General features: G+C 50.8%; 4 protein-coding genes across 26 annotated transcripts in view; 2 read left to right on the forward strand and 2 right to left on the reverse strand.

Moving 5' to 3' along the window:
* Positions 1 to 20,521: 20,521 nt before the first annotated feature.
* On the reverse strand, positions 20,522 to 47,253 carry MORF4L1 (mortality factor 4 like 1). Of its 3 annotated transcripts, XM_082321898.1 has the most exons (14): positions 47,124 to 47,166; positions 42,929 to 43,468; positions 42,370 to 42,416; positions 39,131 to 39,198; positions 36,735 to 36,821; positions 35,915 to 35,995; positions 33,191 to 33,253; positions 27,752 to 27,777; positions 27,048 to 27,136; positions 26,639 to 26,740; positions 24,945 to 25,033; positions 23,489 to 23,661; positions 23,064 to 23,148; positions 20,522 to 21,239 (listed from the first exon to the last, which is right to left on the reverse strand). In XM_082321898.1, exons 2-14 carry the CDS (start codon positions 42,960 to 42,962, stop codon positions 21,155 to 21,157), a joined length of 1,029 nt encoding a protein of 342 aa, XP_082178024.1. In that variant the 5' UTR covers positions 42,963 to 43,468; positions 47,124 to 47,166; the 3' UTR covers positions 20,522 to 21,154. The 3 variants fall into 3 exon arrangements, with proteins under 3 accessions (XP_082178024.1, XP_082178023.1, XP_082178025.1); XM_082321897.1 differs by lacking the exon at positions 42,929 to 43,468 and having other exon boundaries at positions 47,124 to 47,253; XM_082321899.1 differs by lacking the exons at positions 33,191 to 33,253; positions 42,929 to 43,468 and having other exon boundaries at positions 47,124 to 47,253.
* Positions 47,254 to 48,443: 1,190 nt separating this feature from the next.
* Positions 48,444 to 97,189, forward strand: ADAMTS7 (ADAM metallopeptidase with thrombospondin type 1 motif 7; the record flags this gene model as incomplete). Its single annotated transcript, XM_082322602.1, has 24 exons — positions 48,444 to 48,522; positions 49,076 to 49,428; positions 53,685 to 53,856; positions 56,488 to 56,684; positions 57,863 to 57,946; positions 58,565 to 58,689; positions 59,721 to 59,870; positions 60,601 to 60,744; positions 64,326 to 64,470; positions 64,633 to 64,725; positions 65,605 to 65,750; positions 68,119 to 68,288; positions 68,525 to 68,658; positions 70,651 to 70,771; positions 71,325 to 71,569; positions 74,649 to 74,790; positions 77,520 to 77,646; positions 78,225 to 78,438; positions 81,375 to 83,201; positions 85,005 to 85,157; positions 85,803 to 85,976; positions 86,587 to 86,733; positions 86,962 to 87,121; positions 97,017 to 97,189. 24 exons carry the CDS (start codon positions 48,444 to 48,446, stop codon positions 97,187 to 97,189), a joined length of 5,475 nt encoding a protein of 1,824 aa, XP_082178728.1.
* A 9,877-nt stretch (positions 97,190 to 107,066) lies between these two features.
* On the reverse strand, positions 107,067 to 122,178 carry CIAO2A (cytosolic iron-sulfur assembly component 2A). Of its 8 annotated transcripts, none has more exons than XM_082322539.1 (9): positions 121,962 to 122,178; positions 118,971 to 119,060; positions 118,279 to 118,440; positions 116,468 to 116,517; positions 114,609 to 114,654; positions 112,898 to 113,521; positions 111,987 to 112,794; positions 109,594 to 110,847; positions 107,067 to 107,601 (listed from the first exon to the last, which is right to left on the reverse strand). In XM_082322539.1, exons 1-6 carry the CDS (start codon positions 122,086 to 122,088, stop codon positions 113,424 to 113,426), a joined length of 573 nt encoding a protein of 190 aa, XP_082178665.1. In that variant the 5' UTR covers positions 122,089 to 122,178; the 3' UTR covers positions 107,067 to 107,601; positions 109,594 to 110,847; positions 111,987 to 112,794; positions 112,898 to 113,423. The 8 variants fall into 8 exon arrangements, with proteins under 8 accessions (XP_082178665.1, XP_082178664.1, XP_082178668.1 ...); XM_082322538.1 differs by lacking the exon at positions 107,067 to 107,601 and having other exon boundaries at positions 107,945 to 109,827; positions 110,074 to 110,847; XM_082322540.1 differs by lacking the exon at positions 107,067 to 107,601 and adding an exon at positions 107,946 to 108,383.
* A 584-nt stretch (positions 122,179 to 122,762) lies between these two features.
* SPG11 (SPG11 vesicle trafficking associated, spatacsin) overlaps positions 122,763 to 139,667 on the forward strand; it is a 37,124-nt gene continuing 20,219 nt past the window's right edge. For 13 of the 14 annotated variants that reach the window (XR_014229172.1, XR_014229173.1, XR_014229174.1 and 10 more), the window contains exons 1-20: positions 122,763 to 123,038; positions 124,086 to 124,270; positions 125,077 to 125,304; positions 126,105 to 126,303; positions 126,857 to 126,994; positions 127,706 to 128,169; positions 128,423 to 128,568; positions 129,666 to 129,798; positions 130,172 to 130,327; positions 131,610 to 131,788; positions 131,960 to 132,136; positions 132,617 to 132,688; positions 133,107 to 133,234; positions 133,915 to 134,093; positions 134,568 to 134,775; positions 135,300 to 135,503; positions 136,440 to 136,546; positions 137,346 to 137,491; positions 138,363 to 138,524; positions 139,285 to 139,351. Coding sequence is in view for 8 of the 14 variants with exons in the window: in XM_082321538.1 (XP_082177664.1) it covers positions 122,827 to 123,038; positions 124,086 to 124,270; positions 125,077 to 125,304; positions 126,105 to 126,303; positions 126,857 to 126,994; positions 127,706 to 128,169; positions 128,423 to 128,568; positions 129,666 to 129,798; positions 130,172 to 130,327; positions 131,610 to 131,788; positions 131,960 to 132,136; positions 132,617 to 132,688; positions 133,107 to 133,234; positions 133,915 to 134,093; positions 134,568 to 134,775; positions 135,300 to 135,503; positions 136,440 to 136,546; positions 137,346 to 137,491; positions 138,363 to 138,524; positions 139,285 to 139,351 (3,490 nt within the window). In the remaining 6 variants the exon portion in view is untranslated. The remainder of the gene's footprint in view (positions 123,039 to 124,085; positions 124,271 to 125,076; positions 125,305 to 126,104; positions 126,304 to 126,856; positions 126,995 to 127,705; positions 128,170 to 128,422; positions 128,569 to 129,665; positions 129,799 to 130,171; positions 130,328 to 131,609; positions 131,789 to 131,959; positions 132,137 to 132,616; positions 132,689 to 133,106; positions 133,235 to 133,914; positions 134,094 to 134,567; positions 134,776 to 135,299; positions 135,504 to 136,439; positions 136,547 to 137,345; positions 137,492 to 138,362; positions 138,525 to 139,284; positions 139,352 to 139,667) is intronic. The other variant, XM_082321542.1, reaches the window with a different exon arrangement.

Genomic DNA, 139,667 nt, shown 5'->3' on the forward strand with positions numbered 1-139,667 from the left:
TCCGAAATGAAAACCTTCCCCAGACGAGTCCAACCCCCAGCCTAAGCTCATCTAAAAGGGATTACGCCCAGATTTAAACTCTTTGGGGAAAAGACCTTCGTGCTCTGAATGCCCTTTCATGGCTTTGTTCTCCCTAAAGAGCTGGGCTCTCAGGCAGCCTCCCTCCTTGCAGGAGCCACCTCTCCCTCTGCAGACGCCTCCATGCTTCCGAGGCGCTGACAGAAGCCCCAGGACCAGCGTCTCCCCGGAGCAGAACCTGGCACCTCTCGACACCGCTGCCACTCAGCCGGCCAGCTCCATTCCGCCTCTCAAAGGCCGGCAAGTCCCCGTTGAACCCTGGTTCCCACCACTTCAGCCGGCTGTTGCCACCCTGTCACCGCTGGCACAGTTCATCTGACCCTGCCTGGCACGAATCGCAGTGACGTGGTGGGTGAAATGACAGCAGCAGCTGGAAGCTGGTGAGATCAGGGTTGCCTGGTTATTCCCTACCCATGGCAATGCAAGCGGTGGTTTCCTTTAGCTGAAGGTAGAGAATTGAAACAGCAAATTCCTTGAGTGCACCCAAGCCACAGCGCCTCAAAAGGGCGTTTGCGTGAGGATCGGCAGAAACAGGAGCCAGCAGCGTTCATGTCCACTCACGAATCCAAGCGCGAAGCTAAGCCCCAGCGCCCGGCTAACCTGGGGCAGATGAACTGGTTTGAGTTGTTCAAATCAGAACCATTGCCTGCCGAGTTGTTGCAGAAAATAGTTGGTTCATTAAAAATAAGTTTTTATTACCGAAAGTTTCAGCTTTACAAAATATTATCTTTCAGGACCAAGCTAACAGCAGTAGCTTTCTCCTCCTTACACCAAATTTATGCTGTTTAAAGGAAGCTCCTTCTGAGTCACTCCAGTACGAGGGAAAGCCGAATTTTAAAAATAACTCCCTGCTATCATGTCAGTGCTGAGGAGCTGCACATGGCAGTTCCAAGTGCTCAACCAGTTCCAGAGCCGTTCCCTGGCCCCGGGTGATCACACGCATACATGCATTCGCACCAGCCAGCTGGGTCTCCGCTCTTCGGGAGGCTCGGCAGCCACTGCAGCAAGAGGCTGGCATCTGCCTTGTGAGCCAGCTCCCTCCCGCTGGAGCCGATCGTGGGTGACGCTTGTCCCAGGGACACCACCCTTCTCACTAGCCAGCTCTGTGCGGGGTAAAGCAAGCAGCCAGATCAGCCGGAGCGGAGCCTTCCCCTTTTTTCACTCCTGTCAAAGCAGAAAGCTCGCTATCAGAACACCATCTTTCAGCCCTAGCGCTGCATGTGTCAGCACAAGAACAAGATGTTTCACGTTACATTACTAGGGACTGACTCGCACATTTGACTGGCATCCAGGCCGTACAGATTCAGGAGGGAAGCCGCTCATCTCGCTGCCTCGGCAGCGCGTCCTGCAGCTCCCACCTTTGACTCGCCAGCCCAAGCCGGGCCAGAGCAGGGCAGGCTGGACACATGTCCATGCTCTGGCCCTTCCCCTGACCATGGTGCCAGAACTATTCCCTGATTCTGGACACATCTACTACAGTCTTTGTCTCCGGACTTCTCACTTTGCTCTCCAAATTAATTCAAGCTGCTGCTGCTAAGATTCTTGGCATGTAGTTCCCGCTACATCACCCCTCTCCGCATCCCATCCCCTCTCTGCCTATTAGCTAGAGACATCCTCCTCTGTTCTGCAGTACGCTCTCACCGCCGCTCTGTTACTGGTTCTTGGCTTCTATCGCCTCATTCCCCACTTGTCTGGCTAGACTTTCTCCCGGCTCTCCTGTGAGACGAGCCAACACAAGCCAGTCTGCTATGGCTTGTATTTGCTTTGCGTGGGCACAAACAGTGGAGCACAACCCGAGGGTGGTTAGATAAGGTCACTTCACTGCTGACAAACAGAGACCAAATGGAAATTTGCAGCTCTTGCTGGAGATTCGTTCCACTCTCTCCCCGACTCCACATATTTCTTTCTCTGTGACTTTATCCTGCAAACCACGGGCTTCTTTGGAGCAATGACTGATGCTGCTTGTACATCTCCTTGCACGCTGACACCGGGGTTGGTGGCTGCCCGTTAGATGCTCATGCATCAGCGATTCTGGGTACACGGTAGCCGCTGTCCACGCTCCCCGCTGCCGTGGGTGGCCAGCCGCGGGGACCGTCGCAGTACTGCTGAGCGCGGCAGGGCTGCACGCACCGATACACACTTAGTGCCGTTTCAGTAACCACGGCTGAAATCTGGTCTAAGCAAGCAGCGCGTGTAGCTCAGAAACTATCACGCTCTGTGTCTGCTCAGATGTTTCGTTTTTGTGACAACCTTCGCTTACAGCAGCACAACAAAGGGTATATTTATTCCAACAATGTTTATGTGATAAGTACTGAGGTAATGGCACACAGAATTTGCTGGCCCGTCCTCTAACAGGCCTGGGATCTAATTAATCTCTGGCAAGCTCCCCTGAAATAGAAGCAGTGTTGGCCTGCACATCTAGCAGTCGAGACAAACTAATTGGAGCCAAGCTGTACAGTGAGACAGGAGGAAGGAATAGCTTCACCGTGGCGGAGGTTTTTTCAGAGTTACAGTGCCAAAGTCTGCGTTTCTGTTCTATTAGAAGAGCACCATTTGTGCAATTCTCGTACCCGCAGCCAGAGTTCGAGTCTTTGAATCAGAGTCACAAACTAGCACGAAGCGAGGCGGTCGCGCACCACACCGAGTAAGGTGGTACCCGCTCCCTGAGCCCGTGAGCGGCAGAGACAACCGAGCAGCGGTTTTCCGTACGGACCGCGACTCCGGGACCCCCACCTGCGCCCCGTGACATCTTCCCTGCGGCCACGCGGGGAGCCGGCTGGGGAGCGCCCTCTGAACAAACCACCCCATGGCAACATCTGTCTCCAATAAGACCCTCAACAAGCTTTGGTTCTCAGCTCAGTAAGACAGAAAAGCAGAGCGGTCTGAATACGTTACACTTCTCCAGGCATTTTGGCTTATCAGTTTGTTAACAGGACGCAAAAATCAAACCCCAACATGACTGAAAGGGAAACGCGCTCCTCGCTTTCTGTTCCTACCTGGGTCATTAAATTGCCCAGCCACTTCCTGCATCACTTGCTGCCTTAATCATCCGGATAAATTAGCCTCCGTGCCAGGCACACGCATGGAGGAGGATATAATTTTATCTGCCTTTGCTCTTGAACCCGTGAAGAGTCACAGTCTTCGCTGCAAGGGTGCAGCGAGGCCTTGTTCGTACGCCCAGGCTGGCGGCTGGATGCGGTGCGCCTGGCAGAGGCACGCTTCTCTGTCCGGCGCCTTCCTGAGCGGGGTCAGAAGCGGAGCACGCACGCAGGCACTGGCGCGCCAGGCAGGCCCCGGAGCCTGGCTGCTCTGCCCGCTGCCGACTCCCCCCTGCCCCTACGGCCGCTTCTCCCCATCGCCCAGCAGCGCCAGCCGTCTGTGCGCAGACCTGCCCGCGCGTCTCGCTGCCGCGGCGCTGGGGATGGGGAGGAGACTCGGCCGCAGGTACAAACAAGCAAGCACTGGGAACTCTTTACCGACGCATACCCAAAGCAATCCGGTGTCCAAGCTTTCGTTTTACTCCTTTCACCCCCATTTTATTCTGGGTTCCAAGAAAGGGAGAAGGGAGGAAACGTGTTTAGACGGAAAGCTCCATGCAGCCAGTGTTTACACAGCGTGCTCCTGAACCAGCCTGGCACGATGCCGAGCTTAGGAGAAAACAAAGCGTGTGCCAGCCTCTTGGGAGCTGAATTTGACAAAAGCTCGGCTGCCAACTTGGCCGCTCTCGCTTATTACTGGCGGCTATTCCAGAGCAGTGCCTGGCAGTCAGAGGAAACACTCAGCCCCGCGCACGGACCGTGCCTGTCCTGAAGAGCTGCCTGCGCGTAGCCAACAGGGCAGCAACGGGAATGGAAACAGTGGGATACAACTTCCCAAAGCTGCACGTCAGGTCAGGAGTGGGTGTAGAAACTCGGGCTGCCGCCTGCTGCCCAGACAGCCAACAGAACAGGCTGTCCTACCTATTCATTACTGATTAAAACACACCCCAAATGAAGATAACACCCCAAAGGAAGGGAATCTGTTTTGGCAGTGGGAGCGGGTAAAGCTCAGGCTGCGGATGAAGACTGAGACAGAACAGCTCCTCAGCATTTCCCACAGACACGCGTTTGCAGGGAAGCGGCTAATTTAATTTTCATGACTGCATGGGACTCTAGTTCCAGCTGTAAGGGGAAGATTTTGAAATATCGCTAGGGAAGATGTACAGGTAAAGGCATCTTACCTTGGGTCTCCGAGCCTTGCTGAGCACCTCTGCGGCTGAGAGAATGTAAATATGTTTTCAGAGAAGTGAATTTGTTGTGATGAGGCAACAGGACTGAGAGACAGCCAGTAAACCTGTATTTTTACCACTGTGATCCACAGCATCTGTGTGATAAATTATATTAATTAAGCAGCACTTTCCAACAAGTGTAAGGGAGCTGAATTTCCAAGTGAAACTAAAGGCAGCGTGGCACACACAGACAGCAAGCTGTGAGTGAGCTCTGTGTAACGCACTGTGGTCGTACCCGAGGATGTGAATGCTGCGTAGCCAGGGTTAGAAGCAGAAGTGGGTGCAAGAGACGTACCAAAAACTCCTTGCATTCACACATGCATCAGGAAATCATTGCCATTAGATTCTGGGTCCCCGCACTGCAAAGAACAGCGGGGTTTTCTGCTGCCTCCGTTTATCAGCAGTAGTAGGCAGGAGCTTCAGTCAGATAATGCAACTCCTCTAACGTAGGAGCTTCTGTCCGGGGGCCTCCTGGGATGCGACGGTGCCCTGGGCAAATCTGCAGAGACTGAAGCAGCAAACCCCGTGGCAAGGGAGAGCCCAGTGGAGCCCCGCAAGGCGCCGTGGGTTAGCAAAGCCGGTCAGGAATGGCCGTGGAGGCAGAAAACATGAAACGAGCATGTGGAAACGCGGAGATCCTGAGCTCACCCCGTGAGGTCTCCCTGACAAGCAACTCATCCGTGGGCTGGCTTACAGCAGAGAGCCGCAGGGGAACCGCAGGGGCCGTTTCATTCTGGCGGGCTCTTAAACTGCCCCGCAGCCACGCGTCTGCCTCCGCTCCGAGCAGAGGCAAAGGGAACACCAGTAACCGCCGCGCCTGGACCAGTGCTTCTGGGGCCGTACCGAGAGAAACACGGCGATGGCAGGACGAAGCCCCATCACCCGCGGACTGGTTTGGTCACAGAGGTAAAAGCCTTACCGTAAATACAGGGAGGACAGACAAATAGATGGGATAAAGAGAAGTGATAAGGAGACTAAAGGAATGTAAAGATCAAAAAGAACTTAACCGGACCCGAATATCTGACAGAACAGACTAGCCAGGGAGTAACCATGCTCAGCGTTAACGACTGATTCATTTGCAGTGAAAGAGAAAGAGAAAAATGTGTCTCTGTGGGAACGTATAGTGTGCAAATCCACCTGAACACTAGCAGCAGAGCTGCAGACAGGTCTCCAGAGAGGCGGTGCTCTAAGGGGAGGCAGCCCGGTTCAGGGGCAGACATCTCAGATGGCTGTTTGTCGTGAGCCTGTCTTTCTCCATCCTCACTGGATGGGTTTTGCTGGCTGGCTGCACTGGAAACCCGGGCTCCTAGGCAACGCCGCTCGCCGTTTCCAAAGCTTTAGCAGCGGAGTCAGTAGCAAAGGGAAAGCTCTTCCTGAGCTTCTTGTCCTTGTGTGTACGATGCCTGGGGTTGGACCATCAACAGCTCGGAGCCTTATTTAAGCTCAAACAGATCAACAGTGAAACCAGAGCCCCTTGACCTTCAGTAGCTCCCTCACACCGTGTCTCCTCTTGGGAACTCCTGTCGGCACAGGAGAGATCCTCGATTCATTTTTAGCCTCATGAGGAGCAAAGCAAGCAGGGTCCCAGGTTAGCAACCATCCAGGCATGGATTTGCAGTGCAATAATAGCAACCACAGCGTCTCCCACAGTAATCCTAAACAGCAATGTCTCCTGAAGCCAGAGAAACCCCACACAGCTCTCCAAGCCTCGCAAAATAGCTTCATTATCTCTGCCGTACTTTGTCTGCTCTCCATCTGGTCTGAGCAGCGGGAAACCAGCGGGGTTTGCAATCCTGCCTTCTGCTGAGATGGCAGCTGAACCCGCAGCAGCAACCGGGGCAGCCTGGGGTTGGCAGGAGGAGCGAGAACCGAGCTGCAGCAGAGGAGAAAGGGGAGGCGGCGGGGGGATGCGCAAGCCCCCGGGTAACGCGGGGAGGACAGGAGTGCCTGGGGTGACCCGCGAGGCTGGCACACGGCTGGCCGCTCACACCCACCCATTTCATGATACTCCTGCAAAATAAATCTTCCGCCTGCATTTACTACTCCCTCTTGGATGCTGGCCGATGGTAAACGGGGTGTGAATTTCCTGTGAAGGGGATTTGGTTCTGGAAAGGAGCTTTGGCTCATGCTAGGCAGCAATCTGTACACAAAGCCGGGAGCTGATCAGGCTGCAGAGCAGCGGCCTCAGCCCTTGGAGCAGTCCAGGAAGAAGGCGGCAGGCACAGTGTGCCCTAATTCCAGTGCCTCCCCGCAGCATGCTGGCCAAAGCCCTGAAATACCTGCCCGTTCGGTTCAGCGGCCGCGGAACACGAGCCTGCTCTCTCTGCTGCACTGCTGCGAGCGCTATTCAAGGATGGATTTTCTCAAAGTCTTGTCATTTCAAGAGAGAGGACAAAAAAATACCCGTGGGTCAAAGCATCCAAAGACCCTGAGAACTAGGCTGAAAAGAGTCCTTTCCTCTGCCCCTTTCACGTGCTTTTGCACGTGCCAAGTGCCAGGGCGCACTCAAAGCAGACGCCAGACGCTGTCTCGACAGCCACGAGCTCCTCCAGCACCGCCGGGATGGCGCGTCTGCCCCAGGAGGGCACGTACGCCTCGGAGCATCCCACGCGGGCTGCTCGCCGGCTCTGGAAGAGCACGCTTCCCTGGCTACGTGGGCAACTGCTGCTCCTAGACTTGGTGCCTAAATGCAGGGCTTATTTTAGCTGATGAGACTCCAGCCCTGCTAAACACTGTCAGTCTTCATCTCTCTTGGGTTTTGTTATTTGAACATTGTTTGCTTAGTTACTCAAGTTGAGTGAGCAATCTGCATTGTAACTCCATCGACAAAATAACCTCCCTCCTGCTAACCGAGCAGCTTCCACTTCCAAACTCCTCCTTGCTTACAACCTGGGAGGCGTTCGAGCGCGGCCTCTGCAGCAAGCGCCTCTTAAACAATAAACTCTACAGCAACTACTGCCTACCCGGATCAGGCCTGGATCAAAACCGAGTGTAGTACCCGAGTCCCATCAGCCGCCTCGGCTGACCGCCTCTCGCGCAGACCCGTTCCACCGCCTGCCTCTGGGTGACACAAGTCCTGGCCCGCTGAGCCCGCTGCTCAGACGTCAGCAGGGATGTTCACGCTGACACCGATAACCTGCCGCCGTAACGCATCCTCCGAAGCGGGGCCCAGGCTGCCTGCACGCATCACGGCACTGACTCACAGCTGCTGGATGTTTTGACATTTTTGTTGTTTGTACTGACGAGGGAAAGAATATTACTTGTATTTTAAATAAAAGCTTAAATCCTGGAGCACAACACCCAAACATCGGGGAAGAGAGCCTGTTGCCAAGCCACCCTAATCCGAGTGCTTTCCTCCTCTGTATTTAGCATTCCTGATAATGGAATTTGGACTACAGCTAATGCTGATTAACATTCCCCTGTTAGTTATTTCACGTAATCTTTTCTCCAGCTGTGGCAGAGACTAGAAACACGCCATTTATACTTGTTCAGTCTCTGATTAAGCGTGCTTTCCTAGCCCTTGCCAGCCAAAGCCACCAGGAATGAAAGGCTACTATGTTTAACTGATCCTAATATGGATCAATTCCTAAAGGAAGGAATGGTGTCCTTTCCCTATAAACCTCCGCCTGGATAACAAGATTTTGATTGCAGGCTAATCCTGGGGTGGGAAGGTGGCGGTAGGCGATTGGCATGAAGCACGGGAGGCAGAAGCGCGGACACGAATGAGCACTGCGCTTTTTAGTGATGGAGCACTGGTAACCGCCAGCCCATAAATAATACATCTAATTTTACACCTGCGGTCATCCTGCCGTGCTGGGAATTCAGCGCGGATATACTGCCGCCTAAAATTAGAGCAGCTTACAGACATGATCTTTAACGTGTTAAAAGTAGAAACATGCCAACGGATGCAATGTTCTCGCCCCGTCGCTCCAGCCCGTTTCCACTCGGGCTCGGCAGGAGCATACCAGACGCTGCTCGAGGGCACCTACGGGGTTTGGTTACACGGCTTGGGCAGCGCGGCACAAACCCAGCGCCCAGCGGGACCGCGTACCCCGGCACGGCGCTGCGTGCCACGCTGCCTTCGGGCTCTGAAGGTCGACCACTGCAAGTTTCGGTCACCTCTGTCAAACGCCGGCTCTGTGGGCATCCTGCCGTGCTCCCCGCCTCAGCTGCGCCGGGCCCGTCCCTCCCGCAGCCTCGGCTCTGCCCGTCGGCATCGCGGCGGCTCTGGGCGGTGAGAGATGCAGGGAGCTGAGCGGGGCTGAGCCCGAGAGGGTCCCCAAGCCCACTGCTGGCAGCTCGCCGTGACTGCAGACCGCAGCTGCCAGATGCGAGGTCTCTGTCCTACGGCACGTTCTCCTTCCAGCACCGGCCTGCTCGACCTCCTCCTTCCTCCGCCTGCCTCGGTTTCCCCTGCTCCTCTGGCGGGAGCACTGATTTCATCGCCTCGGATGCTCAGAGGACTGGCTCAGGCACCAGTTTGGGATTATTCTGGGCTAGCTGGGTTTTCCCTCCTTTAAAAAAAAAAAAGAAAGTCCAAAATGCTTTGTGACACACCAGTTCTTAATCAAAATTAATTTTTATATGTCATTAATTCTCCCAGGATGAAAAAAAAAAAAACAACAAACCACTAGCACGTGTAACGGCATCTGTTTGCAGGACACTTTGGGCACCAGAGGTACCCCTGCTGTCTGCAGGCGAGAAGGGTTCTGGAAAGCAGAGGGCCCCTCGCAAGCAGCAGGGAGGAGACGCAGCTTGAGCTCTGCGGACCCCTCCACCCACCTGCGGATGCTGGCTTTACGGCAGGACCAGCATTTTATTCATCTTGACGTGCGGGCAGGTGAGGTTACAGCTGCCGCGCAGGTTCAGCTGGGGCAAAGAGACAGATCAGAGCAAATTACGGGGAAGAGCTTCTGATGTGAAACTCCCATGAGAAAGAATGAACACGAGAAACGACTCCCCAGCCGCTCCCAAGGGCTGATTGCTGAGAGCGACGGACCAAGAAGCATGCATGGAAGGCCCAAGGAAGTAATTATCTCTCCTCGGGAGGAAGATCATCTCCTTCATCTGCAGCTGGGTTCAAGCGGAGGCTTGGAGGTTCGCGCGGGTCAGGGCTCCCCAACGGCAGCCCCGGCGCGCTGGTTTGGGCGCGGTGGAGATGCCAGCCCTGAGCTGGCAGCAGGGCCAGGACATCAGGGCTGGCAAGGGCAGGAGCTCAGGCGGCCCTGGCATTCCTCGCTCCCGGGGCCCCCGGGGTCACACGCCAGGGAAAAGTGGAAATCCCTTGAAAATCAGCACAGCCCAGTCCCTGCCCTGCAGCTCCTGTTCTGTCCTGGTGTCCCTCAGATGTCGACAGGCATCGGGGCAGCAATGCTGGGCAGCTGAGAGCGCCAGGAACCCTGCAGTTCTACAGGAACCCGAAGGCGCGAAGGGCCGGCCCGTGCCTTAAGCACCGAGCATCTTCGCGGTCTGGGGAGGGGACAGGGCTCGGCCGCTGAGGAAGCCGGTGCGCAGGGGGGCGGCTGGGAGCAGAGCCGGGAGAGACCGCAGAGCCCCCGGGTCCCCACCTGTGGAAACCTGCCCTTCCCCACGGTTTAAAGAAATGGGGACGAGAGAGAGGGGAAGGAGGGAAAGAGAGACTGGAGATGCACGTGCCCTCTGTCCAGAGGAGAAGGGAACGTGGATTCCCTTTGTGCTCCAGAGAGCCTTCAGGAGAGGACAAAAAGAAATCCCCTTGCTGCTGCCAGCTCTTCGAAAAACAATTCCCCTTCCTTTCTGTTTTTCATGACTCTGTGCGTCGGCTGCGCAAGGCAGAAGCTGTGCCTTCAGCAGGGCTTGCTCCGGCGCCTGACGGCCTCCGTCGTCAGAGCAGGGTCCAGGCACGAGTCCTCCGCGCTCGCCGCGGTGGCAGCGGCACGGCTCGAGGTACGGCGACGGCTGAGCCGGGCTGCTGCCAGGTACGCTCCCTGGGGAAGCAGCGCTTCACTCCTCGGGTTATTTGTTGCTGGAGCCTCAAGAAATTAGAGAGTGGGGGTTTTTTGCAAGCTGTAACCACGCGGCAGGAACTCAAGAGCCCCCTTCTGCCCCCTCCAGAGGTGTTTTGAAAGAAACATTTTCAAAGGTTTAAATTGACGGCAGATTTTTCATGAGTTGTTTGTGGGGAAGGGAACGGGAGGGAAATCACTAATTACCTTCCACTGATTAAGACTGAGCTCTTCCAGCCACGCCTGCGCGACGGCTGCCCGGTGGCAGGCGTCCCTCTTCCCCTGCAGGCAGGGCCGCCCGGTGGGACCCGCGGTGGGCTTGGGTCAGGCCAGCAGCACCGCCAGCGGGGACCCTGAGCCGCTTTGGTCCCGACTCGGAGATCATCCTCGGACACGTCGGCCCCGGCCCTGATGAAGCCAGTGCTGCTGGGGCGGCCGCGCGCCTCGCAGGGACGATGCTCAGCCCCTTTCCACGGAGAGCTCAGCAATGAAGATAAGAGAAGGGCGGGAGCGTCATGAGTCCGGAGAGCTGGGCCCTTGAATAATAAATCCCTCCTGTCTGTACAGAAAGGGGACGCCGGGTTTCCACTCTCCACCCAATTAAAAAACAAAAGCAGTGATTGCAGCAGCAGGAGCGTCCGGCTGATAACGCGCCCACAGCTCTGCGGGGCGGCCGCCCTGGCCGCAGAGCCAGCAGACAGCGGGATGCCGCCCGGCCGGTCTCCACCCCGCCGAAGCCACCTTCCTTTCCCTCGGGGCGCACACGAGGGCTGTCGCAGGGCCAGGAGCCGAGGCAGATGCACCGTGCCATCTCCCGGGCATGGGCTCCCGCGTTCAGGTGTGCCCGTACCTTGACGGAGACCTCCAGACCCCCGTCTGCTCTGCTGGGGACCTGGTAAAGCCACCGCGGGGCCAACGCACGAGGAAACCGCAGCGAGAGGACAGCAGGCGGGAATGGGGCCGCATTTCATCCCAGAGCTTGGTCCTCCAGGAGTCGCTCCGAGCAGGAGTGACGATCGTCAGTGCCCGAGAGACCACGAGCTCGACAGCGACGGCAACAACATCCAGCAGTAACAAATGCAACAACAGGAGAAATAGTGTCAAAACAGCAGCTAGCAGCTTTGCTGGGAACCATCCCCAGTTAGGGGCTAGTCGGTGTTTTTGCTCCCAGAGCACACCCTAGCAGCACTTCTGGTCCCCCCGTGCCCCTCTGCCCTGTGTGGCACGGGTGATCCTTGCCCCCCTGTGCCCCGGCCACCAGCTGCCCTTCCCCGGGCCCACGGCACCGCCAGCCCCTGCCCCGTCCCGCGGGAGCTCCCGTCCGATGCCCTTCTGAGCGCTATTCAGCCGGCGGCACAAACCACCCGGGACGCCGTGGAGAGATTTTCAGCCACAAGCAGCCTTCCCACCGAGCTTCTCCAGCCTCACCTCAACATTCCCGATCCGCCGAGGGCTCCGACGGGGGGGACAGGCAGCCGCGGGCTCTCAGGGTAACATCAGCCCCTCCTTTTATGTCAACATTTGCGCCACCCCAGGGAGGCCCATAAGGTGCCTGCCTCTTCCCTGCCTGCTGCCCCCAGTCCTCCCAAACACGTTTCCAGGCAGGAGCAGAACAAGATGGAGAGGGCAGAGACCCAAAGCTGCGGTTGCCCAAGGCGTCGCTCCTGGGGAACCCTGCGCCAGCTGGAAGGAGGGCTGCCCCGCACGGCCTCTGGGCAGGGACGCTCCCTTACGCCCCAGCCCGCACCTTGCCCAGTCCCACGGGGACGCATCCAGGCGCCAGCGGAGCAGCCTCTCCCTCTGGTGTCACCGCAGGAGGCTCGGAGCGGGCAGGCTGGGTGCACTGCACCGTCGTCGCCGGCTGAGCCCGCCTGGGCGAGGGGGAGAACCGCGGGGCAGACGACCCAGGTCTATACCGAAACGGCACAGGAACCGATGTGAGAAACCGATGCTGTTTTGAGGGCGCAACAGCAGTTTTTGTCTTTTAATCATCTCATTTTGCTATTGAGGGACTCAGGACTTCCTCAGCTGGGTCTGTGTTCACCAACTACGGCTCTAAAACCTCTGGGGCAGAGGGAAGGCAGCCCCTTCCCACGCTCTGGCTTCCTCCAGGGAAAGGGCCCCGAGCCCCCGCGGGTTTGGGCGGACCCGGCCCCGCTCCCCAGCTCCAGCGCGCCCCGCACACCCCGGCTCTCCCGCCTCTGCCGCGCACGCCGGCTCCCTCCTTCCCGCCGCTGGCGGCTGAATCCAGCACCCAAAATCCGGGTGGAAAATGGTCTGGGTCAGAGCGCGGAGGGCAGCTGCCGGGATACGGCCCAAGCGGCAGCATGCCTGGCCCAAACCGTCTGCCTGCCCGCAGAAAAGCTGCAGGCAAGACAAGGCAAACAGGCCGTAGTGAAAAGGTACGCGCGGGCGCGTCCGGGCACCGGGGCGCTGGCGCAGGCCGCCCCCGGCAGCTGAAGGCCTGTGGGGAGTTGGCGCAGAGCTCCCGGGTGCACCTGAGAGCTCCTATGCGCTGGAGTTAAAAGGAGGACGAGCTTGTGCTTCCCAGAGGACAACGGGAGAGAAAACATCTCGGCTCCTCTGCCGGGCCAGCACCGCCTGGGTTCCCGCGCGGGGAGGTACGGGGGGCCGAGCGTCTCCCGCTGCTCTTGGAGCCTGGTCCCTCTGTGCAGGCACCGCGGCACCGTCCCACGCCGCGCAGAGGCGCCTGGCGAGGTTAGAAGGGCCAAGACCTGCGGTTATTCTGCCCCCCAGGCCTTCGCTGGGAGGATGAGGGGTTTCTGAGGAGACTGTGGTGTAGGGACCGGGGGAAGCACTCGGAGCCAGCGGCGGTCTGGGAGCACTTGGACATGGCAGGTAGCCACGTGCTGGCTTTTTGCAAAGGAAGAATTTTGGGGTAAAACATTTTTTTTTGCGCAACGTTCTCCAAATTTCAAAAACAAAACCAAAAAACCCCCAAACTCCCTAAAACGTTGGTGCCCCCCTGCTCCCTGAGGCCATGCTTTGCTGCAGGTGCCCCACGGGCCCCGGGGAGGTGAGGGAGGCAGGGAGCAGGGCAGGGAAAAAAGAGAAAGGGAGAAGAAAGCCAACAGAGAACTGAAAATCACACAGCCCCGTATTTCATTTGTGGAATTTGTTCAAACGCACAATTTGCCCGCAGCCTTCCATGACATTTCTCGCACTTCTTCGCCGAATCCCGCGTAGCTCTGGGAGTTAACGTCTGCTCTTACGAACGCTCGCGGCGGGAGCAAGGCGTTGCATCCCGGGAGGCAGCGGGGCGGCAGCGCGGGCCCCCGCAGCCACGGACGCCACCCCGCAGGGGCCCGCATGGCTTCTTTCTAAATGAAAGCTCCGGGGGGAAGGAGGGCCGGTCGCCGCCGCCGCCGCTTTCAGCCCGTGACACCGCACGCTGTCACCCAGGCTTTGATCTCCGCAGTCTCCGGGAGATGCGAAGGAGGGGCTGTGCGCAGGGGTTTGGTTTTTTCCAGCTCCATTTGCTGACCTAACGAAGTAACGACAGCCCTCCGCAGCCCTGGGAGAAGGAAGCGTTCCCAGGATGATTTAGTTGCTCCTGAAAGGCTGCTTTAAAGAATAAACTAATTAGCAAGCAGCCTTCGTTGCTGCATTTAGCAACCCTTCAGTGCAAATTAAAGGTGACGAGCAGCGTCTGCGGCGAGAGCTGCATGGGAGCCTCGCCGCGCCGGGCGCTCCTCGCCCTCCTGCGAAGGACGGGTGTTGTTCAGCTCCGGCGGGACTCCCGCCCTCCGCTCGCTCCTGCTGCCCGGGTGCTGCCCGGCCGGGGGCCCCCAGACCCACCGAGCGGCTGGTGGGGCTCGAGGGTGATGCGAAGCCATTCGGGAAACAAGCCCCAGGCAGCCGGCGCTCACCGGAGCGGTTCTGTGCGTCGCGCACCCCTCCTCTCGCACGCAGGCGAGGAGGCACAGCCAAAGGCTGACACAGGCAGGGGTGCGTTCTTAAGAACGTTAAACATTGCAGGCCCGTCCATGCATCACCACCCCTGCCTTCCCCGCCTCACAGCGTGAAAACCAAGAAGAAAGGCTGGGATTTTTGCACAGATGCAAGCAGGGGGCCAGGCCCAGCCACGGGGGAGCCAGCCCAAGCCTTACCTGCGGCTGGAGGAGCCAGCCCGAGCCTTACCTCCAGCCGGGCGCTGCGGCCCACCTTGCCGGGGAAGCGCCAGCATGGGCTGTGATTTCTCGGGGGGAAGGATGCCCTTGAAAAGCCCAGCCCCGTGCAGCCCCGGAGGCGGGGGCCATCCCGCGGCAGCTCGGGGCAGGAGGCGGCAGAGCCCCCCGCCTTTCCTCCGCTCCAGACCCTGCTGGGGGCTTTCGTTCAGCGTGAGCTGGAGGAAGCGGCGGAGAAAACCACCCAGGCCATTTATCTGCTGCGCTTTAGCTTCCTCCTTCGCTCACTGTAAATCTTTCTTTAAAGATGCCGACCTTGGCTAACGGACTGGGGCTTCCTCGGTGGCTTTTAGGGGTGCCCCTGGGGCCCCCTCCTTTCCCCAGCCGTGGGTGAGCCCCGCAGATGTCTCGACCCCCTGGGCAGTAACTCCGAGTCTTTTCCTTTCTCTCCCGCCTGCGCTACGGATCAGTCTCCCTCCTTCGCGCAGGTATTTAACAGCAGCGGGGAGGTTTGGGCGATGCTTCGCAAACCGGCTCGGAGAGGAGCAGCAGTCTGTTGCCGCAGCTTTTGGCGTGGTGGGCTCCGGATCTGCGGAGCAGGGAGGAAAACCAGGCTTTCCAGAGGGACACAGCGCTCCTTGGAGCATCTGTTCCCCAGATACGCTGTGTCTCCAGGGCCTCCTCCGAGCTGGTGTGAAATGATGGCAAGGGGGGGAAAAATAAGAAAGGGAATGCCATGGAAATCAAAGCCTAACGGCGCGGTGCCACCCAGCAGCAGCCGCTGGAGGATCCTCGAGGGAGACGCAGTTTCTGGCATCCCCAGGCACCCCTGCTCCCCCCAGCCCCAGAGCAGAAACCTGATTTACTTGGAGAGAAGCCGATTACGGTTTCCTGACACCCAGGAGGGCAACGCAGGCAGGGGACCCCGCGGTGGGGCCGGGAGGCTTCGGAGCCGTGTTTGCTGGGGGGGCACCGGCGGGTCCCTCGGGGCGCTGGGGCAGCGTGCTCTGCGGGTGCTCTCCGCATTGCTCCACCGTTCAACTCGCTAATTCCCCTTTGCGTTACTAATTAACAGGAGCGAGGAGGGCAAGGCTTTGGCATAATCCCCGGGCGGCATTAGAGCGCGTGTAAAGCCCGGCGAGCACCTGCACGCAAAAGCCTATTGCGGTTAACGGGGAGCCACACGTAGGCTTAATGGACTTTGGCTCAAGCCCCGCAGGGGACCTATTAGCTCTTTACTCCCTGGTGTAAGCTCCTTAGCTCTCGCGGGGAGGCAACGCGGGCAGCTCTGGCACCTCCGGCTCCTTCCCTCAGCATGGCACATCCCGGTGCTCGCCGGCAGCCAGAGCGGAGAGAGGCGGCTCTGCCGCACGAGCGCAGCCACCTTCCGTGCCACCGTGCGACGCGCCTGCACCCAGAGCCGAGGAAGGGTGCCACGCGGCGCACGGCTCCGTGTGCCCAACGCGCCGCGGCGCAGCTCCCCAAGGAGGGCACGCGCTGCCCCCGGCACATCCCAAAGCACCAGGGACACGGCACACGCAGGCCACGGCCAGAGAGGCCCCCGGGAAGCGCTCACCTGTAAGGATGCCATGGCTGGGGTCGGGCAGAGTCGCAGGGAGCATCTGCTGCCTCCTCTCCTCTCCCGTCGAGCCGTCGCGACGGCCGAGGCAGCCGAGCTCACGGAGGAGGGCTCGCCCTGAGGATGGAGGAGCGTTAAGATCTCATTTGACACAAACGCTGCCGCGCTGAGCGGACTCTAAACGGCAGCAGGAAAACAAGGCGAGGATGCACCCAGCCCTGCGCACCCCACGGCGCAGGAAATCGCCCTCAGATTGGAGCAAAGGGAGGAAAAAGGCGAAACAATGCGTGGGGCAGGATCCCCGGCCCCAGCGCCAGCTGCTGCGCGGCACCGCCTTGCAGCCCCGCAGCCGGGGCGGCCTGGGAAGCGCAGTTAACGATCACTGCTCATCGACAACCTCAAATAAAATCATTTTCAATGTGCAAAAGCATTTTCTGCAGGAGGGAACTCAGCCCGTTAAGCTCCTCCAGGCTCGGTCACCCCATGCTGTCTACCGGGAGGGAGGCAGGGGCTCAGCACGGGACTTGTGGTGCCCGGCTTCCAAAAGCCTCCCTTCCAGGCCACCCGGTTTGGGCTCCAGCATGCTGCACCTGCAAACGCTTCTTTTCCTTCTCTACAAACGCTGCCCCAGCTCCTCCTGCGGGTACAGCCCTGCCCGGGGCACCAGGGCAGACGAAGCCCTGGCCCTGCGAGCACACAGAACCTCCCCGGGATCTGCGCAAGCCCAGCGCTCTCAGTTCCCCGTCCGCCTCTCCAGGGACACACGAGCCAGACAGACATACGGATAGCGGCACGGCTCCGCTCACTCGCTCCTTCCCATATCTAGCCCAAAAGAGACTCAGCTGACGAGGGAGAGGAGTCCCCAGCCGCGGCCCGGCCTGGGAGCTGCGGGGTGGCTGTGCCTGGGACAGGCCACGCGTGCCCCACGGCGCCGGGGCCGGGGGGGCTTTGCTTCGAGTGGGTGTTGTAACCCTTCACCTTGAGAGAGACGCAGCCCGCACCGCAGCGGGAATTTAACTCCGAGTTTAGCGTGAAATGGCTGTTGGGAGGCAGGTGATTAACGCCTCAGGCCAGGAAGAGTTCATCCTTCCCAGGAGGAGCTGCAAGGAGCAGAGGCTTCCAGCTCAGAGCGGCAACGCCGCACCGAGCGCATCCCCTCCGCGGGGAGGCCGAGCACCGCAGGAGCAAAGCCCCGGCGACCTTCCGCTCCCGCAGCCCAGGCGTCCCTCACCGAAACAGCCTGGGCCGGGGACAGGGCTGCGGCACTCACGAAACCTCGATACCGGCCGAGCCTCCGACTGCCTACTGGCCTTGCTTCCCCGCACGGCGACGCGGCGCGCTGCATGCAAACACAGCTGGGAAAAAAGAAAAAAGGAGAATTTCTCGTGAATTCAGCACAGAAGCAGTAGAGGAAAGCGCAGGAGGCTCCCTCCGTGCGAGAGGGATGCGTGTGTGACCCTCGCTGGGGTACAGACCTGGCCCCAGGCGGGCTGCAGGCTGGCACCACCCCCAGCTCCCTCTCCCACCCTCATGCTGGCCCTCCTGCTCCCGGTTTTCCAGCAGGCTACTGGGGAGCCACCCAAGTAGCCACCAAGGGATCACCAGAAGATCCATACAGGTCTCTGCTGTAAACGCTGCTCTACAAACATGAGCGCGCTGACAGCAAAAGGCTGTTTTCCCTCTTGGGGCAGTTTGGCAAAGGACAAACCCATTGTTCGGAGTCTGAACGCAGCCCCGGCTCTTCGGCTGGGCAACGGCCACGATAGAAGCAGAGCAGAAGCTGGCTGGCCTCGTGAAGCTGTTCATCAGAGGGGAGCACCCCGGGGCCGTAAGGATACCAGGCAGGGAGCGGAGCAGGCGTCCTCTCGCACCCACCTGCGTTTCCCACGCAGCTCCAGGGCTTCTCCTCCCGCCAGCCCGCAGCCGGGCGAGGGCACCCGCAGCGGGGTGCCTGCCCCTGCGCTCCTCCGGGCGGGATCCCTAGGGAGGGACGGGAGCACCGCGGCCGCGCCGGCACCGCCTCGGTTTCCACAGCAACTTCCGCTCCCATCATTGCTCAATATTGTTCTTTTCCATTTAACGAGAGCCCTGCTGCTCCTGTGGATAGCTGCGTGTCGTTTGTGCTGCAGGAGGCCGGCCCGCAGCCAGCGCCGCCCTACACAGAGCAGAACCAAATCAGGAGCGCTGGTGCTCGGGTACAGGAGGGCAGGCGGAGGAGGGAGGGACAGAGCCCAGCTGGGTTCTTGCCCAGGCACCCACCTCGGGTGACGGCCACCACGACTCCGGGCCTGCTGCCGCCCTCCCTGGGCGCCGGCCCGCTCCCACCCTCACACGCCAGCGGCTGCTCTGGTGGCATGGTCTAACGCCCACCGGCAACTAAGCACCACCCGGCCGCTCGCTCCCCCGCCCCGCTGGGATGGGGGAGAGAAGGGGAAGGGGGAAAGTCAGAAAACTCCTGCGTTGAGATAAGAACAGGTTAATAACTGAAATAAAATAAAATAGAATCGTAGTAATAGTAGTAATAGTAATACAATAATACTATACAAAGCAAGTGATACACCATACAACTGCTCACCACCCGCCGACCGATGCCCAGCCTGTCCCCAAGCAGCGATCGCTGCCCCCCAGCCAACTCCCCCAGTTTCTATACTGGGCGTGATGCCACACGGTGTGGAATAGCCCTGGGGCCAGTCTGGGTCACTGTCCTGGCTGTGCCCCCTCCCAGCTCCTTGGGCACCGGGCAGAGCAGGGGAAGCTGGAAAGTCCTTGACTGGTGTGAGCACCGCTCAGCCACAACTGAAACATCAGCGTGTTACCGCATTACTCTCATCCTAAATCCAAACCACAGCACTGTACCAGCTACTAGGAAGAAAATTAACTCTATCCCAGGAACCAGGACGTCTGGGAAGGGTGCAGCCCGCGTTCGGGGAAGCGCCTGGGTGTGGGATGTCCCCACGGAGCCTCCCTCCGGGCCAGCTGCCGCAGCAGCCACCGCCGCAGCGTGGGACGGCTCCCCGCCAGCACCGGCCCTTTGGTGGAGCGGCTCTCAGAGCCCCAGATCCTGCTGTTTCCTGCAATAACAACTGTGATTAAAACCTGGTATTTTGCCTAGAAATAGCAGCTATTAGGCCATAGCCAAGTCACGCAACGCTTTTAATAGATGCGACCGAAAACCTCATTCTTCATCCCGTGCTCGCCCCAGCCAGCACTGCTCTCCTGGCAAAAGGGGCGCAGGGTGCACAGGAGGTGGAGTTTAACGCAGACGGAGTTTAATGCTTTGCTGCCCGAGGAGCTGAAGCCGCTTGTAGGGGAACCCCAGATCCCATCCCATGGGCACAGCGTCACGGTGAGAAAGCACATGCCACGCAAAGCCGACCTGCCGCACCGCACTCGGCCTAGCCGAGCCCCCTTCGTATCGGCTTGGGGCATCAGCTGCTAAGTACAAAGCGGGTAGGCACACAGTGTACAAACGGAAAGGAGTTACTGTAGAAATGATGCAAATGAGCCGTACCAGAAGGGTTTCTCGACAGGCCTGAGGGCAGGAGGAGACAGGGACAGAAGGCGTGAACAGGAGATGGCTCCCAGACAGCGCTGAGCTGGAATAGCGAGTTCCTAACTTCCCGATGCCCCAGCACAGACAAGCGGCCTTGGGAGTACCCAGGGAAGCAAGGAAAAGAAACAAGGGCTAGACAGGACATCGACTTACACAACAGAGCAAGTCATGTATTACGCAGCTCAGAGATAATTCCACGAGTGGCCTTCCCAGAAAAAGTGCGTAAGCTTGCAGGGAACTTGCAACACCAAGGAGAGAGATCAGCTTCGCGTGCCTGATACGGAGAGGCCAAAGCCAAGTACAACACAAGTCTGGCCGTGACGCTAACAGGCACGAGGCACCCGCAGCGTCAGGCCCTCCCTCCTGCCGGCGCGGGTCCGCATCTCTCACCACCATTTCTTTACCACCCGTTTCGCAGCCACAGCTCTTTTATGGAGACAAGGATCAGGAGCACGGGGAATTCCAACAGCTTCCAGAAGGACACTGAAAACAGCAGCCTGCCCGAGCGGTGCAATTCGCGGCACACCTCACTTGCCCTCCGCTTTGCCGTTTGAGATGCTGCTACGCGTGTACAATTGAATTAGACGGGGAAGGCGACTGACAGAAGCCAGCAAAGCGCGCTCTCGGGGCTCAGGCGTTAACCAACAAGCCTTTCAAGTATTCCGCAACAAATGTAGTGAAACTGCATTCTCACTACTTACTTACAGCCATCCCAGAGGAAAAGAATCCACTTCACCCACTGGAGTTGGATGCATGGGCTTTAACTACTAGTCCTTAGGGTGAAAAAGAAACACAGCGTCTCCAAGTCAATATTGCAGCACTTTATACCACACTTAATACGCTTAGCTCATACTCAACAGGACACTGCCATACGGTAGTGACTGATGCAAATACAAATATTAGAGACAACACTTGAAATTAAAAAAGTTTATTTGAAGATTTGTAAAACAGCTTTGTGAAAGACTAACATTTCCAAGACACTACGATATGATAATGCATTTTCCTATTGTTAGAATATAAAAATGTCACAGTCCTTCCACTATCTAAATAAAAACATACATTTATGAACCAAACATTTTACTTCCAACACCAAGAACGCAAATGGGTTTGAAAGTCAGACTAATCGATAGCACCAACACTAGGTGACCACAGCCCCGACGGGTCCGAGCGCCCGGGTTTGTCGTTACTACGCAATACAGCGGGTCAGCGAAGCAAATCTTAATGGCACGACAGACCCACGAGCACGGAAGAGTTCGTACAATGAGACCTCGTAACGCAATCTTTGTACATTCCACTGATGCAAACAACAGTAGCAAGCCAGAAACACCAAAGAGTTCCCGTTAAACTCCAAGCTTCCATTTGGGGACAAGAAAATCTTCAGAACTTACAAATGCCAGTTCCATTTTAAACACACAACTTTATTCACTTTACGTTTACATAATTTGTGCAAGAGACACATGTGCAATAGAAAGGTGAAGAACAAGATGTAGCAGTGGACAGTATGACAAGGATCCAATTATCACTTCGCTGCAAAGCAGCACAGTATTATACTGCTTTCCGATGATACTCAGGAGGGGCTACTTCATAGTCACTGGCGCTAAACAGTGCGGAGGAATTCTTTGCTAAATACCTGTGAAAAATAACGAAAAGATTAAATTACCTTCTTGCCTGAAGTCTCCGTTGGTTAGCATCACGAGTGAATCGTTAGGTGCTTGCTGAGACCATAAAACATGATTTCAACAGTACAAATCTAACATGTAGCTACTAAAAAGTCAGCTGTGTAGAGCAAGTCAAGATTTGACAGCTCATGCCAAAAAAAAAATAAAAATCAATTCCAAACAAGTTGTCGAGGAACTCTGGCTCCAAGTGAGCACAGGGAGGTTAAGATCAGCAGGATGAAACTGTTGATGTTTGAGGTTCAGTCAGCTGCTGGGCTGAGAACCGATTTCCTACCGATGGTAGTCAGAGGGGTAGGGACAAGGAGCAGGACACCATGAAGTTCTGTCTGCACAAACACGGAACTCAAATGGCCAAGTGAGTACGGCTGGAGCGAAACGAGCAGTGGTCAGCTAAGGGCGATAGCAGAAGGTAAGCGTTACATGCCATTACTCCTCATCGAACGGACTCGGGGATTTCTGGTCCATGCACTGCCTTCACAATTCTATCTTCACAGCTGGAAGCTCTCGAGCACTTGCGTTTACTTCAGGCTTACCCACAAGACTACGATCTGCTCAAGCCTCTAGGACTATTCCAAGGCAAGTTTGCCCTGAAGTCAGGCTGATCCATTTCTAGTTCTACTACAGAGCTGTCTTGGATTTGCTGAGGGCTTTCTTTCAACTTCCGACAGCTTACCCCATCACACTGAGGTAAAAGCTACTATTTACTGGCAAAACAGCTTAATGCTTTGTTAGCTGAAGTATTTACAAATCAGTTACTTGCAAACACTATCAGCAGACCACTAAAGTCTTGTATGAAAATACACAGAACATTTCTCCATGAGATAATCACAAATGGAAGTTTACAGCTTTAGTAAATTTGACCAAGAAGATCTGCCAGCACAGCAAAAGCAAAGAGCTGCAGCGACGCTGCGAGCTCGCACACGGGTTCATACCACACGCCGGTCCCTGCCTATGGCTGTAAATAAATTGCAGAAGCGTAACGCTACATTCCTCCAGTGCAGCACAGACGCACGGAAGCATACGTGCATGTGGGGGAATACAGGTATGACATAGGCACGAAACTGAAGTTTAATTCTATTTAGAATCTCACATTCAGGAAACATTTACAGGTGAACTAAGCAGCAAGTGACTCCATAGTTCCTTGGAGCAGTGAGGAAGTACTTCATCACCTGCCTGAAATCAAATAGCCTTTTTTTTCTTTTAAGAAACATTTCACATTAAAGTCTTGTATTTAGGATGAGGTTTTCATCCTAAAGATAACATGCCTACAGCACCACAGCGTAGTACAGCGCACTAAAGCTACAATGACAGTTTATCCCAGAAATAACACGAGTAAGGGTCATCAGTTTTTAACATTTGCTCAATTGTTGTTGAGTAACAACCATTGTGCAATTTAATAGTTTGGTGTAATTGGCATCTGCTTTTTATAGCAACTACAAATAAATGCTTCAACACTGATTTTTAAACAAGTAGCAGACTTGGACAGTTTAAAAGTGCAGACTAATAGATACGTAAACACACGTTTAACTAGCAATAACCTCAGTATAACTGGAGAGAAGCTAAAGCCGGTCTTACCCATGTTACTGTACAGCATGGCTTGAGAAAGCTTCACTGCAGTCTTTGATGAACACATCATGCACAAGCCCAAGATACAGATATATACATATACATATATATATATATATAACAATTGTTCACTGAAAATAGGCCACATTACAATAGCCTGTGCTTACTTAACTTTTTCCTTCTTGCTGAAAGACTTAAAAGGTACTTACTTTAAGAAGTCATGCAAATAGTTTAAAAGCAAAGCCAGACTCTTCTCATCCAGAGGAGTGTAAGCAAGCATAGCTCCAATTCGCACTGTTTCAAAAGAAGTAGCACTTGTTAGTTATAAACAACAACTTTAACAAGTATTTCAGTACTGCCGAAAACCTTACAGTAGCATATAAAAGCAGCCCAGGAATCTATTTCAATAGATAAAGCCCACCTAAAATACCTAGGCTGTTCAAACCCATTTCCATTCTGAATCCCGGAGTGGCTCTGAACATTTTAGGTACGTGGAATAAGGAAAGAACGAAAGCGTATGTTTCATAGTTGCTGGTCAGGTTTCTGCAGTTCACACCCCCAGACGCAAGAGAGGAAGAGGAAGCATTTGAAGACTTCTGACTGCTCGGCTTCGGTCTCTGGAGGCCATACTCACCAAATAACCTCAGCAGGTGTGGGGCACCATAGACTTGGGACATCGGAGCATCTGGGTGATCTGCTAAAATTTCAGCGTATTGGGGCCTCTCAAACTTGTACAGTAGTTGAGTTCCCAGCATGACATTGAAGTATTCTTTAATTCCAGCCACGACTTCATTGACTGCATACTCCCTGGTAAACAGAGGAAACACTGCAAGTCTTGTTCAAGTGACTGGGTGGACACAAGATGAGGGTTGGCTTGGCGAGGCCATCAGGATCGTAAAGATCTTTTACCAGCCTTCAGATTTTTCAAGGAAATTTCTCTGGAGGCCTTAAAATGTACAGCCACAGGGAGTGATGCACTTCAAGACCTCCTTTAAAAATGGACTGTTCTGAACTCAGTAAGAATTTAGGCAAACCAAAAAAAGCCTTGCTTTCAGTCATCTACTGACAAAGACGTTAACTCTTAGAGCAGTCCTTCCAAAGCAGCAGTACTTCTAAGGACACTTACCAGCTCTCGTGTTTTCAACCAAAGTTAACCCCAACTCACATCAGCTTAAGAGTACAATACTCTAAGTAATCAGACCGAACTCCTGCTTAACAGAAAGGGACAGCCACCCAATGCTTCAGGCAACCGCCCCTTTCTAACTAGGCCTCTCAATGCCATACTCCTGCAGGCCTCCAACTTCACAACTAATTGGAGAATAACTGTGTAGGAATTAGCAGTGACACTGCAAGTCTGAGAAGTACAACCCTCATTCCACCCTGCAAACAAATTTAGAACAGACATTAGGACAATTACATAAAAGAATGTTAAAACACCCTGACAAGTCAATAGTATGCTTCCTCTTGAATGGAAGATAACAACTTCACATTTCTAGTTTCTCTCCCTTTAAAACAGGAAGCCTTTGTTCAAGAATAAACACACCTTGTTTGTTGTCAGGGCTGGACTGCTGGGCTAATTACAAATAAGAATCTTCAAAGCTATCACCTCCAGGTAATTAGCTCTGCCCATCTGATTCCTTCAAAAGTCATCGTCTACCTCCCTGTCCCCCACCCCTCTACCTCCATGGGAGAGTCCACCCGTACAGCAACGCTTTGCTCATCTGCTAGGCAGCTTTTTTGATAGCCTGTTCATCTCGCGCCTAGCAAGTGCCACTGAATTTATTCACCCAACGCAGGAAGCCTGAGCTAGAACAAAGGGGCGGAGAACTATTCACTCGGCTTATATCAGCTTCCTTTAGGAAAAGGCTTAGGGTAAGTGAGGGAAGCAGAAATGACATCCAGAAAGCAGAACCGCATTCTTGAATTACCTCCTCAAAGATTCCTAAACTCCTTGATCACCTTGGTCTTGGAACACAAAGCTGGACATAGGGCTGGGACATGTGCGAAAACCTTACTAAGTCTTCCGTGAAATACAAGTCCAACAACAACAGCAAAAGAAGTATTTAAGGTTTGAAATGACCACTACTTACTTGTTATCAGTATTTCCTCGTGATTTTTTGTAGTTTGCATAATCCTCTAAAATGGAGTCAACATTCTTCTTAGCAGGAAGATAGAAGAGCTACACAAGAAGCAAAACCAAACAAATACAAGTTGTCCAATTTATGCAGGCATTTATATCTGCACGCTAAAATTGAATCAACATACATAAGGACATTTCTAGAATAAAATTAACAGGTTAAGATGTTATGTGTGATTAAAGGAACACTCAACTGGTTTAGCTGTGCACACCAAAAACCTGTAACAGTTGTGCTGCTCAACAGCAACCTGATGATGAACGGCTAAAGTCACCCCAAGAGGCAAAGGTACGCAGCAAAGCGCACACGTGCCCCTGCAGACCTGCCGACGCCAGGCCACGCAGCAGGTACAAAAGCAACGGTGACCGTTTTGCCTGTCCTTCTGTCTGCTCCTCTTCTTGCACCCACAGCTCAGCACCTAGCACTGCAATTGCTGCGAAGCAAATAAGCCTGCCAAGCACCTGCCGGGAAGTTCCACTGCCCGCACAGTCTGGAGAGTACCACACCTACATCAGAGCTTAGAGAATTGAAGACAAATTCTCCCAGCCATGATTCACCAAGAATTAACTTCCATCTTCGATACCGTACACAGATCATCTGCACCCACAGACCCTAGTTCAGTCGTATAGGGCAAGGCTCAGCAAATTCACATAGTTGGGGGTTTTTTTCAGGCGTGGGCCCCAGTTCGCTTATCTATTTCCATTCACAAGATCAGTACAGTCTGAAGGCATTCGGGGGGAAAAAAAAAAAATTCTCCAGAACTGGAGACAGTGTAACACACAGCGATGCTTAAGCACCTTCACTGCTGGTGCAAGTTTAAGATTTGTATTCACCAAGAAAAGTCAGCCTTATCCACGCAGGACTTGAACAAGATTTTTACACGTCCGGGAGTGCAAGAACAGAGACGGCACCTCAGAGTAGCAGTAAGTTACAGCACGCAAGTGCAACCTACCAAACAACAGCAAGCAGTTTTCAACAGGATTCTTTTCTATGCTCCTCGCCAATTTTAGTAAGCAGTTTCACACAAGAAACAAGTCATGATTCATTATTAAGTTTTAAGTTCATGAAAATGTTTTATACTTTTAAAATGGAAAGCAAGGTTTAATTTACTGTATCGGGAAGCTTTATATGGATCCACCCTGGCAGAAGTTAAGAATCGCTATCCTAAGCAACAGCTTTCTGTCAGAGCTGTAGAACAACTTAAGATGCTTGCAGAACTTGGCAGTGAGTGACACGTGAAAAAGGCAGGAAGGAGCTGAGATAAAATATGCATCACATGTGACGTTCCTACAGACCAATTCTCTACTAACTAAGTAAACTCTTCAGAAGATACCAGCAGGCCAAGCATGTGTAGAGTTAACACCACACTTAAAGCTTAAATAAGTTTTTTTAAGTTATTTGCCTTTCTAGCTTATGCTTGATTAGACTGAGTCTATTCTACAAATTCACATGCAACGCTGCTGAGCCACAGTCCTCCTCACAGGTGACCGTTGGTTAAAATCCAACCAGAATGAGAACTGTCAAGTAAGCCATCAGGCTGCTGTCAAACTCTCCACGAGATTTCACTACACTGCACTGGAAGAGGAGATGAAATGCTAGTTTCAGTGTCCTCGCCTATACCTGGCCAGATTGCTCTTTTGACCAATTACCTGCTTTTGCCTGGTGATCAAGTCCCAGTCATCTACCAGCCATGGTTTCAGCTCTTCTGGGATTTTCACCTTTACTTCAACTCTGTTCATAAATGTTTCTTCCTAAAAAAAAGTGAAGCCAGACCAATTACTTTCAGATAACTGTCCAAGCTAAGAGTCACCCACATTCCTTGTTTTTACAACTGAAATACACCACTGGACTGAGGAATTACTACCATAACTCCTCCAGGCTCCACAGGGAACAAGGAAATAGCTTAGTTTTTTCAAGGCCACTTGGGAACCTTGGTTTTGCAAGTTGTAACATTTCACACTGCCCTACTGCAGGACAAAGTACCACTGTCTGTATTTCTGAGCAAAGAAATGTTTTCTGTTTTCTATCAAAAATCCTGTGCGGATCAGAAATACCTACACTTTCAACCGTTGGGTCTACTCGAGCTCTCTTCTTCCTAGGAGGCTGAGGAGTCTCACTGGTACTGCTCCCTTCTCCAATTCCTGGAGCTGTACAGGAAAAAAAAAAAAGACATTATGCTGCTTAAGAAATCTGGTCAGTCAGTAAGAATACCAGTAAAAAAAGATTTAGAAAGATTTAAAAGTAAGGCTCAGATTCGTCTCAGGTCACCTTTTCACTTTTTTGTTTTTGTTTTAAATATTACTTGTATTCTGGAAGTTGCCCATAATTTGTAACAGTTTAAACTGCTATATTTACACTTATCTGAAGATGGCGGTTCCTGCATTAAAAACAAACCAATACATCAGTATCTTTCGGAAGAATCTTTGGAACCAGCGACTCAGCTTTGCAGATATGTCACATCTCCATCTCAGTAAGAAAACGTAAATTTGACCTATTAAATTGTTTCAACAGCTCCATGGAAATATCACTTTGCTTTTAATTTGCAAGAAGTCAAGATCTTGACAGACTGAAACAAGTAGTTTGTGCACAAACCAGAAAAGTATGCGTTCCTCCTGACCAAGAGGAAGATACATCTGAAGGCCAAGAGGAACAACACAAGGCAATAGTAACTAAACTTAGTTGAGGCAGATTTAAGGTCCTATTCCAGCTAAGAATCCTTCACTAAGGATATCTGCTTATATACAAAATAAAGACATACTTACTTTTCTGTTTGTTCTTTTTTGTTTTCCTGCAAGAAGAACACAAATTATTGCAAATATAATGATAGTGGTACTTAAAGAATCAAAAGTAGAAAGCCAGAAGAGTTGTCCATTACATTCAGAACAACGAGCAAATACTCGGTGGCCTATGGAGCAGTTGGGTAAAAGCACATGTAAGAACTGCCAAATATGATTTAGCATCACAATTATGATACTACAAGATTTTTTCATTTAGCAGGTTATCATTCACCATTTTTGGGGAGAAATCGCTAACTTAAACCTACAAAACCTTAGAAGGCATGCCAAGAACACACAAGTATTTAAAAACAGTACTGACTGACACTTATGCAAGTAATATCTAGAGATGTTTCATACTTTCCAAGTGCTTTTGGAAAACTACACTAGATTTGTAGGTGTTTTATTTCTGTATTTCAGGGATCACTTAGAGACAGAATATGGCACAAGGAAACAGGAGTGCTGGGAATTATTGGGTAAGTCTTCCAGTAAAGTAGTGAAAAACACATAGTTTTACCACTACAGCAGTAGAGGGAAGCTTAAATAGCACCAGCAGACATAAATGCTTATGCTTAAATAGCACTACCAGAATGACATGCGTGAAGCTGCATAGACTGCCTACAACTCCACCATCATCTTTCAGGGGAGACTGCAATTACACCTGCCATTTATTAGGAACATTTGGAACAGTACCGAATGGCCTTGTCCCTAATATTTATCTTCTTCCAAATGCTTCTCTGAACACTTACTGTTTTCTAATTTATACACTTCACGCTTCTCTAAAGTCTCTATCCTTAGCCCTTATTTTTATTCCAAAGGAAAAGCTGTACTTCCAAAATTTTAAAGACACCTGAAATACAATGCACACGACATGTAAATATTCAGATAGGTCGAGAGCATCAATGACAAAATTAAACCGTCCTGGCAGGTATTTTTGTTATTATCTTAACTTTGTATATTTACTAACCATTTTCAGAAAATTTTAATTAAGAGTACTACTAGTCATGTTTCAATCTGCTCACTATTAATAGGAGTCCAGTTAAACCTCTCCAAAAATTGCAGATTGTGTGGATAAAACTCTTTACCAGTACAAGGTTATTTCCTTGGAAATTCACCGCTATCTCAAGTGACTCTTGTATTCAGGCTTTGAACTGGTTTTATCTGGCTCAGGAAGTAGGCAGAGTTTTTAGGAAGGTCTGAAGATAGGAAGAGTAAGGCTTTTTTCAAGCTTCAAGTCAAACAAGCATTAGGCTTAAACTGTGGGCAGAATAAAGATCATCTCTCTCCAGGAAGAAGGAACAATTGCCAAGTCACTGATAACAGACTTGTGCATTGAAGAGAAAGTCTTTTCTTCCAAACCTAGAGTAAACAAGGAGGAACAGGGAGTTCTTTCCAGAATTAAAAATCACAAGATAAAAATAATGTTAAGCATTAGTCTAGAAGCAGAGTCTTATAAAATTGGAACAGACAGGCAATATAAATGACCTAGAGAACTACTGCAATTAAGACAGTAAACCCCATCGATGTTACTGAAGCAGAAAGTCTAGCATAAACCATTCTAGGCAGTTGCTTGTGCGCTCCCACCTCCTTCCTTATATTTCCTGATTCCTTATATTCAAGTCATATGCCTCTCCTTCAAGTCAAAGCAGCCATCTGTGCAAAGTCTAAAAGACAAATCTGAGTTAGGAAACAAGCAGAAAGAGCTAAGGTTAGAGAGAAAAACATTAGCGCTTGGCAGATTTTGACAGACTGTCTGGAATAATACTCTTCACTAGGTGAAGGCAGCTGTGCGAGGTGAAGCGCTGCTGTCGTGTGCAGTAATTGAAGCATGCAGCTCACTCAGTCCAGGAGAAAGATGGGGCATCTGTATCGCAGAGGTTAGACAGCCCTGCTGATAAAAGTTGTAGCCAGAGATGAGCAGCACATCTTCGATAGCTAGATTCCATTAATCAGACCAAGCAGACTCTCATTTTGAGACACAGAGCTGAAGAACACTGTGCGTGTTCCTCATGACAGCAAATAATCCCTTCCTGCAAAGACAAAGGGAACGCAAGTCCTGAAGCAACACAAAAAGATGAAACACCTCTAGGATAGATTAAAACCCATCCTTTTGTGCCACTTCACAGCTACACTATGAACAGCAAGCCCTATACTGCTGTATAAAAGCAGTATAAAAGCTTTCATTGACTTCTCTTATACAGAAAGTACAGCCCAACCGCTATTCTTCATTCACATATTTCTCTACTGACTGGCATTTTTCACTGAAAACCAACAACAAAACTAAAAAGCAGCCCCGATGTTTCAAGGGAGCTTTGTGAAAAGAGTTTAATTAAAGACTGAAGAGAGCTGCAAGGTGCTGAAGATGTCACAGTTCAAACTTAAAGGATGCATCCCCCTGTAGTCAGCCATTACCTCCTCAAAGCAGCAGGGCCAGCCGTCAGTTCTGGTGAGCAGCTAACCCAGCCCTCACTGCAGGGTTTTATTTTAGCCGAACAACAACACGCAGCTGTAACAAGAATAGTCAAGTACAGGGGATGAAAATGTGGGGCTGAATTAGAAAGCCAGAAGTAAATGAACTACTGACATAACCATCTGAAATTGTGTAGAAACAAGATAATCAGCAGAAAACAAGCAGTATTACAGCTTCCAGAACAACTCACAACAATGAAATGCTATATATCAAAGGTGACAGACTCAGAAGGAAAATAAGTAGTCCATGCCACAGGAGCGTAATACTGAACTTCCAACCTCAGCATCCAAAACAGGACTGTGTTCACGATCAAATGGCGAGCCTAAAGAGGATGCCATAGAAGACAACATACTGGAAGACTGCGCTGCGCCTTTTACAGACATTCAGCAGAAGAAAGATAATGAACTATCTGTCACAGAGCTTTGGGTGCCACCTCAAGAAGCCAGCAATCTTTGCGCAAAGGAGTTGGTGTGAATGCTCAGAGCTCTAAACCGGAGCATCTTCTGGGACATGTCTAGAAAACTGTCAGTAGAAAATAAAAATAGCTTAGAAAATAGAATTCAACACAGACAAATGACATCAGGAAAAAACCAAGACTTTGGAAAGTTTAACTACTCCACAACAGTTAGGAGTCCATGACCAGGTAGATAAAAATGTTGTGGACAATTACAAGCATTTTACTTTCCCCAAATCCCTGTGCCTTTTGAAGGGACTTAGAGGTGTGTTAGAACCTCCCTACCATAGTTGGTTAAGATATGAGCAGCAGAGAATGAAGGCAGCTGCCACTTGGTCTCAGGCACTTGAGTTCAATACATTTGTAAATGCCAGAAAAAGGAGATTAGGTGCCAGTTTACTGATAAAACAACAATTGTAACGAAGCTTTAAGAAATCATAAAGTCTCTCCTAATACCAGGTGACTAGTAATAAAAAAGTAAATGGAAGGATTCAAGTGTGAAAAATAAGTATGTTGGAAAAAAGTATGAAAGCAGCCACTATTGCTCGAGCAGCTTGGTCACTAACTTCGCTGTGAGAAGCAGCATTCCGATCAAGATTCAATTAAACCATCGAACATTATCAGCAAAAGGATAAAAACCAAAGTCTGGATTATATACACCTATGTCTCCTGTGCCTGGTCAGGCAACCTGACCTTAGAAGGCACACCATAAAACTAGAAGAGGTAAAGAGAACAAAGAACAGTTGGCAGCGTACAACAGCTTCTATACGAGGAGCAACCAGGCAGACAAGGGCTTTCGCTAGCTGCCAACTGGGCAGGAAGAAGGGAAATGTGGCAGAGGTATCACCAGCGACAAAAGGTGAAGCCTGATGAACTAATCAATCTTTCCTCAAGATAGATGAAAAAGACCAAAAAACCAGAGCAGCAGACATTAAAGAGACAGGAGGAGCCATCCTCTTCCCTCCCCTTTCAGCACAGTACTGAATTAAAACGAGAACACGCTGCCACAAGATGATGGGGATGCCAGAAGTCCAAATGGTTCAGAAGTTATTAGATAAATATAAGCCAGTCCTACACAGGGCTATTAAACCCATCACATGGATACAGCCTACAGCTCCGAAGTCCCTTAATCCCAGGCTGCTAGAAGCCAAAAGGGTATCTGGGGGAGAAGAGCGTTCCAGACTTGACTCGCTTACTATCCCTAAGCACATGTTACTGGTGACCATCAGAGAGCAGAGGAGGTTAGGAAAATCTCCTGCTTGAGCCGGTGTAGCCGTTCCAACGTTGTTACGGCCCTGGACAACTGGCACGTAGGCAGTGCTCACATGCCGCTTGACATTTAGAGGACGTGAAGTAGCTTGTGAGAGAGCTACTAGCTGTGCCAAAGATAGCAGGGGATGCCACAGGAGACAGGCAGCAGGAGCATATGCCTTTGCGTAGTATGTTCAGATTAAGAACAAGACTTCTATTAGAAGAAAAAACAATAACTCCCAAGTTGAGATACTGTTTTGAGAGCATCTCCGATGAGACTGCTTGCATACATCTCATTTAAAAACAGATGCTGTTCTCAAATTCGTTATTCGGTGCCATATCTTCCCTCCAGAACACTCTCAGCTGCCCTTCTTATTTTCCAAGCACCCGTTAACTCTGATTGTTCACTGATTTTTTGCAAGTTAATCATATCAGGCCCATCAAAGGTAGCATAAACTCTTAGGAGCTGGAATTCAGCAGAGCTACATATAAAACAGTCTGGAGAAGCCAGTATCTGTAGTGTTATATTTCATTTTTGGCAACCTGCTATAACCATACAAAATTTCTTTCTATGACAGCTTCTAGTTATCATAAGATGAACAATTATTTGAAAAACAAGTGTATACAACCTGCGTTTCATGCACATTTCTATTCGATCAAATACTGCTCACAAACGGTTTCGAAAGCTTTTTGAACCAGTTGCTGCAGTTTACAGACACAGTTATTCTGAACAGACTCAAGCCAACAATAAAAATACAGCGCATTAAGGAGCCGGTTCAAACCTCACATTTCTAACACCATCTGTCGTAGCAGCCTCGCTCCCAAGGCTTCGAGAAGACAGTGCAGTTTGTTACCGATTTCCATGGAAGCAGAACTCCAGGCTACGGTAAGCATGCAGACCAACTGCAATCTTCTAGAACTATCCAGTTTCAAAAATCTGAAGTCAGTTGTCCTCCGCTTTGTTTTAAACAGTGGACACACTGAATGCATTTGACTACTCATATTGTACCCTTTCCCAACTGAAAAGGTGTACATTTCAGAGAAACTAAAAACTGGTAGTCCGTACTGGCTTTAAAAAATACAAAAAACCAAAATGATATACCGCAGTACCTGTAATCATTAACTGAACTGCTACCAAAGCTTACATTAATGCAACTGAGGACTTTAAGAGTCTCTAAAAGAAATCTATGAAAGCAAGGAGATTTGGATTTCAGGATGAAAATCCTGGTTTGACAATCCATCCTTAACTCACCGCGTCGATATTGTAGGGGTCTCCAAACAGCAAACAGTATGCGCTCCATCTCGTCTGAAAAATCTAGGCACAATGGGGGTTGAGTTAAGGAAAGAATGTCAGACCTCGTGTTTAGCCTTAAAGAGAATCTATTTAAGATTCAAAAATTTACCTTTTTAGCAGCATATTATAGTCTTACTGAACATTCCTGGAGGATAAGTTGTGCTTAGATTGTGATTTCCTTTCCATTATTGTTTGGCTATCTGAAGAATAAGTTTCAAAATACAGGTTACCTTTCCCTCTGTTCAATCCTCCAAGAATGCTACAAAAGGTAAATTTTGAGGCCCAAATAGGTTGACAGTGTTACCCTTTTAGAATAGTTGTGTGATCAGTTTCTCCCCCTCCCCACCATCAGTACTTTATGTATCTGCAATGACCTTAGATTTACAACAAGGGAACAATCCAGAAGTTTTATTTTGGAACTGTATTTTGAGATTTTTCAGAAGCCATCTTGCCTTTAGCTGTAAGCAGGATCTGAGAAGCAGTAGTTTGGTCAATAACAAATCAGTATCACAACCCTGCATCGCTGCTAGGGTCAGGCAAAGTATTTCCTCTTCCTCAGCCTCCAAACAGGGAAGAAAAACAGGGAGGCTTTGTTGAAAGCAGCACAGGTCTAATTTAGAAGGATGCATTGGATGCTGGTAATGGCTAGAGACTAGGAGCAAGATCAGTGCAACGAGCATATGGGACCCTGTTGTAAGTAACTTTCATAACACAAGACTGCTGTTCTAATGACAATAGTTTTCCTTCTTCCCCTTTACAACTCTGAAAATCCACCATCAAGGAATTAATTTTTCCAATCAACATGAAACAGAAGTTTCAGAGAATTAGCTTACTGTCTGTTTTGCTATGCTGGAAACAACCACCCATGCCGAGGACAGCGATGACAGCAAAAAGCAAAGCCACTCCCTTTCCCCAACTGGTTTCAACCAGAGAGTAAAGACAGACCCGGTAACATGCTTTCAAGCTTTGGAGTTACACAGAGACTTAAGATGAAGTCATTTTTGCTGTGTGGGTCTCCCTTGGATGCAACATTATTACGTGTGGTCGAGAGGATTAAGCCAACTTTGATTTCAAGCACAGGTTAACATTTAGCATTTACTCAGCCAGAGAGAGCAGCTCATCCCACTGCAATCAGCCTGCACTATCAAGATGAGTAAAGCTGACAGTACGGGGAACCTAATCCTGAAGTTACTATTGGGATCTTCTCTGTAATGCAAATCGTAGACATTTACAATTGAGTCATCGCTACCTGTGTCAAAGCTACACATGAAACTAAGTCTACTCCCACTGACTAAAACACAAGAAGACTCAGGTGTAACAACCCCTTAAGCAGCCAAATTAGTAATGGTCATAATTTAGATCTGTTTTAATTAGATTTTTAATGACATCCATGAGGAACTGTCCAAACAGACATTTGGCTTGGGGTTTATTTCACCCCCAAATGAAGACAAACGGGCGACTAGGTCCCTGCCAGAGGTCCGTCCTGAGCTGACAGAGCACACCAAACCGGTGGTGTTAAAGCACCTGGGAATCTACAGCAACAGACCACAAGAGAGCATGCATGCAGCGTTATGGCCAGATCCATCGGACTCCCCATTCCAGAGCCCAAGAGCCAATTTACAGCCTTGGCTAGGCTTTGACTAATCCCAAAGTGAAATCTGCATTCAGGATCTAGAGAAAAAAAAAAACCTGTACCTACTACCGCTGCACTTCTCAAATCAATGACACATATTTCATGACATAAAGTTGCCCATAAATGAGACATGAAATCTGAGGCTACTGCCAAATGCTCTTCTTGGGAACTGATGTCATTTCAGCAGCTTCCTCATGAAGACTAGAATCATAAATGAAGTCAGGAGTTCAAAACATCACATTAGTAATGACCATCTTCATAATTAAGTGAAGTACTACCCCAAACAGAAGAGTTTCATGGCACATGAGCAAAGCAGTAGAGCTGTACTGAGCGTATGAGAATCCAAACATAACACCACACAAGCCTATTCTCAAAAACAAAAAGGATGGAATGAAAGAAATCTGACCGTTACATCCTGAAATTATTTTTTCTAATAAATGTCTGAGCTTGCTTCTGGTCTCTTAAGATGCAAAACCATTTTTAATAGCATATGGGTTTCGTTTTGTCAACAACAGCGGAACAAAGACTCCTGAAATGCAGTTTTAACAACTGTACAGGAAGAAGGCAAGGCATTTTAAGGATTTTATTCAAAAGTGCTTGCACAGCTTGGAAGAACTGTACAATTCTATATAGAAACCGATTTCACCGAGATACACGAATCTTACAGGGACTCACCACTTTTTGAGTGTCAGTTCACTAGCTTAAGAGGAACAGAGTGCGAAAAAGTACAGAGTGTTAGTGTCTACTCAGTACCTCGATTCCGTATTAAACACTGCACAATCTAAGAAGGCAGTTTTAATAAAATACTTCAACAAAGGCCTTTTTGATACTCCAAAAGTGAAACACAACTTTCATATGGGTTGTGTCAGAAGTACTGTAGTTTAGCCTGCAGAACCATTCTAAGAAAATTACTATTTAAAGATCAATAGTAAAACTGACAAGCAAAAGTCTGGGAGGTTTGTTGGGTGGTTTTTGTTTTGGTTTGGGGTTTTTTTGTGTTTTGGTTTGGGTTTTGTTTGTTTGTTTGTTTGTAATAAAAAGCTTCTTACACTTCAACATTTTTCTGCTGCAGACCAGAAGTCTTCTTGCCCGGAGCAGCACCTCTCATCTTCCCCTCTGCATATTGTTCCCTTTAAAAAAGAGTAAATTTGTAAATAAGACTTTAATGGAGAAAAAAAAAAGATTGTTTTCCCTCAAAAGGTAACGGGTTATGCAAAACATTTAGAGAATGTCTAGTAAATGGCTTTGTGAATCAGTATGCGTCATGAGCAGGAACAACTCAATATCAAGAAGATTTAGGCTTCTTCATACAACACTTAGCAGGATGAACACCCGTTTCCTCCCCCTCCCACCATCCTTGCTATTCTGAATCAGGTGGAAGCAGCACGCTACTTCTGAAAAATATAAACCAGCCTCTCAATAAAAGCATTTCTAGTAAAGAAATACAAGATTAGTGTTCATAAAAATCAAAGTATTTGTAGGCATCCCGAAGCTGTCTGAGAAGATCCATACCACTTAACAATATACTTTAAGGACACTGCAGAAGGGTCATTTTTAGCCACCTAATTTCCATGTTACAGGATGTACTTGCAGTCAGTCAGGCTCCCTCTCCATTTCATCAACCTACTCTTCCTTAAAACCTCAAGTCACCATTTTAAAGCTAAGTAGCAGCTTGCTCTTTCTAAACTGCTAGAGGATGACGATCAGAACGCCTCTGTAAGCCAAAGCATCTCAACAATAAGTGAACATATGAACCCCTCTTGAAGGCTTTTTTTTTTCAGTCACTAACTTCCCTTGATATACAGTTGTTGGATTGAGGCTCTATAAAAAAATATTTACTGACAAAGGACTTCTAACAAAAATACTTACTGATTGGCCTTTTGAAGTTCTTTTTGTTTCTGCAGATTGGTATCCACGTATTTGAGCACTCTGCTTTCTGGAACCCATTCATCCCAGCTGAAAAAAATAAAAAAAAATCAAATGATCATTCAAAAACATTACGTAATTGCATTCTACACACAACAGTCAATTAAAAGCTTCAAGGAATCTGAGGCTGAACTCTGCGTTTGTGTCAAGTCATGGACTGGCACAACTGGAAGTGTAAATTATCAAATGCATTCCCCACTGACTGAAGCTGTAACGATTTTTCTAGGGAAGTGTAACCCTCAGTCATTTCCAGAGAGTCTCCCAAACTTGAAGTATGGGCAATTTAGGAGGGAGGGGAGTGTCTTAAATTTAAAAGAAGCATCTCAGGGAAAAAAAAAAATTCTACACTTACTAAATTATGGGACACCTGTAGCCATAACTATATTACGACGCAAGTTTCCTTTATCTATTCCAACATTTTATAGGTTAACAAATTCAGCAATAAGATCTTACTGTAAGAAGAAGAGCTCTGATTTCTGTCTGTGAAGGAAACCAAGATGGCATGAATATTTGAAGAATCTGAAGTGAACGATTTAAGAGAACAGGTGTTGGGGAAATTGCCATTACGAGCAAGAATTCCACTTTGACAAAGAGTGGATTATCTGAGCAATCTGACAACTTATTTCAAATAAAACACATTAAAAGTGGCCAAGTTATTCTGAAGTATGCAAGTTCAAGCTCTCTTTATAAAGAGTTCTGTGTCATTTTCATTTCATGGCTATAGCTGCCAATCTTAGAACATCAAGGTGTCAAACCCAATACTACTACAGGAGTACAAGGTCTTCAAGAGCATTAAGACAAGGCAAGCTTAGCGTCCAAAAGTTAGAGAAACACACGTCCAGCTGTACGCATTCTAGGACTATGTTTTTAGGATCATGCTTTGGTCAGATATTTAAGCCACTTATCTTACTCCTGCCTGTACAGCTGCAAGAGACCTTCAAAAGAAGTGCTATGTAACTGTGCGGCACATTATACTGTATGATGAAGCAACTTTTTTGGTATCCTAACTGTTGATATTTGCAAAAAAAAAAAATTAAGCAGTCGAGCAATTAAGAAGTAAGAAAGGACCATAATTATAGAAACCAAAATTAAGGAGTTATATTGCCCCAGTTGTCTAGATCTTGCAGCAATGCCACTTTTAATGTAGTTAATTGGAAGCTTGAAGGCAAAAAACTCAAACAGCACAAGCAAGAAAAGCAGGAGTCACGACATCACTTATGGCACCCTTCATCAGAGATAAGCAAGGAGAGGAAGTATCAGATTTATGCTGCCTCATTAATATACAGCAGCCACCAGAAGAACCAATTACGCTCCCTGTAACTGTTGGTGTTTACAATAAAACATTTATCTGGCCACTTGGCAGGGAGGGTGTGCGGGTGCATTTAAAAAAGCTACATATTAAAACATGAAGTTCAGCTTTTAGTCACATCAGTGAGATCAAGATACTAGTGACTAAGAGTCTTCACTCTAGAGTCTGCAGCACTGAAATGAAACAAAAAACAAAAGAGGAAAAAGTGCTCTCTGAAAGACTTCTGGAGTCTGAAGGGCTGAAGCTTTTAATCGCTAAGAAAAAAATTCCACTCTTCCTGAATTCAAAACCTAGTGACAGAACAGAATTCAAATGAAAGAAAAAAAGACCATTATGTAAATGTGATAATCTCAAAGTATTCACCTTTAATAGGCTGAACATTTATTTCATGGAGACATCTTTATTCTTCAGAAGTCTCTCACCTAGAATCCTACCATTTTTGCAGAAGGGAACGGTATCTCTAACTTTACCTTAGCATGAGAGGCAAGAACTGAAATACGGGCTCAACCTGCTCCAGTGAAGGACTAAAACAGACAGCCTTTGCCATTCTGAACGCAGCCTCCACTAAGGCATGCTTCTCCAAATCTTTGCTGCCAAAAGTGGTATAAAAGTAAAGTACACTGCGTGTTTGAGTAGAGAGTTTTGCTCCGCCTCAGCAGGGGTTGCCTCTCCTACCAACACATAACAAGGAAGTTTTTGTGCTAGCTATTTCTGCCAGGGAGGAATTACAGTAACTATTTTCAAACTTGAACAAACAGAATGCTATAAAGCATTCCCGAGTCTACTGACGCCCTAAGCCAGTCTGGCGACACAACCAAAGCTCTGAAGGAAATGGTTAGTTAGGCCATGTTTTGTGTTACTCTAAATCATTGGCTTAGGTATAAAAACCATTCAGGTCGGTTTCAGAAACAATCTCCTAAGGACACAGGCATGGTAGTGCTAGGCCATCACGCTCGCACCCACACTGACAAAGCTTGCATTTTCCCATAAAGGAAAATGAAATACTGCTTTCATTTTATGCAATACTTACTTTTTATTCCAACCGCTGTAATGGATAAAGTATTTCACTTGCTTGTCCTTTATGGCAACCTTTACACACTGGAAAGGAGAAGAAAGTTCAGTCAGTACCAGTGAGAACAAAGAGATCTGGATGAGTTTTGCTTTTTTAGCTTTCAGGGTTTAAACATGCAGAGATTTCCATGCAAGCAACTGAAATACCGGCAGCTATTTCGCAGCAGAAAGTAAGTTCTCTAACACAAGTTACTGCCTATTGACCGATTTGGAAGGGCTAGGCAAACAAGCGACTCTGCTCAGCTATCCAAAGGGATGCCTTCATTCGCGAGAAGGATCAGAAACCCCTGAGGATGACCAGAAGAGTGAACAAGCATCACGTCACTACCCCCAGGTTAGCCAAAAGCCATTCACTAGAGAGCTGGTTCACATGCAGGCCCCTACCTCACAGACAGGTAAGCTGGCTGAAGTAGAGGAGTCTTCAAAAGTAAAATAAATAATATGGATCTCTACAGCCACAGAGAGAGCATTATGTTCGGTAGAAAGAGTTGCAGTAAGGGCTTTTTCTAGGTTAAGAATGTATACATGAGGTAAATAAAAACAGTTATTTCCATCAAAACACTGGCCTATGAATACAGTAACTTCCTCATATACTGATATTAAGGCAAGACCATTGAAAGAGGGAACGCATACATAACAAGGTTGCTCCAACCACTCCACAATATCACTCGGATTCAGAAGCGTCCCTCGCAAACTTTTCTGCCTCCTGGTTCAGCGCAGCCCTACTCGCAGCCTGCAAGACCCTGCCTCAGCCCATCCAGAGGAACGTGCTCCGGTGAGCTGCAACAACTGTGCACGCTGCCCGATAACGCAACCTCCTCCTGCCCCCGCAGCCTGGCACCTAAGAGCTCAAGCTACCACATCTATGTAAAAGAAAACATAGCCACAGACATGCCTTTTCCTGCAAAAGCACAGCCCAGAACAGAAACTACATAATCCACCTCATGTACCTCAACTTCTTAGCTATACCACATTAAATCCACCAACTTCGGCTCGAATAAGGCACTTTTCATCCAGAAAGGTATCAAGTCTTGTTCCGGATACACCGAGATACTGATGCCACTGTACCACTTTAACAGCAAAATAATGAGGGTGGTGTAAAACGTGAAGAATCACCCTCTTTGGCTCTAGCTTTTAGTCCCTTTTTAAGGATTTTTTTCCCATTGAAGTAAAAAATGACTCGTAAAAGTCATAATTGCTATTTCCTTTCCATGCTAATTGGGTTACCTCTAAGTATTTGAGAGGGCAGAGCCTTCTGCTGTACAGCATTTTCTCAAGACCTTTGTGGTGACTCCTTCCTGTACCCTCTCCAATTAAGAAAAATTTAATTGTCAACATAGAGAGGAACATCCTATTTCAGTACTAATCTCCAAAATGCCACATACTGAACTTAAAACTCAGTCTCACCTAGACCTGCAACTAGGAGTAAGGATATCCTAATCTTGTTTGACATACTACTGCACCAGTGGCTCATTTTGACAGTCCCGGAGTGAAAGGCAGCCAAATACAGACCGTGTGCTTAAGAAGCGTCTACTTGTTTTGAAGAATACAAGAACCGAGCATGAAGTAAAAGAAGATTCAAATATATTTCTGTACCAAAATATCTTCCTTCCTGCTGGAGGTTAGGAGTGTCTTAAGTGAATCTCATGTAACTCTGCATTGTACGGAGACGTACAAACGGTTACTGTTTGTCATAATTTTTCATACTACTCCAACACAAACAAGTGCTTCTCTGATCACCTTGCTATGGGAAGCCAAGGATACGGTCATCAGGAACAAAATAACTTACGCATTGAGAATCACAGAAGAAAAACAGATCAAAGGAGGAAAGCTAAGATTATTATTCATTACTACCTACAGAGCATCTTTGTAAAATTAAGTCCTGTTCCTTCTGCTATTTCAGGAGCCCAGAAGGATCCAGACTCTCAATATAAACAGCCAGCCAAAAGCTGTCTCGCCACCTGGGAAATCCCTTCTAGCACACCAAGCTGGCAGAGGCAGTTCCTGCAACACTCATCCCACCCTTGCGTAAAGGAGAAGAGGGGCACAGCACAGCACGGAGAAGCACACTGCTGTAGCAGCTCTGGGCTGTTTAATTGACCAAAGAGTTAAGACTGTTGCTAACAGAGATCTGTTTCCACAAAACCAGAAGCCTTGATTCCTCTCTGTACTACCACCTGGGCAGGCACTGGCAGAAGACAACACTCTGAGCATACATTCACAAGGAACTTGTCCTCCAGTTCTAGAGCAAGGGAGAGAACAGAGCAGAATCACTGAAGTGAAAATGGTTTAGACAAGCACATCCCCTGTCAACGCTCTGGATGTTATTTTTACATTAGAATGACTATTTCCTGATAGCATGAAAAGAGATGTCGGGTATTTCTAGCTGCCTCCCTACCACCACCTCTCTGAAGTTGTCCCATCAGTTAACATTTACTGATAGTAAAACCTAATGGATTTAAATCTCTGTTAAAGGTGCCCCAGGAACTTCTGCAAGTCTTCTCATCCACACAGCTACAAAAGCCCTTTGTTTCAATTTCAGAGGAAGTGGAAACAGGCAGCCAAAATAGGAGCTATACCGTCAGTAAAACAGATGGCACGGCAGCGACATCTGCTTAAGGCCCACAGGAAAAGCCCATCATTGAACGTGCCGCAGCAGAGGCCTGCAACTGAAGCAGCAGGGATACTCCTCCAAGTCACAAATCCGCAATGCATGGTTTCTGCAGTTAAAAAGCCAGCACTGAGAGTGCCACTTCCTTTGTCACTTCAATCCAGCATTGTCTTCTGCAGCGTTGTCCCATTTGAAGACCACCGATTGTACTCAGCCACCTACACCTCTGAGGAAGCTGCAGCTAACTTACTAGCTCATGCATTAGCACCAGCACCAAGTCCTATGGGCACAAACGCTTTTCAGTGTTCTGGGAACGCAGGTGTATCAGGTGTTCAACACACAAGACCACCCAGCCTTTAGTAGTTTACCAGAATAGCTCCATAGTACCATTGGGTTTTCTGGAATTTTTCTATAACATAGACCTCCATGATTTAAAACTAATTAATTTCATACATTATCAGGTTTTCCTTCATTTTCGTTTCAGTCCTTAATCCTATCTAGTGAGGCACAGCAGGTAAACTAATACCATTCCTTATTTTCTTGGGGAACAGTCAGAAGCATCTGCAGCAATAAGCAACCACACATACCTTTGCTTCATAAAGGAGAGGTCCATGAAAACAAAGCACTCGTTCACCTGAAAGAAAGTTGCAGATGAACATGTTAGAACACCACCAATGCACCATTTCTGTAAAATATGTCATCAAGCACAACATAGAATGAATCCAGTGTCAACCTGGAAAGAAATTCAAAGGCAGATACTGGTTTGAGAAGCAGGCTGGTAGCAAATTCACTCTCGTACAAAAGAGGATCAGAGCTGTGATTATTTAAGGCCATGAAGGAAAGATTCCCGAGGGCCTCCCTGAAGGGCACTCACGCAAGGGTAGCTGCATGCAAACCACGTCCAAACCTGCCCAGAGTTTTGCAAAACGGCTGGTGACTTCGGCACCAAAACTTGCAGCCCTACCCATACTCCCAGCCTCTGCCAACTCAAAGTTACGGACACCCTTGCATCCTGTTGCAAGGTTGGCACAGGGAACTCCTTCAAAGCCCTGAATTTCTGGTGCAAACACCAAAACACACTGGCTCGATACAAATGGACTACTTCAGCCTAAGTACTCAAGTAGCAAGCAGGTGAAACTGCCTTACTGTAAGGGATTCTTTCGTCTCCATGACATTGCATTCGGATTCAGAGCAGGAAGTCAGCTCTCATAAGACATCACCTCTGCGTCTTAAGCTTCTGACACGAATGACAGCGAGTGTTACGAGTGCTCCTTTTCCTGCAGGAAGGCCACCACCTGGTATTTCTAGTTCAATGGAGTCAGGAAGAGAGAGACCCTGACATTGTCTCCCCATCTGACTTGTAGGACAGAAGAATGCCATGTTTGCACAACAGCAAGAAAAATTGTTCATTTTGTGGTTTTTAAGTAGGAAGAGACTGTTCTTCAGTCTGGTTTTTTTCCCCTCAATGGCAAGGTCTTACTTTGTGGTTACGTCGTGGGAATTCGAACGTACTTCGCACAGGGTATCTGAGTACAGATGTTTCCTTCTTGAAAGCTGCAGCACCTCACACTTTCAGAGAGACAAGCTGCATGATACACTCCAGGGTGTAGCACACATCCAGTTCTTGCCGCTGTTTCCAGGGCATACGGGACAGAAGAGAGCTGTCACGGTCACCATGCGCATGCTCTGCAGTACACATACGCAGGTATTTATTCAGTCCCCAGGCTGGGCTGGGAAGGAGGGGCGCAGAAGCGGGCTGTCCCACCACTAACACAGCTCTGCATGCCACCTTCTTGTCAGCAGCTCAGGAACGACTAGGGTGGAGGAAGGACCAGTTCACGGGCTATAGTATCCTCCACTGTAAATTTTACTCTGCTCTTCAAAACCCCTTTCTGCATATTCAAGTGATAAATACAGTCAGTGGCACATCGTACCGTTAACTCTGACCCTCTTGAACCCTGTACAATTCTGGCTTTACCCCACAGACATATAACTTGACATTAACAAGACTTTTAACCAGACGGGCTCTAGACAGACACTCATTCTGCACGCAGAAATTGAGTGTCCCCACATCTCAAATTTTTTTTTGGTGAGGAGGCAGAGCAGCTCTTGCACTCATTCCCAGAACACAGTGCTGGCAGGGTCAGGGCAGTTACACAGTCTGTCGGGTGGCTGATGACAAACCACCCGATTTTCCTTGAAGAAAATTCCTTCCGACATGCCATTTCACCACCAAGACTGGCAGACAAGCAGATACAGCAACAGCCTCTTCAACCAGCACGGCTACCATCACGTTTCATCTAACGCATCCAGACTCTGATTGAACAAGATGCAACTATAAATTTACTATTCCATTCCTACACTGACTAGAAAGAACTGCTCGTGTTTTAAGACTTCGCTATAATCCAATCTGTAGGACCCTATGCTCTCCGTAGAACTGAAACAAGTATCCGTGGTAAAGTCTAAGAGCACAAAACTAGGTCAGAAATGTATTTTAGCTGGTAAAAAGATATATATCAAGAAAGATATATATATATCTTGATATATATATATATCAAGAAAGAAAAAGGTTTAGAAAGGTTCTCACAGAAGTGCCTATTTTGATACATTCAGTACTTTTACTTAATAAAAGAAAATGTCTTTATAATCAGGGCTAACAATCAGAAGTTAGATTATTATCCTCATGAATCACGGTGCTCACCAGTGCTACTGGAAAACACATCTCTATTTCCATTATTGGGCAAGGTCTTTCTAGGTAAGATGTCCACAGTTACCAAGAATTATTTTATTTACTTTTAAAAACCACAACATGAATCTCCGTTTTGCAGAAAGGGTTCTTCTGTTTTCACGATAACCTAAAAGGCTCTCGCTCCTTCCCAGCTTACTGCAGACATGCACAAGGCCTCTCCTCTGAATCTATATTCTCTCCCACACGTTGCCACCGCCGCAGCGAAACACCCACACCTATTCCTTATCCCAAAGGCAGGATTCGTAGGAGAACAGCTCTGTAGCTGGTGGAAAATATCGGAGCGTGCTCTGTTAACACCCCTGAAGGCCAAGCTACACGGAGCGGTTCTGTTGCGTACAAACGGCTGCCACGCTGGCCAGCGCGTGCTGCGCAGACGTCCGTCAGGCTCCGAAGGGGCACGCCTTCTGGCCTCACCGCGCCGTCAACACCTTCACGGGAGGAAAAGCTCCTGGAAGCCAGAATTCAACCACCCGCTCCTTCGGGTGTTTTACATGCAGAGTATTCATAGAAACAAGAGATGCTGCATCTGCGCATCAAGGATACAACTACCGATGAAGTCTCCCTGTTGATGTCAGAGCAGCAGGCTAACCAGCATCTTCAGAACAGACCAGAAAACACAGAAATCTCATCAACATCGGCAGAAGAAAAAAAAAAATCTGCCTTAAGTGACTCAAAAGTTGAATCTGACATCCGAGACTCTTCTGTATTTGCTTTAAAAAAAGTCAGCGTTGAGATGCAGAACACCTTAAGTACCCACAACTCTTAATTCATAGCTGCCCCAATGCTGATCTCGTTTGTCATGCCTGCATAGACGCATCAGCCCCTTCATTTCAAGGGGCATACTCATGCTTCTAGCTTGACATTTAGGTTTTCCTAGGTCTTATAGATTTTCACAATAAATTCAGTCTCCTCCTCACCCTTTGCTTTGTGAAAAATGCCAATATGGATAACTTCTAAGGCTACCTACCACTCTTCAGTGCACATTTAGCTTGAAAATCTACAATTAAAATAATTGTCAGTTGTCATGCTGTAAGGGCCACAATAAAGCATTTAAGTTTTAGGCCTGCAGGAAGCTTTATTCGCAGCACTGTTCTCCCTCTTAATGTTACAGTTGAGATCACAAACACATTTACATTGTGGAAAAAAGCCTAAAAATTTTAACTTCCGTACTAAATTTAGGTTGCTTATATTCCTACAGCTGTGAACATAATTTCAGCCTGGAATTCTACTTAAGTTTTAGTTTCTGCAGCTCACTTGATTTCACATTAATTATTATAATGTGAATCACACATTAAAGTCTTGATTATTTCTGCAGGTTAAGACCACCATCGGTATTAACGCATGGCATGGAATGCCGATGCACGACGGAACACGTTCCGACACAAGCAGCCATGAAGCACGTACAATTACAGTGTTGTTTAAGCTACCCAGAATGGCCGGATCCAGCCATTCTTCTGCAAACTGCGCTTTTAAAGATAAATCACATCATGTGGAAAGTCCTGCTTCGAAGCCAAAGTGAGGGACAGGTAGAGAGGAGAGGGTGAAGTGACTTTTTATTTACCATTGTCTGGCATTTTCATTTACTTATATTAGTAACAACCAGAACCGCTACCTAAAAATCAAAATGTATGCAAAGTAAGTCTCAGAAAAAGCATAATCATCATCCTTATTCACCTAAACCACCAAAATCTGGTGCTTTGCTGTAAATACGGACTCCACCACAACTGCCAGCTGTAGGCCAAATACTGCCCCGTGCCTCCCCCTGCATGAGCATCCCTAACTGAGCTCCCTTTTAAGAAAGAGGAAATAAAAAGCATGCTTCAAACTCGAGAAGATTAAAATTCTGACAGGATGGGAGATTTCAGCAGTTTTAATGCCAATGAATATTCACACCTGTGAGAAAATGAAGCATATTTAGAATAGCAGGGGATATGAAAGCCCCACATCTTGGTGGTAGGAAAGACGAGGAACACGAAGAGCGACAAAGCCTACAGGAATTCGCTTTTCCCCCACATATTCCCACACTGTTAGGGCTGAGCACTGAAAGCTAAAAACCAAATAAACCCCTGCGCTGAGGGACCACAAACACTGCAGGCCAAGCCCGGTCTGGCTGAAGGCGTTACCGAAAGCCAGCCTCCAAGCCCGGGACGGCGGGGCTGCCATCACCCCCTGCCCCGGCCCCAGGGGGAGCCCGGGCCGAGGGCAGGGGCCGCCTGCAGCGGGGGCCGGCCCGTCAGCCCCGCTGGGCGAGCAGCAGCCCGCCCGCAGAGGCCCGCTCTTCAGAAACAGCGGCCGCATTTATCCCCCCCGCCCCAAATCGCTTCCTTTGTCCCTTTTCGGCCCACCCGCCGCCGCCAAGCCGGGGAAACAACGGGCTTCAAGCCCGGCCTTCCAGCGAGCGCTGGGGGATGCGGCAGCGGGAACCAGCGGGGGCCGGCCCCGGGCCTGCACGGCCGGGCCTGCACCGCCGCCCCGGGACCCCGCGCCCCGGGACCCCGCCGCCCGCTCCCGACCAGGCCTCCGCCCCCTCGCCTCCCCTCGGGCCTCCCCGCCCCGGCCCTCACCCCGCCTCAGCCGCCCCCCGGCACTCACCCTCCTGGAATTTGGGCTTGGGGTCCTGCTTGGGCGCCATTTATAAGTGACTCTCCCTCCTCCCGCCCCCTCCCCGCGGGGGCCTCACCACCTCCGCCGCATTATGCGCGGCCGCCCCGGCCCCCGCCGCCCCGCGCAGGCGCCCTGCGCCCCGCCGCCGCCCCCGCGACCTGCTGGGACTTGTAGTCTGGGGCGGAGCGCCCCGCACCCAGGTCCCCCACTGCGGGAGGGTGAAGCCCGTCCATTGCTGGCTGCGGGGGCCGTGAGCAGCGCGAGTGGAAGCAAAAAAAAAGGTAGCAAAAAGAAAACAACGAGGCTGGTAAAATGAGCTATGCGCCCAACGTGGGGCTCGAACCCACGACCCTGGGATTAAGAGTCCCATGCTCTACCGACTGAGCTAGCCGGGCGCCCTGTAGAGCCCTTTAGCGCCGCCATACTCGGCCGCGCCCCCGCCCGTTCCCCGGCGCGGCCGCCAGGGGGCGTCGCTCGCTCGCGCGGGCACGCTGCCCCAGCTTATTTGCATAATTAACATTATCACTTAAATAATAAACTCCCCCCACCCCACCCAAGGCCGGCAGGATGGAGCCGCAGCAGGCGCAACCGGCTGGGAAAGCTGCGGGGCTGTCAGCGTCGTCCGGACGGCGCCAGCCCCCGGCCCGCTGTGCCGCGCGCGGGGATGAGGAAATGCATTTATTCTGCTTTTCTACATTTGCTCTGCTCCCTCTGCCCGGGGGGGCGCGGGGCTCGGGGAGCAGCTGGAGGCTGTCACCCCATCCTATGGCGATGCACCTCGCGGTGCGCGGGGCCGAGCCGGGCGCAGACGCGGGGGTTGCGGAGCCGCACCCGATCGTACGGAAAGCGCCCGAGCTCCGGGTAAGCGGGGCCCGGGGCGCCCGCAGCCTGGCTCTGCTACACCTCGCCCACCAGTCGCCCTTCAGCACCGGCTCCGGGGGACCCAGCCCCCCCGTTTGCTGCTCTTCAAACGTTTTTCCCTCCTATGCAGCCGGAGCGAGGCGGCGGGAGGCTGGCGGGAAGGGATGCGGGGGCCGCGGGAGGACGGGGTTATTTCAGCGCCCCCAGGTTACCCAGGCGGCGCGTTTCCCCGCCTCGGGAACGCACCCGTTTCCCTTTTCCACCGAAATTTTGTATTTTGCAGCGGGGGGGAGCCGCTGACGGCGGCCGCGAGGGGGCGCCCTCGGGGCGGCGGGGGCGCGCGCTGCCCGCCCCGGCCCGGCCCTGCCCGCGCCCCGCCCGCCGCCGCCGCCCCCTCGCGCCGCGCCGTTATTCCCCGCCGCCGCTGCCGCGGAGCCGCCCGCAGCCATGCGGGCCCCCGCCGGGCTCCCCGTCCTCCTGGCCGCCGCGCTGGCGCTGCCCGCGGGCGGAGGAACGGGGCGGACAGGTCGGCGGGGGGGGCGGAGGGGTGCGGGGCCGCCCCCGGAGCCGGGCGGCCCCCGGAGCCGGGCAGCCCCCGGAGCCGGGCAGCCCCCGGAGCCCCCGCCGCTGCAGCCCCGCGCTGGGGAAGCCCCGGGGGCGCTTTGCCCCCAGAGGCGGCTTCCAAGCACCGTTTCAAAGCTGGGATTTGGGGTGGGGGGGAGTCTTTGGTTGCTTTGTTTGTTTGTTTTCCTCCGCCGGCAGCTGTAGTTAAACAGCGGCAACGTGTGCGCGGAACCCGGGAGCGGCCCGCAGCTGCGCGGCCCCCCCTTACCCGCCTCCCGCCCTCCCCACCCTGACCTTAAGCCTCTCCCGTGGAAAACCCCAGCCCCTGCCCCCCCCGAGGGCAGGAGGGGCAGCGGGGGGTCCCTGCCCTTCCCTGCTCCCAGTTACCCCATCCAACTGGTATTTGGGGACCTGACCCCCGCTGGGCTGCCTCGGGAGTTCAGCATCCAGCCGAAGGGGTAGGAGAGGAAAGGCGATCAACCCCAAAGCTAACCGCTGAACCCCTCTCTTCCCAGAGCCTGCTCTGCCGCACTCCAGCAGCGACATCGTTCATCCCATCAAGGTGGATGAGAGCGGATCCTTCCTGTCCTACGATCTGTCCCACCGAGCGCTTCACCGGAGGTCTCCTTCCTCCAGGAGCAAGTTTCTCGCCTTCTATGAACTGCATTACAAAGGACAACCCCTGAAATTCAACCTGAGCCTCAACCGCAACCTCCTGGCGCCCGGGTTCGTCAGCGAGCGGCGATACGGGGGGATCGCTAACGCCAAGATCCAGTCCCACGCGTACAACTCCTGCCATATGATCGGGGAGGTTCGGAGCCGGGCGCTGACGGGAGGTCTGGCCGCGCTCAGCACGTGTGATGGCCTGGTAAGTGCGGAGATTTTTAGTCAATAAGGAAAGAGCAGAAGCTGTGTGAAATCCTTTTTTCTGCTGAAAGCGATAGCAGCAGAGTCGGGATCTCGCTGCATAGGTTTGATGTGGCTGTGGATGAGCTGACTGTAAATTTCCCATGGATTCCAGTGGTTTGGGAACTCTCCGGGACTGTGTTTACTTGTTTGTGTCCAAATTCCCAAAGAGAGCAAGTCTCATGTTGCCTCCGTCTTCTAGAACATGAACGTAGGATTGAGAGAAACACCTCTGAAAAGAAAGTGTTTGAAACCTGGAGGCGTTCATGATAACGCAGCTCGTGTATAGCGAAACTTCTTTATGTTTTGTGAACACCTCCCCTGCCTTATTCCACCGCAAATATTTTCGAAGGCGAGAGCGCCCTGTAAGAGTGTAAGTTTCGCTGAAAGGCGAAGCGACACTTTCACAAATAAGACTTCTTGTGTCGGCACTCAGCAAGGCAAACTCAGGACTTGAGCATAAATGTAGCAGCTAGCGCAGGTCCCAGCTCCCCCCAGGGTTTAAAACCTCTTGCAGAAGCGTTGCCATGTAACTCGGGAGCCCCCGTGATGCGCAGAGCCCCGTTCCCAAGCAGGGGCCGGGGGATGACGGAGGTGCTGGGCTTCCCCGGAGGCGGTGGGTGGAGGGGGGCCCCCTTCGTAGGGGCTGATCCCGGGAAAACCCCCCGTGTCCCCAGCGCGGGCACGGGGCAGAGGAAGGCACCGCTGCGGAGGGAGGGCTTGCCAGCAGCGCTCGCGCCCGGCATCTCTGGGTTTGAGGGACGGTAACTCCGTCGGATCATCGGTCTGCTGGCTGCCGCAGGTGGCTTCGTTCGGCTGGGGGCTGCGTTGGCGTTTTAAGCTTTCTGTGTTTAACTAAAGGCAGTGAGTGTCCGTACGCTGAGTTAGCCCGGTAGAGCGGGGTGGCTTTTAAATGGAAGGTCTGCAGAGGCCACCCGCATCCCTGCGCTTTGGCGGCGCGAGAGCGAGCTGCTGGATTCCAGGGAGAGGAGCATGGCGTGCGGCGGGGAGCATCGCTGCTGCCTCTCCATCGCCTGCAGCTGCAAGAAGAGAGCTCAGACCTTCCCCGCCGTGGCTGGCGGCAGGGCAGGGCTGGCAGGACAGGAGCTGGGCATGGCCTGGGAGGTGTTGGTTGCTCTTTTCCTACTAAATTTAACAGCAGCTAAGGGCGTTTGGCACCCTGCGCTTCGTGCAGCACCCCTGTCTCCAGGGGGATGAAGGCTGCAGAAAATAGCCAGGCCCATCATTCGGATAAAAAAATAGATCAATGCACCTGGGAGGACCCCACAAGCTTTTGATTTATTTTTTTGTGAATGTTTCTATGAGAGAAACAGCGATGGCTGCAGCGCGCACAGAAGCAGAAAGTGTCATGAACGCTCCCGTGAATGTCTATTTACACATGGACACCCCCGGTAATATATGATGGTTCTGGGAATGTTTGCGTGGCCTCATCCTGCCGGCGAGCTGAAATCTGCTGTCAGACTTAGAAATCCAGTCTCGCAGCGTGAGTCAGGCAAAACCGAGCTGCCAGCAGTGAACGGGCTGAAGGATGTTCACCCGGGTCATCTGCAATACATTCTGGTTAAGAGAATTAAACTTCTCTTTGTGAATTAACCACAGGCGGGAGAGCAAAAAAAGAAGTTACTCGTTAAATAATTTGTCATCCACGTAACGTGTCACCCGAAAACACCCATTTCGTAGTGGTGTTTGGCAAACCCCGTTGTTAAGGTCTGTAAAGCGTGTTGAAAATGAACAGTGTTGTGCAAATGCTACGGATTAGTATTATTTTTTAAGAAGCAGAAAAAATTGTTAGTTCACGAAAGACATTAGCACAGCGTTGCGAGGGGGTCTGCAGCCCATAAACTGCGAGTGGTGAGCAAAACTCAGCCTGAAGTTGCTTTAAACCCTCTCTACTCAGCCTTAAAATAACCCCGGCTTTTTGTCGGACAGATACTAAACGACGGAAAGCCGCACTTAGCAATGTGTTGCATGGCTCATGATTATTACGGAAAGTAAAGTGTGGTCTGAGCTACTGCTTCATTACAGGGAATTACACGCCGCTTGTAAGCATGGTTGGTACTACGGGGTGTAACAAGGAACATACTACTGGTGTGGGAAAGCACAGAGCGGTAGGCTGTGGCAGTGCAGCACATTTGTACGTGCCATGTGCTGGTGATGCCTTGTGTTTCAAGCCCAGCGTTGCTGCCCTGGAAGCCCTCTGCCATTCCCAGTGGGAAAGCACAGAGCGGCTGTCCCAAAATTCCTGCTTGCGGCAGCCTCACGTGTTGAACCGAATCGCGTCAGCGCCTCGAAGGGCCGAGTTCCCCGTTACCGTCGTCGGCACGGCCCCTGCTCCAGCATTTGGTACTGGTGTAGCGCACAGTCGTCGTTCCGTGGTTGACACCCTTGGCCAGCCCCTGAGATCCCTGTTCCCATGCCCAGGCTTCACCTTTCTTACAACGCTACTACAAGACTTTAAACTCCTCCTGTCAATGATTTCAAAATAAAATAGAGTCGTAAGAGCTGGGTTCTGCTCTCTCTCGGGTAGTTTTGCCAGTGCAATTTCATCTTCTCCAAGGCTATTTCTCATTCTTGTTGCAGACCGTGGTGAAGGAGCAGGAGAGAGGGGTTAGGGATGCTGGCGCTGCTTACTGGGGTAAACTGGGACATGCAAGGTGCAGAATGGTTAACCAGGTGTGTTTTAAACAGAGAGAACCGGACCTCCCTGCGGGCAGCAAATGCCCCTCGGTGCTACCGCAGGACCAGACGGTGGTGGAGTGTGGCCCCTGTGCAGGGCATCCTGGGCAGATTTCGGCCAGGGCAGCGATCTCTGTCCCTGTCCTGGCTCAGGAAAACCTGCTTCAGGAAACAGAGAAGGAATCGTCTCTGTGGCCTCCTTCCCTTCTTTCCCCATCCCCGTGGTGTTTCCTCCTTGTTATTTTACATTTGCAAGGAGTTAATTAGGGAGGAAGCTGCTTTCTCTTCCCTGGCACTGCATGAGCGGTGAGAAAGCATCACTAGTAGGCTCAGTCCTGTTGTATCTCAGAAATGTTGGAAACAGTTGTAGAGGCATGTTTTGATCTTCTCTCTTTGTCCCTGCCCTGTCCTGGGGTGTGAAAGTGAGAAATACGTCCGAGCAAAAGTGTGGTAAGCAAAGCTGAGTATGAACGGGCTCCCGAGTAAGCGTAGGACACCTCAGCCTGCTCCAGACACCATAAGGCTGCTCTGAAGCAACCGAGAGCAGATGGAGCTGCCTTACGGCACAAAATACATTTAGAAAACGCTCCTCACGGCAGCACCCCGACGGCGCTGCCCATCCAAGGAGCTCCCCGTGCAGCGGATGCGGCTGGTTGTGCTTGAGGTGCAGCGTGGAGGCTGGGGAGTCCTGGGCGAGTCCATAGCGACCTGTGGTGGCTGGGCCAGGTCAGGGGGGGTCGTACTTAACCAAAGAAAGTTTTAGGGTGTCGTTTCCTGCTAAAGGAGAGATGCCAATAACGCATCTTCCCGTTGTTGCGTGGAGGGGCCGTGCTCCTTGCCCCGGGGCTGCCTTTCTTTGGTTGGAGTTCCTGCCGTGGTCAAGTGCTCCTGCAGGTTCCTCTTCCCTGGAGGTTTTCTGGTCTTTGACCGCGGGAATTCTGTAGCCCAGTGGTTCACAATGGTGGTGCTTAGGCGGTGCCAAAGGCCAGAAGCAACGGGCTGCATCTGACAAGGATATCCTTGGAAAAACACCTCCGTTTGTGCAACACTTACTCAAACCACTGGTGCTGCACCATGGTCAAAGCCGTCCTGCGGGCCGTCTGCCTGGGCTCCCCAGGGCCTCTCCAGGAAGGTCAGAGAGGTGGCGTGAGCACAGTCCGAGACCGTATGTGCGCCGATTCCTGGTGCGCTCTGGTTCTCCGGAGAAGGCATTTCTCTGTCTCAGCGTCCCTGCAGTCCCTGAGCTCCTCACTATCGGACGCCCATTGGGTTCATCACTCATCTGCACTTTGTGATGGTATCTCTTTAGCTTTTTGTGTTCTTAATGATCGCTCTGTGCTGGCTTGTTCTCTTTTGTCTGGGAGTTTAGAGCTCAAAATATCCATAAAAACAGTTTCTTTAGAGAAGACCTGTTTCTGCCTGGAAAATCTTGCAAACCCTCTCCCATTCCCAGGTTCTTCAGTGTGAGTCTGTGCTAGATGCAGATGGCTTCACGGTGACAACTTTGTCTCTCCCTGCCAGAAAGGCGTGTTTCAGCTCATGAATGAGGACTATTTCATCGAACCAGTGTCCACCAGCTTTCGGGAGGATGGAGCGGCCCAGCCCCACAGGATATACAAGCGCCAGGCACCCGAGCACGAGGCAGAGCAAGGCAGGAGGCCACCAGCTCCCCGGGAAACCTGCGGCGTGCAAGGTATGGTCCCCTTTCTCTTGCATTTTGTGATGAGCCAGTAGCTCATCCCAGGACTGGTATCTTCAGTTCTGTAGGTTTGAAGCACACGGTAGAAAGATAAGAGAGCAGTGCCAATCCTTAGCCCCCTGCGTTGCCTCTGCAGACTCGTTAGTCTTAAACCCCAGCATTTGGTTCCCGTTGTAAGCTCCCAGCATCCATCAGTGACACCGATTGCTCTTAGTCTGAGTTTTGCGAGTTGGGCTGGTGGTCCCTCTTGTCACGTAGGCTGGCGAGAAAGAAAACCCTCGGACCAAAAAACTGAAGGAGCAGCGGGGAGGGGATGGACCGCGGGCCATGCAGCGGCGTCCTGCTGCGGGGGGGCATTCGGCGTGGGAGGCGCGCGGTCGGCAGCGCCGCGATGCCGCTGGTGGGTGGGCGTCCGACGGCCTGGAGCTGCTCGCTGGGGGAGAGCCCCGTGGCCCCAGGGGTGCCCACGCGACCGTTCCCACAAGCGTTTTCATTACAGGGCAGCTCATGCAAATTGCTAGTCAGGAGAGCTCGCTTGCGAGCGCCAGGCGGTGGGTTTGTGGCATGAATGGCTGGAACCCACAAGTCACGGGAATCACAGCAGAGCACAGGGTTGGGTTTTTTCTCCCCCCAGTTTTTCTGTATTTGCTTATGTTTCTCGCGTGCACGACTCAATGTGTGCCGAACCTCAGGCTTCTCGCTCTTATCTTTTCCTCGCGGCCCTGCTGCAAGCGATTTGTGACGTGGAGACTGAGTATTTGTTTTCATTTCCTTGCGAACATCGCTTCCTGACCTGCCGGGGCATTGGACTTTCGCAGTGAAACCCGGTCGCTGCCCCGGGAGTCTCTGCTGCGGGGCAGGCGGTGCACGCCGGTTCCTTCTCCTCTGTCTAGAGCAGATGGGTTGGAAAAACTTCCAAACCCAAGATTTCAAGTAATGAGGAATTTGGTGCATCCCCAGCAGCTCACAGGCGCTTTACTCCTCGTCTGCATCAGTGAAGCTGCATCTTCCAGGCGGTGCATCTTGTTTTGCATGTTTCCTAGAGCTCTCTGCTTTTGGAAACTTTTTTTTGTTCTGTAATATGGTTATCTTTAGGCATTCTTCTGTTAATCTAAATTAATTATTTAATCTATGGTAATAGTCATAATGGCTCCGTCTAGACTTCGAAGCCTGTTCATTGTAAATGAATTTCACCGGGTGTGATATGGCCCGTGTGTAATGCATGTGGATCTCTCCTGCAATTTGGGCTAGCAAAGTGGATGTGATGTGTACGCCCTGGAAAGGAAACCAAAAGTCTGGAGGACTTTAATTACTGCAAGCCTTTCATTTTCTACTGATGTATTGCCGGGTTTCTTTGCAAAACACCCCACAGCCAGATGGTGTGAGGCTGTGAGGTGTTATTTAGCTTTCTGTCAATCCATAGTGCAGCCTGTGTGTACAGCTGGGCAAGTGTTTAAGGGGGGTCTCAAAGGGAAAATGCCATGGGAGCCCTCCCTGGGATCCTGGGAGCCATCCCTGGGATCCCGGGAGCCCTCTGCACCCATCCTCTCTGCAGTACCTTCACGTCCCGCCTGGATGCTTAGCAGAAAGGACACAATGGAAACAAGCTCCAAGGAAGCTGTTGCGATTAAACTGTCGCAGTGGTATTAGCAATTCGTCAAATTATCCAGATACTTGGGATTTTTCAGGCTGGGGGATAAAACACTCTTTCACAGCTAAAGTACAGTATAGTCCATAAAATGTAAAAGTCCATTGTTAACAAAGTAAGGCTGAGCCCTTAGAAACTGGTCGTAAAGGCAATTCCCACTGTGTGGGATGTGGTTTGTAAAGTCGTTACCCAGCTTGGGGCTGACCCTGACCTTGATCTTGGAGCAGCGTCACAGGAAAAGTCTCCGCATGAGAATTCCCAGTTGCTGGTGTGCGTGAGGAGCATCCGAGCTCTCCTCCGCCTCCTGTCTCTTTGCAGCCCAATGAATGTTCCCGTTGTTTCTCCCGGGGAGGGAGCAGAGTTCAGTCTCCATGTGGCTGAGGAAATCTCTGTGCGGTCCTGCAATATCTCGGTCTTGCCCAGGACGCTGATGATCTGAGGGATTTGGCTCAAGACATCAGTCCAGCTTTGGGGGCACGAAGTTTATCATGTTGGGGAACTGTGTCTCCCTGCAAAACACAGATTTCTGATGATAATCAGAAACGTTGAGCCACCAGGGTTGTTTCTTAGTGGTACATGCCCAAACATCTCTGCAGGGTTGCCTATAAATTCGTATGTCGATACAAACCCTAAGCGCTCTGCTCTGGGAGGCTCCATGTTCCTCCTGGAATATTGCAAACCCTGTTCTAGTCAAAGAAATGACTTCAAATGCTTTTTTTTTTTTTTTTTTTTTTCAATCATGCTAATGCTGCTGTGCAAGACTGAGGTCAGAGTCTTCAACCCCCAGTGATTTTTTTGGAGCATACAGCACAGCAAAATATGCATACGTTATGGGTGTAAGTGTGGGCCACCACCTCAATACCAAGAGGTTATTTCTTTGAATTAAAAAAAAAAAAAAAAAAGAGGCCTTGATGATATTTTACCAAAGTTGCAGACACTTTACAAAAAAAGTCTCTTTTGCCCCTTTGATCCCTCAGAATCTCAGGAAAGCCTGGAGAGGTCTGAGAAGCGGAGGGAAAGATGGGAACAGAAGCAGCACAGGAAGAGAAGAATAAAGCAGCGCTCCATCAGCAAGGAGAAGTGGGTGGAAACGCTGGTGGTGGCAGACACCAAGATGGTTGAATACCACGGGAGCGAGCACATAGAGAAGTACGTGCTGACCGTGATGAACATGGTGAGTCCCGGTCCTCCCAACGGCAGAGCCGCCAGGTCCCTGGGGATGGGGCAGTGAGACATAAAGACCGCTGGGCTTGCCAGGACTCATCCCTGGGGGGACCTCAGCAAACCTCTCACCAGACAGGCTGTTCCCACCCACACGTTGGCTTTTCTGCCTTGCTCAGTGCTCCATCCACCATGGGAGGATGGGTCGGTGTGAGCAAGCCCGAGGCCGAAATCTCCGTGCAGGCAGGAGCAGCTCACCCTGCAGCGGTTTCACCGTCCCCATGGGCCCAAGGGCTGTTCCCTTCTCCTTCCCACCGTGGGGATGGATAACGTGGCCTCCCAGGGGGATACCCCAAGGGCAGGGCTGCTCCTCCTGCACCCCTGCTCCGGGGAAGGGAGGTGGTGGGTGCTGCCCACGGTCGCTCTCCCCAGGCAGGAGTGCAGGCAGCTTGGGCACGGGGATGCAGCTGAAGCTGAAACCACCCCGAAGACTGCACGAGGGCCACCCACCGCCCTTTGCGTGATAAGGAAACCTCCTCGCAGGAGGAGAGACGCTAGCCTGGTTAGCAGGAGAGACATGAACGGCTTTCCTGGGAAGGTGCCACTGAGGACAGTGAAGGGAAGGAGCACCAGACCGTGGTGGTCTCCACTGGGAATCTGGGGGGCAGTTACTGGTGCCATAAAACAAGCAGATAAGTCAGTGTGAGTTGGTTTAGTCTGTTCGCTCTGCTGCTGCCGTGGTGGCACCTATTTGCACCTATTTGCATTTCAGAAGAGGGCTTTGGTGGATGGCCAGAAAAGAGGGGGGATTGGGCTGAGGACCTCATGGTAACACCCCTGGGTTTCTGGGGGCTGGTGAAGGCACCCAGAGAGCACAGGCGTCCTTTGAGATGTTAAACACACCTATTACGAGCAAAAACAGAGGTGTTTCCCTGGGGCATTTCTGGTTGAGTTTCAATGTGCTACACAGATTATATCAATTTTAAATGGATCTCATCGCACTCCGAATGCTTTAGTCCAGGTCTGCATCTGGCCTTGTCTTTCGTTTTGGGGAATTCCCCAAGATGTTGTCAACAAGCTTCAGTAGCTTCTCCTCCAGCTCGTGTTCCCCTGCAGATGTACTTACCAGGAGCAGTGTCAAAGGGCAAGATCTTTTTTGGGCTTTATTTTTTTGGCTTTTGCCTGTTGCAGGTGGCGGGTCTGTTCCACCACGCCAGCATCGGGAACCCCATCAACATTGCAATAGTGCGACTCATCCTGCTGGAGGACGAGGAGGTAAAAAGAAAACAGGGTGACTCAGCCTCCCACCCTGGCAGCCAGGCTGGGGCGCTCGGGGAGCTGCCCTGGGAAGCCCGTAAGCGCTCCCTTGCCCTGTTTTCATGGCCTGGATGAATTTGCGTAAGATAAATGCAGGCGCCCATGCCTTGCTTCCTTGTCTTCTGCGTAAAGTCAGGGGGGCGGCACGGTCAGAGCCCGATTCTTATAATAATTTATGGTAACTCAGCGTCACCGCCGGTAGCGGAGGGCTGTGAATCGCTGGTTGTTTGTGCTCCCAGCTGCAGTGGTGGCTCTCAGGGAGCCTGACGCCGCTCAGACGGGCTCCCCAGCTGCATCCTTCGCCATCAGCCAGGGCGGGATATTTTCCCGCAGTGTTTCTTAACCCCCAGTATCAGATGATTTAATGTTTTGATTGAATCACAGATTAAAAGAAAACAGAAAAGGACTGTATTCCCACCCAGCCTACAACCTATAGATATGCAGCAATTCCTTCTGGATGGCAGTTACTCCCAGTTTCACTCTGATGTGTCTGAGATCGGACCCCTCCCCACCGCATCCAACAAACCAAACAGATTTGGCAGCAATATGACAGCAGACTTCTAATTATGTTGGCAGGAGGATCTGAAAATCTCCCACCACGCAGACAACACCTTGAAAAGCTTTTGCAAATGGCAGAAGAGCATCAACGTTAAAGGAGATTCCCATCCCCTGCATCACGATGTCGCGGTCCTGCTCACAAGGTATTGTGCCCACGTGCTAATTTTATGCTGTAGGTGCTATGCTGGCAGCTAGAAACGCGGCTGCGGGCAGCGGGGCAGGCAGGCAGCCAGAGGAACATCTCAGTGGGAGCTGTTAAAATCTCACTCTCCGTGCCTGAGCCCTGCCTGGACACCTGCACGTAAGATATGTAACATGAAATCTGAAGATAACCTGGTCCTAATGGCTGGAACGGGTCTCAAATCGCAGGTTTAAACCTGGAGACAGCTCCCAGTTGACTAGCAGTTGAGGTTCCCAAACCAGGTTTTCACCATGGCCCTGTTGCCAAGCCCCAGAATGGCTGGATGCTCCCAGGAGATGTAGACAGGGATTAACTCTCCTTTTTCCCTTGGAGGCTAATGCTGGGATTGGCAGAGGAACCTCCGAGAAAGCCCCTGACCTCCCATGAAGCTCGCAGGAATTCATGCCTCTGGCCAAGTTTATATACCTTGCAGTCAAAACGTAGTTTGATGGCTTCAAGCTGCAGCAGCTTGGCTGTTGGCAGTATCGTGGTGGTTTGTGTGATGATTCACAGCCCACAACAGTTTTATCTTCTTTAGGAAATTTGCTTTGTAGCAGAAATAAGGCGCTTAAGGCCATGTACTTCAATGGAGTTGTTCTTCCTGGGTGGCTGGAGCTCCTCTGCCCTGGACCACAGCACCCCTGGGATGTGCTTCCCCAAGCAACGTAGTAATTGCTTAATTATTCCCAGCATCAGCTTTATTTATACAATGGAATAAACATAGCCAGGTTGGCTAGCGGTTCCCATTAATCAGGCTTAATAATAAGCCGGGGATACTGGGAGAGTAAAGGGGAAAGGAAAGGTTGTAAATCTTTCCGTTGCAAAAAGACGTTGGATGTCTCCATTCTCGCTTCTGTTTGGCTGGCGTCCGCGCGCCTTCCTCCGTGGGCTGGGACGCGTCCCGTGCTCCTTCCCACGCCTCGCGTTGGGTCCTGCCCTTTCAAACCCCCTCTTTGCTCTGTGTCTGTGCGTTCCTTGTCTCCGTCGCCCAAGGAAGGACATCTGCGCGGCGATGAACAGACCCTGCGAGACCCTGGGTCTGTCCCACGTGGCGGGGATGTGCCAGCCCCACAGGAGCTGCAACATCAACGAGGACACGGGCCTGCCCCTTGCCTTCACCGTGGCCCATGAGCTCGGACACAGGTACCACCAGCTTCCTCCTCCTCTCCTCTGGCCTCTGTCCTCTGCGCCGCTCAGTCAGGGCTTGAGAAGGCACGGGTGGAGGTTGGGAGAAGATTGCCGAGCGGTTCCTCACTGGTGCAGACCTCCCTCTGCTTCTGGGGGTATTTACCCTGGGAGTTTCATTTCAGAGTTAAGCTTTCGGTTGCCCCAGGTTCAATGAAAGTCACATAATCCAAGGCAACCTGGCCAAATTGCATTTGTGTATTATTATCCTGTGTTGCCGATGCTGAAGGTTTTGGAGAAGAGGGTTGCCCATTAAGAAGTTCTAAAATAGGGTCTGCGTATAGAATCAGCGGCAGAATTTTGCTTGCCCTAATTTCAATTAAATTTTGACAAGATCACTTGAACGTTATAGTTCATAATAGATATCTTTGTATGGCAAAACCACATACCCAGTAAGTTTAATTAACTTGATCTTGTTCGATATTCTCATTACTTTTTTCTTGGCTGAGCTTTCAGTAAGAAAGCTGAAATAAAAGCATGGGACAAAGTTTGGGGCAGTGTCCCTGCTATCCCTAAAACATCCCACAGGGCCAGATCCCCCCGTGCCTGTTAATGACCGAGTCCCCGCCGAGCTGGGACGGTTTGCGATGTCCGGCGTCGCGTGTCGTTGCGCTGGAAAGCAGAGAGGCTGCGCGGTTGTAGCGGCGTGCGGCTCACCTCTCCTTTGTGGGACTGTGCTCTTACACAGTTTTGGGATTCAGCATGATGGAAGCAGCAATGACTGTGAGCCAGTTGGGAAAAGACCTTTCATCATGTCTCCACAGCTCCTGTATGACACGTCCCCACTCACCTGGTCCCGCTGCAGCCGGGAGTACATCACACGATTCCTCGAGTAAGTCCTCCCTTCCTCCTCTTCCTCGCTCGCGGGGTGCTGGGGGTGGCTCGGGGCTTGGGTCTGCAGCCGGGGACTGACCCGGCCGATGGCGCCCAGCAGTCAGCCCCGGGGCATGTGGGGATGCTTTTATCTCACTCGGTCGCCTCCGTCCTTGCTGTGAAAGATGAGAATTTGAACACAAAAGCAGCACGAGCATTTGGGCGGCAGCACAGGGGTTGTGGCTTGAGCAAATAAAGCCGGAGGGGTTTTCTTCGAGGCTCTGTGCAGTTTTCTTCGGTGCTCTGCAAGGGGCAGATGATGTTTGCCTGTAGGCAGGAGGCATCACGTGAGGAAATGAGACCGAGCCAAATTCTTCCGTGCGTTTGTTTATTTTTAGCACCCCGTGGCTGATTTTTCAGCCTGTTGTTATGAAGTTCCTAGGAACACAGCCCAGAGATTTACGTTTGTCAGCCAGTGGCTTGCACTGGAGAAACATTTTCCTTCCTTGCTACGGGAAGGTTAGAAAACGGTGAGAGCATCGGCAAGAACCGGCGACGGGGAGAGCCGGGCGAGGGACCGGCAGCTCCGTGGCGGGGAGGCTGCCTGGGGCTGAGCTCCCATTTCTAAATCCCAGCCCGGAACGTGTGGGCTTGGCCCCCGCGCAGGGTGAATTATTGTTGATTTATGGCTTTCGGTGGAATGGAGCTTTCTCGTATCCCCAGCGTTCTTGGCCCTCTGCTTTTAACCTTCACTTTTGGATTAAGAATTTCCTGCTTGCCCTGACCTTGGGCTGCTACGAGCTGCAACAGGGAAGAAACAGAGCAGCTGGATGCTTCTCCAGTTGGGTTTTGGTCTCTGTGTTCCCCGCAGAAGGGGCAGCTCTTCCTTAAGAGCGGAGCAGGGCCCGGCAGGCGTCTTTCACCGGCTGCGACATCCCCCAGGCGAGGGAGAGGCCCGTTGCCAGCACAGACATGAGTGCATTATAATACGATGTTGGCAGGAGAACGGGAAGGAGCGAGCCAGAAAATGAGACCCTGCTGACCTGGGGTTGCTGGATGTGCTTGCAACAGAGCTCATGTTTTAAAAAAAAGCACCCTCAGATGATGGTTATTATTTTACAAAAAGTTATTATTTTACAAACGCTGCTGAACGTTTAAGCATCTGAAAATGATTCCCGTCATCGCCAGCAGCACGGCCCTGGTGCTTTGGGTCGGGCCCGGCTGGTGGAACACCCTTGTAAAACAGGGTCCGGTGTCTCGTGGATGCCCTGCCCGCACCACGAGCCCACGGTGGCACGGAGCAGCCTCCCTCCACCTCAGCAGCAGCCTTGGCGCAGATGCAGGTTGTCTCTTCTCCCTTCCCTCTTGTCTCTAGATCAGACAACCAGTTTTTCAGCCTCCTTGCACAGTGCTGGAGGACTCCTTCCATCATCCTCCCATGGGCTCCTTCCAGCCGATCCCCACCTTCCCGGAGCCTGGGGACGGCTGGTCTGCCCCTGCCTGTGCAGCCCTGCTCCGCCTGCTGCATCGCTCCTCTGCCAGTTCTGCCAGATCCCCTGTTTGTGCAGCTGATTCTTCCCAAGCTCCAATCCTTGCCTTTGTTTTTATTGAATTCCGTCCTGGCTTTTTGGACCCTTCCTCCAGTTCTCCGAGAGCTTTTGGAATTTTAATCCTGCTCTCAGATGTATCTGCAGATCCTCCCAGCCTGCTCACATATGGGGATTTAATCATCATACCATCTACTCCATCATCCAGCTCATTAGCGAACGGACTGCAATAGGCAGACGCAGCGCAGACCCCTGTGCATTTTTACTGCAGAGCGTGGTTTATTGCATATCCCTGCAAAGCCAGAGGGAAACTCATGCCAATTTTTGCTGGCTCGGTAATGTGTTTTGGCCAATTGAAGAGACCGGTAGGACGACTGTAAAATATTTAACGAAGAAATAGAGTTTGAACATAGCACTGGAAAGCTGACAGCAAATCTAAATCACCCTCCGTACTGGGACAGAGACCTCTCCTGTAAGCTGGGGCAAGACAGAAAGTGCCTCGAGCTCATGCAGGAGCCCAGTGCTTAAGCCTGGGCTTTCCCCAGTAAGGATACTATTCTTTCCATTTTTAAAGAAAACACTCTTTTTAACTGTTTTGCACCAGCAGGTGAAGAAAACACCTCTGGAGGTGCAATGCAGTGACCTCTGTGCATGCCTGAAACAGGCTGCACCATGATACTGTGTCCAGCTGCCTAATCCACGCTTAATTCATCCCAGCTCAGCCCTGCGTCGCCCGCAGCGATCCTTCCCTCGCCGCCGGGCTGGGACAGGCAGGATGCTCCCGCTGTTGTGGGCTTGGGAACAGAGACTTTGGAGCCCCTGGGCTGCTGAAAGCAGCCTGTTTACTGATTTTTCCAATAGGGAAGCTGCTTATAAAAAAAAATATATATACATGGTATTTTAAGGGGCTGTCTCCATCCAAGTGAGCTGTTTGCAGGTGTCCAGTGCGGACCTCACTGGGGTGGGATGGGAAGAGGAGGAGGGGGTGCCGGTTCTGCCGAGCATCGCCCCGCAGCACTGCCGGCACCCCAGAGCAGGAGCTCTCCCGTGCTGCTGGCCTTTGTTTCTGTGTTGGGTTAAAAAGGAATCTTGTTTCAAGTTAATTTAGACCTGTTCCCAATCACAACAAGCTGAAGTAATCTAATCTGCTGAGAAACCCTCGCCGGAGACTTTGCCTTGCTGGAAACAAGTTTGTTTAAATCAACACTGAAAGCTAAACTAGTGACAATTTCTTGTGTGTTTGTGAAGTTTCGTAGCAAAAGCCCTGGGAGCAGAGAGAGGCGGCCAGGAACGTCCCTCGCGGCTCCTGCAGCCTGGCTGCCGGCCACCTTGATGGCTCGGTTTTAGTATCTCTTTTCTAAAGTCATCCTGTCCAGCACAGTTTGAGCACTATTTGTAGCAGCAAATATGAGGGTGAGTGCGTTTTGCTGCTGACAATCTACTTTATTTCTATCAGCAGGGCATTGACACGCGGGCTGCGGTGTCCGCAGGGACGTTTCTGGGGTCAGCGTGATGTATGAACGCGGGGACAGCAGCTGTTTCTCAGCAATGAAATGTTTGTTCAATGAAACCCTTCACCTTGAGTGGCGGAAGCTGGGTCCCAACTGAGGACTGAGCTGATGACCTGTTCACAAAGCAAAAAATCAGGGGATTATTCCCAGGGAAAATGACATTTTTGGCTTTCCATCAGGGGGACAGGGGCATCTCGGGGGGAAGAGGGGAGAGTGCAAGGCACTAGCCCGGCAGCTGCACGGAGAAGCTGCTGCTGCCTTTGCCCCTTCACCTTCCCCATAACCCGCTGTGCCCGGGGGTGCAGGGCGATCGCTCTGGGAGCGGGCACCCACCCCAAAAAGCAGGTACCCACGTGTGCCCGTCGGCCTGCTGGAGCGGCTCCAGGGTGGATTGCAGAGCCAGGGTCACATCAGCTAGAAACGCTCATTGCCTCGCATCGCGGTGGGACTCTGAGCTGTTCGGTTCCTCCGTTAGCAGCTGCTGGGGCGTTGTTCGGGTGTGCCGGGCCGGTGGCGATGCCGCGCTGACCTCTCTCTTTCAGCCGGGGCTGGGGGCTGTGCCTGGATGACCCCCCTGCCCGGGAGGTGCTGGACTACCCCTTGGTGCCCCCGGGTGTCCTCTACGACGTGGGCCACCAGTGCCGGCTGCAGTACGGCGCCCACTCCACCTTCTGCGACGACATGGACGTAAGCCAGGGTCCCCCCGGTATAACACGGGCTCGTGTGGCTCTGAGGGGCTCTCTGGGGGCGGGGGGCATTGCACGGGCGACCCTCTCCCTCCAAGTTAAATTTGTGCCCATGGGTTGTCCGGTGCAGTAACCGTCTCCTGCACAACTGTGTTTTCTGCAGAGCGTCTGCAACACGCTGTGGTGCACGGTGGGGAACACGTGCCACTCCAAGCTGGACGCTGCCGTTGACGGCACGGCGTGCGGGGAGAACAAGGTAATGGGGAACAGTCCCCTCCGCGGCTGCAGAGGCTCCGTGCCCTGCACACAGGGCAGTTTCACAGGCTCCGGCAGACGGGGATGGGCTCGGTTCACTGCCCTCACTCTGGCCAAACACCAGCCGCTGCTGGGGAGGGACTGCTTCAGTGAAGCTGAAAATGCCTCAGGAAGGTGAAAGCTGCAGTTAATTACCGTGGCAGGAGAGCACAAGGCTTGTTCTGCTCTCCGTCTGCTGCGGCGGCGGACGCTCGCCTGCTCGGGGGGTCCGGCAGCACCCACGGCAGCTCGGCGGGTGCTGCAGTGGGCACAGGGTGCGGAGGGAACCGGCTGCCTGCAGCCAGCTCCGGTCGCCCTTGCGTGGGTGACGTACCGGAACAGGGTTTTCCTGCTCAAGGTAGCATAAAACCAGAGAGTTTTATAAGAATATCTGTAGACGTCTCTCCTCGCTAGGTTTAGTGTCCCCTCCTGAAGCCCTGGCCCCAGAGCACTGGGGATGACCCCGGGCTTAGCCGCCGCTCCCTGCGAAACCTCCCGCCGTGCCTTTGTCCGTGGCTATGCCTCGCTGACTCTTCCCTCTGGGCCGAGGTCAGGCTATGAATCCCGGTGCTGAGGGGTCTCGGTGGAGGTTTGGGTACGTTGCTTCGGATAAATCCTCAAACAGCCCAACATCCCTGAGTTTCCCATCGCTTAGAGGTGCGCTGGGGTCTGGCAGAGCTCAGCTGACCCCCAGGCACCTCCATGCGAGCAAAGCACGGATTTTCACGGGGCAATATGGGTGCTGGGCTTCAGTGCTCTCCACAGCCGGGCTCTCTGACTCAAGATCAATTATTGCATCCTTAAACCTTGTTTTCTCTTCTTCTGGCCTGTCCCTTTGCAGTGGTGCTTCAATGGCGAGTGCGTGCCTGTGGGTTACCGTCCCGATGCGATCGACGGCGGCTGGGGCTCCTGGAGCTCGTGGGCTGCCTGCTCGCGCAGCTGCGGCGCGGGCGTGCAGAGCGCGGAGAGGCAGTGCAGCAACCCCACGTAAGCAAACCCTCGCTCCCCCAGAGCTCGTCCGGACCCCATTTGGGAGAGGAACCCAACGCTTCCTTATCGCCCCGTAAAGCTGGGGAGCATCATCTGGCCACTGTGGTCCTACCCCTGTCTGCATCTCGCGGCAAAACTGTGCCATTGTGCAGTTATCAGTCTGAACAACGCGCTTTTGAAACACTCGGGGGATTAATTTCACGGGGTTATCCAGCCGCCGGGGCAGCGAAAGCCTCTGGAGGGGCAGAGTTTGCTCTGTCTCCTTCCACATCTAAGTCGCTCCTGCTCCGTGCAGGCAGAGAGCAGTTGTGATATGACTCAAACAAAGCGCAAAGGCTCCACGCCTGTAGATATAAAACATATCCAGCATCTAATGACAGAAAAGAAAAACAGGCGTTCTTTGAGCCTGATTCAGAGTTGTTTTGAAAAATCCTGCTGCTGTTTATCACTCCATTGCATTCCATGAGCGATTTTTGATCTGTGCCCGGCCGGAGGCTGCCTCCCCCCAGCCCGCGGTGCCGCAGCCAGCGCTGCCTCTCGCCTGGAAGTGTCCGGGAGACGCTGACGGAGCAGTGGCCTTGTCCATCCCATGATTTCTGGGCCGACCCATCTGCTCCCCAGATGTCCCTTTGGTCACCAAATCGCTGTTGTGCTGGATTCAGCCAGAGCCCCCGGCTGACCCGGGTGTCAGAGCACCCTGGGATGGGAGAGAAAAGGGCTTTGTGAGCGGTGTTCCAGTGGCAGTCGCTTTTCAATGGCTTGAGGACTTCTGAAAGCTACGGGAGCAAACTCTCTAACGAGCCCAGATGTGCTTTCTGCCCAGCTTCTTCCTTGGGCACATTGTTTTTTGCACCTGCCATTGAGCTGTTTAAAGAAGCGCTGTGTAATCTCGGTCCCAGGTCAAGAGCTGGGTTTGTGTTTGACATGAGTTTTGTGGCAGAAGTGCAATTGTAGTTTATGGAGTGTTTTAAACGCAGCTGCGGGCGGGCGGGGGAGCAAGCACTGGAAAAGCAGGAGAATTTCCCCGGGCAGTTGTTTGCTTTGGCCACTGTAGGTAAATCTTCAGCTTTGCCTTTTGGATGGAGTGAACAAATGTGAGCGCTGGGCAGACCTCCTCCCGCAGGCATTTCCTCGGGGCAGCGTATGTAAACACAACCCTAAAATAATAATTAACTGTTCTCTTCAGTGAAGCGTGCCCAGACTTAACTGATCAGGGGAAAAGTCTTTCATGAGGCCGTGGGGACGTGGGCCATGGAGAGTGCTGTGACCAAAGGAAAAGGCAAGCGTCAGGAGATGGTGGCAGTATTTTGAGAGTCTGTTGGCATCTGAGAAAAAACTATTGTTGCGTCTGAAGTCCCTCTTACTTTAAAAAGTCCAGCAGCAGCTTTGCCGTTCCCTGGGACAGTAGAGGAGCGGAGCTGGAAGCGCATCCCGGGCGGTTGGGAGAGCAGCTCCTCCGGAGCGGCCGCAGACCGGGGACCTGGCTGGCGGGAGCGCTGGCACCTCGTCAGCCATGGAGCTGGGAGGGTGAAGATGTTTTACCCCCGGGGAAGGGTGCCCAGCTGCAGAAAGTGGAGGAGCTTCAGACATGCACGCTGCCAGCGACGCCTGACTTTTTAATAACTTTTTATAACATCATACACTAGGCCTATAAAACCGGCCATAATGGCAGCATTAAGGAGAGATTGTCCAGAGGGACAAGACCCAAGATGTTGCTCATCCAGCTTGAGAGCAAAACCTTTCATCCATGGTCTATGGACCTGTAGGGCAGCCACAGCAGCAGCAGGGAGCTGGTGCAGGAGGGACTTGGAGAAGAAGGACGCGGGCCATGGTTTCCACGCGTTTCCCCAGCTTGCTCTGTGGAGTGGGGATCCTTCTGGAGAAGCTGTTGGGTTCCTAGCCAGCTCCCTTACACGGACATCGCAGCAGAGCGATGTGTGTGGGCTATAACGGGGAGAGCTCCCCGCTGGCTCCAGGTGGTCTCAGGCTTGACCCAACCTCATGAGATCAAATCTCAGCAGCAGGTACAAAACCACCCCCACTTAGCTGTGAATAAAAAGGGAGTTTCCCCTCGTGTGTGGTAGGTCTTTATTTCATAGGACAGAGGATAACAGGTTTAAACTGAAAGAGGGTGGGTTTAGATTGGACATAAGGAAGAAATTTTTTATCATGAGGGTGGTGAGGCACTGGAACAGGTTGCTCAGAGAAGCTGTGGATGCCTCATCCCTGGAAATGTTCAAGGTCAGCTTGGAGCAACCTGATCTAGTGGAAGGTGTCCCTGGCAGGGGGGTTGGCCTGGATGATCTTTAAGGTCCCTTCCAACCCAAACCCTTCGGTGATTTTCCCTTTTCCCTCCCGCGGACAGGCCGAAGTACGGGGGCAGGTACTGCCTGGGGGAGCGGAAGCGGTTCCGGATTTGCAACGTCAGGCCGTGTCCCCCCGACAAGCCCTCCTTCCGCCAAGTCCAGTGCAGCCAGTTCAACCCCATGCTCTACAAAGGGAAACTCTACAGGTGGACGCCGGTGCCCAACAACAGTGAGTCAAGGGCAAAGCCCGCTGCCGGGTTTCTGCCTGCAGCCCCAATGAAAATCCTGAAACACAGTCTTGCTAACAGCTTGATTTTGCTGTTCGTGTCTCTAAGATTTGCCTTGCAGCGTGTTTATGCCGTGTTTTAAATTATGGCTGGGCTTGCAGGGTTAATTTATGTTTTCGGAGATGGTTACGTGGCCCCCAGCTGCTCGGGTTTAGTTTCTGCCTGTTGGGCTCCCCAGTTAACCCCTGCGAGCTGCACTGCCGGCCGGAGGACGAATACTTTGCAGAAAAGCTGCGGGACGCTGTCATCGACGGGACGCCGTGCTACGAGATGAACGCCAGCCGCGACATGTGCATCAATGGCATCTGCAAGGTGGGTCCCGCACCCGGGCCCTGTGGGGAGGGAGCCCAAGGACCCCCCGTGCTCGGGGAGACGCAGGCGGGTGCTGTGACCCATCCTTAGGTGAGCCCGGCCCCCTCTCTCGCGTGCCCCGACGGGCCGAGCTTACTCGTTTTGTCATTTGCCTCTCAGAAAGCTTTCCTTATTTCCACGAGGTACGCGGTAGGGACATGTTTCAGCCTCTGGGCTGGCTTCAAGGAAATAGAGCACAAACCCAAGGAAATAAAGGAAGAACAGTTTCACTTGAAAATAAGGTGGGGGATACGAAAGGGTGCGTAGAGAGGACGCCCAGCCCAGCCCTGAACCCGGTGCTGGCAGCCGCGGGTCTGCCCCGCAGCGATGAGGATGCCTGCCCCGGCTTGGCAGCCTCTCCCAGCGCTGGCATTTCTTCTTCCTTTTGGGTTGTTATTTTAATTTCTTGGAAGCTCCCTACAAACGAGCTGTGATGTGCAGCAGCGTTGCTCTGGCTGCTTGCCGGGGAGGGCATCTCCCGGTGCTGGAGGCCCAGGAATCTGGCGGAGATGGCGTGGTCGGCGCTGTGAATCACCTGGGAGATGCTGGGGAGGCTTCGCCGAGCTGTGCCCTGGGTCCTCCAGCTGCCGTCGGTGGCAGCGAGACGGTCCCTTCCTTCACACCTTCCCTTTCCCTGGGGAAGCAGTCCTGAGGTTTAGGGTAGAATAAGCCCGCATGCAGGACGTTGGATTGCTGTTAAATTAGGGAATGGGTGGTGATCTGAGCTGCCGTGGTCTGTGGGGCAGATTCCAACCATGGGATATACCAAAGCCACGCTGCCGCGAAGCTGGTGGCCGTGTCTCACCAGGGCCACACACAAGCGGGCAGGACACGGGTCTGCCATAGCGTTAGGTAAAGGCGCTCTCTGAAAGGCTTCTTGGAAAAACAGGCTTTTTGGGGAAAAAAGCTTCTTAGACGGCGCAAAGAGCAGCAGGAAACAGGGAAAATAATCAGTCAACGAGTTTCCTTGCAGCCTCTCATATAAAAACCATTTGTGGAAACTTCCCCCCCTCGCTGGCCGTGCTGCTGGCAGCAGCGGGCAGGGGCCCGACGGCAACTGGTGGCCGTGGGAAGGTCCCGTTTGCTCCCGTAACAGGCTGTAAGTGACTTCAGAGGCTGCGGTGTGCCGATGCACAGGCATGGCCTGGAGGGAGAGCGCAGGGGTCAGGATTTTTGCTTGGCGTGTGCAACAGGGTGCGATCCAGCGGCTCGCTGCAGGTGACAGCGCGTTTAACCAGAGCTCGTTGCACACAAAATCCTCGTCGCCGCTGAGCCTGCTGCTGGCTGCGACACCAGAGTTAAATCTGGCTCGCCACAGACTGTTGCAGTAGGTAAAGCGGTGCTGCTTCTGCCGTAGGTGTGTGCCAGCGATGCCTGGGCACCTCCTCGGGCAGCGAAGGCTGAAGGCTCCTCGTTGGCACGGGACCCAGCGGCTCCCTTTGGGGTCTTGGCTGCAGCTTTTATGGTGCAAAATCACAGGGAGGCTCTCGCTCTGCGCAGGTCAAGCACTTTGGCACGAGATGTGGAGAGCTTCAGCAGAACATAAAAACAGTCTTCAGGAAGTGTTTTGAAACAGGACTAGCGGGGCCAAGGACCAAGGGGCTTTCCCAGCTTGGCTCGGCATGTAACGTGTGCCGACAGGCTCTGCTGCCTGGGGACTCGGGTAGGAAAAGGTGAAAATGAGATGTGGGTCGTGCTCCTCGCTGCATATCAACAGGACGGCAGGACCACAAGGATATGTTAGAGAAATCCGTATTGCAGCCGAGGTGTCTGTATCGCCGCCCATCCTGCAAAAAGACCCCAGCTCGCCCCGCTCTCCCATCCACGTTCCTTATTTCCCACCATTTAGGACCATTGCGTCTCTCCCTTGTTCCTCCCGTGTCGGCAGCCGATGGCGCGGTGCGAGGCCGGGGGCGTGCAGGGGCGCGGGCGACTGACGGGGCTGCCTTGCAGAACGTGGGCTGCGACTACGAGATCGACTCCAACGCGGTGGAGGACCGGTGCGGCGTCTGCCATGGGGACGGCTCCACCTGCCACACCGTCAAGAAGACCTTTGAGGACAGCGAGGGGCTGGGTAAGGGCGCTCGGCTCCGTCCCCCAAGCACCAGGTGCCTGTTCCGCTCGGAGCCAGGCTCGCCGCTGCTCCTCATTTGCAGCGTGGTTTTAAATCACAACTTGTCAATTTGGATGGGATAAGACCTGAGTAGCAGCATGGGGAGACGTGGCATTGCTGTTGCACTTCTTGTTCCTCGAAAGAAAAATATCCCCTTACTGCTCTTTATGTCTGAAGGCCTGAAAACAAATCTGTGCACGCTGGAGCCCATTTGGGGAGGTTTAAGGGGATTTTGTGGGTTGACAAGGACGTGTTGAAAGTGTGGTAAATGCCTCGCCAGCGCCCGTACGGGAAATGTCTCGCTCTGCGATGGGCTCTCCCAGCAGGGAACGCAGCTGGGCTCGAGGTGGGGTTTGGTGCCTGTGGTGCCTTACAGAGATGTAAGGATTGGCATGATGCTGGCACCGAGGGACACTAGCGCCCGCCCAAGGGACACTAGCACCCACCCAAGGGCGTGGATCATCTCTGCCATGTCTTTAACTCCCCTGAGAGTGATGCTTGGTTCCGTTCCCAGGTTACGTCGATATTGGGATTATTCCCGTGGGAGCCCGGGAGATCCGGATTGAAGAAGTTGCAGAAGCTGGGAATTTTCTGGCGCTGCGGAGCGAGGACCCGGAGAAGTATTTCCTGAATGGTGGCTGGACCATCCAGTGGAACGGGGACTACAGGGTGGCAGGGACCACCTTCACCTACAAGAGGACGGGGAACTGGGAGAACCTCACCTCCCCGGGGCCCACCGTGGAGCCCGTGTGGATCCAGGTACGGTCCAGGCTCTGCTGGTGGTCGGGGTGCGCGGCGGGGAGGACAGAGCTGCCGGCTCTCCTGCCTTCCCGTGCCGGGCTGAGCTGCCGTGGTCTGTCCTGGCGTTTCCCTGCTGTCCGAGGGATGGGGCCGCATTTCTCTGGGAGCTGATGTCAGGAGCAGCTGAACATGTGCTGCCGGCCCGGGGAGTGTTTCCAGCCCACACTGCTTCCAGCTGAGCCTTGTCCCCTTTGCAGCATTCCTCAAAATATTTACACAGCAGAGAGAGCATGAGGAGAAAGAGCCCCTTTCCTGAGGCCTTTCCCATATCTTATCAAAAGCAGGGGAAGAGCCCGCAGTGCTTCTGGCAGGGCTGGAGCAGCCGGCGGAGGAGGCGGGAGCTGGGAGCCGTCACGGTGCCGTGCGCGGTGGCAGCGGGTGGCCTGCCAGCACCCCTCGGCAGTGCCGCACTCCCGCCGGCGCCGTGCCCCCCTCTGCACCGCCTGATGCCCTGGCGAGGAGCTCGGCCCGTGGGGTCATGCTGCGTGGTCCAAACCCAGGTGATGCCTCCCAGGGGGCTGCAGGTCAGGCTCCACTTCCAAAAAGGATCATTTAAAATCCTCTGAAACAGCTAGAAATGTCAAGTTTTCCTCTTTTTTGCATGTGGGAATTTCCGTAAAGCTACTTCCCTCCCCAGAATAAGTCGTTGTTTTCCATCAGACCCCCAAGGCTTTGAGGGCGAGCCCCGTCGTGGAGCGACGCTGCCTGGCATCAGCTGCAGCTCCCATGGCAGGAGAGGGCACCCGGGACCTGCCGCTCTGCCTGCCTGGGTCTGGGCAGGAGAGGTTACAATTAACCACGTAGTCCCAAAAAAACCCAAAAAAAACATTTTAAAAAAAAAAAAAAATTGCCTTGCAGCAGCAGCAGAGTTGCGGGCAGGAGGAGAGCATCTGCCCATCTCCTGCTGCTGTCAGGCGTTGCCTCCAGCAGACAGCCTTTGTGCAGAGCAGGCAGCGGGGGAGCAGACTTAGCAGATAATGAACTTCAGGGGTTATTTATTTCTACGTGACCTGCTCACCCTAATGATCCTTTTGCCTCCGGATCGGCAGGAGAGTCTCGGCCTTTGCCCCAACGATGGGAGCACAAAGTTGCGTCCCCAAGCTTGTGCGGCTGCCCCATGGCTGGTGCAGGGGGTCCAAGCCCCTGGCCACTGCCCCTGCTCCCCGGGAAGCCCCTTCTCCAATTCATGCATCCTGCAAACACTTTCAATCCGAGCCCAACTCGACCATTGCTAATGCCCTCCGCTGCAGCACCGGCAGCTCTAGCACTTACCTGGAAATTGCCTTATTTTACAAACTGATCCCGCTCTACTAATTTTCACCTTGTTTCCATGGAAAAATGCTGCCTGGGGGATTACTTTTCAGCACGGCTTTGTATTTTCACAAGCTTTGCACCGCTTTGCAGGGGTTATGACTGTCGGTGGGAAGGCAGCGTGGCGCGGGGGGCTCGGGGCCGTCCCTGCCGGGCAGATTCCTTGGAGCTGCCCGCTGCCGCTGCTGTGCCGGCTTTCCAATTCCTTCCCCCGGGAATGGCCACCAGGATGGTCAGTAGGGAGGGATCTGCCAGTTTAATGCAAAGCTGTCAGGAGCCAACATCCTTGTGCCCGTGAGGCCAAGCTTTCCCCAGGAGAAGCCGGTGGGAATCGTCCCGTGGGCGACGGCACAGCCGGCACCAGGCTGAAATGGCTCGTGGTGTGACGTGTGGCGCGGGGGCAGCGACCCCCACGAGGGTACGTCCCACGGACCCCAGCACCCCCCCAGCAACCGCGGCTCAGCCCGATGCACCCTTCCCGAGCACCAGCCCCTTTGCAGAGGCTCGCCCCAGAGCCCGGCCACGCCGAGCAGCCAAAGTCTTCGCCTTTTGCATTTCTTTCAGCGGAGGCTCAGGAGGAAATGTGAGCGGGATCCTGGGCTCCTCTGCCGCCAAGTCCTGCTATTAATGGGAACACTGGCGTGCTCGGCACCAGCAAATCGCTTTCTGGGATTCGTAACCTAATTAAAACCTTTTGACAAAAATGTTTCAATATTCATGAAGAGGTTTTGGAAAGACGCCCTCGCTCCCGCCAAAGCTCCAAGAACAACAAAGCTTTGGCAATAATGGGAGCACTTAGGCTAAGAAAAACACGGTTAAACTCCCAGCCTTTGCCGAGCGCTGGTGCGGGAGGTGCTTTGGGCAGGATTTGTGTCAACCGCAGGAGCTGCTTCGTGCGTGTTGAGAGCAGCGGGAGCCCGTTTCAAGTGGGGAGCAATGAAGGCTTTAGGTGCGTGTCGCCATCAGCCATTGCTGGCTGTTTGCCACAGCCCGTTCTTGCACCGCGCGAGGCGGGGGTCACGCCGGGGCGGGTGCCCCCAGCCGCTCTGTGCGGTGCACGGGGCACGTCAGGCCGCAGCCCCAACGCAGTCGAGCCCCTCGCCTGGCGCTGCCCGGGGCGCATCAGTGGCAGGTTGGAGGCGCAAACAGGGAAGGACGCAGGTAGCCGGCATCTCGAGCCGGGATGTGCTGCGGTGCTTCCCCAGGGCAGTTGCTGGAGCAGTTGCAGCTCTCTGGGACACGTGGAGGCCAGGAGATTTGATTCCTCCTTTGTGGGGCTGGGCTTTCGCCAGCTCCGACTGCGGGGAAGGGGACATCTGGCCATCCTGGGCCCTTCAGCATGCTGAACCTCGAGAAAGTCCTTGGATGAGGCTGCATTTGGCAGTGGGACTGGACGGGATCATCAGGGGAAACATAAAATCAAAGTCCTGGTGGTTCTCAATGCTCTCACTGTTATTTTTTTATTATTACCTGACATTTCCACAAGCCCAGTGCTCTGAGCTGGGGCAGCTCCTCTGCTCCTACGCTGCTTCAGCCATTTGCTGACCCTGTTTCTGAAATGGTCGTGTGCTGCTGCTGGGGTGCAGGTAATGCAGCCCTGGTACGGAGTCAGATGGAGAATGACGTCTTTATGGCCGTGCTGGGCAGGTTGTTACCTCCTGAAAAGCCCATGGGGTGCGATGCCCAACCCCAGCCATGTCCCTGACTGCCCGTTGTCTCCCCCCAGCTGCTGTTTCAGGAGACCAACCCCGGCGTGCGGTACCAGTACACCATCCAGCGCCCGGCGGACAGCGAGAACGAGATCGAGCAGGCGGAGTTCCTCTGGCGCTTCGGCTCCTGGACCATGTGCACCGCCACATGTGGGACCGGTGAGTCTGGCTCCCGTGGGACCCTAGGGCTCGGCCACCCACGGTGGAGGAGCAGAGCAGGCAGAGCATCCCCGTACCATGGGAATGCCTTAGAAATTCCCAGGTCTTTGGTTTCAGGAGGTCTTGGGGGGGAAAAAAAGTGACATCTGCTGAGGTCACCGCTTGCCGGTGCCCCCTGCACGGACCCTGTGCTTTATCAGCACTTTGCTCCTTGCTCGGTGTCCTGTTACTGCGCCGGGTGTTCCTTGGCGTCAGGGTGACGGAGACAAAAGAGCTTTAGAGAAATCCAGGGAGTGTCGAAGGGCCGGTGTCCCGCCTGGCTGGGCCTCTCCAAGGGGGATCGTTTCCAGGGTTTTACAGAGAGCACATGGGAGGGTGCCCGGTGCGGGCAGAGCCCAGGGGTCCCGCGCTGCCCCGTGGTGTCGGACACTTGCTTCCCCCCTCCTGCCCCACTGCACCGCCAGCCGGGCGTCCCGGGGTCCCCGGGGCAGCTTTTGGGGCGGCTGATGGAGGGGGACGGTCAGGGCATGCTGCAAGGGGGGAGGCTGGGACCAGCAAGCGCATCCTTGAGAGCGGCTGCCACTGAAAAAAAGGGAATTCCAGGACATTCGTGCTTTCTAGGTAGCACAGAGTGCCAGGAGATGTTTCCCGCCTGTTCCTGGGAGATAGGTGTGGGTTACTGCTTGGAGCAGGAGGGTCGTGGTGCGGCAGGAGCTGCGGGGTGTTTTATATACATTTACGCTGAGAGCTCTTTGCTGTGGGTTTGCAAGGGCCCTGCAGCTTGGGGAGTCACGGAGTCAAGGGCACTTCCCTTTGCAAGCTTTGAGTGCTTGGCTCCCAGAACAGAAGGGAAATACAGGAGCAGATCTGGCAGGAGTCGGGTGAGGATGCTCACCCTGTCCGGCCACAGGTGAGTGGCTGGAGGAGGGCTGAGCCCCTCTCCCTGGGCTGCACGGCAGTGTGAGCTGAGAAATGGATTTGGGAGAGCTCAGGCTGAGCCTCTTCTGCGGGGGCCAGCCCCAGGGCCCCAGCCCCGCCAGCCCCGTAAGCTCCCGAGCGCTTGAGCCAGAGCACAGCTCAGCAGCTTCAGCAGGGTCGTATCAATCTCAGCTGATTGCGGTGGTTAATATGTATAGCTCTCCCAAGTCACGGGTCAAGTACGTGCTGCAAAAAGGAGGGCAAAAGCAGGCAGCGAGGCAGCGCGTTGAGGGTGAGGTCTTCCTGAAAAACGTCGTCCCGTGAGCGCTGCAGACTGGGGGCAAGAGGCTTCGGCGGGTGATTTATCCATGAGCTGCGGCTGGGGCAGAAGGCTGCCAAAAAAGAGTTGTGCTGCTGTCAGCTGGCTCCCCTTTGGACACAGCCTCCCCGAAAGCCTCACTGTGTGTGTGCATACACACGTGCTCCGACGGCTGGATGTGGCTCTGGCCGGTGGTGCCAGGACGGTGCTCCCCTCGTGAGCTGCAGCATCTCCACTGTTCACCGGCCTGCGCTGCGTGTGCTCCTCCGCGTGGCTTTGGCAGCCCCAAACACAGGGTGCCTCCTGTGCCGCGGCTGCAGAGGCTTTTCGTAAGGGGAGAGGTGGGGAAAGGCTTTTCCCCCTGGCCAAGAGGTCCCTCCAGCAGCGGGGTGTTTCTGCGGGGCCTCCATCAGCTGCATCGCTATTAAACCCTGTTAGGCAGCTTGTGGAAGGGCATTTTTCTGCATCTCTTTCATCTCACTGCTGGCTATAAAAGCTGTAGGACAGTAAAGGTTTTACTCCAGAGATCTCTGCTCAGCAGCTCGCTCAGCAATGCCCCTTGCATTCCCTGTGACCAAAGGATGCAGCTGGAGACCACCAGGACCAAGCTGGGGTCGTTGCAGAAGTCTGAGAGTGGGAGCCAGCAGAAGGGTGGAGATGTTCCTGCTTTTAACCCGTCTTGTCCCTGTGAACCGCTCGGTACAGAGACAGAGCACCGGGAGGGCAAGCGGAGATGTCCCATGGAGTTTGCGAGGCTGAAGCGAGCCGTCTCTCCGAGTTTGGGGTCTGCCGATGGTTCTGAACACGGTTGCCCTCACTTTGCCTTCTCTGGAAGCTCTTGCCATTCCTTAGGTATTTCCTGGCAACCCTAGACCCTGAAAGAACAGGTATAATCCGGCAGCTTTTTTCTAAGGGAGGACAAGATTTGCCAAGTCTTTCTGTGATCCGTTTTTAGCTTTCTGCATGAGCAGCCCCAGACTCGGTCTCAGGGCAGGACCGAGGTTTGCCTTGTGCTGGACAGACAGACACCGTGTCCCGCCAGCCCCAGGGAGGAGCCTTGGCTGCAGTCTGCTGCCTGTAATGCCCGGGAGCCCGTGTCCTGGCTGGACTGGTGTTGCTTACTTCCATCCATCCATCCATCCATCCAGTCCCAGGTGTCCCTGCTTTGCAGCTGCATATCCAGGGTCGCTTTCCAGCCCAGTTAAGCTCCGTAGGTCTCATCACACACGTGTCGGATTGAGACCAGGTGTCCAGCTCTGCTTTTCCCACCTGGGTACACTGGGAGCGCTGGTGCCGTTGGGCTCCATGAGGGCATCGGTGCCTCAGTAGAAGTGGGCTCTCAACTTCCAGTTTCAGTGGTGGTTTCATTTTCTTCCCCCTGTTTTTGGTGGCTCAAGCTCACCTTAGGGCCTCCTCTTGCCTGCTGGCAGAGGATGCTCAGTGGTTCGGTTTGATTTTTCGTCTCGAGCCAAGCCCTTGCCTGTGTCCGCAGGGGTGCAGCGGCAGATCGTGCACTGCGTGGAGAAGCTGGCCGGCATTGTGGAGGAGCGGTACTGCGACGCGCTCACCCGCCCCGACGACCGGCAGAGGACATGCAGCGAGGAGCCCTGCCCGGCCAGGTCCACTGGATTTCCCCTCGCTCCTTCTCAGCAAAGCTTTAATCTCCAAACTGCCCTAAGGGGGTGACCAGAGTCAGGGCGACCTCGGTTGCTGCCGTGCCCGCGTTGCACCAGGACACGTGCAGCTATTTGCACCCCTGGTTTTGCAGCTCTCCTCTCCTGCATGCTTGAGAATGGGTCCCAGACCTTGCCTTGGTCCACGGCATTCAAATCCCTGTGGTTGCCCTGCCGTCCACAATGAGCTGCACAGGAAGGCACCATCCTGGGAGGGCCAGGAGCTCCTCTCTGCCCCTGTGCAAATAACCATCCCCGCCACAACACGGGGACTAACCCATTCCCGACCCTCGATCCGGGTGCCCTGACCTTGGGCTGAATCACAAGCCGCAGCTGGGATCCTAATTCCCCCTGATCGTTACAGGCTGTCGGAGCCTGTGTGCCTCTCCCGTACCTCTCCTGGCCCCAAAGACCTCTCGCTTGGTGGTGGCTAAATCCCACCGCCCTGCAGTGGTGGGGCGTGGGACAGAGTCCGGCTCGAGGCTGGCTCCGGCTGAGACATTTTCCCTTCCATGTTTCCCCAGGTGGTGGGTCGGCGAATGGCAGAAATGCTCGGCCACCTGCGGCCAGTCGGGGCTGATGAAGAGGACGGTGCTCTGCATCCAGAGCGTGGGGCTGGACGAGCAGAGGGCCTTGCAGCAAGCAGACTGCCAGCACCTCTCCAAGCCAGACGCCACCGCGCCCTGTCACCGGGAGGTTCCCTGTCCCTCCCAGTGGGCCGTGGGGAACTGGTCCGAGGTAAGAAGGAGCCTCGGGGAGGTCCCAGTGTCTTGCAAAGCTGGCGGGAGCTGGGGACAAAGTGCCCCCAGACATCCTCAGCCTGCCCAAGAACGATGGGCGTGCTCCTGCTTACAGGGAAAACTCATGGATGTGTTTCTGTGGGCTCACGTTGTAACACCAGCTCATACGGATGGGGATTTCGTGGCACGGGGAGGTCTCGGAGTGAGGAAGCAGCACTGAGCTGTTTGACTCTGCCCCATCCTCTCGGAAGGATGCTCCATGCTTGATTGCAAGGAGGGCAGAAACAAGAAGTTTTCAACCTTTCAGTGTATTTTCCAGCACCACAAGCCTTCCCCTTTGTTTTGGCAGAAGCCTTAAAGATAATTCTTGCCTGCTGAAGCAGGGCGTTAGGGGCAAGCCGGGGTCTGGATGCGCCGTGCGTGTGTGTGCTGGCCGGTGGGCATCTGCTCCCGGCAGCGTGACCTGGCGCTGGGGCGAAGCGGCCGCCGCTCTGCTGCAGGGGTGGGCAGGGACCCCTCAGCCATGCTCCCAGGGAACGGCGGGGCATCACAAATTGTTCAACAAGTTTTTTAAAAAGAGAGGGAGAGATCAAAAAAAAAAAAAAACCATGTCTAAAATGCCATGGTCTGTGGACACCCTGTGTAGCCTTTGTTTATTTTTGCATTTCTGTGGATCAGCTTAACCGCGGGTTGAGGGTTTTAAACAGAAAATTATAACTCCTAATTTAAGCAGTGGTTTCGGAAAGTGTTCAGCGTGAAGACAAGTATCAGGAGGGAAATGAGAGAGCCTGGGAACTGAGCTTGTTGCTAAGAAACAAACGGAATAAAAATGTGAACAGAAAATTTGAAGGCTAAATGAGAGCTATTTAGAAATAGTTTTCTAGGGGCCCACAAAAGCCACAATTGCAGGGCTGAAAAGAAGGCTGCAATCGTTTAAAGGGAAAGCCATGAATTGCCCACGGGTCTGTGCTGTGCGCGGAGCCAGCCCAAGCCGTCACAGTCGTCCTCTGTGGTGTTGGCATCGACGGATCTGTGAGCCCAGGAAAAATGTGCTGAGATTTTGAGATATCTGTAATTTTTCTGTCCTTCTTTCACTTAAAGCAAGAACCCTCCTTCTCCATTTCCACCACCGCCAGTAAATAGAGACATTTGAGGGGCTTGGAAGCTTCCCAGAAACGTGGTCCTTCTGTCCAGCAATAGCAATAGGAGGTTGTTGGTTGTGTTTGAAGGTGCAGACCCCGGGGCAGGGCAGCCCGTCCGCCCGTCTGGCACTGGCAGCGCCCGCGAAGCCGAAGGGTTATTATTTGCGGTTTGGGTAGCCCGACAAAGTGCTTACACGCTGGGACTTAGTGCCTTCAGAAGGACCCTAAAGCAATGTATATCCAGCTCTATGGACTTTCCAAAGAAGTTATCGGTGCACTCAGAAGCATTATTTGTTGTCTGTTAGTACATGAGGGCCTGCCTGCAGGAGTATCTGCCCGCTGCTGGCCGGAGCGCGTCCCCCGCTGCAGTCTGCTCTGGTGCCTCCTGCAGTCGTGGGCTTGATGCTGGCCTCTCCTGCAAGCTCTGGGTGTTCCTCCATGAGGCTCCTAACAGCAGTCATTTCTTATCTGTGTCCCAGAGGCTTTCCTGATAACCAAGCCTTGGCAAATAAGCCCCCTCCTCCCCTCTGCAAGAGCTTCGATACTTGGAATTTATCTCCTGGATGGAGCTGGGGGCATCTGCTGAGAAATTTTAGCTTAAGGTGCACGCTGCAGGAGCTGACCTCTGTTTTCCCTGGTTCGGCCATCCCAGTAGGGAGAAGCAGCTTGCTTGCACCCCTCCTGCAGATCCTGGCCCTTGTGAGGACTGAGCAAAGATGAGAAAGGCTCAAAATAGAGGAGCGTGTACGGTTTGAGGAGCACATCTCCCAGCCAGCCCAGCCCAGCCGCTCTGCCTGTCCGCCTTAACCTCTTAATTTCCCCATGCTGGTGGCTGTGCATCAAACCCTTGCCTCAGCCCATCTGTTTTCATCCAAATAGCAGGGGTTGCAGCAGAAATCCCCTCTGCTGGGTTTGTTTGCCTTGCTGGCCGTTTGTTCTCCTTGGCTGGGCTGTATAAGGCACTTTGATGTATGTGACTAACGCTCTCTGCATCTGTCACCACAAGCTGCAGCGGCCTGTGGCATGTGCAGCCCACATGTGATGTTAGTAGCACTATGATTTACTTATCCAGCAGAAAATGTTGCCGTCCTTCTTTCCAGCTTGTGGGTTTCTTTTATACTGAACAATCTGAAAGAGACCATTATGGTGGAGGAGGCGGTGTCCTCAACAAAGCTCTTTGTTGACCCTTGCTTTTTCCCTACTAGGACAACACCCATGTTGTTATCCCCTGCTTCAAAAAAGTTCTCTTCTAGAAGAAGAGATGTAATTCATGGCGATAGGTCACAGAAGAGAGCTATTAGATCATCTTACCCAATGCCCTTCACAATGTTCATCTCCCGGGAAAATTGTTTCTGGCTGGAGTGCAGGTCAAGGATCACCCCGAGCAAAGTAGCCTGCAATACCAGCCCTGCACTGGGATGGTCTTTAATGGGGCGACAGCCCTGGAAGCAGACTGGGCCAGTGATAACACTGCTTACCAGTACGGCCGGTACCCCCTGCTCCCCACCTCTGGTACAGGGGACCCCATGCCCCAGCTGGGACTAGCACATCTTGGGACCCAGGTGGGTGGTGGGAGCACGGCGGAGCAACGTGGAGCCCCTTCTCCCTGTGCCCAAAGCATCGCGGCGCATGGGACGGTCGTGTGCCCGCTTCGGTAGCTTGGAGGAGAGCACCGGTGAGGGGCACAGGCGCTGCCGTGGCACCGCTGCCGGCCCCTTCCCCGCTCCTCCTGCTGCACCCGGCGTCACCCGCGCTCCCGTCCCTAACGTTTGCGTCTCTCTTCCTTTCCCAGTGCTCCGCGACGTGTGGAAACGGGACACAGAGGCGCCCTGTTTACTGCAGCAACAGCACCGGAGCGGCTTGTGACCCTGCAGAGAGACCCAGCTCGGAAACGATTTGCTCCTTGCTGCAGTGCCAGGAGAAATTGGACAACGCCAACATGGACTGGTCTGGCAGTGGGTCCTCCAGCAGAGAGATATTTAATGAAATACATTACATCCCCAGCAACCATATCGCTAAGTTTAACCCCTTAATTCCAAATATTCCGGAGTCCAGTGATGTCAATATCATCGCTGAGGAGGACTTCTCAGCCAGGAAGGGAAATGTCTTTGTTGATGATTTTTACTACGATTATAATTTTATCAACTTCCATGAGGATCTGTCTTACTATCCCTTCACGGAGAAAGAGACCAAAGGCGAGGGGCATAAGCCAGAGCTGAGCACCAACGACGTGGAGGGGTCCCACGAGATGCCTGCTGATGTCCTGCACACCGTCAAGCCGGGAGGAGGATCAAGTGAGGACCATCTGGTGACCAGCGAAGCAAACGCTTCTGCTCCTGTGCACGGCAAAGGAGGGATGGAGCCTGGGGGTTTAGCTGTGAATGACCTCCTGAGCATGGTCCCTGAGGATGCGGGGACAGAGGCTCCCGAATATGCCATCCCTGACGTCATGGGTGAGGAGGAGGAGGACGCAACGCTTGTGCCCCACTCCGAGGACCACCCACCCACCCAGAGCACCACCAGTCACGACTCTGCAAACAGCCACGACCACCCGCCCCTGGATGAACCCCGGGGAGCCGTGCCGACGAGGGCCGGTCCTGGGCAGGACGCTCCAGCCCACGGCTTCGCTCCCTGGGCTCCTTACCCAGCTGATCCCTCCCCACCACCGCCTGCTGGCAGGGGCAGCGCTGGCGCGGGCGACGCAGCCGACAGCCTGGGAGAGCCGGGGAGCAGCAGCGAGGGGCATACGAGCACAGAGGGACCAGCTAGTGCCAGCAGTGAGGAGCACGATGGGGCTGGGTCTGCAGGGAGAGGACGTGAAGACTCGAGGGAAATGGGTCTTGTCATCACCAGTAATGCTAACGGTGCTGCCCCCAAGACCAGGGAGCAGGAAGGGTGGGCAGAAATGCCGGCTGGGATGGCGGGCATGTACGCAATGCCAGCGGCCAACGAGCAAGCCCATGGGACAGAGAGGGCAGATCTCTCCTTCCCCACCCCGCAGGGACGGCGGTGGGAGATGGGAAGGAGTGCTGGCAGCACCCATCCCGCCGCGAGTCCCTATCCCTTGGGTGCTGACGGGGGCCCCGTGGGGCAGGCAGGGCACCAGCCAGAACTCCGCACCCCCATGTCCCTGACCTCGGCCCCCTTGGTGGCCACTACAGCCTTTCCAGCAGCAGTGTCCTTGTCCCCCGCCGTGCCCGGGCCAGCCACCCAGCTCACCTCCAGCGGCCTCGCCCAGCAAGATGCCCTGGCGCCAGCCATGCCCACGGCCCCGGCTCACAGCCCTCCTGTGCACCCAGCGGGAGCATCGCCCTCTGAGTCCCCCCCGGCGTGGTGGACCGTGGGGATGTCCCAGCACCCGGAGCCAGCATCACCCCATGCACAGCAGACCTCCTACGGGGCCCCGCTCAGCAGCACCGCGCCAGGGGAGCGCTCACTGTGGGCACCCCCAGGGACATTTGCTTTCAGTGATGGGGAGCACGAGTTGTCCCAGCCCACCCCTGTCCCCCTGCCACTCTGGGAGAAGGAAGAGATGGAGAAGGAGGAGGCTTTGCTTCTGCCATCGACCACCGTGGCAGCCACTGCGATCCCCAGCTGGGAGGTCGGGAACTGGAGCGAGGTACGTGTTGAGACCCATTAAAAGCGTGATGTGGCCGGGATGGAGGTGAGAGACCTGTCCCTCTCCTGGCTGGTCTCTGGGGCCTGGCTCTTTGCATGCAAAAAAATATGCATGGCTCACACATGCTCCAAGTGCTGCTCCGTCCTGTCCTGCTCCCTTGGGCACTGGCCACGGTGGCAGCTCCTTGTGCTCTGCAATGCTTGGCTCAGCCCAGCACACTTGCAACCAGCCCGCTTGCTGCCCTGGCACACCGCCCTGCTCCAGGAGGGCCGGCTCGCCCATGCACGGCGTTCCTGGGCTCTGCAGGAGGGTCCCGGGCAGCGGGTGCTCGGGCGGTGGTGGCAGTACGCTGCGGGCAGGGAAACGCGCTCCCCGAATCCCTGCCTGCTCTGGGCCAGCAGGCAAGCACAGAGCCTCTGCACCAGGGCTGGGCACCCAGGGAGACCCCTGGCACGGGAGCAAGCTGCTGCCATTTCATAGGAGAGAGTATCTTAAAATATGCCACGAAATGAGAGAAATGTGAATATCAAGTGCAAGGCACATCAAGGCTGCAGATTACCAAAGGGAAGGGGCTGTGGTGAATGCAGCGAATGGGGGATTATCAGCAATTATCAGCTATCGCCTTACGGCCTAGCTGTCCCGGGGCTGCTCTCTGCGTTGCATTTGCAGCAACAGCCAAATGGCTGCTGCAATTCACGGTAATGGGCTTTTATCGGAAAGCACAAAAATAACAAGCCTTCAATGTCGTGGGGCACCGGAGACTGAGCGTTGGGGGAGCCTTTTAAGAAGGCTGCACAAAGGACCCAGTAACGGTCAGGACAATACTTAATATCGGCAAAATTGCAGTCCCACGTGTGGGTTTTATAAAAGGGCTTTGAATGTTGCTTGAGCCGGGGTGTTGGGGGAGCTCTGCCGCAGGGATGGGGCTGGCGGCAGCGCCGTGATAGAGAGGCACACGGGTGTGTTTTGAATGCCCTGCAAAGGCTTTTAAGATGGAAAGGCTGCTACAAAATAAATCAGATCAGTCTGGACAGCGAGGGGTGGATCCAAAAGAGGAGGTGGAGGTGCTGCCTTTCAGGTAGAGAGAAATCTTTACTGGAGCTTTTAACACTGAAAGAGCAGGGGACAGGCAGTGCTTGTGAACCAAGGGCATGAAACAGAGCCTTATGAGACAGCAGTCAAACAGTTGAAGCCATTAGTGCTAATTAGGAGAGACCTAGCGACAAAAAAAGCTCAAGGCACCCCCAGGCACAGAGATTCCCGTCAGTGCCCCGTTTCCCACCGAGCCGCGGGCAGCCGTGGCCGGGACACTGGCACGGGGCGATGGCCATCGCTGCTGGGGTGCGGGGTCGCGGCATGAGAATCCTCCTGGAAGCCAAAAGCTGAACAGGGAGAGAAAGGACAGTCCCAGCCAGACCAGAAACAACTGAAATGGGTTATGGAGGAGGGTTTTACTCCTTCTTTCCCCAAACCGAGGGCTGCCTGATGTGGGACTGGTTCTGGAGGAGCCTCTGGCTATGGGGAGCTCTCTGCAGGGCTGGGTCCTCTGCCAGGCAGCGCTGGGCACGGCCTCGGCGAAAGCTCCTCTCTCTGCATCGTCCCGCAGCCCTGCCTCCGCACACCCCAGTTTTACTGGCACCCCTCCTGATGCCCATGGAGGGGGTGATGAGCCGAGTCCTCACGGGCCTTTCTGCTGGGCCACCGGGCTCCGTCCTTGGCCAGGGACATCAGGGGCATCAAGGGACAGCCCCGCTGGGGCCGGCGGGAGAGGAGAGGAGCAGGCGTCTCCCTCGTGTGTTGCAGTGCTCGGCCACCTGCGGCGTGGGCGCGATCTGGAGGACCGTGCGCTGCAGCACCGGCAGCGACGACGGCTGCGCCGCTGCCAACAAACCCGTCCCTGCTCGGAGGTGTTCCCTGAGACCGTGTTCGTCGTGGCGCGTGGGGAACTGGAGTAAGGTAAACAGGCGTGCAGCCGGCAGGGAGAGTCCCGAAAAAGCCACAGAAAAAGGCGGGCAGGTGGTGGCAGCCCTATGGCTAGAGCATTACCGGCTCTCCGGGCGTGCGCCTGCCCCATGGCTCACAAAGACAGAGGGTAAAGATTTGCACTTGCCACAGAGGTTAAACTACTTCATCCCACAAGAATCTGTTCATTTTTCCTGCCCTTGGGGTGGTTAAAAAGCCAGGAATTTGCAAAAGCTAAACGAAGAGGGCTTTGAAAGTTTCTGGAAAACATTCTTGCCAATCTACGCTGCCAGGGGGTGTTTGCGGTTGGGTTGGGTGAATGCGGTCTGTTCAGTGCGGGGGAGCAACCCTGCTCGCTCTGGGTGGGCACCGCTCCTTGGCTGTGCAGACGGGAGCTCGTCAGTTGTAAGGAAAGACTGTTGCTGTTACAACTGGAAGCCGATTGCTTTCAGAGGGAAGTTAGTGGCGGATTCAGAGCTGCATGGACTTTTCTCTAGCTTGGACTAGAGAAAAAGGTGAAAAGAGGTTGAGTATCAACTCAATCCAGCCCAAAGCAGAGTGTGTCTCTGGGTCATCTCCCGTTGCTGGAGGGATTCCCCTGCCGCCCTTCCCCGGCGTGATGCTCCTGTCGTTTCCCAGTGCTCCAGGAGCTGCGGCGGGGGGCTGAAGGTTCGAGACGTGCATTGCATTGACACCAGAGACCAGAGGCTCCTACGGCCCTTCCACTGCCAGGCTGTCCTCTACAAACCGCCCGCGCAGCTCCCCTGCCAGAGCGCGCCGTGCCTGGACTGGTACACCTCCTCCTGGAGAGAGGTGAGGGCTGCCGGGGAGGGGGCTGAGCGGGGTGCGGGGCGCAGCGCTCGAGCCCTGAGCATCGCAGCGGGGCTTCTCTCCTGGCTGGGCACCGGCAGCGTGCGTGCCTGGGACGGGGCGTTTCACACCCGCCGGTATCTTTCCTCTCTCTCCCTGAAAGCATGTTCGGCCAGCGCTCGGCGTTTGCTTGCCCAGAGCAAATGCTCAGTAGCTGCTGCTGGGCAAACACGCGGCCACGGGGGGCTGAGCTGCCTGCGGCCATGCAGACGCTTCGCTGGGGCCCCCCAGATCGCTGCCGGCAGGGAGGCAGCGGGCTCAGCCTGCCCTTTCACACGCCTGCAAAATTTAAGCAGATACTTGCAGCGGGTCTGCTGGATCCTCCTGCCTCTGGGAACCTCCCAGCCAGTTTTGAGCACCGAGAAGGAAACCAGCTGCTAATAGCAGCAGTAGCTGCAAAGTGGGCGCTCCACCTGGGACGTGGGTTTTGCGGGTGCTTATGTATTCATAGGGTGGGTTTGCAGTGTATTTCCTTAAGACACCAATGCATGGAGCGTGTCTGCCTTCCTCTTGCGCCGCTGGCTTCCCCTTTCGACCGCTTGTGTCTCGGCAGTGCTCGGAGTCGTGTGGCGGCGGGGAGCAGGAGCGGCTGGTGACGTGCCCGGAGCTGGGCCGCTGCGAGGAGGCACTACGGCCCAACGCCACCCGGCCCTGCAACACGCACCCCTGCACCACCTGGGTGGTGGGCTCCTGGGGAGAGGTGAGCGGGCGCGGGCGGGAGCACGCCGCTCCTCTCGACGGGGCTTTTGCAAGAAACGCAAGGAATAGCAGGGAAAGCCCAACCCTCAAAGCCAAACTGGGGGGGGCTACTGCAATAAAAACCTCCTGGGGTCTGGTGCTGCCGGCACAGCGCGGCGTTGCGGGGTGGCTCTGCGGGGCGCGGGGACGGGTCCCCCCCGGCGCTGACGGGGCTGCCCCGCTCCCGCAGTGCACGGCTCCCTGCGGCGGCGGCATCCAGCGGCGCCAGGTCAAGTGCATCAACACCAAGACGGGGCTGGCCGAGGAGGACAGCAGCCTCTGCGACCACGAGCCCTGGCCTGAGAGCACCCAGAAGTGCAACCCGCAGGACTGCGAGAGCTCCGAGTCAGGTAAGCAACCGTCCTGCCCGTCCTAAAAGCTGCGTGTTTTGTCTTTAGCGTGGTTACGCTCCCCAAGAGCCTGCGTGCGCTGTTTGGGATAAATGCTGCGTTTTGAGGACATGGCGATAATTGTGGAAATCGGTGTGAAAACCCCCCAGGCTCTCAGTTAAGGAATATTACCTGCAGAGCGGGCGGCTCCTCCATCGTCAGTTTTATGGAGGAGCAGTGCATCGTCGCCCATCACCATCCTCTGCCGTGGTTGGAGACACTTTTCCACCACGCAGCACTGGTCAGGGCTGATGCAGCGACACCCAGTTGGAAACTCAGGTGTGCACAGTTTTGCCACTCGTTGCGGGTCGTGCAGCAAGGTGACGAGGCGCAGCACGGTGTCACTTGGCCTGCTGTGCGCTCGGGAGGTTTAAATGGCACCGCGTTAGCAGGCACCGGCTGCGTGCTGCGCGCCGGCTGGGTGGTCTGCTTGGTCTCTTCGAAGCTGTGCCGTGAAACAAAGTAAAGGCCATGTAAGAACATGGCCTCTTTCTGGGTCCAGTAGCTGTGGATGTTTTTTCTAGCCAAGTTTAGACTCATTCTTTATTTTCCTTCTCCCCACCTTTCACTTCTCGGTCCCCCCGGATAGCCTGGAGGAGGGCGCCAGCAATAACTGGCCGTGCTGAAAGACAAGCTACACTCAATTAATTTTTCCAGGGCAGGTCGTGCCCCGCGCTCTCCCAGCTGGCCGGCGGCGCGACGCCATCCTGCTCCCGGGAAGGGACCCCGGGAAGGGCCGTGCAGCCGGCGCCGGCGCGGCAGCGCCCGGGGTGGGACGGGCTGGGTGCCAGGGGAGAGCCGGGGGTCCGGGCACGGGGAAGGGCGATGGGCGCGTGGTGCTGGCGGTGCTGCCAAACTGGGAGCTGGTGCCGACTGCAGCAAGGGGAGTGATGGCGGAGGAAGGAAAAACCAGTCAGCGTGCTAAAAAGCGATGTATCCGTGGGAAGATGGAGGGGGTGTTTTATACATGAGTTGTGTAAGGCTAGCTTAGCTAATCGATAATTAAGTGTGAATGTTATAACCTTCTATAAATGTCCAGAGCGTTGGGCTCTCAAGGGGCCGAGCGTGGTTTTACTGGCACGAATGTGAGCTGGGATGGGCTCGTCGGAGGCAGCAGCGTCGCCCAGCAAGGGGACGGCCAGCACCCGCCTGAGCGGCCACGCCGGGGGTGGCACGGGGCGAAGGGACCTGGCTCAGAAGTAAGGTGTAATTCAGAAAAAGGAAGCCAGAAGGGAATGCCAAGCAATTAAGCTCTCAGAAAGCTGTTTAGTGATAAAGTCCCCAAACCCAAAACTTCTGAAACAAGCCTGGGCTCGCCACTAGAAAGTCGGATAAAAGACCAGTTCTCCAGCATCTTTGGCTATGTCCGAGCAGATGCCCCAGCGAGTCAGTCCCGTTTAACCTGAGCCGTGCAGACTGTCTGCCAGCTTCATCCACCTGCTCTGGCTGCAGCCGCGGCGCTTGGCCGTGCCACAGGCACTCGCTTGGCTTCTCCTCTCTTCGCTCATAGAAGTCAGTCCCACAGCACCATGCAGTTCTCTATAAGCCAGAAATCTGTGGGCTGCAAGGGTTAACAGCACTTAAAAGGCAAAGCAATATAATGAGGGGATTAGATGTCATTGATATTAGCATGTTAATCATTAATCAACCTTATCTTTTTCATGTGTCTGGACAAAAAAAAAAAAAAAAACCAAACCAAAACAAAAAAAGCCTTTTGTCTGCCCAGAAAGAAACATGAGACCCTGAGGAGGTTTACTGAACAAAGAGAGGGCTGGGAGCCGGCGCGGGTGGGCAGGAGGGCAGCGGGCGGCCGGTGCCCAGGGTCCCCCTCTGCAGCCTGGGTCACCCGTTCTCGTCCTTTCGGCTCTTTGTGCTTGTCCTGTGTTCAGCCGTGTTTCTCCTAAAACCTGTTCTGGAGAGGGCAGAAGCATTGGCTTTGATTAAGTGGGATTTGGAGACTCCGACCATTGGCCGTTGGGATGCTTTTAGTCATTAAATCCCTCCTTTTCAGCGGCTGCGTGACCCTCCTGCATTTGCAAGTCTGTCAGGCAGTTGAACATTTAGGAAATAATTAGTCAGGTTTGTTCAAGAAATGATGTGTGGTTCCGGCTATTTTTGTCAAGGGAAAATTTCCATGCCAGGCTTGGTGATGAGAGCCGCGGAGCCACGCGGCGTAGCCAAGGTTGTACCAGAATAACCACTTAGATGTGTAGGAAGCGCACAAATAAATGTAAAAATCCTGGATTAAAAGTGAGATAAATGCTCTGGCCGTAGCCCAGAGCAGGAAACGCCTCTTGGAAATACAAACATTTCCTGCCAAACCACGACGAGGAACAAAACTTTCACAGGGCAGGAAAGCACAGATGTGTAAATCCACAGGCAGAGGCTCCCAGAAAAGCCATGAACGTAAACTCCGGCCCTTTCCTGTGTTTTAAAGGATCTTTACTGCACAAGATTAATGTAGGCTGGAGTGATTCATGTGTTTATGTTAGCCACACAAGGAGCCTCTATCTCCTCTAGTGCATGGATACCAGAAAAGTCATGTATTTGTCTTTGTGAGCGGTTGTATTCTCGCTGGACACAAAAATGTGAATAACCCCAGTACAGTTTAAACGTTAAAACCATTATCAGATGAATTTTTAACAGAGATGGAACAGATCAAACGTAAACAAACATCTCACCGGCAATCAGCTCTCTTGAATTAAAGGAGGTCGGAATTAATTAGAACCAGAATCCTCTTCTGTCACCAGGTTATGAATTAATTGATGATTACACAGAGGTTATTTTTAAATGTGGCTGTCGTTTTACAGCTGCATCCAGCTGTGAGCAGAGAAGATAAGGTTGGCTGTGTCCTCAGATGGCTCTCGGGGAGCATCGGAGCCCATCGGGCGCCCAGATGCCTCCGTGCAATGGCCCAGCCGGGCTGGGGACATTTATCTTACTCCGTGCTAAGACGAGGAACTCCAACAAACACGACTCCAGCGCAGGAAAATCTGCACGGGGGCTGAGAGCCGTTGCTCTCCCCGATGCTAGCAGCAGCCGGGAAAGCCCTGCGGCTCCTTGCGGGCACCCGGGGCGAGGAGGACGCCGCTGTCCTCCCGACAGCACGGCCCGGGCGATAGGAGCGGGAACATTTGCTGGACCTCGGGCAGGGCTGCCAGGGAGATACGAGCAGCCTCGGGCTCAGGAAAGCCTGTTGCCCTCTGATTTCAACCCTTGCCTAGCTCCGAGCCCGAGGAGTGCTCTCACACCCACATCAGCCACTCCTGTTAGGGGATCATTTCTTATAACTCAGAAAGCTGGAAAAAAACCCTCACAGCATGTTTATTTCTGTGTTTAAGTATTACACTTTGGTTTATGGCCATCTTGGAAAGGAGCTGAGCATGAGAGTTCAGAGAAACTGGCACCAGGTTACGCAGCAGGTCAAAGAGACTTAAACACAAAAGCAGCGATTGCTTTATATTGGAGGAGGATGCTAATGGGGGAACCGAGCAAAAGTCACCCCGCTGCTGCGAGTGCGGTGGCTGTGCCTGCACGATGGCTTTCGGCCAGACCTCGTCCGTGATGGGTGAAACAACCCTGTTCAGGACCGAACGCGTGCAGCCCACGGGATGCTCATCGTGGTAAATGTCGTAAAATTAATAACTCTCCTCGTGCCTGTTTCTCTGGATCTGATACTGGGTGGGTCTGCAAGGTCCCCATGTTCACCAAGCAGGTGTCAAGCAGGTGATGGGTCTGGTTCTTCGCTCTGGCCAAGGCACTTTAGCAAACACGGCCGTTCCCCACAAGCGTCCCAGGCTTCAAATACCAGCGCGGGAAAGGAATTAAGGTAAAGCATTCAGCTGGCCCGAGAACAAATATGTATAAGCTGGCTGTGGATAGAGTTTCTCTGGGAATGGGAAAAAGGTTTCCAGCCAGCAGGAAAGGAGGGAGCGGGATGGAGTTCAGCCTTGTGTCCCGGGAGCAGGCAGCACAGGGGACCGTGTTTGGTGGGGCTGCGAGGGGGCGATGCCTTGGGGGGGGACCGAGGGGCGAAGCCCCCCTGCGCCAGGGCCGTGCCGGGGCAAATCCCAGACGCCCGGCGCCCTCTTCTCCTGCTGCCATTGACGGAGCTCCGGGCTCATTATCCAGGTCTGGTTGTGTGTCTAGTTGCCTCAAGATTAATTGGCAATTAAATGTTATATTCCTTCTCGCTTTGAGTAGGGAAATGAAATTATTCATGGTGCGGCATGTAGCTGAATTTGTCCTCAAGGGATACATACTAGAAATAATTGCAGCAAATTCCAATTTTCTCTGTCATTTGAGCATGTAAGTCCGTATCCAAGCGGCAAGGCAGGGAGGTGCTGCTGAGGCAGTCATTAAGTGCCCTTTATTTACTGCTAATTAACAACAGCTGTCGATGGAAAATGGGTGCTTGGGAAAGGATTCCCCGTTTTTAGTAAATGCAGGCGAAATGAGTGTTATGTATTTTAACCTTACGGAGAAACAGGCTCTCAACGACACGGGCTGGCCGAGGCTGTTCAGGCGTCCCCATATCGGGTTGATGCAGACGCCAGGTCCGAGCGGTGACGGTGCTGTGCAGCTCCCTGTAGCGCCCAGACGCCCACCCACGCCGTGTCCGCACCGCGGCTCCCGTGAAAACCCGGGCGATGGGAGAAAAACCCACGACAGGCATCAGGCAGGCGGAGCAGGACCGGCAGGTTTCCTCGCCCCGACGAGAACGGGAGGGTTTCCTCGTTGCCGTGCTGCATGCTTTTTGAGTAAATGACCTCGGTTTGACTAGTGGTGGTGGGAGATGCTTCTCCTCCCTCCTCCTTGGCAACCGCTGGGTAGATTTAAGTTTTAGAAAGCGTAAATCGCAATGGATCTCAGTGTCCAGTGCAAGCAATTAGGAGGGTACAAGAGTCTGCTTCTCGTCTGCCTTGGGTGCTGCCACGGGGCACCCAAGGGACCTCTGCCAGGAGCCTCTTGCCACCACCTCTGGTAACATGGCAGGGAGGAGGCAAAGCCTGATCCCAGCAACAAAATATTAACCCTTCCTTAACGTTTTTGAAAACTCTCCAGAATACATCAAAGGCATATTTTTCCGTGCAGAAGACAGACCTTCAGCGGAGAGGATATTGGCCTTGGCCTTGAAGTGCTAAAAATGGGGAAAGCAAGGACAAAAAGGAAGAAATGGCGCTTTACCCGTGGCTGGAGGAATAACTGCGCTCAGCCACCGCGGTCATGCCCTGGGGGTCCTGCCGGGGGTCGCTTTCCCTCGGTCTTGAAATAGAGGAGGGCTCAGTGCTGCTGCCAAGAACTGTTACCCTGCCTAATCTTCCTGTTAAAACCAGGCAAAACGAGGAAAGACTCCGTGGATGGGACGCGGCCGCCTGCTCGAGCCGGATTGCTTGGGCTGGCTGTGGGAAGCTCTGGAGACGGCGCGTTTAAAGCGGTTTGGGATTTTGGAGAGGAAGGCAGGGGTCATGTGCAGCAGCTCGTTTCAGCAGTTGGCCTTTTCTTCCCCTCCCATGAGAAGGAAGGGGAAGACAACGCGGAGCGCAGGGAGAGCCCTGGCTCTGCCGTAGCTCTTCGGAAATGAGGATTTCTCTCTGTGGGATCCAGAGACTCTAAAAAAAATTGATAATCCCTCTGACCCTCTTAGAAAGCACTGGCATTTTCCTCCCTCTGGTCGGTAGTCCCCAGGCTGGATGCCCGGGGGTGTCGGTGGGAGCTCCGTGACGGCGCGGGGGCTGAGCGAGAGGTGCCGGCAGCAGCAGGGCTGAGACCTGAAAACCGGTGGGTTTTTGTGCTTTTCTCCCAGTTTTCCAAGCTGCGGCCGTGTCGGTGCCTGCCTGCGCAGGCAAACCTGGCAGCTGAGCGTACAGCTGGTACGTACTAAACCGGCGACCGCGGCTCTCGTGCTGCCGGCAATGAAATGTGCTGCCTTCGCCAGCGCTCATTCCCAGGGCAGGGCGCCGCGGCCCCGGAGCAGGAGCCTGGGATAATACTTGTGAAATTCGGCGCTGGCTCTGAGAGCATCCCGAAGGCCAGAGGTCAGCAGCTTAATTCTCTGGTTTTGCCAGCTCAGCTCTAAGCTCAACCTTTCCTTGTTTTTACAAAACCTGTTCCAGGAAGTTTATTTTTCCCGAGCATAAAAGTAAATGCTTAGGTCTGTATGGCAGAAGCTTAAATGAAATTTAAAGCAACTTCCACGCCAACTTAAAAAAACAACCAAAAAAAAGTGGGGGTTTTCAGTTTGTAATGTGCTGACTTAGCCTGGATTTTAAAAGCTCTGCTTTAAGCTATTTCTTTAGACTAAAATTTGGCACAGACTTGAACACTGGCGCATACGTTCAAATGAAGTGTTAGGATTATATAAAAAAAATTGTTAATAGAAAAAAAAACCAGTAAAAGGATTAAATGAAAATTGGGTCAATTCTGTAGGGACTCTCTCTGAAGAGCTGACAAATTAAGTGCTTATTACAGCTTCCCTTGCCCAAGACCGAATTCCAGGGAGGAACCACGAGCTCAGCCAAGATTTTCAGACCTGAGCTTGACCCCGCGCACATCCACGCTGAGACGCTGCATCAGACCGAAGCACGGCCCGATCTGGAAAAATGATGAGCGCTCAACACCTCCCATTGACTTCATTTTATTAAAATGCCTTGGAAACCCGGAGCCCTGCTGCGGGGTCTCGTGTAAGGTCGGCAGAGTAGTTGCAGCAGTGCCTCCCGCCCAGGGTGGTGGCTCTTCCCCACCCTCCGCTAAGCCCACCCCAGATTTTATTCCGCAGTAGGCTCATACCTTTGCAGATAACATGGTGTACAAAGAGAAATAACTCCTGGCAGGAGACCAATGGGCTTATTTATGCCTGTGTACAGCTCTGGGTACTGCAGGTACGGGAATTTCTGCACCCAGGGTGCTGACCTGTTGGAAGGGGGTCAGAAAAGAGCTAAACCATCACCTCTGGTCCTGGAAAGCTACTTCCCAGCGAGGGGCTCCAGAAGCCCAGCCTTTACAGCTCTTTCAAGGGAAGGCAGGAGGCAACTTGGTTGTAATCCATAAATAGCTTTCTAGGAAGACCATTGCGATAAGCAGAACAGAAACGAGCCCCGCAAGGCACAGCGGCAGCCGGCTAAAAATACCGAGGCGCTCGGTGGGGGTCTGCCTCGGCACGGCCTCCCCCAGGAGCATTGCCCCGGCGCTGCAGCGCTGACCCTCCGAAATGCCGGTGACATTCCCATCCATCCGTGCAGTAGTTTTAACCGCGTTCTTCTAAACGCCCTGGAGTTTTTACTGCCGTTACACTTGCTCCATGCAATGCCATGAATATTTAACCCCCCGGAGCACGCCAGCCCCTGTCTGTGCCTGCCGGGAGCCATCGCTGTGTTCTCCATCTCTCCTACTCAACGTTGCTTCCACAACCAGCAGCTGAAAACACCGCGGGAAGCCCGTGTTGGGCAGGCGGGGGTTACCCAGCAGTCGTGCCCTGGTGAGGAGTAGATGATTACCGAATCCTGCACGAGGGGAGCGATGGCCGAGGTTAGTGCGCTAAGCCGCAGCTGGGCACCAATGCGTTTTCCGGCACAGCTCAGCTGGTGCGCCCCGGTATTGCCATCGCCAGCTGTTGGGGGCGGGAGGGGAGCTTCTCCAGGCTGACATATGCCCTGAGGCTTCTCTCTCTCATCAGACACCCCAGAGGTGTTTTGGGATCCCTGCTTGAGACATCCCTGTCCTGCAGCACGTGCAAACGGGAATCCGTGTATTCGTGTGCTCGAATGTCCCGATGCGAAAGGGCTCTGGGGGCTCGGGGGACGCCGTGCGGAGCCGCGGGGGTGCTCTCGGTGGAGACTGTCCCCGAGACCCCGCTGGAGCATCGCACGAGTAAACTCTTCCCCCTGCCCAGCTGTCGCGCGGCGTGGCTGCTCTCGCGGCAGGTCTGGGGCTGTGCGCCGCTCCCGGCCCAGCCCTCTCTGGGCTTCGCACCAATTTCTTGGCTGCTCTGCTCAACCAGCAGGAAAAATCCACATTGTCCCCAGCCCCCGGGGGCTGGACCAAGCCCTAGCCCGGGAGCGTGATGCGGGACCAGGATCCGGCGCTTGGTCCTGGTCCGTCAGCAGCTGTTGGATCCGACAGCGCCAGCAGGCAGCAGCTTCTGTGTTAAACGATTTCTTCACGGCACAGAGAGACTATTGCCGGGCAGAAATAGCTGTTGCTCGAGAGGAAGAGAGGAAATACCTCTACTGAAATAGAAAATTAATTTTAGACCAGTATAGTCACCTCCTTACTGACAGGCTGCGGGGGTGAGGGCTGTGATTGAAATCCCAAATGGGGGAAGAGTCTCTGTTCTGCATCTGCTGCATCCTTTGCATTAACGGCTGCGGGTCGGCTCGTCCCTGTGGGAATCGGGGCAGCAGCCTTTCCCCGAGGAAAGCCTTTTGTTTGCAGAGGGGAGATGGCATGGGGCAATGGTCAGCAAGAGCTCCCTTGGCTCAGTCCCTGTGTTTCCCAGCAGAAAAGTGTCCTGAGAAAAAGAAAAGCCCATTTTCTTTCTCCATTTCTGTGTCTGCTCAGCGTGGTCCCAGGGAGAGGCAGCGTGGGGGGACCACGGGGTGCCAGCCCTGCGCGTCCGCCCCGGGGAGCATCGACTCTGCCCTTTTCCAGAGAAAAACTGTCGTTTATTTTAATCACTTGTACAGGAGGCAAAATTAGACAGAGCTGATGTAATTTAAATGAGTCTTACACAACTGGGTGAGATGCTGGAGGCTCAACAAGGCACACGTGTGTTCTGATATAAAGTAGAAAAGGAGGAAATAATTAAAAATGAAAGCAAACCGACTATATATGCTTATAAACGATGCATGTTTGGTGATGGGTCTCTGCCGCTGTAACTAAGCCAAGCTGCAGCCTGTTTGAGCTCGGTCTGGCTGGTGATGGAGCGGGGAGCTGCTGGGGCTGATTGCTGCAGCCCCTGCCGACGGCGCAGGGGAGGGCTGTCCCCTCCTCGCCACGTCCCACGCCATCCCGCGGGATGCACGGCACCGTGGTTTGCATGCGGTGGCAAGTGCGAGGGCGTTTTGGGGTGGTGGGATGTTCCGCCCTGTCGCACCCCAAGGGCAAGGTCTGTTCAGGGCAGCGCTGGCGTCTCCCCCCACCGCAAACCCGAGCGCTGGCCCAAACGCCCCGACGTGTCGCTCCCGGCCCCGGAGAGGGATTTGTGATTTCCAGACTGTTTGCAGAGAGGAAACGGTTTCTGCAAACAGTTTGCTCAGCCTGGGAGTGACTCAGCCGGGGCGGCTGGGCTGCGACCACGGCCGCTGCTGCAGCTGGGCCCGGGCACTGGCGCTGGAGCAGCGGTTCCCAAAACAAAGCCTGTCCTCGAAGCAATGCCGATGTTGTTTTGAGGTTTGCGAGACACCTGCAGGAAGCAAACCAGATGATGCGAGTTCTCGAAACAACGTAAACACAATGCAAAGAAAAATGAATTATCGCCTTTCTGCCGCCTTCTGCTGGCATTGCGGGGAAGGGCTGGGGACTGGGAGGAGATGGTCATTGCGGGGAGGTTTGTCGCCTCTCCCGGGACTCCAGCACGGAGTCCCCAGGAGCGAGCCGGGGGCTCAGCCCCGCTCTCCCAGAGGGTTTTGCCACCCTGGGAGGATGCTGCAGGACTGTAGCCAGCAGCGCAGGTGTTGTTTCTGCTGGCAATTAAAATAAGGAGGATGCTCGGTACCCAGATGAAGGTGGGCTCTGCATTTGGTGAGCTCTGTCTTTGTCGCTGCCAACTGCATGCCAATTTTCGCATCAAACACCTGATAACCGTGCCGGCGACACCGGCAATAACACTGTCCTTGCCCTCTCGCCTCCCCTCCAGGCTTCGTCTGTGAGCGCGACCGCTTGACGTTCGGCTTCTGCCAGACCCTGCGGGTCCTGGGAAGGTGCCACCTCCCGACGGTCCACCTCCAGTGCTGCCGAAGCTGCCGCCAGCACGGGCACCACGCAGCGCCCGACCGCGACCGCGGGGACGAGCGGGCCTCCAGGAGGTGACAGGGCCGTCCCCGAGGGCGAGAAGCGCCAGGACCCGCGGCGGCTCCCGGAGCAGCGTGGTGGCGGAGGACGGAGCTGGGTGACAGCCAGGACTTGCGGCTCTGCCTCGTCCCGCGGCAGTGCCGGACGGTGCCGCCCGCGAGCCGCACGGTGCTCTTTCAAAATATGGGGATGGCTTGATTTCTTTTATTTGTGCTACACTATAATGGTGCTCAAACCATTGGTCTGAAAAAAATGGTCTGGCGTGGGCTGGGTGTGCGGGTCCCGCTGGTCCCGCGGGAGATGCCGGGGCAGCCGGGACCCTCCGTCAGGGTCGCGCTGCCACTGGGCGACCGGCGGGGAAACGTTTTGGGGAAGGGAAACCAAAAGCAGCAGTAATTCGGGGGAGACCTCTCAGAAATGCTTATGGTGCTATCGTTTGACATTTTCAGCCTCTTGATGGTGTTGGCAGGCCAGCACGAAACTCTCGACTTTTATTATTATTTTTTATATATATGAAGTGAGCATCTAGCATTCCACCAGTACAGCCGACCGTTTGGGTTAGGTTTTTTTTCCTTAAGGGACTTGAAGCTGGCAACCCATTTCTGTAATTTTCATTAAAATGTTTATGCACTGAAGCTAAATAGCCATAATTTAAGAAATGGAGACAGGGCAGAGGAATAAAGCATCGGCTTTAGCTCCCCCCACGAGTCCAGGGCTCGCGGTGTGTGCGAAGGCTCCCTACCTTCGTCTCCCCGCTGCTGGCTTTGTGTGCCAAAGCCGTTGCCCGTATCCCTCTGGGGCAGAGGGGATGGTCAGGGACACCAAGGCACAAGCGAAACGATGCATTGGTTTGGGAGTCGATCAGTGCATTCCCTTGCACGCGTTTGTGAGGGAGAGGGAAAGCTGCTCGGGCGCCGGTGGTGAGCAGCATCCCCTCCGCCGCATCCTGCCTGGGAGCAGCCAAGGACTTACACACCTGCATTTCTGTATGCAGTTGCGGCGTAGCAGTTTAAGGGTTGGTTAAGGTGTTTTTCTGTGTTCTTACAAGCTAAAAGCCTTTTTTTCCTGTTTATATAGACTCCCCTCTGTTAAGGTTAGTTGATTCTTTTAACTAGAATATCCAATATTGTACGGTCCGGGGGTGTCATATGTTAATCGCTCCCTGTCTTAGGGGGGATTTGCTGTTAGGTTGGTCCCCAGAGGAGGATCAGGAGCATTTTGGTAGGAATTCCTTTCCGTATTACTCTTCAGGCTATGGAGGACGCCCAAAAACTGGGAGACCATGAAGGCCGTCCTACTTGCATTGACCGGAGAAAGGCTCGAGCCCAGCATCGGCCGCACGGTGGGTGCAACGCGGTCACACAGCCCAGGGTTCCTCCTCACCGGTGCTGTCAGGAACAACGTGCAGCCCCATAACAGGGGAAATTCCTGTGTGTAATTTGTATGTAAAACACAAGCCATGACCTCACCATTTGTGGTTTATTCCTTTCCAACGTGGTGTAAATTTTTGTGTTTCAAGAGCCTGTGTTCAGTCCTGTTTTCTTTCTCACCGGCAGCAGCCGTCCCGTGCTTCCATCAGGCTCCCAGGTTCTGCTAAGGGCTAGCCACTAAATGTCTTGGGGTTTAATGGCTCGCGAGTGTGTTAAATTAAACAGTTACCGGAGGAAATGGTAGGGTTCGTATTTTCTCTTCCCCTTGGGAAATTTTGAGGGATTTTTCACTGAAAACGCAGTTAAGCAGAGACAGTTTAGGTACTGGCAACAGCAGGGGTGTGATTACTCTCTCAGCCGCAGCAGAAAGGGGCGATCAGTTTGCATCTGAAAATCATTTAAGGCTGCCGTTAGCCAGCGGGATTTGTGCGATGCAAATGTGAGCTGGGTCGGTGGGGTAAATGCTGGCAGCCCGCTGGTGACGCGCAGATCGAAAGGCTTCAGCCCCAGGGTTGTGTTGATGCCGACTCCGCTTTTGCAAATGCATTTCAGCGCTACCCCAGCCTGGGCGGCCTCTCCCGCTGTACCTGTCCATGCGCAGCGTCACCGCCGCGGCCAGGGCAAGGGCACGGGATGATCCCACCCGCGGGACACCCAGCCAAACCCGTTGCACCCTCCGGGCAACGGTGTTGGGAACGCCGGAGAAGCGATTGCAGCCGAGGGGAAGCACGTAACGGCAGCTGCTGTTTCGTAAATGCTTCAGCCTGGCCAAACATCAACCTTTGGGAATATGCTGATGAAACAGGCCCTAAATCAAAGGCGCTGAGCTTCTGCGAGAGCTCTGTGCACCGCGTGCTGCGCAGCAAGCAGGTTTTCTTGTTAGCCCGGCAGGGTTCCAGGCACCCTCGGGTTGAGCCGGCCCCTGAGCGTCCCCGGCCGGCACAGCCGCAGCTGCCGGGGCGCGGGAGGGGATCCACGGCCGGAGCACGATGCCCACCAGCGCCTTCGTGTCCCTGCAGCCCTGACTGCGTTGGGTCTCTGTGGCACAGGGAACTGCAGCAGCCAGGGACAACCTTTCTGGTTCAACCCAGAAACCTTTCTGTTTCAAGAAGGGCCAACCCCAACGCATCTGAAGCCTTGGGGTTTGCAGAGCAGAGGCGGGCGCCCCAGCTCCATGATGACTTTCAGCTGTCACAACACGGCAGCGAGGCCGGGGCGTCCTTCTGGGAAGGGCTGAGCAGAGCCGGTTCCCAAGCGCTCGGACCGGGAGCAGCAGGAATTAATGTAAACCAAAAGCGTGGCCAGCCCCCGAGCCCCATGGCTCCCAAACTGCGGAGGTTTCTGGTGGGCGCTGAGGCTGGAGAAGTCTGCATCGCAGCGTGGGAATCTCTACTGGAAGAGCATTTCATCTGGTTTTTAGCCATATAATAAGCCAGGCCTCCTACAAGCACATAAATTGCATTATAAGTAATAATCACGCATGTTTTGCTTAAATACTTGCAACGTTTTCTTTCAATGAGACATCTACAGCTTGGAAAATGGACTGCACCTGTAGATGGAAAGCTCTCCAGGAGTGGGGCAGTCCGGACTCCCGGGTCCTGCCGTCGCGAGCCCTGACAGCGGACTCTGCTTGAAGCCCCAGGGGCGCGGGGCTCCTCGCCGCCTCTCGCGGCAGAGCCAGACCCTTCCCGGGAGCAGGTCCACCTATTTACTTGCTCAGCTTTGTTAGTATCCGTGTGTTTGCTTGCTCCTTGTAACCAAGGAACTAACTAGAAACACCTTTTTTTCTTCTTTTAAAGACTTTTATTAATGTGTCGACACAAGAAGGATGTTACTTTAGAAATAACTGCTGCAGTAGTGTGGAAAGGACAGCAGGAAAGTAATTATGAATCAAAAGATGTTTGAAATAGAGAGATGCTTTCCCTGGGGTATCTGAGGACGGTTTGCCAGGACAGCAAGTTAACCCTTTTTGCTAGGTTAATTAGAGCAGAGTATGACAGAGAAAAGCAAGAATGTGTCAGCCCCCCAGCACAGAGGTCCCTGAGCTCCGCGGCCGGGGTGGCCGCTGTCCTTCAGCCGGGCCCGGCAGAGCAGAAGGAAGCCCAGCACCGCCGGCTTCCCTGCCGGTGATGCGCCGGTCACGCCGAGAACATGCATCCATTTGACCGGAGACGCCGGCAGAGCCTTCCCCTCCGAGCCTCCCAAAGAGCCCTGGCTATGACCAGCGCAGGCAGAAGAAAAGCCCTAAATCATGCTTTTCATTAGAGGTACAGGATGCGTGGTGAGCAGGATGCCTTCGCTTTGTCATTCTAAGATACTTTTGGTTCATTACTTCAGAAAGACCCCATCGGAGGCCAGCGCTGCAGAACTCGCATGCTTCATTTGGCACACAGTAAAGGGGGGGATTCCCGCTCACTGGGAACCGTAGCGATGGGGGGGTCGAAGTCCTGCCGACCTTTGGCCGCTCGGTTTTACTTGGCCTGTTTGAAAAACATTTGGTTTCTCCACTAAGCTGTCGGAGGCTACGGGGAATTTTGTTCTTGCAGCCTGGTCACCTCCCAGCACCGGCTGGATGTCTGCACTGGGTTAATGGGAGCAGTGAGCTGGTTTTTAAGGCAGGAATGCACGTTTATACAAATCTAGGTAACACCAACTGATACCAGAGCTACAGCTCCTCTTTCAAATGTGTTGTTCTTAAAATTTTGTGTCATTGAAGACTTTTTTTGGGTGCGTGGCATAGACTGTGCCTTCCTCCGCAGGTGGCTCAGGCTGACGGAGACCTGCTGGCCCCTGTCTCTGCACACACACGTATATAGCTACGTATACATACACATATATAGGTATATATTCAGCAAGACCCCCTGCTGTCAGCAGTGCTAGGACAGGGAATTGGGAAAGCACGGTGTACGGGGTTGGCTTGAGCAGCTGGAGGGTCCCTGGGCTCCACCTGCCGCAGCGCCGGAGGGGGCGACCGGGGCTGCAGCTGAGGAGGAGCAGACGTCACCGGGACGTTGAGGACGGAGGAGGACACTGACTGCTTCGGGCAACGTCCTGCAATACCATCCAGGGCACAGAGCTGCCGTTCCTCCCGGCCTCGGGGGCTTTCTGGCCCCATCCTGCCTGGGAGTCATCGGGCTGATTTCTCGGTAAGAATAATTCCTTTTATTTGATAAAAGACAGACATAGAATTTATTTTTATGTTTAAGAGCATTTTCAAGGAAATAAGTGGCTCAACCAGCAACAGAAGGCAGATAATTCGCTGCTCTCCTGCACCTCCCTCTTTGGCCTTGGCACGCGAACGCCGCTCGCCCCTTCGCATTCACTCCCCTGTACTGCTGGCCTGGGAAAAGCCTCTAAATGCGCTTTCCCCGTGAGCCAAATCTTTGGTAAACGTTCAACTGCGCTGGCGCTGGAAAACAACTGTCCCTTCCTACTCCTATGGCTTCATCCCCAGGGACTTTGGAAGGGGCCCGGGTGGATCCTGCTCCCCCAGCAGCCATGGCTTTTTGGGCAAACATTGTGAAGCTCTGTCTTAAAATGGTTCCTGTGGGATTAGCACATCCCGGGTGGAGGAACGGCCCCCTGTACTGCCCTGAACTCAAGGGCCCTGTACGTGCCCGAGGAAGATCCGAGAGCATCCCTCCGCAGGGATCTCCAGGCTGGCTACTGATAGCCCAGGGCAGCCGCCTTCTGTGCTGCTTCGAAAATCACAACCCAAGTGTTTCAGCAGCTCCTGAGGGAGGGAAGAGCTGAGGGGAAGGGGAAGACAAAATTCTGGGAAATGGGAAAAGTCTAAAAAGATAAACCCCAACCCAACCCAAATCCAGAAAGTTGAAACCAGAAATTGAGGCAAATAAAGCTTCGCAATCACTAGAAACTGCCTCTCCAAAAATTTCCTAAGAGGTTGCACTCAGCTCCTAGATTTCAGGTTTCTCTTCTCCACCCGTTCCCAAAGCAACCCAGAGCCCAAGCTGCCGTGGAAGTCGGGCAGAGCGGCTTCAGCAAAGAGCTGCAGACGCGGTCCGTCCGAGCCGCCCGCCGCCTGCCCCTTTCCCCGCGCCCCCGGGCACCTCGCTGACCCCGGGCCCCCGTACGCCCGGCACCAAGCTCTGACAGACGCTCCTAAGTAGTTTTTTCCTATATTTTCCACAGAGGAAACAGAACAAACAATACGTTTTTAAAAGAAGATTTTAGCTAAGTTTCCTGAAATCTATTGTAATCTCCGGCTGGTTAATCACCGAACAGGGAAAGACTTGCTCACAGCTTTCACTTGCCGTCTTGTGGACTGGCAGATGATAAACCCAAGAAGGCGGATTTGTAACGAGGGAAAACCCTCACATTGTGCAGGCTTCATTCTCGAGAAACTGTCGATGAAGTTAATTTAAAAAGCAGTTTGCTTCTGGAGCCAGTCAGCCCTAACGGGCAGCTTTTAAGTGCTCTGCTCAGGTGTGGTTTGGCTGTTTGAGCAGCTCGGGGTGCCCAGGGCTGTACGGGCGGCTCAGGCCAAAACAGGAGACAGCTTAAGTTTAGTGCAAACACAGGGTGAACTGACCCCCTTAGCCAGGCCACTGGCTCCTTCAGAGCAATATTTAAACCTGGTCAGTTGACTATTTTCATTGCAGAAATATTGACTTGAATAAAAGACCTTTCCTCCCAAATTTTGGTGTTTTCCAGCCTGCAGCTGCGGCTCCCGTTCAAACCATCCCAACACCCACGAAACTGAACTTCCAAAGGACTTTGCCTGGTTTTTTTCAGGACCATTTGTAAATATAAAACCTCCCTGAAATGTTTTCTCTTTCTCTGTAGGCTTTCAGTTTGTGCTTTTACTTATAAACATCCGATTTTGCTACAGGTCAGCCATGCAAACCATTGAAGGCGAAGAATGTGGGAAAGCACTGGGCTGGGATCCAGCGGGAGATTTGTGAAGAAGGCTTGTGACTGTAAGAGGAGACCGAGGCCGTGGTGTTAAACCAGGGGCAGAGGAGGGTGGTCAGACCAGCACCCTGCCCTGCGGCTGCACAGCCCGCAGGGTGACTCGCCCCCGTGTTCTGGGCTGCCTGGGCAAGGCTTGTCCCCGTGTGCTGCTGGTGGGAGATCTGGAAAGGTACGTGCCAAGCAGAACTATCAGTTCTGCGATTGCCCGGGCACTGGGTAGGGTTGTCCTGCAGGGTTTCTTTTTCCAGCAGGGGGGAAGGAATGGGAGTATTTTAACCAGCCACCTCGACGGGGAGATGGGTGATGGGGAGATGGGCGACGGGGAGATGGGCGACGGGGAGATGGGCGACGGGGAGATGGGCGACGGCGGCAGCGTCCCGGCAATCAGCAGCAGGACGGTGCTCACAAACACTGCGAGACTCCTGCTGACGGGAGAGCCTGCATGAGGAGGGCGTTAGGGCAGTGACCTGTAGCCCATGTTTTGCTGTTGCTTCTATCTATTCATCGGGATCTCCTGAACGCCCCTCCGAGAGGAGCCAGAGGCTTTTGGCTTCAGCTTAGAAATGAGACCTTGTGCCTCCCCTGGTCACCTCCAGACATTTCCAGAGCTGGAGACAGGAAGGAACTGAGAGCTCGTTAATTGGGAAGCAGCAGGCATTTTATGGAGGAGGTTGTTTGTGTCTCGTATTAACAATACCACTTAAAACGCTTCTGCATCTCAAGAAGCAGTTGAGTCACCCTGTCAGAGCACCTGCATTTTGCAGGCTCTCAAACCTTACCCAAGTGCTTCTGTCCGGACCAGATGATCTCAGCTGGAGTATTTTAATCCCCAAAGAGCCAGAGGGGTCATCAGTCCCTCATCAGCCGCAGCGACCGGTGCGGGACGCGGTCCCACCGGTGACCCGAGCACGCCAGGAGGCAGCCACATCCAGACCGACCAGGAATAGCTCGCGACACCCACCCATGCCTCTTCAGCTACGGATCAGAGCTGGTTTTATTTCCTCTTCTTCTTAAAACCTCTAGCCCTTGTGCTACGCAGAAAGGTTTCACAAGCACAGCCTCAAGGGTCAGAAAAGCAAAGGCAGGACAGCAAGAAAAGGATTTGAAGAATTTAGCTCTTTTGTCCTTTTTTTGGCTTTTATATGGCAGCCGATCGCTGTCAGCTGCTCAGGGTGTCGAGCTCGGGCAGGGAAGCAGCCATTCTCTGACCGCTTCGGGGTGCCGAACCCCGGCACCACCGGCAAGCGCTCCGGCAGGTCGTGGCCATCCCAGGCCCGCCTGCTGCAGGGTGGGCAGAGGGACATTCCCAGTGGGAAGTGAAGCCGCAGAAAACAGGAGGAGGAAAGCAAGGGGAGAGAAATAAGCTGCCTCGTTCCTTGGCCGCGTAGCTGGTACCAAGGCATGGCATGCTCCGCTCGCCCAGAGCAGTCGCTTTTGTCGGGAAATTAAAGCAGGCTGTTTCACACGCGTGTCGAAGGAGGGGGAAGGAGAGGCAGGCGCTGGGCAGCCCGAGTCGGAGCCAGCACCGCCGCCGCTCGGCCCTGGCACCCCCGGCTGCTGACCCGCGTTTGTGCTGTAAGGAAAGCTCAGCATGCCTGGGCGTCAATAGTTAGAAATATCTATATGCTAAAATAGCTCGCTCTCTATATGCAACTGCTCTGTTGCCATCTGTAGTGGCTAAAAGTCACACCCCCATGTAAAGTTTTTGCAGACAAGCCCTGTGATCCATTTATACAGCCCTGCCCATTACCTCCTGACTTACACCTCGCTTGCAACGGCTTGCAGCCTGGTGATCTGGGATTGGAAATATTATTTCAAATCTGTTATGTCCTGCCTGGGAAAACAAGCTGCTATGAATCCCTTTGCTTGCAACAGGAGCCTACCAAGACGAGCAGCGGGAGCCCAGGGCAGGGATGCTCCTCACCAGCAGACAGTTACTGGTTGCAATATCGCTCTGTGGCTGGCTGGTGCCCTCTGCAGTTGTTTCTCTTTATTGTAAATGCAAAATATTAATAATATGAAGGGACAATTTTATTACTTGATGATAGAAAGTGAGGACGGGTGACATGTGCCTGCCTTGCCGGGTTTGGAGAAACATCGTGTGGTCCTCAGGCCCCTAAAATCCTGCCTGATGCGACCCTCCTTGACCTGTTCCTCCACTCGCACGCAGACGGCGTGACCAGCTCGAGGCAGTCACCCCGAAACCCTGTGGTGGTGGTGGGAGCCCAGCGAAGCCTCTGCCCACCCGGGTCTGCAGGGCTGCAGCAACAGGGATGAACAAGGCTCCCAACCCCAATTTAATAGGGAATTGCTGAAAAGTGCAGCGGCTCTGGAGCTGCCTCCGGAGCTGCTGGAGCCCAGCCCTGGGGAGCCTCCTCCCAGTTCCCCCCGCAGAGACCCATTCCCGAGGAACTGGGACTATTCCTGGTTTCAGAGACCTGTTTTCGAGGGCAGGTCCGTTTTACCAAATCGCCGCTCTGAAGGGGAACGTTAGCCTCCGTGCTCCAGCGCAAAGCCCTCAGTGCCAACGATCTCAACACGCTGCAGAAGCAGGGAAAGACCTCTCACGGTCACCAAAGCGTCCCATTCCCTGTCCACCACGGGCAAGGCTTTGGCCTGAGCTGGGAACGCCTTCCCCTGGGTGCTTTGCAGCAGGCCCATTTGCTCCAGCTTCACTCAGTTCGTGTCACCGTTGCCGGACAAAGAAGATGTAAAAGGCAGAATCAGGCTATTTCAGCAAAGAACAATGAACTTCATTTTGTTTTGCAGAGGAGTGTGTTTTCTATATTTATTTTTAAAAAATCAAATCTAGAATAGAAGCTGTCTTTAGGGTTTGGGGGTTTTAAGTAGGCAACTCAAAAGAACAGCTGAACCCCCCGAATCTGATAACCTTTCGGTGGTGCAACCTGAGGCTGTGCACAGGCACCCAGCAAATTACCAGGCAACTCATCCGAGAAGAGGAGCTGCGTATCTCATGGTCGCAGGATTTCACAAAACCTCACTGCTCCCAGCAGATATCTTCATTCTGAAAAGAAAATATCAACCCCCTCGCTGGAAAGCAAAAAAAACCAAGCTTCTGGCGAACAGCTGACAGGTAATGCCAGCGCAGGCTCGCGGGTTCATTTAGCACATCCCTGTGGGGTATTTACCTGCACACAGCAACCTCTTCAAAACAGTAAGGTAATAGCGCAGGACGTGGGCCCGCGCTGTGCCGATGCAGTGGCGCACACGTGTGCCTTCCCTCGGATTTCGGAGAGCCAGCCAAGCTGCCTGGGCAGTAAATACACTGTGCAGGGGTGCTTCGTTCTCCTGGGAGAGAGAGAAGTGGAAGGAGGTGCCTTAAATCTAGTTCTAAGTTAAAAAACAAGCTTGCTTTGCCTGAGTTGCTTTTTTTTCTGACCCATGGATATGGTTCTTTTTTGATAAAGTCCTTCTCTGGAAGTTTTCCAGGTCCGATAGGCACAGGGGCAATCCCTGCCTGCATCCTCTCCAGCTCTCTCTAGATGGGGATTTTCTCACTTTTGGTCCACTGCAAATTCATTACTTAAGCAAGCATTTCCTAAGGCCTTGTTAGAATAACTCATTGCTTCATCTTCTGCCAGCAGCGGGAGATCTTGCTCCCACACCTCGCTTAAGAGAGGTCCCCGGCACCTCCAGGCCGCTGCCCGACACACGTGCGCTGTCGGTAACACGAGTCGGTGCTGGCAAGTGGTGAAACCCCGCGGGCACACAGCGGAGCGGGTACCCAAACTGACATGATCTCTTTGAAATTACGTTTTGGCGCAGCTACATTTGCTGGCCTGGTTAGACCTGGGCTATACGGTATTTCTAGAAAATTGCATCTTCTGCTCATCTGTCAAGCAAAACATAATCTGGAAAAATCCATTTTAGTCATTTTAGTAATTTGAAATAGACCTGCGCCTCTCAAGAAGCTAAACAAGCTGCAGGCGTCCGGCTTTTCACTTCATCTGGGTGTCCCTAACACCAACAAACCCGTGCGTAACGCTTCAAAGACCACGGGCTCTTCGCAGCTGAAAACCTCCTCCAGGCAGGTGCGTTGTCCTCCTGCAAAAGTCAAGCGGTTTTTAAAAAAATCAGCGCACAAGCTCCGTCGATCACCGCGCCTAAGCGGGAGTTAGCAGCGGCAACTGAAACACAAGCCTGTTCCCGCTTTTATGCAAAACTCTCGGAAACCAAATCCATCCCTGAGGGAAGCTGTAAGGCTTTGCTGGGCTCGTCTGGAGGCAAATAGCCTGCGGGGCCGGCAGCTTCGGGGTGTCCGAAGCAGCTGAAACCAGCACTGCCGCTGGAGAAATAACGCTCTGAAGTTCCCTATTGGCATTTAAAAATATTTCAGCCGTCTCTGGCCCGATACCGTTAGCAGCGTGAGGGCTGGGGGCTCCAGGGGCCGGTGTGCAGAGAGAGGCAGAGCAGCAAACCCTCACCCGCTGCCCTCAGCCTTTCCCGTGCAAATCTCACGCTCGCTTCTCTCCTTACAATCCAGAAGCTGTTTATTTGAATTAAAGGCTATTTGAAACGGGTTGAGGCTCTGAAAGCATGACCTGGAGCATTTTTGTGTTGGATCAGGAAATGGAGTAAGATAACCTTCTTGGGATTAAATTTCTAGAGGAATAAAGTGAACCATTTCCCTCCCCCAGAAAAGCCTTTTCCTTTTCCCAGGGTATTTCAGGTCTTTTTTATGGTGTTTTGAAGGATACACTTACACTGAAACTGGAACAGAGCTAGTGTAACGTGAGCAGAAATCGCCCTCCCGAAGCCTGCTGGGTTTCGCGTGAGGCTTTGCTCGTGGTCGATAAGCTCTAAGCGCACAACGGGCACCAGTAATTCTGCAACGCAAACCGCGCGGGTAGAGGCCAAGCCCTCCCTCCCGCACACGGACTGTCGTCCCTGGGAAACCAGTTTAGCAGAAGCTTCATTCAAACGAAAACCGATCTATCAAAAAGCTGCCTAGGCTGCGGCAAAACCGAGTACGGAACAGGAAAAGCAGTTACACCTGTCAGGGCTGCCATTAATCCCATCCCAGAAACTCCGCAGCGACAGCCCCGGCCATCAAGCAACGCCTTCATGGCTTTCCCTCCGACACGGAGACGCCATTTCCCGTCGTTACAGGATTTAGGAACCCAAGGCACCGGCCAGGGACCTGCTGCTGATTTTGCAGGGAAGCGCTAAGACGGATCTTTACCGACATCAGCGCGATGACCCTGGTGCAAACCAGGAACGGGATGGAGCCCCCAAGCCCACCGCCGTCGGTGCTATTTCCCTCCTGTAACTATTTTCTGGGGCAGCGGGGGAAGCAGACGGCCCAGATGCGTTACGATTAAAGCTCGGTGTTCATTTCAGCGTAAAGCGGCTGAAACTGCTGCCCGTTTCCTTCCTTTTATGAATCCTGACCGGCGGTGTCTCTGCTTACACAGCAGGGACACCAGCACCCACTTGCCTGACATAAGGAACATTTAATCAAAACAAAATTCTCTTATTTTTCTCTTGATGCTTTCTGTGTGGGAGTCGATCCGTCAGAAAGAAGCTTCAAGAGCTCATGGAAATGTCATGAAAATGCTGTATTGTGCTACAAAAATATTAACTTTCTGGCTTTAAAAAAAAAAACAAAACACTGTTATCAAGTGGAAGAGAAAATCCATGCAGTTTATAGGCCTACTACAGCAGGACATTATTTGATTATTCAGTCAATTTTAAATGGCTTCCTGATACGATGCTTAAGGAAGTATTTTCACTAAAATCCACCCAGGACAAGAAATATTCTCATCTAATAAAAACCAACCGAAGCAAACAGTTACATTTACATTTCTTGTCCTTATAGCATTTTAAAATAATACTTAAAGATATCAGAAAGATTAAAAAAGCCTTGGATAGAATAACTAATCAAAATTTCTCCTGTCAGTCACCAGCACTTTGACGCGGGTAGCTTTGCCAGAGCGATTCCGTCAAGCCCCAACAAAGAGCAGCGGCAGCAGGAGCCCCTCGCAGCCGAACAACCCCCAGCGGCAGAGGCACTTCGCCGCCACGCTCCCGACGTACCGCTGGAGCACAGCTCGCGCCTGCCGGCCCGCAGACGGAACCGCTCTAAAACGTGGGTGATTGATACAAATCCAGATCTCTCTTCCAATTCAGTATTCTTGAATACCTCTCTTACTACAAACGTGTAAGAGGCTTCAGGGTTTTTCTTCTTCGCTTGATTCTCGCACTTGAAAACCGCCCTCTTCCATCTGGTTCCCGGAGCATCGGCGTCGAAGATCAGACCCGGGAGCTGCGCTGTGGCAGGAGACAGAGAGAGAAAAGGCACCTAAGTGCTCTTTTGGGATGTCTGGCTAACAAATAAGTTTTCTCAAGGGATGAAAGTTTTCTGAGAAAGTTTCTGCTTAAAGGCAAAAAATGTAAAACGTGGAATTAGAGGATAAAGAGACGGCTCTGAGGGACAACTCCCCAGGCTCTAATGGCGGCTTTAAACCAGTGTAACCTGCAACTCTGATACAGTCATCTTTGCCCCCGTGTATTTACCTCATTGAACGGCCCACAGGGAGCAAAGACAAACGCAAATCATAGCAGCCGTTCAGCCGCGGTCACCCTCGCCCGTGCCAGAGGCCCGAGGGCTCTCAGCCACCCTCCGCGCCGGCAGCGGGCCAGGAGCTGGCATGCGGCCCTTGGAGCGCTCGGCTTCCCTTCCAGGCAAAAAGAACTGACTTTCAAGGAACAAAAAAGGGGAAATAAAAAGAAGGAACACGAGCACAGGTTTTCTGAAAGCTCCTGAACGCAGAGAGCGGGTTCAGAGGAGGGCCACGGAAGCGATCCGGGGGCTGGAACGCCTCTCCTCCGGAGGGGGGCCGAGAGGGACGGGGTGCGCAGCCTGGGGGAGACCCTGCAATACGGAAAGGGGGCTGGTAGGAAAGACGGAGAGAGACTTTTGTACCAGGCCCAGAAGGGACCGGACCAGGGGTAACAGTTTTGAACTAAAAGAGGGCAGATTTGGATTAGCTGTAAGGACGAAATCCTTCACTAGGAGGGTGGCGAGGCACTGGCACAGGTTGCCCAGAGAAGGCGGGGATGCCCCGGCCCTGGAAGCGTTCGAGGCCAGGCTGGACGGGGCTTCGGGCAACCCCATCCAGCGGAAGGTGGCCCTGGCAGGGGCTGGGTCGTTGAAGGTCCCTTCCAACCAGCCCGTTCTGCGATTCTGTTGTCTTTTCCCAACACCTCCAAAGCGTTTCCAGCTCTGCTGCTTTCCTTCTCTCCAGAAGTCATTAGTAGTTAAAAGAATCCTTTGCTTTTGTTTTTCTCCTTTTGAAAAGGAAAAAAAAAAAATGACAGAGTGCTTCTACTTAATAGAAACAAAGTCAGTTTCGATTTAAATTTAAAATGGAAATAGACGCTCTTCTATTCTTCTCTTTTAAACTGCCTTTGTGCAGACATTGCCTTGAAGCCGTTTCGGATAGGACACACGACAGCAAGACGGAGCAATAAACAAAAGCAGAAGTTGCGAGGAGCAGCACAAGTGTCCCAGTACATCATCATTTAGCAATGCAAAAGTTGTTGGAAGAAGAGTTGTATTAGAAGTGCTGGGCTGACAACAAGTAACTACAGAGAATAAATCCTTTATATGGCACCGAGCTGCTAATTGCATTTACTGAAACTACAATTTGCAATGGTTACCATCTAACTAGTTTATTAAAGAGTAAACAGTGGGGAAGAAAAACATTGCTCTTGTTCTACACTTCTGTTTTAATGGCATGGCACAGCAAAACCAGGAACCTTATCACAGGGAAACATCTCCACCTCCTTTTCATAGAAAAGAAATTACTACAGAAGTAGTTACCATTTAATGAGTCTTCCCAGCAGGGGAGGGGGGGAACCAACCAAAAAAACCCAACAGAAAACCTTGCAAAATGCTTCTTGTAGGATACTTCATGACAGACCATTCCAGCAGGAGTCTAAATGCACCGATTCTAGGTTTTACCCAAAGTAGAATTTAAAAAAAAATTGGTCCGTGGGCTCTTTCTTTATTTTGGAAACAGTGCCAAGCTTTTAGTTGCCCATGCAAACATCAATCAGCTAATTCCCTTCACATTCTGCTGGACACCTGAGTAGTGGACATAGCAGCGTCCCACATTTAATCCTATTTATCCACATTTAATCCTAAAGTGTAATCTGATTACACTTTACCGAAGCATCTGCAGAAAGCGCTGCTTGAGGACATGCATCCTCCCCTCAAGCTAAAGTCAGAGTGAGCAGCGAGGGCACAAAGGCTTTTGAAATTTAACTGAAATTTAACTGAAGCTGAGTAACTAAGTTAAGAAAGTAATTTGCCACAGATCCGCTAGAACTGACATTTCTGCAGATGTGCAGTAAGCTATGGAAAAAGAGGATTGTTCTCCACCCCCCCTTTTTTTTTTTATCTTTTTTTTTTTTTTTTAAGATACCTGTGGCGGTGACAGCAGGGAGGTGACGAGCTCTTGTTGGCACAGCAGTGACACGTGTCAGTACGCTGTGTTACAAAGGGAAGCGTTTCCCCCACTGTTCATAACGCACAGCTTCGCTGCCGTCCATTCAATCGCTTCATGCCTTCAGGAAAGCTTTATGTGGCGTATTATTAAAATGGTTACAAATCCCTGAAATCTCAACAGATGTTTGCACTGACCTCCCAGGATTTCCCACCGTTTAACCAAGCACAAGCGCACCAGAGCAATTGCTGTTCCACGGGGGAACGGCTCCCTAAATCTCTCCCGAACCACTGCAGGGGATGACTGCAAGGCATCGACCAGACAGCGCACCCGGGACACCCGCGGTTTGGCAGGCGCCATGGGGAGGAGATGGGGGGCACCAGCCTTTCTCCCTGCACCGGCATTCACCGCTGAGACCCTCCTGTGGCTGCCCGGCAGCTGCTGAGCATCACTTCCACTGGGAAACGGACAGCTGCGCGAGAAATATCTGCCTAATTCTTCAGGGAAAGGTAAATCCATGGTCAAATCTACAGCTGCAATGGAAAGTAACCCTCGGGAACGTCTCCAGTGAGAAACCATCTGGCAGCTGGCAATGTTACCGGTGCCCCAGAGAAGATTGGTGAGGGAGCAGCAAAAGGAAACGGGAGAGTGGGAGCCACAGGGATGAAGGGCTGTGGGATTCTCTCACCTTCCACGCTGCAGGCAAGTCATAAGAAAAGGCAGGATCAAACTCGCAAGATCTTGTCTATAGGAAAACTTCACCCCCAGGGTAACCATAAAGCAAAGCCTGCAGAATCAGAAACACGTACTTACAGAGGAAAAAGCAAATATTTATCAGGAGTAGTGTCCCAGTTAAAAAAAAAAAATAAAAAAAAAAATAATCAATCTACCTTGTTCTAGTCCAGTCCCTTGGTTCCAAATACTTTTTCTGAATTAATTTCAGCTTTAATGTGTTGAACAACAAGCTGAATGAAATGTTTCCTTCTCTAACAGGAATCTAAACCTAAGCTTAAAGAAAAAAAGCTTCTGCACTCAGAAAGCAGCATTTCAGTACAAGAATCTGTTTTATTTTTACAGCGCAGTGATTGAAACAATGTAGAAATTTTACTTGCAAAACTGAATTTATATCACAATGTCTGTCAGAAGGCAATACTATGTGTTGTTTTGTTTTTAATCATAAAATATTTCTCTGGACACCAGAAATTACAAACTCTTAACACTATACACTTCACTTTAGAGACTAATTCGTCATAATTTAAATCTATCTTATAAACAATTTCTTTTAAAAAACATGTGGAAGATAAAAAGAACTCAAGTATTCAACTCAAGGCATTGATTATTATTATTATTTTCTTTTTTAAACAAAGATATTTTAAGAAATGTATCAAAATGATCACTCTGTGGGTATTCCAGCTACTAGTCAGGCTCTGTAACACACTGCTCCACAATTTCACGCAAGTTTGGATTCTCCATCGCAGCTGCCACTCTCTCTTTGTCATTGATTTGCTTGTTGACTGCAAAACATCACATGAAAAGAGAAGTCAGAAGCGGTTCCCAGCGGTACTTCACACACACTGCATCAGTAACACGACAAACGCCAGATATCAGACCGCAGGGAAGATTTTGCAAGCCTAGTGAATGGCTGGCTCAAAGACTGCGAAGATGCCGCTGTACAGTAACAGTACCTGGTGTCAACTTTCTTTTCCATTTTCTTTTTAGGTGGCAGATCCTATTTGCATAATATCCAAAACTGAAGTTCGTACAATAGCGGATAAAGCACTGTACAGGCAGACATTTAAGGTGCATGGCCTAGAACAGGAAGGTTGTGCCAGACACAACAGAAGGACAACAAGACAAGAAGGACAGGAGGGTGCTCAAGAGCCAGTAGTCAAAGGACAGAGGATTAATAGGAAACTGGGAACAGAACAAATGAAGGCTCAGTCACAAAAAAACAACCATCAGAAACCAAACATTTTTGTTACTTTTCCAGTTTAGGAAAAGAACGTAAGACGCACTAATGACGTGTCTTGAAATCAAGTGTGAAGTCTGTGACAAGTTAGTAGTCCAAGTTGTCCAGGTTCAATTTCTAATCATTTAATCAAAAGAACCCATTTTCCCCAAAGATACCTAATGCTTAAGAACAAAACAGCCTGGGACATTGCCCGGACAAGGGCTTTAGCAGTGTTTAAGCCAGTGATTGGCTACAGCTTTGAAAGACTTTTGATGTCCTGCAGGTCTTGCTTTAAACATTGACTGAGCAACATATATTTTTGTTATGATGATGTTAAGATAGCAAGACCAACCGGTCAGGAAGTTCTTCGTGTTAATTATTCAGCAGCACAGTAGCAACTTCTTTTGTTATAAACACAGCTCAACATCTGCAAGGACTGCAGGGGTTTTTTCTTTAAAAACCCAAAACACCAACAAGCATACATTCACAGTACCAATACAGCTTTTGAAACAGCCTCAACATGTGTCGTTTTAAAGCTTTGACAGTGTATTCATTTCTGAAAAGGACAGCAAGGTAGGGGAAGGAAAGGACTTCTCAAAAGGACACAAACACACAGGCTAAAGCTGCACTCATTCCTAAGCTCTACTTACTGTCCTCTTCAGTGGAATGTGTACCTTCAGATATGTAGATTTCCAGCTAGAGGAGAGATCGTTAATGTTAGATGCATACATCAACAGTTGAATATATTCATTACTGAAAGAAAAAAATTGTACAATATACATACAATGCAGATAATTCATGCTTTTAAAAACGTTCACAGACAACAAAAAGGGATCGATGACAAGAGCTGATCTTAGACTTCACTACAACACAATCACAAGACAATCTCCTCCCCCATTTCAGAGAGGCCCCAATAATCTTCCTTCAAAATTGCGGAGGCATTCATTTCTCACTAATATCAACCGCTCCTGTGAAAAACCAATTTCAGTTAGGCTACTGGAAACGGAGGGGAGAATTGGCACTACTTTCCCAACAAGTTCTCTGCAGGCCACAATTCAGGAACAATTTGTTTAAAAGTCAGCAGAAATGCAAGTGTCACTTGCACAAGCTAAGCACTCTTGGAAAGACATCCTTAGGAAGAGATTCCTAATAAGATATTCCTAGTAAGTTTTGCTCAATGATGAGAATCACAGATATTCTATTTGAAAATGGTAGCGTAACGCCGTATTCATTTCCCGCATGAGAACAGAGTATAAGACTAGAATCTAAACAGACCTAAATCACCTTAATGCATTTAACAGGCCTGGGAAAAACAACAAAAAAACCCTTCACACGTGTCGAGCTGCAAGGAGATCTCATAAAACTGATGTACCAAAGGAAAACCAAGTTAACAAACCCTATCCCTTTTATCTTATCTCCTTGAAGCTAAACCTATTTGTTACCATGTGTCCAGAATAACAAATCACTGTCTACCTAATTTTCTAGAAAGGTAAGTCTCGCTTTACACTGTTTAACTGGAATGATGAAGCTAGCAACATAAAACCAGAACAACCACCAAAAAAAAAAAATCAACACCAGAAATCCTAAGCTAATGAATTTATACTTTAAATTATTTCAGGCAAGTTTCTAGAGGTCTATAAAAGACTATATTTGTCATTAAAGTACTCTTAGTTCCTGCCAAGACCCAAACAGCTTTCTTTAAGGCCATATTAACCCCCTGTTTCCTATACAGTTTCTTACACTCCAGCAGCACAGCCAGGGCTGGCCCCTGTTAGGGACGGTATATTGAGCAGGGTCAGGCCCCTATGCCACCTATACAACAGTTCCTAAGACACAGGTCACGAAGAGATTCCCTCAATGCAGTTCCAGTTTTGAATTCTGCAGTTCTTCTAAACTCTAATGAACCTGCTCTGAAGTTTTTACTTCCTAGATGATGCCTACAGAACGTAGCGGAACTCCCCTCAACCGGTTTCTAACTGACGACAGAGTAGTTCTCTTGCTTTCACAGCTCACTCATGGAGGGCTGGTCCACTGGAGACAACCCTCAGATATTCCAAATGGTACAGCAGAGTCAGTAACTATCAATATTTTATATTTATGATGCTTAGATATATTGTAATACTGCAGAACGCCAAATTAAGTTTCCACGAGGCAAGAGTATGACTTCGACTCTTCGTAACATTGGATTTGGAAACGCCCTCTCTTCCGCCAAGCAAGACCCCGCGTGACAGCTGGTGGGGAAATCCCTTGAAACACAGTTTATTTCAGAAGTGCAGCAACAAATGGTCTTTTGTAAAGGAAAGGGAGAACCACAGTTCTTCGCAGATCCCTTCAGGTGCTACACTGTACTGCAACATTCACTCCCTCCCTAGGCAAACTACAAGCTTTAAGACGACCCCATCCTTAATCACAGCTTGCAAGTTACGTGGTCCTGCAGCAGGCACTTTTTTAAAGATAACTTGGGATACATTCATGTAGTTTAAAGCAAGTTCCAGAACAGATACTTTACCTTATGTCTAAAAGGCAAACATCTCTGAAGTTTTATTCTTAAACAAAGGCCTGTTTAAACAAAACAGATAAGAGATTTTCTTGTAAAATTCAAGGTTTGAGGTGCATTTTCAGAGAATCCATATTAAACAATCAAAAAACAGCAGTATAATTGACAACCTTCTCCTTTTGTATTCTGAGCAGCACGAGCCACAGAGGAGACTAATTTGTGGTTTGAGCCTTTGGACATAGCTTCTCAGTTGAGCACATACCTGCCTTACAAGCTTAGGAGGTCTCTGGTCTCTAAACACCTCCTAGAAACACTAAACATGGACAAATTCCTCCATTTCCAGCTTTCTTCTATATTTTTGATAGAGCTTCCTGGCTGTCACTGTGGCTGCATCCGTACTCAGAAGAATGCTTGTTCTGTTTTCTAACGTTTGTTAAAAATATCCAACACAAATTGCGTGAAGAACACAAGCCTGCGATGACTTGGGGGCAATTCAAGCTCATAACTTCACTATTTAACGTCTGACGTACAGACCGAGCAGAGGAGCGTTGTGGTTCATCTTTGGGAGCGAGACCCAGGTTTGGGGACGCCCCCACCACTAGCCCATTGCAGTTTCCCCGCAAGGCCTGGCTTTGCGAGGAGCTACGCACGGACAAAGCCATGCCGCAGCCCCAGTTTGTCCTCAGGCTGAGCTAGTGGTAACAGCAATAAAAAATACTCCCAGAAGAACTACCAGCTTAGAGTACTCTGCACAGATAAGGAAGTTTGGGAAAAAAAGCTGTTTACCACCTACATTCTTATATATACACTACCCAACTATTTAAAACAGTTAGCATAACCCTTTCCTGTAACAACAGCACGAGGAACTGCGCTTCAGAGGTCACACAATACCAACAATGACAGCACAACCAAGCAGACACCAAAGACCTGGCTGAAATTTTGGTGCTGAGAACGTGATTAGCACGAAATTTAAGATTTGACACGTACATCGTTGATCCTCAGGTCTAAGCCTTAACCCACTGACATTCCTAACAGGGTCAAACTGTAAATGAATTATCAGTTTGGCACGCTAATGCTTTACTATCTATGCTTTACTTTCTACATAAAGCTGCAAAGGTTTGTTTGGGCATAAATACATGTACTTCTTCATTAAATTGAAGACTTACTTTCCCTTAAATCTTTAAAATACGCTGAGAAATCTTAGTATTGATATAGAAGGGTAAGAGTCGCTAACCTTGGTACATTTAAACAAATCATTTCAGAGATCTCAGACGTGATTTTTCAGATGTGATCTCACCACAAATAATAAGGAAGAAAAAAAGCAAAATAAGCCAGTGTAGATTCTCATTCAACTTAATTGCTTTCAAACGTCTAACAGTCCGGCTTTTTTTCGTATTCTTGGATTGCACGTGGGGTTTTTCGTACATGTGCGGGAATAGAGAACAGTCCATAAGGTAAGGGAAAGATAAGGGAAACGATCATAAAGTTTTAACATTTCTTTTAAATTTAAGAGCTGACAAAATTTTTAATTTAACATTACTAAAACAATTTGGAAAACAAAGAAGGAATTCTGTACCACTTCCCAGTAGATTTTTGAGAGCTTTTCATTGAAGAGTTTCCCTAACTTGATAAGAACAGATGGATGTCCCCACATTTCATCTGGTTTTTGTTTGTTTGTATCGCTAGTAGGGTTCCCAAGATGAAACTCCTGGTCAAACTGCTGGCAAAGCAATACTGAATTTTAACTAAGACCAATGTTGTTTAGGCAACCTAAAATTAACTTTACACTCATTGTTACAGATTTAAGGCAACAGCAATCTTACCAATGAGAGTAGCCAAAGAGCAATGAGGTACTGTTGGTGTAAACCTGATGATAACCAGATATTCGTCTTCACCTATCTCTTGCACTTCAACACAGCTTTCCGTTACCACTTCCAGTTCTTCTAAAGTATTAGGTTTCTCTGGGTCCCGGATAGTACGGATTATATCTAAAGCAGAAGACAAGTGACCAACAATAAAGCAGCTTTCCTGAATTTAATAAAAGGTACTTTTATTACAAACCATCTTCCCAGCATTGTTTATTTTGCTCCTCTTCAGCAAAGGCAGAGCTGTAAATATCAGTGCTACATTATCTCACAAATTGCTTCCGAACTGCACAAAGTAGGGCATTTATTGTTCATTGTGCACATATTTTTCACATTCCAGTTCTAAACTTGCTACTATTTTTACAATCCCATTATAATAAATAGAAATCAAAACATGCCTATTAAAGGATATGTATTACCTTCAGGACTACAGGTCATTTAATGTTAACCTACCCAAAAGAGATACATAGATGTACTATTTCAGATAGGTTTGCTTGCCTTTCAGGTTTTTCAAAATCTAACTTATTAACAAGACAAGCCAGATTTCCTTCTCATCATCTTCTCTCCACTGCCCAGCCTGGGCCTCACAGATACGATTCTGAAGCCATCTTAAGGAAGGCCAATACAAAAATAATGCACTAATCCATATTTATCTGTATCAAGGGTCACTTCCTTAGCTTGTAAAATGTAGAGATCAACTAGTTTTAATATACCTGTAGAGAAAATAAGCAGCATTGCCTCTTATAGAAGCAACGTGTTCTGGGTTAGCTTCAGGAGGTTTCATCATACAATGAAACAGAATTACATTTATTGTTGCTTTTTCCATAGAGCAAAAGGTTTTAAATTAATATTCAAAAGCTACAATATTTGATTACAGGGCATCGAAAAAATAATGCACAAGAGAATATATGAATTCGGTAAGCTTCCTAAGAGCCTGAAAAAATAAGTCTCTGCACGTCAATGTATTTGCTGAGTAATGCAGCCCAGAAGGAAAGGCAGTCGGATCTCGAGCCTATCCACATCTGTGCCATGCCCCGGCATAACTTGAAGAGACGCTAATTTTGACAGCGAGGGCCAAACCTAGGAAGTTCCAGCTGTCACCTCTCACTCACTTCTGCCTTGTATGCCGTTGTTTGCCCCTTAGAAATGCAAGTACAAGCTTTTCTGGTGTAAATAAGGTAACTAAAGGGATACAGGTTAAGATCCACGGCGAGGTATTTTTAGCTAGCTGTAGTGATTTTCTTTTTAGCGTAGCCCTACCCATAGCTCCACTACGATAGCTAACTGTATTGCAAAAGCAAACGTGACACCAGCCTTCGCTGTGGTGCATTACTTCAGTCTATCTTCAGGTACAGACAGACGCGCCCAGCTCTCGAGAGCTGCAAAGCCGCTTCCAGTGCGTCCCTGCCATTAAGCCGACGGGCCCAGCCTCTCGGCAGGCATCACAGGCACAGTACAACATGGCACCAATATTGCTAATATTATTTCCAGGCAGGAAGGAAGCAGGCAGGAACGGGAGTTCATGTCTGTCTGGACTCCATCCGTGCAGGCATACCCTAAAGCCTCTCACCGGGGAGGGAGGAGAAGACTTGGTTTTGTACAGCTGTGTATGCTTTCGCTCCTGGTACTCACCCCACCTTCTCAGAACCTCTCACCCTCCTGCGAGGGCTACTCAAATTGCTCTCAAAACCTAGGTAATCCTTTCAGCAGGTCTGGGAAACACTTGCTGGCCAAATTAAGTTGTTGTCACTCGTACCATAAAACAAAATTTGGCATGAATGAGAGAACTTAGCCCCATTCCCTAATTTCCAGGGAAGCAGACAATTGCTCGAATCATTCTGAAGCCCCTAGCCTCTGTTTCTCTGTCCGCATCGTAAGGATGTGATGCTGCTGAATCACACACCTAGAAGACACGGTGGATGCCACAAGGCTATTTGTTCTGGGTTCCCAAAGAATCGATAGCTGTCCCCTCAATTACATTAGGGATCATGATGGTAACAAGCAAACAAACTGTCTAGCTTTATTAGAATGTTTTCCAGCAAACAGATTAATAGTCTCATTTGTCAGACTGCTAAAAAGTGTTGTCACCTTTTTTCCATTGTTCGGTCTCTAGTATCACTTTTTACTTGAAGTCTTAGACAACTACAGAAGTCAAGCCAAACAAACCATCTCAATGAAAACAGAAAGACTACTTAAAGAAAAATGTTTTTGATCCTGCAGCATCTAACCCCATTTGATTTTAAGCAGGGGAATTCTCACTGAAATGACTTTTGATGTTTTATCCATAAGAATAGAACAGTTCAGTTGGAAGGGACCTACAACGATCATCTAGTCCAACAGAAATTACTTCATATATAAATACAACAGAAGTATCTTCACAGACACAGTTCCTTGTAATTTCTGATACATGTCTTCCTGTATTTTTAAATTTTACCCTCTTTCTATGTGAAAAGTCCCACTTAAAGAAGAAATCAATTACTTCACCAAGCAGTGAGAGAAACAGTGAAGTTGATTTAGTCCAGCAGTACTTCATGGATGTCTCTGGTCTTTTAAATCTAAATTTTACACAGACAGATGCTTTAGTTCTGCAAAGATCATGCACAAGCACAACCCCATGGATGAACTGAAACCAACAGGACTACTTACATGCTGAAGGTTCATAACCTAAGCTATTAGTTAGAACCACTGGTGTTTTAAAGTACCTAAATTTAAACATCACTCAAGTTTTAAAGTTTAGTTTGTTTGACATTGTTTCCTCTTTTATTCTTTTTAGATAAAACTGTGTACAGTGCTGCATGAAATCCTCACACTACTCATAATTGCCTACAGAATAACAGTGGCTTGAAACAGCGTTTCCAGAGGTGAAACCTCTCCATATTTTACAAAAACCTCAGTCATGCAGTAACAGAAATCTCCATTTCGCTGGACTATCTGGCTGACCTTTCTGGCGTTACTTGCCTTTCCAGGTGTGTCCAGCTCCTCTTCTCTCTAAGGTGATGAAACACTAAGGGAACTCCCCCCAGCGCAGGGACCGAGGCACCCAGCAGCCACCCAGACCCCTTCCCAGATGCTCCGGAGCTGGGAAGCGGCAGCATCGCCCACCACTCAGGCGGTGCATTAGGACCACTCGCTCAGCGCACTCAGGACCCTAACAGTGACCCTGGCACAGGCTCCATCCCAAGGTCACAGCATCCACCCCGTCTCCAGACGGAGCCTGGGGCTGGCGGTGTGGCTGGGGAAAGCCAGCAGCCACCCGGGACAGGCCCTCGCCCTTCCCTTAACACCTCCTGGACCAAGGGTAACCCCTCCCCACCCCCCTGGCAGGGATCCCAGCTCTCAAGCAAGCCAGACAGACTGGGGTCCTGCCCCCCACCAAGAGCGGCCACCTTCGCCCCAGCCCCTCAGGGACCCCGCAGTTGTGCCCCCACACGCTCCGCCCCAGGGCGCAGCGCTCGGACCCCACACGGGCTGGGCAGGGCCTGGCTTCCCCCCCCAATACCCCCACGGGCACAGCACCAGCGGCCCCCAGGGCCCCTCACAGGCCCCCGCCGCCCCCGCCCCGCAGACCCTCGCAGGCCCCTCACGACTCTCGCCCCGCCGAGGGACGACCCTTGACCCCCCAACAACCCCACGACAGTCACCGTAAACCTCGAGCGCCTTCTCCTGCTCCATGGCCTGATTCCGCGGGGCATGGCAACCCCTACGCAGCCCGGAGTACCACAACACCCTGCTCAGCGTGTGCGACAGCAGCCCCAACACCAGCGACATCCTCCCGCTCCGCCATGGGAGAGCGCGAAACGGACCCCGGCGGCCACCGTCCGCCGCCGCCGCCAGCGGGAAGCTCCTCGGGGGCGGGGTTAAAAGTGCCGAGGCCCCGCCCAGAGGCGGGGACAGGCTCTTATAGGACTGTGGGCGGGGCCATGCGCGGATGCTCCGCCCAGGGGCGGGGAGAGGGCGTGGTTAACCGGTCCCTCGGCGTTGGCGGGATTTTACCGTTCCTGCGGGGTCTCATCGCGCTGCCCGGGGTTGCTGAGCCCCCTCCGGCCCCTCCGAGGGGGCTCAGCAACCCCGGGCAGCGCTGTCGGCTCTGCCTGGGCTCTGTGGAGCTGCCATGGCGCCGGCAGAGGTTGGATAACGGGAATTAGGGGTAGGTTTTGAGCTTCTTCAGACGGCTCAGCTGTGCGCAGAAGCGCGCCCCCAGGTGCTGTGGTGAACGTAAAGGTCCCCGGAGGCAGCCGCCTGCCTTGATCTCACCGCCCGCAGGGAGCGAAAGTGGCGGCAGCCCCGTCCCCGCCCGCCTCCCCTCACAAAGACTACAGCTCCCAGCGCGCATTGCCGCCCCGCCCGCCGGCTCTGGGCTGCGGTGCCTGCTGGGAGTTGTAGTCGCGCCTCGGTACTGGCCAGCGCTGTCAGCTGACCGGAAGGAAGGGCTGCCCCATCTAAGATGGCGGCGGGTCGGGGTGCGGGTGGCCGCTAGGCCGGGTGTGGCGGCCCTCCGTGAGGAGAATGGAGGGGGCGAAGCGGGAGCTGCGCGTATTGCTGGCACCCCTGTCGGGGGAGGCGCAGGGCTCCCTGCGGGACGCAGCCCGGGTCCGGCTGAGCAGGGGCCAGGACGCTCTGGGCAGCCTCCTGGTCCCTGGTGGGATCTACCTGGAGTCCCTGGTGCCGAGCGGAGGCGGCCGGGCCCGGGGCAGCGTCCTCCCGGGAGCATGGGCTGAGTAAGTGGCAGGGGGCGAGCAGGGGAAGGGGAGGCCGGGAGGGGTCCCCCGGCGTCGCTGCGCTGTGGTGAGAGGCGCCGGGCGGACCCCAGGGGCCGAGGGCGCGCCCCGGAGGGGAGCAGCCCTGCGCAGGGGAGGGCAGGCCCTGGAAGCTGCCGGAGACTGAGGGGGACTTCAAACCCTGCCTTGAAATGGGAGGCGCTCCACTTAAAATCCCATTGCTGGAGGGGACGCTGATTTATATCTACTTATTTGTTTGTGGGTGTGTTCATTACAGTAGATCAAAAAACAAAAAGAAGAAAATTCATCTGGTTTTGTAGAGCTGCTGGCTTATAATTTCATAGCGTCCTGACTGCCTGACTTCCTTGTCTGCTGGTCAGGGGCAAGCTCTTGTGCTTGTGACACTCAGCAATCACAAGATGTTTTCAATCTGCTTCAGTAGCTTTTAATGCTGAGTCAAAACCGCAGTCACATTGCATTTCTAAACATCTGCAATGTCAAGCAATACCGACACTGTTACAGTGCTCTAGCCTTATGTTTCGCTCTGCCCCATCCTAAGTGGCCTTTTGGCTGTTTCCTCTCTGCCTGCTCCCCTCTCCATACGCGAGGAGATGTGGAGGCAGACACCTGAAGAGTTTCTCAGCCCGAGCAACGGGGAGGCAAAATATATGGAAATGGGCAATGTGCTCCGCTTCTCCCTAGCTGACAGTGCTGGTGTTCCTCCTCCTAAAAGAAGTCCTGAAGCAGAGCATCGCTCACGTGGCATGTGTCAGGGATGACTAAAGCAAAGAGACGCACAAGGATAGAAAAATGCTGTGTTCTTGAGAGGAGGAGAAGTAGGGATTCCTCAAGCGCTGTCTTGCGTTGCAGTCTCTGCTAGGGATGAATTATGTTCTCGTATTGGGAGGGGAGGGGGTGGTGGCAGAATCTTTGCTGCAAAAGATTAAAATTATACTGTCCATCATTAGCACACTTCCAGAACTGTTCAATGTATGAAATGTGGAAAGAGAATAAGGTCAATAAACATACCGAATGTTGTGTCTTCAGCTTCATGTGGGAGAACAGAGAAGATGATGATCCGCAAGCAGACAAGACAAAAATACTGGCTCTTAGTAAAAGTCACGAACTGTTTGTCTATGAGTTCACTATAGAAGATGGAAAATACAACCCAATTTCCCTGCACAGTTGTAAGGAAGATACACTTAAAAAGCTCCTTGAAGTTAAAAACATTAGTGAGTAAATTTCAATGTGTGTTCCATATTTGCAGTTATTGTAGGTCTAACTCTGCTTCGCCTAGTGAAACAAATCGAGGCGGTAGGATTGAACACTAGGGAAGTGTCAAATACTTTCACACTGATTGAAAGTGATAAGTAGCAGTGTTAATGAACTTGCAAAATAATAGTGACGTTTCTGTATTCAAAGATGACGTTGTTAGAGGGAACTAAACTGTCATAGGGTAAGGTGTTCAGAAGATACAAAGTTAAAAATAAAGCTTAATAAAACATATTCATGCAACCCTGCTATCTCAAACTTTCCCTTTAATATTGGAATTGATGGCAAGAAAATGTAGAGATAGGGCTCCTCATTACTCTAAAGACTAATTCTGTGTTTAACCTTGTGTTCTATGATTAGCAAACGTAGGGTACAGTTGGAATGCACTGTCTTTCCAAGACCTAGACCTTTGCTGTTTTACATGTTCTTAAACAGTCTCCATTGCTGAAGTATTTTTATTTCCAAAAATTGTAGTTTTTATTTTCAGTGCTGACTGAAATACTATTTTGTGATGATTTTTTGTGTTCTTCATACTATTGTCCACTTAAAAAGCCTGCACTGTTTTAGGAAACTGTTCTAAAATTAATGCTACTGACATAGAAAGTGAGATTTAAAACAAACAAGCCCCCCCCCTCCCCCCCGCCAATCCCAACTTTTATTAGGATGGTAGCAGAGGCAATGAATTTGAGCTGTAATTTTCTTGAGATATCTTTACAAATCAAAAGTACCAGGTTGCTATAATCCTAAAATATCCTTAAATTTACAGGTCTGTCTTCAGTTTTCTCTTTGAGGATACTGTCTTTTGAAAACAACAAATGCATACTTCTGCTCAATAACTTTATTGTTGTGCGTCTTACCTTTCCTGGAAAGAACTCGCCCTTAGAGACATGTGACTGCTTTACCCTTGATTTGCCTCCGCAAGTTTTGGAAAGAATAACAGACACGCACTTCTGCAGGGGGATCCTGTTTCTGTTAGATAGTTCTGGCTGGATTTGTATCCTTTGCAGTCGAGACTAGCTCTCAGTGTAAGTGATCGGGAAGAACAAAGTCATTTTTCTATTCTGTCAGAGCTAAGCAGAAGTTTCTTGACAGACATTCAAGCGCCTGTTTTGAAGATGCTTCCCAGAAAGGGGTTGTGTAGCAAAGTGCTAGTTAATGTAGTAAAAACCGCCATAGTTGTGTCAAATGTAGTTTCTCAACGTGCCACTGGAAATCGGTTTTACACCGGAGTAATGGTTTTCAGCGTTTTTGGTATGCGGATCTGTGTATAACAGGCTCGCGTCTACTGCCACTAGCCTTTCTTTTCTTAATTAGGTCCTTTAGAAATATCTACAGATGTGCAGGGAATCACAGCTTGGAAACCAGGTGACTCTCTTCTGTGTGCTAATGCCCAGGAGCTCAGACCTGTCAGACTGTTCCACAAGGCGCTCAACTTTAACCTGTTCTTTGTCAATTTTTTCTGACACGTATGTTAAAAAATGCGATAAAGTCAGGGTATTTTTTCCTCCTAATTATATAACTGCCAATATATATTTGTCCCAGTTCGCTTCCAAGTATAAACTAACTCTTTTGAGCTGGCACAAGTTGTGTGTTTGTACAGCACTGAGCACAGTTCACTTCTGATCCTAGCTGAGTTTAGAATGCTCTTGTAAAACAAACAATTCTAAATGTTTTGTTGTGCAGAGATTGGCTTGGACCACAAAGTTAACAGATATTCACCCTTTTCCCCTTCTATTTAATTTCTTGTTTGTTGGACACTCTGAGGCCTGGTGTTTTCTTTGACGCTGTTTAAAGACGTATTTGACTCTTTTGATGGTGCAAATCTAGCAAACGTCAACGTAGCCCTCTGCCAGGGAGACGTGCCGGCTGAGGACAGGAGTCCCGCCATCACATCGCCACTCACCGCGGTCAAAGTGTCGCACGATCTCAGTGTTGCTGTGGTCATCACTTCTTCCAACCATGCCATCTCGGTGGATCTAAACACGTACTTCAGGTACATTTGCAGCACAATTCCTAACTGAAAGTTTTAAGTACAATTAACATTAAAAAGTGCCTAATCTTGGTCCTGTAATAGTTGAGATGCTGCCAGCTTTTTGTTTTGAGTTCTGGCTCTGTGGTAGAGCAGAAATTTCCTATTTGTTTAAAGATTGCCTGTTACTATTTGCTCCACTTTATGCCCTGTCACTTTAACAAACAAAAACTTCATATTGGACTTCATATTTTTTCTAGGAAGGTTAGGATATGTGCTGTCAATTAGTGCCAGTGGTGATTGGTAGCACCTTTTAGAAATACTGTAGGGTATGGGATTGTTAAACTATTCTGATACACCGTTACTGATTCTGCTTGATAAATGAGGACTAGGTTGCAATTTAGAGGTGTTGTCCACCTCAAAGGAAATAGCATCAGGTTTTGATGGCTTACCTGGATACATTTTTGTGGATGCTATTAATCTGAGAGAAAAGTGCTTTGCTGATAGCTCCCAGAGGAGGAAAAAATAATCTTAAATCATCTGAGGGAGGTGAAACTTAATATTTATTTCTTTACAGACAGTTCCCTGGGCACTTGCTCTGTAAGAGAGATTCTGAACATCTTCCGCTGAAGCCTCCTGAAGGACTCGACGAGGATGACCTTGCTAGCTCTGACTATAGCATGGAGCTTTTGTCATTGCCTTTCCGCACGGACAGGTACATAATGCAAATGCTTTCTAAAACAGGCTGGGTTTTGCCTCCTTTGGATCATTGATTAATAAACTGCTGAATTTTTTTAATTCTAGCTGTGGCAAGTAAAATCAGCTCATTCTGCTTTAAATCTTTTGAATGTTAGGATGATGTTAGGAAATGGGCCGAGATGACTTTACATATGTCATCAAACAGCTTCCAAATAGTAATTACTGTTTAGGGTGTTGCCTTTAGTTTGAACCAGTATTGACAGATTTTTGTATTCCAAGTACTTTACAGTTTGTTGTGTGTTTAGCACAGATGAGTGCATGTGGACTTCAAAATATTTGTTTTCATAAGAAAATATTTGTGTTCATGTAAAACATTTTAACCCTGTTGTGACCCTTCGTATTAGAGGTATTAAAACTAATAAAATGTGTTAATTATAACTTGATGTAAATGGAATAAATACTAAATTCTGGAATTAATGTCTTTCTACTTTCTTTTTAAAAAAAAAGACTGGACGTTGTCAGCTAATGCAGTTGCGATCATTCAACTTGGCTGCAAACAGTACTTAGAAATAAACAAGACATGTTAAGGTTGAAGTGCAAGATGCTGGATGGAATCTATAAGCTTAAAATGCATACTATTTCACTGAGGAAACTTTAAAAATTTATTTATCTGCATTGTTATTGGAGCAATACCTGGTATTATAGGTAACTTCTTTCTTCACCCCAGGTCCTGGAAGGCGCACTTATCCTCACTACGTGATAGAGTAAGGAGAAGACAACCAGGTTCTCCAGATGTGGTGAATGACTTGAGTTTACCTTGGTATCAGTTTTTTACCCATCTTGAAGATCATGATCCTGAAATCTATGAAAATTCTGAGAAGATGGTGGCTTTTGTTCCACGGGCTGTTACGTGGGCCCTTTCCAAACCATTACAAAGCGATGGTACAAACCTCAGCGATGCAAGACAGCGATGGAAACAAATCCCCGTAGAAGCACCACAAGAAGTGGTGAAACTGGAGTGTAAATTGGTAACTGGAGTTAAAGCCCTGTTTGTAGTGTTAACAAATGACAAAGGATTGACTATTGCTCTCTGGGATTTTGAGTCACAAGATGTGACGTATTACCGCTTTGGCAAAAATAGCATTTATGTGGATTGCAGCAAAGAGGTGCCAGTATGTCTGCTTCTGACAGGTGAGGGGGTTTTTTGTATAATTGTTCTGATGTAGCCTTCTGAGAAAAGCTTTTTTTTTTTTTTGTAGTGCTCTTCTTTCCTGGCTGCCTGGCTGCTGCTGGCTAATTTCTAATGCATTCTTGCTGAGGTGAAATCCAAATGGAGCCGCTGCAGCGTTGTGTCATTATTTTGGAAGAGAGGCAGTAGACAGAAATGTTGGTGTGTAGCAACTTGCTCATGTATTTTTAATTCTGGTTTGATTCTTTTATTTAGAGCATGGTCTCTCCTTAGTTCTGTTTGGTTTAACTCAAGAAGAGTTTCTGAATAGATTGATGATCTATGGCAGCGCTGGAGTCGTAGATTCTGTCTGTCATCTGAATGGATGGGAACGATGTTCAATTCCGATACATGCGCTAGAGGTAAAGAAATCTGTTTCGTGTCTTACAGATGAAAAAATACTTCTTTCAAGTAATGAATGCAGTTTAGCAATGTTAATGGTGTTTTTAGACACGATTAAAAGTATGCCTCAGTAACCTAGGGGCAAAAAGTAGTGGTTTAGTTATTAAATAAACAATAAAAACCCGAAGTAACCCAGATGAGTAAAACCCGAGTAACCCAGATGAGTAACCCAAAAGAAGAAATACAGCAACAAAGTTAACGCACATTAAAAAAATAAATAATTTTTTTAAACTAAGCAGTGCTCAAAAATCCCTCTTAATTGGACCCAAAAGCATTTTTGCCAGTTTCTGCAGCAGTTTTTGTTCTCTTGCAAAATGTCAAATATTAAAATAAATCCCTGGAACTAGATTTTTGGTTTTATCATACCACTCTTGTAAAGCCAAGAGGAGAACTTAAAGCTACCAAACGTTGCTTGGCATCCCGTAACAAGAGGTGATAAAATAGTTTTAATGTACCAGACCACAAAACAAATCTGCTTTTGTCTGCAGTTTTCCAGTGCTCTAGTTCTACTTTTAGATGACAGAGATCCTGTTTAAAAAAAATACCGTTCCAGAAGCCTGAGGCTCTGTAACAGTTTGTCCACGCCGTCATTCAGTACGCTGTCAGCGTACGTTTTCAGTCGTGTTTGGAGGGAGGGGGCTCAGATGGAGACATTTGGTCGGGTTCTTTTGGGTTTCTTTGAAGGGCATGATGGAAAGTGAATTGATGGGGGGGAGGCTCACAGCAATTTTCAGTTGCTGTAAGCTTGTTCAAGGTCCTGATTCTCACAGTACTTGTTTTATATCCCAGATCAAATTCTGTAATAAATTGCTGAATTAACATTTTGTCTCTGAAGATACGGGGCAGGGTTTCTGCAAAGCCTGTTAAAGGAGCATAGCAGGTACCGAACAGGTCGCCTTGTTATTTCAGGCTACGCGTATTGCCACGTAGTTTAAATTTCTTCTTTTTTCCTCCATGTATACTTTGTCACTGAGTGTGAAGTAAAAATACTAGCAGTAGGCGTACAATATATATTTTTAGAATACATGCGTAATTGTTCTACTGCATGTTTGTCTAGGCAGGTTTGGAAAATCGTCAGCTAGACACAGTAGACTTATTTTTAAAAAGCAAAGAAGGTCTTTTCAGTCTGTCTGCGCCCTGCTCTGGACCCGAACAGTCTACTGACAGTGCATCCCAGTCTTACCTGAAAAGTAAGTGAAATACTTTCAGCTACGCGGCGGTTTAAATTTCATTGCCTTTCTGTGTATGGCTATGTGTTTGTAAAAGCAGATTGAATTGCCTGTGCTCTTGTATGTTTGGGTGGTGCTATATTGCAACTACTCTGCTTCTGGAAAATAAGAGAGAAATGGTGCATACTGTGTGGGGTTGTTTGTTGTGTTCTCATATCGGCATACGTTTATAAGCATTTGGATGTGAAGGCAAAGCATGTTACATATATTGTTTGACAAATTTTAGAAGATTTTTGTAGCATACCTTTGTGACTTTTAACTTAAATTTTAAATTTATGTGGTCAGTCATATGGTAGAATGCAGATGTTTTAACTTTTTTATGTAAATATTGCAGATTTGGAAGAGCTGAGGCCAGCTTTAAACTTGCTTTGCTCAGCAATCAAAGAAAATGATATGGAGCCTCACAGTAAACACTTTTCTGAGCAGCTGCTAAACCTCACGTTGACTTTTCTTACCAAGCAACTTGAAGAAATTTTTGTGCGCCCAGAGGGTAAGATTACTCATTTTGAATCATATGTAGTAATGTAATGTGTCATTGTTTAGGTAAGTAAGAACAATTCATTTTTTTAATTAAAAGCCTAAATTTGCCTGGAATTAACAAAAAAAAAAGTGCTAGAGTTAAGTGAATGAAAGATGATATTTACGAGAAATTAATTTAATGAGAAATTAATCTGAACACAGTATCTGTGTTAGCCCAAACAACTATGGTCAGGCTCTCGGATCAGACAGGATACTGTCAGTGGGATCATTTTGGGATGCGTGGGTGGCAGAATGGGACTTTCGGGCTATTGCTGGATACTTGATGGCAGTGCAGTTCAATGGCTTGAGTTTGGCCCTCAGCTGCTTGTTCTTTTCTCAGTGCCGCCACTTGAAATATTCTGGCACAAATATTTATGTGGCTGTGGAATGGAATAGACTAGTTTAAGAAACTGATACAGCTGAAAAAAAACAGCCTACCAGGTTATTTTTTGTCTGGAGCACTTCCCAGTCCGATTTACTGTGTGGCAACAGGGTCGCCCATTCCAGTATAACCGGAGGGGCGGCACGGAAGCAGGAAGCAGCGTCTGATGGGGGTTGCAGACTGGATGTGGCAGTGCACGACTGCTTACGCTGGCGCAGTTGCTGAAATGTTGCTCTTTGAACTACAGCCTAAAAGGTGCAAGAATAGAGTAACAGCTGGTATACTAGTGGACTAGAGGACAGTTTTGTGTTGCTAGAGAAAACTATGGAGAGTGGGGTGACATGTCGCGACATACAGTGTGCTGTCCTGCTGCTTGGGTCTGAACTGCTGTCTCAGTGATGCTTTTTAGTCTGTGGACCAAAGGCTATACACGTTAAAGCAGAACCAATTTCTTCTGATAGTAAAAGGTGCAGACCATTAACTGTTAGTCTTAATCATTTTTTTCTACATAATTTTTAGTAGTCTTTGTTTCTTACTACATGAATGTTATGTTTAAAAGTCCCTGCATTTTAAATGGGACTTATCTGACTAATAATTGGTTGCATTAATAAAAAATTTCAGTTCTCAGTTTGAAGGAGAAAACACATCAGTGAGGACAGGGGGACCGCTGTGACTGTATCCTGACGGCGTGCTGGTAGTGGTGGGCAGTGTCAGTGCCTGCGCAGGTCACGCTGCAATCCAGAGCTGATGTGCTCTTTCCTCTGAGGCCTGTTCTGTTTATTGGTCGGGAGAATGCATTCCACATTGCTAAGCATGAAAAATGCTCTATTGTTCATTTCTGTTTAACTGTTATCTTGCATGCTTTTGACAGAACCTGATAAATTCCTGCAGAAGAGTGCAGATATTTTAACTGATTACATTATTAAACTTAGAAAATTTCTGAGAAAATATCCTCGCCCACAAATAAATACAGTACACACGGGAAGTGATCTTGATGAAGACCTACCTGCATTAGAAGAAAGCCACATGTGGGAAAAACTGACACCAGAGGTAAAAATGAGTAATCCGTTTTTTACTATTCTTATTAAATGTATTTAAGGAAATTATTAATATGGAAATGTCTTTAAACTATTGGGGAAAAGAATCAATATAGGGATTATAAAGATAGTAACATTGAAGATTAATGAGATCAGTTTGTTCCGTTCTTTTTTCCCCTTTTAGGAAGTCATTGCTGAGGCCATCTTAAGCAACAAAATGCCAGAGGCCCAGACCTTCTTCCGAATGCATCAGCATCCTGCTCAAAGTCTTGACGAATTTATTCAGACAGGTTTGAATCTGGTCTATGACCGTCTCCTGAAGGACGACACCAGAGGGGCCTCAGAACTTTTAAGAAATATGGTGAGAGGTGTTCAGTAAGCATGCTGATAGTTTTAACACTTCTTGATGACTAACAAAATAAACGAATACTAAGAGTACGGGGAGCATTTAGGTGTCTTACGGAGGTATTGATTCTACCACATACGTGGTGTATTACAGGGAAAATTAACTTGTTTTAAAGAACGGCTTTGATCACTAATGTGCCTTCAGAATGCTGAGGGAGCCTATTTATGGATGTGTATTGAGTGATGTTGTGATCAGCAAAGTGTTAAAGTGCTTCTGGCAAGTCAGGTGTTAAAGGGTACACATCTTAGGTCCAGTCGTGCTGGAGACATCATGCAGATCACTGGGTTATTATGAAATCTCTAGTAACTGGCGAAGCGAATATCACAAGCATGCCTGTAAAAGGTTTCTTTGGAAAGAAAGCAGGGGCATTTATTCTGCCCATGTACAGCTGCATTTGTACAGTTCGCATACAATGAGTATCTTCTTTTTTGTTAGGGCTTTGATGTGAAGGAGGAGTTGCATAAGATATGTTTCTACACAGTTGATAAGCATGTACGAGATTTGTTGGTAAGTGTAGAAAAGGCTTTTTTTGTCCAGCTGATGTTCTCGGGTCTGAAGCCTGATGTGTATTTATGCCAAGAGAAAGCATTGTATTGAACACACTTTCAGAATGGGAACAAACCGGTTTTGTCCCTGCATCCTTGCAGTGCGGTTGCTGAAACATGTCACTGACACGCCTACGTTCTGTTGTATTTGCAGTTAAAGTAAAAATTGGTCAAAATGTCGTTTCTTTGTTCTGGCTCTGGTCTAGTTCTCATCTGCTTGCACACAGTATGAAGTCCTGGCCCTCTTGTAATTTAAGTGTATCCAGCATTTCTTCCTACAGTTGGTTAACTCTTTACACTTGCAGGATCATGTACAACTTTAATATATGATAAGTAGATAAAAATTGTAATTGGAGGTAATACTTTAATTTGAATTAAAGGTGAAAGTTTTACAAGAAGAAAATTGTTTTTCTGAAAAAGAGAAGAAAATGATAGACTTTGTGCATCAGGTTGAAAGCTTTTACTCGGAATCCTTCCAAGAAAATAAAGAGATTCAATCTCTTTCCAGGTAATGTGGGTTATCAGTTTTAATTATTAATTAATAACGTTAATAGGATTTTAAATATGCTGGCTTCTACATTCCGTATGATTTACTGCACTAACAAGTACAGTCTTCTGTAAAATTTCATTAATTTCTCACTGGTCTTCATTTGCAGAAATAAGGGTCAGTGTGGGAACTGATTACTTTTCTCATTAATGTAACAATTGATCTCATGTTCTTTCCAGACTAAGTCACGATGTACTATCGTCAGTGTAACAGAGGTCTTCTGTTCACATCATCATCACCATCAATGAAGTATTTTTAATAACAAATCATATGATTAGAATTATTAATCAAATGAAACATGTTCAGATGGAATGTTTGCTCTATTTTTGATATATGATATCCATAATACAGCAAACTAAAGTAACCTAGAAAAATAATTTTACAGATAAATAATTGTAAAAGCGTTACGATACTTATCATTTGCTATGTCACTTTTGGAAAAATGAGGGAATTCTTTGCTCATTGCTCTCATATGCACTCTGAAACTTTTAGCTGAAGTAAGTCCCTCTAACACTTCCAGAACTCTCTTCAAAATGGACTAGCAAAATTTGTTGACCCTTTCATCATCTTCCATTTGTTAGATTATGGACTGTTTTTTAGAAGAGTACTAGAAAAGGTCCTAATGCAGTACTTCATTGCAGTTTCAAGAACTGGAGAAAGGAACAAGACTTTTCCAGACATACAGCTGTTCTAGACTCGTTGTTGAATTGTGATAGACATCGGGTTCACAGTAGGAGAGTCAGAGTGATGTTTAACTGGGCTCGGTGGTGGGATGAGCTTATTCAGGAAATGATTCTTCTCCCCAAAAAACCACGCCAAGGCAAGTATACTGGTACTAAGGACTTAAAAGAAATTGTGAATTAAAAATCTTTGACGTAGTATATTGCAATTGTGTGGAAGCGGCATTGACGTAACTAAAGTTGTGTGCTGCCACAGTAGGTCACTCATCTTTTGTCACTGAAAGTGGGTAAACAATGCGTTTTCATCCTCTTGCGTTCTGGCAGGGATCTGTGTTTTTCCTGTAGGGGAAAATTTGGAACTACCTGAAAGGGACTTGTCTAATGCATGGCCACTTGTAAATGTCCTGCTCTGCTGCGTTCTGTGAAGCTTATTACACTGTACTATTACATTTAGCTTTTCCGACATAAAGCTCTAACAAGCTGTAACAGCGTACTTAATCTCAGCAGCATATTTGCAATCGTTCATTAAAAATATGTACACGTGTACAGAAATGTCAGTATTTCCCTAAGTAGTGTTTGTGCTGGTTTCATCAGTTTGCCTTTTTGAAACGCAGAACTCAAGACGTGTAATCCTGAGGTTCTTTGGAGGCACTTGACAGCCCAGCATGATTGGCCTAATATTTGTTCATGGATTGAAGAATCTGAGCCCAACCAGGCTTTGTGTGGACAAGCTAACTGGCCCCCTCTCACTCCAGACATTATTGACCGGAACACGTTATGTAGTAGCTACATGAGAAATGATATATTAAACAAGCTGGCTAGGTATGTGCCCTTAATGCGTTATACTAACTTTCTATCTTACGTGAAGCCAAAATCAGATAGCAATAGAAGTACGTGTTAATAAAATCTTTGATACATATTGATTTTTATATTGTATTTAGTGCCCTTTTTTAGAACAGCACAAGTCCATTAATAAATTTTAATTTTAGTCTTGTACTTGCATTTTCCATTATCTAAAAACAGTAAGAAACACGAGAGCAATAGAAATCCTCTGTCAGCCCTTTGATCTTTCATAGTGATTATATTCCTGATGCCCATTTTAATGCAAGGAAGAAAACTCTGAACACATAGCATTTCACTCCTCACGCCTCGTTTTCTACAGTGAACTTGTTGATATTGTTTGAGGACTACCAAACGTATTTTGGCATGCTGTGTTTGCCTCAGTAGTGAAGTAATCCCCTAGAAGGAAAGGTCTGCTTTATAATTTTGAACTGAAAACACCCTTCAGAACTTGATAAAGAGATAACTGGCTAATCAGTCCGTATGCTTTTTCTCTTTTCTGATAGAAATGGAATTTTTGTCTCTTCTGAGATGGAAGATTTTGAACTTCTGCTCCAAAGACTGTCTTACCTTGGGGGAGTACTGCAAACCCCTCACCCTGTTCCAAAATACAGTGCTGCAAGTGGTTTGGACTTCCATGCTCGTTTTGTCCTTCACTGTTTAGAACATAATTTGCAGTATCTGTTGTACACTTACTTAGACTACTACAGGTATGACTGCTTTTCATCCCTCAAATCTCGTGCAGATTTAAATAATGAGACACAATTTTAATAGTTGGCAGTAAGAGTTTTCCACGACCCTTCATGTTTGCCGAGAAAGACTGCTTGGGTCACAACAGTGTCATTTAATGAAAAACTGTGGGGCAGCGTGTTAGGTTTCATGCTGTATTTTGAAGCTTTATTCAGGTTGTCTTGTCAATGTTAATTTGTGTGTCAGTCATCAAAGGAAACAATTATAGTTGTAATTAGTATTACGTTATAGGCATTACAATCTTAAACGTGCCAAGACAACTTGTTCTTCAGAAACTCTCTCACTTGAGCACAAGCGCATTCTTGATACGTTCACAAATGAAGAATTTGCTGGTTTCCATCTAAATTAGGATTAGTTGGGATTTGAAGAAGAAAGCAATATTAGGTATTGGAACTATAGGAATACTTTCCGCTTAAAGAATACTTTGCAATTAAAATTTCTTAGCTGTAACTCCAACCTAACAGTGTAATTATTAAGAAGGCAAAAGTGGATCGGAAAAAAGCCAACAAATTTTTTTGGTTTTTTTTGTTTGTTTGTATAACCAATTTTAGTTTGCATAAAATATTTAGACTATGCAGAGTGGTATTTGTTAGTCAAGTCCCTTCTTTGGAAAGTGTTTGCGGCTGTCAGGTCTGGAAACTATTACTTTGATTTGCAGAAGCAGGCAAGCACAGAAACATAATCTTTAAGAAGGGAACTGTCAGATGCCATCTCAGCCAAAGCTGTGCATCTTGTAGAGAAGGGTGACGTGATTTGACTCTCTCATAAAGATGGATGAAATAAGTCACTGTAACACCCAGACAGATGCTCTTACTTTTTAATGCAGTGTTATATTGGGGCAGAGGATGGTTATAAATACTGTGTTTTCACTGTGCTGCTACTCGTCTTGTTTCCAGTTTAACTCCTTCAAATTGCCCTATTTTGGATAACAAGGAATTGCATGAAGCGCATCCCTGGTTTGAATTCCTCGTGCGGTGTCGAGGAGTTGCCAGTAGTCCACGAGGTAAGAGGCTGGCCTCGCTCAGGAGGGGGTCCCGTGTTCATGCTGCTAGCTCAGTATTTGGCACAGCTGGCTTTAATTCTCTGCTCTGCTGCAAACTTTTTTTTTTGACCATGGCAAATCATTTACATGTGCATCAGTTCCTCATCTCTAAAATGTGGATTAGAATTCCTGCTTAAACTGTACATAAGGATTTGGAGGCTGTAGATATGTGAGAATTATTTTGTGTGCGATCATCATTACCTCCAATTTGATTATATTCCCAACAGGTTGAACAGAAGGAGAAAAAGAAATAAGAAAATGCATATACTATTAAAAGTAAAGCTTCCTCTAGTTCTTGTGGTGCATTTTGAGTTCTCTGCCCCTTGAATTATGTGTTTGCCTTTTTTTGTTATTGTCATTGAAAATCAGTAGTATTTGTGCCCTTAACTCAGTTCACTTTTCTTTAAAACACTTCATCTTTTGTTGAGTCACACGTTAACAAATGATAAAAGTAAGCCCAAGTGAAGCTTTTTCAGAAAGTGTTATCAGTATAGGATAAAGAATTGAACCAATACAATGCTAAACTGTAGGACTCAATCCAAAATAATCTGTGTCGGTAAAACTGTGCTTTGGAGTGGGGGAAAGCTTGGTAAGATTTGGAACAGCTTATCTGTATTTATAAGTAAATTGAGAAAAATCACTAACAACAAAAAAATAGAAAATTCAGCATTTTTCATAGTCGTAGAACAGTTTTAATGCGTGATTTAATGACGTAATATTGTTTTTGCATGAAATTAAATCTCACTTTTTTTCTTTTAAGATCCAAGGATGATTTTTCAGGCTAGTCTAGCAAACGCTCAGATCTTGATTCCTAGTAATCAAGCCAGCGTGAGTAGCATGCTGCTGGAAGGACGTACACTATTGGCACTTGCTACTACAATGTACGCGCCTGGAGGCATTGATCAGGTACTGTGTGCAACAAATTATCGATAAGCTTTTGGAGAAGTTCTCACGTGGTGTTGAAAACTCAAAGGAATACGTTAATAAAAATAAATATATTAACGCCATCATATAATTTCTTATCATATAAAAACGTGTTTTCGGTGTCCAGTGTTTCAGTGTTAGTTGACCAAATGAAGCAAGTGGAGTGGTTCAAGGTTACATGGTTTAGAAATAGCAAGGCACAGCGGCTCTGAGCTGGGCTATTTAACTCCTTCGTAACAGTTACAGCGGAGGGTATTTATAGGCACTTCTGTTCCTCAAATAGTTTTAGTCTGGAAAAATATTTTCAGTAAACTTTTAAAATGGTGTACCTGTATTTGTTAGACAGCTATCCCCTTTTGTAGTCATTTGTAGTTTTTAAGTAAATGAAGCAATGAGCAACTGGGCAGCTCTTCTCCTTGGGTCTGTACAGGAGTTATTCAGCTTCCATATTTTTATTTTTAAAAGCTGAAAATCTGGACACATATAAAAAACTTCAGCTTATTGGCTACCTTGTGTTAACCAGTTGCATTGTGCTATAGAGATCCAAAAGCACATTATAAAGGATTATACTTTTAAAATAAAAATGCTTGGTAAACCACATGTTGGCCCAGAATTTATTAATACAGATAGCTTTTTGATACATAGCACAGTAACCTAAGACACCAGGTACCGTTGAAGATATGTCTAATATAACTTAAAAGTATTCTAGAGGAAAAAGTGATACTTTCTGTGTTGTCACCGTATGTCAGATTCCCATGAGGTAGTTTGTCTGGCGCATTCAAAGATTGTTTTGTTATTCTCTTAATGCAGTTTCTTCTTCCTAATGAAATAATTTTGCTTTCGTGCAATGTAGGTTCTTCAGAACGAAGATATGGAAAAACCTCTAAAGAAAGTTGATCCACAGCTCTTAAAAATGGCCTTGACTCCTTACCCCAAACTCAAAGCTGCTCTCTTTCCCCCGTGTACTTCTCATGGAATTTTGCCACCTGACATCTCTCTTTACCATCTTGTTCAGGTACACAAAATGCTTCTCAGCAGTGCTTTTTGGCAGAACAAAAGTAAACTAAGAGAAGCTTGTTTTCAGCTAAAGCCTGGAGGGTGGGGACCATATGTTGTTTCCTTTGAATCCTTAATTTGGAGCTAAACTTATAGCTTCATTCTGAACGGTGTCTTAAAATGGTGTCTGAATGCTGTGAGTCTGGCTTCCCCCCGCTTCCCCAGACAGGTAGAGACATCTGCGGAGTTTGACTTCAGCAGTCCTGGAATGTCAGAGAAGTGACAGTCTTGCAGCCTTCCGTGGGCAGTTGTTTAGTGTTACAGAAATCAAAATGGTTTTAGTTGTCTAAGGGAAACTGAAATTTAGAATTAAAGGATAGTGGCTCATGGAACGTTGTGACACATTTCTGGGCAAATGCCTTTTAGTTCAGATCTGTGGTATGAGATAAGCTGAAAGTTGGAAGAAATGCTGTGAATTATTCATTATTAGGAAAGTGTTAACTTTGCTAAGATCACAGTTTAGCAAAATACTTAAGCATATTCTTTCCCGATTTCCTTAGACCAAAGTCTAAGCCTTTCCTTGCACTTGTTTGCGCTCTGATCCTATGGAGTAGATGAATATGCGCCTTTGAGAGAGAACTGCACAAGATACATCACCGCTTGATAGCAGCACGGGCCGTTCCTGACTGTCTGCTACTACAGCTCCCTAAATATTCTATAGTCTGGTCTGATGTGAAAATCTTAAGCTGTCTCACTCTATTTTGTTTTTAATCTTTCAGTCCTTAGTGCCCTTTGACCCCACTAAATTGTTTGGCTGGCAGTCAACAAATACTCTTGCTGTGTCAGGTATGTTACTTTCAAGTTTTATATGCCTTTCTAGCCCGAACACCTAGGATAAAATACCTTCCAGTGGAATGATTTGGCAGATAAACTTACTCAAAAGGCCAGTTCTTCTAAAAAAAAAAAAAGTGTAATTTACTAAAATTTTGTTTTGAAATTAAATCCTAGATAGGTTATCTTTTCCCATTAAGCTCTTCACAGACAGAATTCTTTTTAAATGTATTATGAGATAGAAAAGCAGTATTTTCTTTTAAAAGCAAGTTGAGGGCCTAAGAAGTGATCTAGAGTTCTGATTTTGCAGTGAGAATTGGAATTTCAGTGG

Source organism: Platalea leucorodia (assembly GCF_965183815.1).
Source record: "Platalea leucorodia genome assembly, chromosome: 9".
NCBI lineage: Eukaryota > Metazoa > Chordata > Aves > Pelecaniformes > Threskiornithidae > Platalea > Platalea leucorodia.

Coding starts and splice junctions, on each gene's coding strand:
- MORF4L1 (XM_082321897.1), bottom strand. CDS start 47,163: ATGGCGCCCAAGCAGGACCCCAAGCCCAAATTCCAGGAGG. Junction 42,417..47,123: donor CAAGCCCAAATTCCAGGAGG/GTGAGTGCCGGG, acceptor ACTTTCTTTCAG/GTGAACGAGTGCTTTGTTTT. Junction 27,778..33,190: donor ACCCCTACAATATCGACGCG/GTGAGTTAAGGA, acceptor TTCTTCTTGCAG/GAAAACAAAAAAGAACAAAC.
- CIAO2A (XM_082322539.1), bottom strand. CDS start 122,088: ATGTCGCTGGTGTTGGGGCTGCTGTCGCACACGCTGAGCAGGGTGTTG. Junction 119,061..121,961: donor GAAGGCGCTCGAGGTTTACG/GTGACTGTCGTG, acceptor TGCTTCTATAAG/AGGCAATGCTGCTTATTTTC. Junction 114,655..116,467: donor GTTTGCCTTTTAGACATAAG/GTAAAGTATCTG, acceptor TCTCTCCTCTAG/CTGGAAATCTACATATCTGA.